General features: G+C 47.8%; 38 protein-coding genes across 38 annotated transcripts; 20 read left to right on the top strand and 18 right to left on the bottom strand.

The window, feature by feature from the left end:
• Positions 1-13,862: 13,862 nt before the first annotated feature.
• F5J12DRAFT_889556 (uncharacterized protein) lies at positions 13,863-15,135 on the bottom strand (the record flags this gene model as incomplete). The annotated part of the gene is made up of 5 exons (XM_051747341.1): positions 13,863-14,168; positions 14,223-14,297; positions 14,368-14,436; positions 14,663-14,908; positions 14,965-15,135. 5 exons carry the CDS (start codon positions 15,133-15,135, stop codon positions 13,863-13,865), a joined length of 867 nt encoding a protein of 288 aa, XP_051602986.1.
• A 1,399-nt stretch (positions 15,136-16,534) lies between these two features.
• Positions 16,535-17,366, top strand: F5J12DRAFT_780509 (uncharacterized protein; the record flags this gene model as incomplete). Its single annotated transcript, XM_051742484.1, has 6 exons — positions 16,535-16,640; positions 16,673-16,687; positions 16,740-16,809; positions 16,931-17,042; positions 17,096-17,222; positions 17,266-17,366. The coding sequence occupies 6 exons, from the start codon at positions 16,535-16,537 to the stop codon at positions 17,364-17,366; spliced, it is 531 nt and encodes a 176-aa protein (XP_051602985.1).
• Positions 17,367-18,702: 1,336 nt separating this feature from the next.
• F5J12DRAFT_780508 (uncharacterized protein) lies at positions 18,703-19,548 on the bottom strand (the record flags this gene model as incomplete). Its single annotated transcript, XM_051742483.1, has 3 exons — positions 18,703-18,926; positions 19,200-19,482; positions 19,531-19,548. 3 exons carry the CDS (start codon positions 19,546-19,548, stop codon positions 18,703-18,705), a joined length of 525 nt encoding a protein of 174 aa, XP_051602984.1.
• A 4,385-nt stretch (positions 19,549-23,933) lies between these two features.
• F5J12DRAFT_780506 (uncharacterized protein) lies at positions 23,934-25,885 on the top strand (the record flags this gene model as incomplete). Its single annotated transcript, XM_051742482.1, has 6 exons — positions 23,934-24,158; positions 24,206-24,257; positions 24,354-24,688; positions 24,720-25,057; positions 25,172-25,439; positions 25,493-25,885. 6 exons carry the CDS (start codon positions 23,934-23,936, stop codon positions 25,883-25,885), a joined length of 1,611 nt encoding a protein of 536 aa, XP_051602983.1.
• A 909-nt stretch (positions 25,886-26,794) lies between these two features.
• F5J12DRAFT_715399 (uncharacterized protein) lies at positions 26,795-27,454 on the top strand (the record flags this gene model as incomplete). Its single annotated transcript, XM_051740950.1, has 2 exons — positions 26,795-27,016; positions 27,278-27,454. Coding segments are annotated over 2 exons (399 nt in total), but the record flags the coding sequence as incomplete, so codon positions are not given.
• Positions 27,455-36,121: 8,667 nt separating this feature from the next.
• Positions 36,122-36,559, top strand: F5J12DRAFT_903843 (uncharacterized protein; the record flags this gene model as incomplete). Its single annotated transcript, XM_051748460.1, has 2 exons — positions 36,122-36,193; positions 36,242-36,559. 2 exons carry the CDS (start codon positions 36,122-36,124, stop codon positions 36,557-36,559), a joined length of 390 nt encoding a protein of 129 aa, XP_051602981.1.
• Positions 36,560-37,474: 915 nt separating this feature from the next.
• Positions 37,475-37,756, top strand: F5J12DRAFT_709745 (uncharacterized protein; the record flags this gene model as incomplete). The annotated part of the gene is made up of 1 exon (XM_051740620.1): positions 37,475-37,756. A coding segment is annotated over one exon (282 nt), but the record flags the coding sequence as incomplete, so codon positions are not given.
• A 3,068-nt stretch (positions 37,757-40,824) lies between these two features.
• On the bottom strand, positions 40,825-42,436 carry F5J12DRAFT_780504 (uncharacterized protein; the record flags this gene model as incomplete). Its single annotated transcript, XM_051742481.1, has 6 exons — positions 40,825-41,068; positions 41,222-41,333; positions 41,428-41,469; positions 41,502-41,723; positions 41,952-42,008; positions 42,349-42,436. 6 exons carry the CDS (start codon positions 42,434-42,436, stop codon positions 40,825-40,827), a joined length of 765 nt encoding a protein of 254 aa, XP_051602979.1.
• A 2,816-nt stretch (positions 42,437-45,252) lies between these two features.
• F5J12DRAFT_443684 (uncharacterized protein) lies at positions 45,253-46,397 on the bottom strand. The gene is made up of 2 exons (XM_051739443.1): positions 45,759-46,397; positions 45,253-45,699 (listed from the first exon to the last, which is right to left on the bottom strand). The coding sequence occupies exons 1-2, from the start codon at positions 45,966-45,968 to the stop codon at positions 45,361-45,363; spliced, it is 549 nt and encodes a 182-aa protein (XP_051602978.1). The 5' UTR covers positions 45,969-46,397; the 3' UTR covers positions 45,253-45,360.
• A 5,005-nt stretch (positions 46,398-51,402) lies between these two features.
• F5J12DRAFT_715673 (ankyrin repeat-containing domain protein) lies at positions 51,403-51,656 on the top strand (the record flags this gene model as incomplete). The annotated part of the gene is made up of 2 exons (XM_051740972.1): positions 51,403-51,499; positions 51,565-51,656. Coding segments are annotated over 2 exons (189 nt in total), but the record flags the coding sequence as incomplete, so codon positions are not given.
• Positions 51,579-52,527, top strand: F5J12DRAFT_809635 (ankyrin repeat-containing domain protein). Its single transcript, XM_051744748.1, has 5 exons — positions 51,579-51,808; positions 51,859-51,893; positions 51,948-52,054; positions 52,119-52,204; positions 52,259-52,527. The coding sequence occupies exons 1-5, from the start codon at positions 51,764-51,766 to the stop codon at positions 52,358-52,360; spliced, it is 375 nt and encodes a 124-aa protein (XP_051602976.1). The 5' UTR covers positions 51,579-51,763; the 3' UTR covers positions 52,361-52,527.
• A 148-nt stretch (positions 52,528-52,675) lies between these two features.
• Positions 52,676-53,162, top strand: F5J12DRAFT_715770 (uncharacterized protein; the record flags this gene model as incomplete). The annotated part of the gene is made up of 3 exons (XM_051740978.1): positions 52,676-52,831; positions 52,891-52,957; positions 53,008-53,162. The coding sequence occupies 3 exons, from the start codon at positions 52,676-52,678 to the stop codon at positions 53,160-53,162; spliced, it is 378 nt and encodes a 125-aa protein (XP_051602975.1).
• A 111-nt stretch (positions 53,163-53,273) lies between these two features.
• On the bottom strand, positions 53,274-54,809 carry F5J12DRAFT_443590 (uncharacterized protein). Its single transcript, XM_051739442.1, has 6 exons — positions 54,438-54,809; positions 54,315-54,390; positions 54,180-54,256; positions 53,983-54,121; positions 53,630-53,927; positions 53,274-53,575 (listed from the first exon to the last, which is right to left on the bottom strand). The coding sequence occupies exons 1-6, from the start codon at positions 54,706-54,708 to the stop codon at positions 53,402-53,404; spliced, it is 1,035 nt and encodes a 344-aa protein (XP_051602974.1). The 5' UTR covers positions 54,709-54,809; the 3' UTR covers positions 53,274-53,401.
• Positions 54,425-56,330, bottom strand: F5J12DRAFT_443520 (Arv1-like family-domain-containing protein). Its single transcript, XM_051739441.1, has 9 exons — positions 56,094-56,330; positions 55,892-56,035; positions 55,776-55,826; positions 55,677-55,731; positions 55,602-55,622; positions 55,463-55,546; positions 55,285-55,408; positions 54,988-55,232; positions 54,425-54,931 (listed from the first exon to the last, which is right to left on the bottom strand). Exons 1-9 carry the CDS (start codon positions 56,178-56,180, stop codon positions 54,795-54,797), a joined length of 948 nt encoding a protein of 315 aa, XP_051602973.1. The 5' UTR covers positions 56,181-56,330; the 3' UTR covers positions 54,425-54,794.
• A 92-nt stretch (positions 56,331-56,422) lies between these two features.
• Positions 56,423-57,863, bottom strand: F5J12DRAFT_809598 (3-oxo-5-alpha-steroid 4-dehydrogenase-domain-containing protein). Its single transcript, XM_051744747.1, has 8 exons — positions 57,680-57,863; positions 57,470-57,628; positions 57,334-57,419; positions 57,230-57,286; positions 57,121-57,171; positions 57,041-57,066; positions 56,865-56,980; positions 56,423-56,799 (listed from the first exon to the last, which is right to left on the bottom strand). The coding sequence occupies exons 1-8, from the start codon at positions 57,821-57,823 to the stop codon at positions 56,431-56,433; spliced, it is 1,008 nt and encodes a 335-aa protein (XP_051602972.1). The 5' UTR covers positions 57,824-57,863; the 3' UTR covers positions 56,423-56,430.
• A 335-nt stretch (positions 57,864-58,198) lies between these two features.
• On the top strand, positions 58,199-59,433 carry F5J12DRAFT_809592 (uncharacterized protein). The gene is made up of 6 exons (XM_051744746.1): positions 58,199-58,448; positions 58,492-58,711; positions 58,756-58,940; positions 59,032-59,086; positions 59,201-59,340; positions 59,411-59,433. The coding sequence occupies exons 1-4, from the start codon at positions 58,264-58,266 to the stop codon at positions 59,084-59,086; spliced, it is 645 nt and encodes a 214-aa protein (XP_051602971.1). The 5' UTR covers positions 58,199-58,263; the 3' UTR covers positions 59,201-59,340; positions 59,411-59,433.
• Positions 59,434-59,632: 199 nt separating this feature from the next.
• On the bottom strand, positions 59,633-60,527 carry F5J12DRAFT_764146 (uncharacterized protein; the record flags this gene model as incomplete). Its single annotated transcript, XM_051742163.1, has 4 exons — positions 60,156-60,527; positions 60,005-60,097; positions 59,862-59,951; positions 59,633-59,803 (listed from the first exon to the last, which is right to left on the bottom strand). The coding sequence occupies exons 1-4, from the start codon at positions 60,390-60,392 to the stop codon at positions 59,633-59,635; spliced, it is 591 nt and encodes a 196-aa protein (XP_051602970.1). The 5' UTR covers positions 60,393-60,527.
• F5J12DRAFT_809583 (uncharacterized protein) lies at positions 60,522-62,385 on the bottom strand. The gene is made up of 4 exons (XM_051744745.1): positions 62,135-62,385; positions 61,640-62,076; positions 61,379-61,586; positions 60,522-61,329 (listed from the first exon to the last, which is right to left on the bottom strand). Exons 1-4 carry the CDS (start codon positions 62,222-62,224, stop codon positions 60,628-60,630), a joined length of 1,437 nt encoding a protein of 478 aa, XP_051602969.1. The 5' UTR covers positions 62,225-62,385; the 3' UTR covers positions 60,522-60,627.
• A 47-nt stretch (positions 62,386-62,432) lies between these two features.
• Positions 62,433-63,081, top strand: F5J12DRAFT_715757 (uncharacterized protein; the record flags this gene model as incomplete). The annotated part of the gene is made up of 2 exons (XM_051740976.1): positions 62,433-62,745; positions 62,801-63,081. The coding sequence occupies 2 exons, from the start codon at positions 62,433-62,435 to the stop codon at positions 63,079-63,081; spliced, it is 594 nt and encodes a 197-aa protein (XP_051602968.1).
• Positions 63,082-63,602: 521 nt separating this feature from the next.
• Positions 63,603-66,020, bottom strand: F5J12DRAFT_889543 (uncharacterized protein; the record flags this gene model as incomplete). Its single annotated transcript, XM_051747340.1, has 19 exons — positions 63,603-63,850; positions 63,909-63,963; positions 64,010-64,037; positions 64,085-64,144; positions 64,193-64,302; positions 64,357-64,396; positions 64,450-64,465; positions 64,515-64,526; positions 64,585-64,609; positions 64,662-64,702; positions 64,752-64,777; positions 64,828-64,853; positions 64,907-64,924; positions 64,979-64,988; positions 65,040-65,083; positions 65,140-65,165; positions 65,215-65,243; positions 65,290-65,357; positions 65,868-66,020. 19 exons carry the CDS (start codon positions 66,018-66,020, stop codon positions 63,603-63,605), a joined length of 1,035 nt encoding a protein of 344 aa, XP_051602967.1.
• A 1,205-nt stretch (positions 66,021-67,225) lies between these two features.
• Positions 67,226-68,127, top strand: F5J12DRAFT_443028 (ACN9-domain-containing protein). The gene is made up of 4 exons (XM_051739440.1): positions 67,226-67,529; positions 67,586-67,665; positions 67,716-67,855; positions 67,921-68,127. Exons 1-4 carry the CDS (start codon positions 67,435-67,437, stop codon positions 68,023-68,025), a joined length of 420 nt encoding a protein of 139 aa, XP_051602966.1. The 5' UTR covers positions 67,226-67,434; the 3' UTR covers positions 68,026-68,127.
• Positions 68,112-69,226, top strand: F5J12DRAFT_442888 (cyanate lyase C-terminal domain-containing protein). The gene is made up of 8 exons (XM_051739439.1): positions 68,112-68,259; positions 68,317-68,395; positions 68,447-68,520; positions 68,577-68,729; positions 68,783-68,812; positions 68,861-68,878; positions 68,925-69,016; positions 69,072-69,226. The coding sequence occupies exons 1-8, from the start codon at positions 68,245-68,247 to the stop codon at positions 69,100-69,102; spliced, it is 492 nt and encodes a 163-aa protein (XP_051602965.1). The 5' UTR covers positions 68,112-68,244; the 3' UTR covers positions 69,103-69,226.
• Positions 69,227-69,231: 5 nt separating this feature from the next.
• Positions 69,232-70,997, bottom strand: F5J12DRAFT_964404 (uncharacterized protein; the record flags this gene model as incomplete). Its single annotated transcript, XM_051749979.1, has 10 exons — positions 69,232-69,434; positions 69,488-69,539; positions 69,590-69,744; positions 69,801-69,943; positions 69,994-70,034; positions 70,088-70,230; positions 70,288-70,484; positions 70,542-70,578; positions 70,633-70,801; positions 70,848-70,997. 10 exons carry the CDS (start codon positions 70,995-70,997, stop codon positions 69,232-69,234), a joined length of 1,290 nt encoding a protein of 429 aa, XP_051602964.1.
• A 303-nt stretch (positions 70,998-71,300) lies between these two features.
• Positions 71,301-74,125, bottom strand: F5J12DRAFT_809522 (beta-tubulin). The gene is made up of 24 exons (XM_051744744.1): positions 74,029-74,125; positions 73,959-73,967; positions 73,831-73,899; positions 73,728-73,763; positions 73,574-73,669; positions 73,435-73,522; positions 73,366-73,377; positions 73,174-73,319; positions 73,071-73,121; positions 73,000-73,020; positions 72,873-72,949; positions 72,764-72,824; positions 72,653-72,714; positions 72,564-72,606; positions 72,429-72,517; positions 72,331-72,378; positions 72,230-72,281; positions 72,175-72,180; positions 72,074-72,120; positions 71,966-72,026; positions 71,858-71,920; positions 71,699-71,802; positions 71,625-71,640; positions 71,301-71,565 (listed from the first exon to the last, which is right to left on the bottom strand). The coding sequence occupies exons 1-24, from the start codon at positions 74,053-74,055 to the stop codon at positions 71,500-71,502; spliced, it is 1,350 nt and encodes a 449-aa protein (XP_051602963.1). The 5' UTR covers positions 74,056-74,125; the 3' UTR covers positions 71,301-71,499.
• A 113-nt stretch (positions 74,126-74,238) lies between these two features.
• On the top strand, positions 74,239-75,420 carry F5J12DRAFT_716049 (cell cycle checkpoint; the record flags this gene model as incomplete). The annotated part of the gene is made up of 6 exons (XM_051740986.1): positions 74,239-74,281; positions 74,332-74,446; positions 74,503-74,845; positions 74,896-75,070; positions 75,121-75,267; positions 75,317-75,420. The coding sequence occupies 6 exons, from the start codon at positions 74,239-74,241 to the stop codon at positions 75,418-75,420; spliced, it is 927 nt and encodes a 308-aa protein (XP_051602962.1).
• Positions 75,421-75,745: 325 nt separating this feature from the next.
• F5J12DRAFT_442774 (uncharacterized protein) lies at positions 75,746-78,040 on the bottom strand. The gene is made up of 4 exons (XM_051739438.1): positions 77,837-78,040; positions 77,556-77,785; positions 76,525-77,502; positions 75,746-76,470 (listed from the first exon to the last, which is right to left on the bottom strand). The coding sequence occupies exons 1-4, from the start codon at positions 77,889-77,891 to the stop codon at positions 75,955-75,957; spliced, it is 1,779 nt and encodes a 592-aa protein (XP_051602961.1). The 5' UTR covers positions 77,892-78,040; the 3' UTR covers positions 75,746-75,954.
• Positions 78,041-78,319: 279 nt separating this feature from the next.
• Positions 78,320-81,460, bottom strand: F5J12DRAFT_809498 (thiamine diphosphate-binding protein). Its single transcript, XM_051744743.1, is given in 13 exon segments — positions 78,320-78,378; positions 78,579-78,759; positions 78,775-78,863; positions 78,927-79,005; positions 79,054-79,512; positions 79,663-79,818; positions 79,844-79,872; positions 79,919-80,209; positions 80,257-80,733; positions 80,789-80,881; positions 80,935-81,071; positions 81,124-81,378; positions 81,423-81,460. The coding sequence occupies 10 exon segments, from the start codon at positions 81,174-81,176 to the stop codon at positions 78,775-78,777; spliced, it is 1,863 nt and encodes a 620-aa protein (XP_051602960.1). The 5' UTR covers positions 81,177-81,378; positions 81,423-81,460; the 3' UTR covers positions 78,320-78,378; positions 78,579-78,759.
• Positions 81,461-82,204: 744 nt separating this feature from the next.
• F5J12DRAFT_442697 (general substrate transporter) lies at positions 82,205-84,235 on the top strand. The gene is made up of 4 exons (XM_051739437.1): positions 82,205-82,614; positions 82,668-82,963; positions 83,023-83,090; positions 83,140-84,235. The coding sequence occupies exons 1-4, from the start codon at positions 82,388-82,390 to the stop codon at positions 84,145-84,147; spliced, it is 1,599 nt and encodes a 532-aa protein (XP_051602959.1). The 5' UTR covers positions 82,205-82,387; the 3' UTR covers positions 84,148-84,235.
• Positions 84,236-84,323: 88 nt separating this feature from the next.
• Positions 84,324-84,704, bottom strand: F5J12DRAFT_715619 (uncharacterized protein; the record flags this gene model as incomplete). The annotated part of the gene is made up of 1 exon (XM_051740967.1): positions 84,324-84,704. One exon carries the CDS (start codon positions 84,702-84,704, stop codon positions 84,324-84,326), a length of 381 nt encoding a protein of 126 aa, XP_051602958.1.
• Positions 84,705-88,810: 4,106 nt separating this feature from the next.
• F5J12DRAFT_716082 (uncharacterized protein) lies at positions 88,811-89,644 on the top strand (the record flags this gene model as incomplete). Its single annotated transcript, XM_051740991.1, has 1 exon — positions 88,811-89,644. The coding sequence occupies one exon, from the start codon at positions 88,811-88,813 to the stop codon at positions 89,642-89,644; it is 834 nt and encodes a 277-aa protein (XP_051602957.1).
• Positions 89,645-90,324: 680 nt separating this feature from the next.
• Positions 90,325-91,152, top strand: F5J12DRAFT_715911 (uncharacterized protein; the record flags this gene model as incomplete). Its single annotated transcript, XM_051740980.1, has 3 exons — positions 90,325-90,748; positions 90,799-90,978; positions 91,034-91,152. 3 exons carry the CDS (start codon positions 90,325-90,327, stop codon positions 91,150-91,152), a joined length of 723 nt encoding a protein of 240 aa, XP_051602956.1.
• Positions 91,153-93,904: 2,752 nt separating this feature from the next.
• On the top strand, positions 93,905-97,007 carry F5J12DRAFT_809457 (uncharacterized protein). The gene is made up of 4 exons (XM_051744742.1): positions 93,905-95,210; positions 95,263-96,228; positions 96,283-96,429; positions 96,477-97,007. Exons 1-4 carry the CDS (start codon positions 94,203-94,205, stop codon positions 96,729-96,731), a joined length of 2,376 nt encoding a protein of 791 aa, XP_051602955.1. The 5' UTR covers positions 93,905-94,202; the 3' UTR covers positions 96,732-97,007.
• F5J12DRAFT_809452 (CyP450 monooxygenase) lies at positions 97,008-99,811 on the top strand. The gene is made up of 14 exons (XM_051744741.1): positions 97,008-97,270; positions 97,339-97,593; positions 97,658-97,787; positions 97,838-98,026; positions 98,097-98,245; positions 98,308-98,423; positions 98,473-98,569; positions 98,629-98,642; positions 98,700-98,889; positions 98,954-99,010; positions 99,060-99,084; positions 99,132-99,254; positions 99,306-99,449; positions 99,503-99,811. Exons 2-14 carry the CDS (start codon positions 97,389-97,391, stop codon positions 99,579-99,581), a joined length of 1,518 nt encoding a protein of 505 aa, XP_051602954.1. The 5' UTR covers positions 97,008-97,270; positions 97,339-97,388; the 3' UTR covers positions 99,582-99,811.
• On the bottom strand, positions 99,738-100,557 carry F5J12DRAFT_780486 (uncharacterized protein; the record flags this gene model as incomplete). Its single annotated transcript, XM_051742480.1, has 2 exons — positions 99,738-100,330; positions 100,392-100,557. 2 exons carry the CDS (start codon positions 100,555-100,557, stop codon positions 99,738-99,740), a joined length of 759 nt encoding a protein of 252 aa, XP_051602953.1.
• A 640-nt stretch (positions 100,558-101,197) lies between these two features.
• F5J12DRAFT_809440 (RAI1 like PD-XK nuclease-domain-containing protein) lies at positions 101,198-103,019 on the top strand. The gene is made up of 6 exons (XM_051744740.1): positions 101,198-101,606; positions 101,677-101,787; positions 101,835-102,037; positions 102,086-102,173; positions 102,225-102,270; positions 102,330-103,019. Exons 1-6 carry the CDS (start codon positions 101,581-101,583, stop codon positions 102,747-102,749), a joined length of 894 nt encoding a protein of 297 aa, XP_051602952.1. The 5' UTR covers positions 101,198-101,580; the 3' UTR covers positions 102,750-103,019.
• A 66-nt stretch (positions 103,020-103,085) lies between these two features.
• Positions 103,086-105,463, top strand: F5J12DRAFT_442362 (uncharacterized protein). The gene is made up of 2 exons (XM_051739436.1): positions 103,086-103,484; positions 103,654-105,463. Exons 1-2 carry the CDS (start codon positions 103,461-103,463, stop codon positions 105,184-105,186), a joined length of 1,557 nt encoding a protein of 518 aa, XP_051602951.1. The 5' UTR covers positions 103,086-103,460; the 3' UTR covers positions 105,187-105,463.
• A 6,355-nt stretch (positions 105,464-111,818) lies between these two features.
• F5J12DRAFT_716123 (uncharacterized protein) lies at positions 111,819-112,334 on the bottom strand (the record flags this gene model as incomplete). Its single annotated transcript, XM_051740993.1, has 1 exon — positions 111,819-112,334. A coding segment is annotated over one exon (516 nt), but the record flags the coding sequence as incomplete, so codon positions are not given.
• A 97-nt stretch (positions 112,335-112,431) lies between these two features.
• F5J12DRAFT_692540 (uncharacterized protein) lies at positions 112,432-112,813 on the bottom strand (the record flags this gene model as incomplete). The annotated part of the gene is made up of 2 exons (XM_051740399.1): positions 112,432-112,671; positions 112,700-112,813. Coding segments are annotated over 2 exons (354 nt in total), but the record flags the coding sequence as incomplete, so codon positions are not given.
• Positions 112,814-130,646: the final 17,833 nt, after the last annotated feature.

Below are 130,646 nucleotides of genomic sequence, written 5' to 3'. Positions count from 1 at the left end.
GGCCAGTTGTGGACTGCCTGAACCTTCTCAGTGGACATGGTGAGACTGGGGAGAGAGAGAATATAGCTGAGGTACTCAATGGAGTTGGAGTGGAACTTTCTCTTCTCTGGTTTGGCATAGAGGCCATGCTTTCAAAGGCAGTGGCATGCCTCTTTTATGTGGTTGCAGTGTGACTCCATGTCCTGTGAATAAATTGCTGGAAAGCCACAGGCATGTTAGTCAGACTAAAGGGCATTACCTGCCACTTGTAAGAACCATAGCAAGTGCAGAAAGCCATTTTCCATTCATCTCCATCTGCAATGCAGACCAGATGATAGGCATGGTGGAGGTCAATCTTTGTGTAGACTTTAGTGTGGCTTGGAGAGTCAAGTAGGTTGGAGATGAGCAGCAGTGAATAGTGATCTTTTTTCATGATTTTATTGAGTCCTCAATAGTTTACACAGAGGTGGAGTGAACCATCCTTTTTCTTTATGAAGAGGACAGGGGCACCATGAGCAGAGGTGGATTGCTTGATGAAACTGTAGCCAAGATGCTTGTTAATGAAGGCATGGAGAGCTTCAAGCTCTGGGGGAGAAAGAGAGTAGATCATGCCAATTGGTGGAGAAGCCCCTTCCTTGAGATCAATCTTGAGATCAAATGAGCAGCATGGTGGAAGCTTGGTAGCCTTGTCTTTGCTAAAGATGTTGGCAAACTCATGATACTCAGGAGAAACCAAGGAGGGGTCAGGAGGTGGAGAGGAAGTGGAGGACACACAAAGCTTCACATCATCAGTGGAGAGCTGTAAGCAGAACTGCCTAGAGCCAGGGAGAGCACAGGCTCTGACATACATGGCAGTGTTGATGAGTGAAATGAGCAGAGCAGAGTGTGGCAAGTCAGTCAGAGCTGCAGTTGAAGCTGCAGATGGAGTGGAGGGTGTTGGATCCAGAGCAGAGGTCACAGTGGAGGGTGATGAAGGCACCTGGGGCATTGGCATTCCTTGTAACAGTGGTTTAAATGATATACTGCCCAATACCCAGTCAATTGATGGATTGAAGTGGGTGAGCCAGTTGTATCCTAATACCAGTGAACAAGAAGAATCCAATGGAGTAACATAAAATGAAGCAGAATTGATATCACTGGAAGGGAAGCAGAGGGAAAGATCTACTTCTTGGGAAATGACAGCATTTGTACTACCATCAAACAAGCAAAGTGGAATTGGCAGAGAAATGGAAGAAACAGGAATAGATTATTTTTTGATTATAGACAGGTATACAAAACAATGAGAAGAGCTGGAATTGATCAATGCAGAAACAGTATCAACAGAATAGTCAAGAAGAGTTACAGACAGAAGTAAAGAAGTGGGACTAGAGAGAGCAGGCATGTTGAGTCAGACATCTGGTTGTGCACAGTTGGGGTCAACACTTCCTCCAGGCTGTGTGGACTCCCTGGAGTGGACTAATTTTTTGGCTCAGCCTTCTCTGTGGGCAGTGTGAGTCAAAGTGAGGTTCAGTGGTGTAAACCAACCAAAACCAACAAAAAAGATAAAGAAAATGAGTGGTGGTATGCCTATGTGGTACCTAGATGGTGGAAGCTCTTGTTCAGGTGGTTTTTTTGTGAGTTACAACACTCAAAGATGAGTGCTGAGGGTTGGGGGTGCTCCTGATGAAGAGGGAGCAAGAATGTGAGAGGATGTGATAGGGTAGACTGCTGTCAGCCTACAGAAGGATGGGGGTGATGACTTAATTTGATGTCCTAAGCTATCCTGAGCTCAGGGAGGACTTGGAGTGAAGTATATTGATAATAGGTGACAATAGGCAAAGTAGATGATAGTTAGACCCTTATTAAAAGTCTCAACTAGTGAAGCTGATGAATGAATTTCTGAGAGATGATGAAATGCAAGCAAGAGGGGCTCTCTGATGTCTCTTCTTTTCTCTACCTAAGTACAGTGATTTATATACAGTACAGGGGTGTTGCCTATGGAAAACAAGGTGTAAACACTTGGTAAGTGATTGGTAACTGATAAGTAAGGGATGTAAGTGGTGGGTAATTGACTTAGAAAGCATTGGTGAGCATTGGTAAGGATAAGTAAGCCAAAAATCAAAGAATCAGTAAACAAAGTCAAAAGATTGGTGAGTATTTGCAATAGGTGAGTCAAGGACAGTCAGAATTTCAAAATATGAGTAAAGCAATGTCAGAAACTGAGTAAGTGCACTGGAATTGCATTAGGGGGAGGCTGTGCATGTCACATCTCAAAGGAATCACTTCTAGGCCAAGGTGGGATGACAGAGAGGCAGCACTGACCTGATGCTGATATAGTACATCCAAAAGGGGATGGCAGGTGTCAGGTATCAAAAGGGGTCAAGGCTTTGGGGGTCTGTGGGGTGACAGGAGCATAGGGGATCACAACTTTCCCCCCAAACTGTCCTCTCAGTGAAGCAAATAAAACTTCATGAATGAGACTCTGTTGGAAGAGAGGATGAAGGGGGAGTGTCTTCTGCTGTATCTTGCAACAAGAGGGCAAGATGTGCATCATACTTGTCATGGATCCAATCAGGGAGAGTGGAGAACAGTAGCTTATACTGTAGCTGTTGCAATTTTGGAAGAATGATGGATGAGACTGGTAAGAAGATGTTGCAGGGAGCAGGGAGGAAGGATCCATATGCTTCTTGGACTGGAGAGACTGAAACAACCACATAAGACCTTTCTAACTGAATGACAGACCTGAGGTGACCAAAGAATGTCCTCCTGGAGGTCATACTGACAAAAAGAACACACTGTCCAAGCTGGATGGGCTGAGAGGGGGCAGATGAGGATGGGATGTACCAGGATGCTTCAGGATGGAAGCTAGTAGGAACCCCTGGTAAATATACATAGCCATGGTCCCTAGCAAAGGGGACAAGCAAGATGATTGATGTAGAGGTGGCCATATCAGAAGAATTAGTAAAATGAGCATCTGTTGGAGGGAGTGCTGTAGAAACATGTGGAGTGCAAGGATCTTTCCCAATTTTAGAAGGTAGGATTGTGTGGCAGAGCACTATAAGCAAGTGTGGGAATAGCATCAGTATCTGCAGAAATGGGGGAGATATGTTGAAAACTGGAATGCCACACACAGGTGCTAAGAATTTTTATAGGTGCTTAACCTGCTTCCTTCTCCTTTCTTTGGCACTGATGACTAGGCAGAGCTTCAGCCATAGCAGTGCAGGCCTTGGCTGCATGAGAGGTTGACTTGGGACAGTCCTTGGCAGAGTGGCCAGCCTTGCCACAGAAGAGGCAGAGGTTGTTCTTCATCCTGTGCTGGCATTCAGTGGAGGTGAGCTTGCCATCCTTGCCCAGGAGATGGGCAATATCAGAATTAGATGTGTCAGACTTGGGCAGATCTTTCTGTTTCCCCTTGCCCTTGGCATCAGACTTCAGAGCAGAGGAGGAGGAGGATGACTTGCAGTGGCTCAAAAGACTGTCCACATGTTTGCATGTTTTGCGCTAGTTATGACTAAATGCAATAACCCCTAACCCTAGCCCTAAACCATGTGCAGACAGCTTTTTGACTTTATAAAAATCCAACTACCTAGTACTTGGTATGAGCTCCTTTGGCCTTGATAACTGCTTCAACCCTTCTAGGCATGCTTTCTATCCATTTTTGACACTCTTCCACAGAAATCTTCCCCCACTCCACTACCACCCTTTCCCATAATTGATGAGCTCCTGTAGGAGCACTCTCATAACCCGAGGAGACCTTTTGAGGTGATTCCAAGTGTGTTCAATTGGGTTGAGGTCTGGAGATTGTGCAGGCCAGTCTAGAAGCTTGATATCCTGCTCTTCAAACCATTTCTGGGCTCTTCTAGAGGTATGCTTGGGGTCATTATCTTGTTGAAAGATAATGTCATCTTCTGGAATTCCAGATTCCTCCATGCTTTGAAGCAACCCTTCCTGCAAAATGGCCACATACTGTTCAGCATCCATCCATCCCTCAACCTCACTCAAGATGCCAACACCATTCCACCCTATACATTCCCAAACCATGAGTGAACCTCCTCCAAACTTGACTGCACCTTTGACCTCTCTGGAAATAAGCCCTTCACTCTTCTTTTTCCACACATACTCTTGTCCATCTGACCCAATCCTGTTGATTTTGGTCTCATCAGACCATATAACTCTCTTCCAGTCCTCCACAGTCCAATGCTGATACCTAAGAGCAAAGGCTAACCTCTTCTTCTTGTGACCAGTAGAAAGCATTGGCTTTTTCTTCTTCACCACAGCCTTCAATGAGGCTTCTTTAAGGGTATTTCTCACTGTCTGAGAAGAAGCAGGACTATCAACAATAGAGTTGATGAAATGAGTGGCTTGAACAGCATTTTTGGCCTTGCCAGTAAGGATTTGCTGAACAATAGCTCTCTTGTTGATGGAGGAAAGCTTGGAAGGGCAACCACCATGAAGCCTAGACCTCTCTGGTTGGATTTCCTGAAGAACCAGGGATACTGTAGACTTGCCTAGACTGGTCTGTGAGGCAATATTCCTAGTGGACAGGCCAAGAGAGGCAAGAGAGATGATGTTTTGTCTTTGAGAGGTGGAAATGGACTTGATGGCAATGATGAGATAATGAGCAGAGGGTGGTGGGGTTTATATATGTTGGATCATACTCATTACATAAAGGTAACATAATAGAACCCTCAATGGATGTATGTAACAATATAACAGCATGCCAGGGTCAATATATATAATCAAAACTTCAAGTCAAAAAACTGTCCACATGACATGTCATTTTCAAATGGCTGCTATTCTATCAATTCTTATCCAAATCAGTTGATTCATGGACCAACAGAAAGACAAGAGTAAGTACTTTATTTCATACACTCATGGTTTAGGGCTAGGGCTAGGGCTTATTGCATTTAGTCATAACTAATGTAAAACATACACACATGCAGACAGTTTTTTGAGCCACTGTAGACTTATTGTCAGAGATGGAAGACTGTGACTTGTTGGGGGCACAGTTAGTGGTACATGAGATCTCTGCTTTGTGCTCCCAGTAGCATGCATCAATGGTTTGGGCAAGTTTGTGGAGTTGTGTGAGGGTAGAAGGTTTTCTGATGTGAACAATCTCATCCTTGAAGTGGTCTGGAAGTCCACTATAAAAGTGGTGGTGGAGTGCTCCAACACCATAGTCCTTGACCTGTGAAGCCCAATTATTGAACTCCACAACATATTTGGTTATCCAAGATCTGTCCCTCAGTGAGGTTCCCAAGCTGCTGGATGGCATTGGCTATGGCATCATGTGGACCAAAATTAGTTGTGAGTTCATGCAAGAACTCACAGTAGTCATACATCCACAGCAGGCAGTCATAATCTTTGGGGTTTAGTAGGTCTGGCTCAAACCAAGCCAAGGCCATACCCTTCAGATAGGATTGAGTGAAGGTAATCTTCACCCTGTCAGAGAAGAATGCACAGGGGCAGTCTTGGAAGTTCAACTTGCACTGCATGAGGAACTTACAGAATTTCTTTGGGTTGGAGCTGTCAAAGGTGTCAGGCTCATGGACTTTGGTTTTTGGAGCAGGGTCCCCAGTGTGTGAACCAGACTGCACAAGTGCATGAACAGCTCTAGCAAGAGCAATGAGGGGCTCTTCTGGCAGCTCAGCCAGGTCTTCAGGGATGCCCCCATCACCACTGCCCCTGCCATTGGAACCACCATCAGGATCATTGGGGTTGGGTTCAGGTCCATCATCTCAGTTATGAGGTAACAAGGTGTGGAAGATTGTTGGGTGGAGGTCAGAGTGACCAGCTTGTGATGCACTTTCACTGTCAGCATGAGAGTGGCATCAAGTGGAGAAGGTTTGGAACCATTTGACTGATGGAAGGAAGGCAATGCAGATTAGCCAGCACTGCAGTGAGGTTGTTGGTGACCTCTCTTTGGGATTGAGCTTGAGTTCTCATAATGGCATAAGCTTTTCAGAAGACAGAAAATGAGATCATTGTGGGGAGTGGTACACTTCCTGAGGCTGGAATAGGAGTGCTAACATCCAATTCCATACTTACTAAGGTCAACCCCTATCAGAGTTCCCCACCTGTTGCCTTTGGAATTGTTCTGCAGCCTCATACATCTGCTTCATGCCCTGCCTTACCTGCTTGGACCTGTCAGAGTTCCCCCTGTCCATCAGTAACACCCATCAGTTGTTGATCCAGAATTTTGTGGTTGTGTTGCCTCAGCCACTGCCTTGCCATGTTGTCAGTCAGTCCTGTTGGATGACACTAAAAACTCCAGCTGGACTAACTTTCTACAATCCCTTCTCTGCACATCATATGCCCCTTTTCTCCTGCACTGGTGCTTCACCTTTGCACTTTACCTTTCATATCTTACTCTGTGGTATGCTGTATTTTCATTCTAACAGGGTATACCCATCTGTGCTCCCTTTTGTTTCTCTCATTTGTTGCTTGCTGGTCTTATTTCACATGTCTTTGTACTTTACTGACATTTGACACATCCCCCTCTTGTTTTCCAGTGTTTCACTTTACCCACCCTGCATTACTCCAGCTTGTACCTTACTCTCCATGTACCATATATAATTCTGCCTTAGAGTCAGAAAAATATACCCACCTTTGGAGTCACCAACTGAGTGTAATTCATGAGTCCCTCATGTTAAAAGTGTTAAACTGTCCAGCATCTTGCATCTTCTGCATCTTTTGTGTCTTTGTGTTCATTGACTGTCCCCAGTGCCTCTCCCTGGCAAACCAGAATTCTTACTGTCCAGTGGGGCCATCGCCTACCCTCCCCTCATGTTAAAAGTCATTGCCAGCAGCCCCATGAATCTCACTTTGCCCTCAGAGTAACTTTGGAATTTTTCCATAAGCAAGTTAGCCTGCTCCCTGCATGTCAGAACACTGTTGGAATTTAATTCTGGAGGTCTCTAACAAAGCATCCATTGCTGCTACCTACTACACAACTTCTCCTATCCACTCAGCACCCCTTGGGACAAACCAAGGAATTTTCCTATAGTCTCACATCCCTCTTTGGTCACACACTTCCAAGAAGTAGTGTCCCACAATGTTTTGGAGCCCACCACAAGGGGTCTGTAGATCTGGAAAGGAGATCCTTATGACCCACTTGTCAATGAACCAAACTCAAAGAGCTCTTAGAGCCCTTTTGCCATCTTTCTATTTCCTTGTCAGAGATTTTAATTCCAGTAACTGATCCTAGAGACATTTCAGAGCCTCACTCATCAGATTCAGACCTCAGCCTAGACAAGATCTTCCAGAGTTCAGAGTCCCCATCATTTTACCCAGTGTTTCCTAGAGGTTTTGACCTTGATGAATCCTTTGCTCCCCCTGCTGAGTGCCAAGAACTTTCACCTCTATCAGACCTAACTTCCTTATTGTCCTCATCATCTAGCAATTCCGAACTAGCTGCTGAACAGCTACTCATCCCTTCACAGTTGCTGATCATAATCCCCATTATCACTCCTCCTACTCCAGTTCACATACAGAATACCCCAGCCTTGTCACTCTTGAATCTTGCATCTGTCATTCCCCAAATTCCAAATTGAAATCCCACACCATTTCACATAATATCTGGAGCTAGAGATATGCTGCTCAGGGGTTCCAACAAAGCCCCAAAGTGTTCTGGACATACCAAAGATATCACCCACTATCTTGAAGATGTTGAACAACTCTGCCTGGAGGCCAGTCTTGTTACTGGGAAAGATAAAATCCACTGGGTCATTTGTTATGCAGATCACAACAAGGCAGAATTTTGGTCCACCTTAGACACTGCAACTGACAGAAATCATGACTGGGACACCTTCACCAAGGAACTCTTGAACTACTACCCTGGTGCTTCAGTAAAAGATTGTCATTATACCAAAGCTGACCTCAAAACCTTATTTCACCACCAAGTACAGAAGTCTATGGAGTCCTTGGAAGATCTTGGAAAATATGTCCAAGAATTCAGGCACATCCTCAGCCTCATTCAAAAGAAGAAAAAGCTTCCCAAGGACTATATCAATGAGAAATTCCTTGAGGGGTTCCCTCTGAGGTTTTGGAATTCCTTGCTTGCTCACTTGCAATTATCTGACCTAGATCATGACATTGACAAGCCATGGGACTTTGACATGGTCTACAAGCATGCTAACTACCTTCTCAGTGGAGTCAAATGCAACCTCCCTCAGCCTGACTTGCTGGCATTGTTTCCACAAAACTCCATACCACCTTCCTCATTGTCTGTCCCTACTATTTTAAAATGGGAATACATCCAAGTTGCTCAACAACCTGCCTCTGTGTCTCTCCCTCAACAAGGTCAAGAAGGTCAATTCTGCTGCTCTTTCAATCCATGGTGTTTCTTCTGTGGAGGCACTGATGGTCATCACACTGCAGAGTGCATGCTGTGTCATGAATACATCCAAGCTGGGAAATGCTCCCTGATAGGGGGTAGAGTCTTTATGCCAGATGGCTCTGACATTCCTAGGACAGCAGCAGGATGGAATTTTAAGGAGAAGATTGACAACTATCACACAATGTGTGACTCCATTATCACATCCACAAACCTAGTCTCTGTACAGTGTCCCAACCAGCCATCAAGCTCATCTCACAGACACGATACCCCACCCCATCTCATCAGCATGATGTTCTTCAGTAACAAAGAGGTCTTGGAATTTCAAGTCAACTTACACCCTTTGTCCTACCTAATCAACAAAGAACTAGAGGAGAATGCCAATGAAGAGGAGAAGTGCACTTTAGTAAGGGCTTGTGTGCAGGTAGAAGAGTTAAAGAACAATATCAAGAAGAAGAAGATCACTCATTTTGATGGAGTGGAAATTCCAGCTCATCACCAGTGAACCCCTGTAGCAGGGCCTGTACCTTCTAATGTGCCAGCTGCCTCTAATCCAGTGGGTAATACAGCACCAACCAATTTTGTCCCATCTACAGAGACTCCAGCTGCTGGTAAAACTTTGGTTGCTCCTAACTCCATAGACCTTCAACACACCTCAGTTTTGTTACCAAAGCAGTTTTGATGAAGCAGCAGCCACCAAATGGCTTGTGAACCAAGTCCTAGAGGCAAAAATGGAAATTTCCACCAAGGACCTCCTAGCCATCAGCCTGGAGATTCACAAACAGGTCAGAGAGCTGTCTGCAACAAAGAAGATAATGATTGGGAGTTTGGAAACAGTGTCAGAGGCCTCTATGTCTGCCACTTGGGCATCTTATGAGCAGTACTGGGTCAGGGACACCAAAGGGAAATGTGTAGGCCTCACTACTGTACCCTTACATGCTGTTGATGGGATTCTAATGGACAAGCTCCATGTCAAGTGTATCCTGGACAGTGGTTGCCAGGTAGTAGCTTTATGATGGGAATTATGGGAAGCTTTAGGGGCTCCCCTTCATTCTGATATGAGAATGACCCTCAAAGCCACTAACCAGTCTAAAGAGAGTACTATAGGGGTAATAAAGAATGCATCCTTGCATATAGGGAATATCAAAGCCCATCCCCAGATCCAAGTGGTTGATTGCACACCTTTTGACCTGCTTCTCATTTGACCTTTCTTCTGTCTACTCAGCAGTATCTTACAGGATTTCCCTGGCAGAGAACAGTCACTGGAAATTTGTGACCTGAATTCCAGCAGACAGGTACTGATTCCAATGTGCCCTTGAAATCATTTACAACCTCTCCAGCAATTCATAAATTCCAAAGATGAAGAAGAATACCTTGCCTGCAAAGAGATGTGTTGCCACATGAAATATCCTGAACAGGGTTTTTAGTATCAGTCAAGGAATCATTTGGATCTTGAGGAGACCATAATAATGTTTTCTCCATGTGTTCCCTCTATGTTTCTGATCCTCTGTTTTTGCCTTCAAAGTCTTCTACTTTTTTGCCTTCAGACACTTCTGAAGATTCTGCTGCAGTGTTTCACTACAGTATACAAAGCCACAGTATGTCTCTCATTGACCCCTTCAATTCTAGTTCTGTTTCTTCAAACAACCCCTTCTTGATTTCCACTGGCACTACCCTTTCTCCACTGACAATTTCAGCTCTGCAGTCTACTTATCAGTTTGACCCCATTTTTCATGTTTTAAAGTACAAGCTTGTAGTGAAGAAGGTCAGGCCAGTGCTGACATCAATGTTGGTGGAATTCCACATTGAGTGTCAGGAGGCTGATGATCCTCTCACAGATTTGCCTGTAATACCTCCTCATCCCCCTCTGTTCATACCAGGATACAGGTTTACCCAAGAGTGAGCTGATGAGCTCAAACTGGATCCCACAAAATTCTTTTGGCCTGCAGAATTAGGACTGGTTCATTGGCTAGTTCACACCCATGAGAACACCTTCACTTGGGATGCTTCAGAGAGAGGGACCTTCAGAGAAGACATGTTTCCACCCCTGAAGATACCTACATTAGCCTACAAGCCTTGGGTCAAGTAGAATATCCCCATACCTCCAGCTATTTTTCTGCAAAGTTGTCAACATAATCAAAGAGAAGATTTCCACAGGAGTCTACAAGCTATCTACCCCATCCTATCACTCAAAATGGTTCTGCATAGTCAAGAAGGATGGAAAATCTCTGCACCTTGTCCATGACTTACAACCTCTAAATGCAGTATCTATCCAGGATTCTGCTGTTCCCCCCTTTGTTGACTCAATTGCAGAAGCTTTTGCCTGTCATTCTGTCTACAGAATTTTAGATCTTATGGTCAGATATGATCATTGCACCATCCATGACAAGTACTGAGACCTTACTACCTTCCAAACCCCTATCAGCACCCTTCAACTCACTAGACTACCAATGGGATATATGAATGCTGTCCATATTTTCCATGGAGATGTCTGTTGGATATTGAAGGATGAGATTCTGGAAGTAACCATCCCTCTCATCAATGATTGCCCAATCAAAGGTCCCAAATCTTGTTATCAAAATTCTGACAGTACCTATGAGATGATGCCACAAAATCCCAGGATCAGGCACTTCATCTGTGAACACTTGCAAATCATCAACTGCATCTTACACCATCTGTGTCATGTGGGAGCTACAGTATCAGCAAAGAAATGTGTCATTGCTGCATCATCTATTGTAGTGGTTGGGCACAAGGTGTCATTCAAGGGAAGGATTCTGGATGAGGCTAAAGTCCAAAAGATTAGAGATTGGCCTTACTGCACTAACATTACTAAAGTGCACAGATTCCTAGGTCTTTGCTCATATTGCAGGATCTTTATCAAAGATTTTGCTAAACATGCATGTCCCCTTGTCAAGCTAACCAAGAAAGAAGTCATTTTAGCCATCAACACATCTAACCTTGCCATTGGATACCTCCTCATGCAGGAGGGAGAAGATGGTAAATGGTACCCTGCCAGGTTCAGCTTGATAACTCTCAACAACTGTGAATGCTGCTACAGTCAAGCCAAAGTCAAGCTTTTTGGTCTTTTCCATGCCTTGCACAATGTCAGACTACACATCTTTGGTGTGCAGAATTTGGTTGTCAAGGTTGACACATGGTATATCAAGGGGATGATTAACAATCCCAATTTACAGCCTAACATGACCATCAACCATTGGATTGCTGGAAATCTTCTATTTGACTTCAAGCTCATACATGTACCAGCACACAAACATGCAGAACCAGATGGCTTGTCAAGGAGACTGAAAGCAGAAGAGGACCCTGAAGATGAAGGAGAAGAGTATGAGGATTGGATAGATGAGTGTGGAGCATTCACTGTCAAACTCTTGAATCATAGGGAAGCCTGTTTCAAGTCTCTGCCTTACCCTTTAGAATCTCCAAGCATTGTGCCAGACTCACCCCCTGCCTTACCACAGAGTCTAGGCATCTTTACTACTGAAGAACCTATGCCAGAAAATCTCAAGACTGAAATTCTGTGATCAGAGAAAGCAAAGCAGAGAGAGGAGAGGTTGAGAGTGGTGAAGGAGTTCTTGGAGACAAAGAGGACACCAGAAGGACTGGAAGAGGGGGGATTGGAGAGTCTAGTGTGTCTTGCAACTCAGTATTTCATTAAAAGGGGAGAGCTGTGAAGGAGCCCCAAGGATGTCACCAGCTAGTGGTTGCCCATCAGAAGCACCTCAAAATTCTCTGCCAGGCTCACAACAAGCTAGGACACAAGGCTATCTTCTTGACCTGCATGCATTTGCTGACCCACTTTTGGTGGCCTATGCTAGAGCAGGATGTTTTCTGGTATGTCAAATCATGCCATGAGTGCCAAATTCACTGTCTAGATCACATACATATCCCACTGGTCATCACTATCCCCAAACCCCCATTCTATAAGGCATACATGGACACCTTCCTAATTCCAAAGTCAAATGGATTTCACTATGTCACCCAAGCTTGCTGTTCACTCACCAGCTACCTGGAGTGGGCTATGTTTTGTGCAGAGACTGGCAAGTCCATTGGAAGGTTTATCTTTGAGCAGATCTTATGTTGTTGGGGTGCCATTGCAGAGATTGTTACAGATAATGGAGGACCATGTGTTCTTGCTCTTGATTGGCTCTCCAAGACCTTTGGAATTTGTCACATATGCATCTCCCCTTATAATTTGCAAGGTAATGGAGTTGTTGAGCAATGGCATTTCAATGTAAGGGAATTGTTGGTGAAAAGCTGTGGAGGTGAGGTGTTGAAGTGGTCAGAAGTTGGCCCTGCAGTATTTTGGGCAGAGAGGGTCATGGTCCATAAGGCAACTGGAGTTTCCCCATTCTATATTGCTCATGGTGTTGAACCTAGACTCCCCTTCAACCTTGTCAAAGTGACATTCTTAGCCCCTTTCAAGGCAGAATTTTATTCAACAGCAGATCTCATCACCCACTGTGCTCGCCAACTTCAGAAATGTCCAGAAGACCTCACTCACATCCATGATCTAGTACTAAAATCTTACTATGCAGCTGTCAAAGATTTCATCACCTGCTTTGCACATACCATCAAGGACTTTGACTTTGAACCTGGGTCTCTTGTCCTAGTGTGGAATTCATGAATTGAGTGAGAACTAGATCATAAAACCAAACCACACTACCTGGGACCAATGATTGTTGTCCAGCATGCAAAAGGAGGTTCATATGTACTCATGGAATTAGATGGAGTGGTGTTGAAATTCTGCTTTGCTGCCTTTCATCTTTACCCCTATTTCCCATGGAATAACATTCATATCAAAGTCATGCAGCTGACTGGTATTTCTGCACAAGACCTAGATTGCCTTGAAGACAATTCATTACCAGACACTGCACTCACTGGCATCCCTTTGGGCAAGTCAGATGAGTAGCACCCCCATCTCTTCCTGTTTGTTTCTTTTTCTCTCTCTTTTCCTTTGCTTTCTTTTTTTTTATACAATCTCCCCTCACTCCCTCACAAACAAAACATCTAAAAAACAACAAGTCACAAAGAGTCAAAAAAAAAAATTGCAAGTTCTCTCTCATTCTCAGTCATTCATTTTCTTTTCTTCAGTTCTTACTTAGCATATAACTAGAAGTTTTATGCCACAGAAACTCAAAAATTCCGCAGATATGAGTATGGTACAGGTAGCATAGAAAGGTCATTAACTCACAAGTCCTGGAGCTGATCCTTCAGCTTTTGCAGTTCCTCCTGCCTCATCTGCACTGCACTGATCTGTCTCTCCATGTACATCCTCAATGACCCCAGAAGCTGGTGAATCTGGCCTAGCTTGAACTCTTTGTCATCCACCCTAGCCTCCAAGACTCAAGTGCATTCCATGAGGGCACCCATTGATTTGTGTGGAATTATGACTGGCAGAGTTTCTTGAGCTTGTGGTTCTCCAGGTGTGTTCTGCACATTGTCATCTGGAATGGATGGATCATCCAGGAAGTCTGGGCAGGCAGCCAAGGATGCCCCTGTTGCCAAGGTCTTTGGGTTCATTCATAAGCAGAGGTGTTGGCTCAGTACATGGTCAAGGTGTGGGAGTTGCTGATGGGAAGAAGAGTGGTGGACATGGCATGGGCAATGGTGGAAGGTCATGAGAGGGAGTTGGGTCATCTGGCAGAGGTGTTGAAGGGTCAGGAGATGGCTTGGAATTACATGTAGGAGGGGGTCTGTGTGCCAGAATTTGCAGCTTCAAGCCTGTTGGTACTGGAGGTGCAGTCATGGCTGGAGATGCTGTTGCTGGAGGAGGCACATTGGTTGTGGTCACTGTTATGGACTTGGTCTGTTTGTGCAATGGGCCAGCCATCATCCCTCCATTGCCAGAGTTCTTCCACTGTTCCAGGGTTCAGTGTCTTTGTTCCTTGAGTTTCTTTTTAATCATACTCACCTTCCTTCCCACTCTGAGCCCAGCTACACTTTTGTTTTGCCTTCCTGCATCATTTGCACAATTCTCCAGGACACCCTTTGCACTTGGGCCTCACCCTCATGCATGATAAGCATGGCTTGAGGTCCTCTTGAGCAGGTGTGCTAACCCTTGAGGGACCAGGATTAGGTGGATTGTCCCCCTGGTTTCTCTCAAGCTTGTCGACTTTGTTGATGGCCTACAGAGTTTCAGTGGAAGTCAGTAATGATGCATGGAGTTTTCTGGAGTATGGGATGTACCTTTTCCTTACCCTTCCCCTTGCTTGTGCTACCTGAGCCTTTCTCCATTGAACACTCACCCCCCCTTGATGACTCTCCTCCTTCAGTGTCACAGGGCATGCAGTCTTGATGCTTGCCTACACTCCTTGCCACCTGTCATTGTGTACACACTGTAGGTTCATTCACCAGCCTCTCAGCCTCGAGGTGCACCCACTCTTTGACCCTTTCCTGGTAGTCCTTGAAAACATCTTCAACAAGAAACTGCCTTTGACCTTCTGGTTGCCAAAGATCTGTGATCACAATTGCCCCCACAATGAAGAGGTTGTTTTTGAATGCTGACTGCTCAGTCAACTCCTGGAGGCAGTGGCCATCAAGATCAGGCATGGCAATCTCATGGTTGTCCACATATTTCCACCACAAGTAGATGGTAGCCTGTGGAATTTTGCTCAGGTCCCTTGCACTGCACAGCCAGCTGCATACTTACCCACATCAGCATCCCACTTGTCTACCCACTTGTAGATAATTTCCAGCATCTCTTCTGGCTGGGGCACTGCTCTGGTCAACCTTCTGGTGCACTTGAGCACTCCTGTGAGTGATGCCACAGCTTGGGCCTCCATGCTGAATACTGGTCTCATGTCATTGATGGAGTAAGCTTGCATGGTCAAGGGGGAAGGTAGTGGCAATGAGTAGCTGAGAGTGGACTGGACTGGACTGACATGTTTTCTACATGTGGAGTTTTCTCTCACACAAGGCACACTCCTGAACATGAGCCATCGCTATTTACATAACCTGCCAAATCTCCACCATCATTCTGTTGCAAGTCAATGGTCACTGACTGGGGATGGTCAGCATTTGAAGACCCTGGGAGGTGTGGGGAGTGGTACACTCCCTGAGGCTGGAATAGGAGCACTAACATCCAATTCCATACTTACTAAGGTTGACCCCTATCAGAGTTCCCTGTCTGTCACCTCCAGAATTGTTCTGCAGCCTCATACTATCTGCTTCATGCCCTGCCTTACCTGCTCAGACCTGTCAGAGTTCCCCCTGTCCATCAGTAACACCCATCAGTTGTCAATCCAGAATTCTGCAGTTGTGTTGCCTCAGCCACTGCCTTGCCATGTTGTCAGTCAGTCCTGTCAGATGACACTAAAAACTCCAGCTGGACTAATTTTCCATGAACCCTTCTCCATATGTCATATGCCCCTTTTCTCCCATGCTGGTGCTTCACCTTTGCACTTCACCTTTCATATCTTACTATGTGGTACACTGTACAGTGGCTCACAAAATTGTCCCAATGTTTGCATGTTTTTCATGAATCATTGTGTAGTGAGTGAAATATCATTATTGAATCCAAGGTGTTGGTGGATGGATCAAAGCAGCTTGTCATGGCTCTCTGATGAGCCATATTACATAATATTTGAATAGGAACTGATGTCAGAATACCCAAATGAAAATGAGAGCTCATTGGGACAATTATGTAACTTTGTGATATACTGGGGATGTAGTCCTTGGGAACACATATGAAACATGGTGAGATGCTCACCAATGCTTATGTAATGTATCACATGGTCTACTGAATGATTTGTCAACAAATAGACAATGTCAAACAGTGATTTTGCACCACCAAGTCCCCTTGCTGTAACACAAGTCAAGAAATCACCATTCTGGCTCATCAGGGACATTCTCTCAGGGCAACCTCAGCAAACACTGGTATACAGTATAGCATAATCAATATAAATTGCTATCAGCACCATTGGTCTCTTCAGAAACCTGCTGGCAGTCATCTCCCACACTGTTTCCCCACCAATGCCCCATGTGTCCTGGAACTATTCAGCACTGTGAGAGCTGAGAATGATGTGGAGGTCCAATCTGGCACTCATCCTATCATAAGGTCTCATTCAGGTTGATTTCCAGCCACTGCACTGGAATAGGCCACTTTCTATTCTGGCCTCCCAGGATGTAATTATTGATGGTCTCTTGTCTTGCAGTCATCACATGTGTCAGCCACATTGCTAAGTCATAACATTTGCACCCAATCCAACACTACTCTGAATCACCATGGATGTCAGGACCACTAATCTATCCTACCTCTCTATGATAATCCAATACATCAGTGTCCAATTTAGACAGTTTGCATATGCTTTGCAACAGGCCAACAACCCAAGTGATTGAACACCAGATGACTGGTATCAGCAGGATCAGGTGGAAATAGTGAGTTTGTCAAAATGGATGCTGGTTTGCTGTGTCATGGCCTTGTCTGCAGCATATATTGAAGCAGGTCCTGGCTACCTGCAATTCCTATGGGACAATCATGAAGGTCCCATATATTGCTGGTGAGCTGCTTTGGTGGTTGGCCATACACAATATGGGAGAGACTGCCCTGATGGCACATGTCATGGAGATGGATGTCCTGCAGGTTAAAATTGGAGAGGTGAAATGAATGATCCACACTAGTCCTATGCCCCATACCTGGTGGATGAGGGACCCTACCCACCTGGATGGGTATGATCATTGGTCATTGGAGGAAGTTTTGCAGGAGGCCAAGGAATTCTTTGTTGGGGTTGAGGTGCATGGTGGGATTTTTTTTTGATCATTCCATTGAATCCATGCATACCATAGGAAAGAACAGAGAGTATTCCACTGCTGTGTGACATGGACCAAATCCCATCAGAGACTATCAGCTGGTTGATTGAAAGCTGTGATGAGATGATCCATGGGGAGGAGGTGGAGATTTGCCAGCTCCATGGTGTGATGGAATTCTGCAGTGAATGAATCACCCTTTTTGACAGGTGTGGACAAATACAGGAGCAGCTTGAGGACTTCTGGGTCAATTCAGTTACTCAGCCAGGAGCCAGCAATAAGTAGGGTGCTGTCTTCTTTACACATCTGATTAGAATCTTGATATGTAATTCCCCTGGTTTAATATTATCTAGAGATGTATACACATTACTCATTTAATTCAAATCTTGAAATACATCCTAGTGTTCCAGCTAAATCCCAATACATTTGGGACTGCCTAGCCATAGAGCATGTGAAACTGGTATTGCCCTATAGCACCATAGGTCACCTTACATTTGGAAGCCCTAATAAGGGCAGCCTGTAGTGCCATGGGTGGCTTTACATCAGAGAGTCCTAATAAAGGACCTCCTAAAGCCATCAATGGAGCACAATGTTTCCAATGTTAGTCTGTCATCAGGCTCTGCTGATCACAAGTGATTTATAGCAACAACATTGATCCTGATTCATCAATAGCTCCATAAAGCAACATTGGTTGCTCTATATCAGTCTAGGGGCAGATGCCACTTTTCCTGATGTACTGTATCTTATATCATATCATCATATATTCATATATTTAAGGGAGGAAGCAAATGATCACTAATAGTTGATGAGTATTTCATGCATTTCACTAATTTTGCTAAGTAGTATAAAACTTCCACTTTTGAACAACAAAACCATGTGGCAATGTGGTAATTTTTTCTCTTGGCTGTCAAATCTCATCTTTGCTTGACTAACAAAAGTGTAGCATTGCATTGTGTAGTAAACTGCCTAACAAGTGTATGGTGGTGTCCGCTTTTTTGACTATCAAGTGACTACCAAAAGTGAAGTACTTTGGTAGGATTCTGTGTCATGGGGCACAGCCACTAAGCCTTACAAGTCCACAAAATGCCCAAGAGTGCACAATTGTGGACAGTAGGACTCATGCCTGTTGCACAAGGGGGCAAAGTCATCCAAACAAAGGGTTTTTCCTACTGTTGGGGAAGGCAAACTTGAGACAATTAGTACACAATACACAATTGAGATACAGGCTGCTACACTACATAATTTGAGTGTAAATCCCTCTCCTGCAGCCCTGTCATCAGCTTGCTTGAGTGGGCAATACAAGAGAGGAGAGCTTATTGGCAGAGGATGAGAGAAAGGGCAAGAGCCAGCTGAGCACTTGCCTTTAGTTATTCAGATGGAGCATTGAGTAACAAGATTTGAAGATAGTAGTTCTTAGTAGAGCAGGGCTCAATATTAGAGAAGAACTGTGTAGTTCAAACTAAGGGTCTATGGCAGTGACACCTTGCAGCTATATATACATGAGGGATGGTGCACAGACTATGTGACACCACTTTGGTCACATGATAGGTAATCATGTGACCCATCACTGCCCTGGTCCCATGACATGAAGTCACATGACAGCCCCTACACTAGGAAATATGGGTATAGTCACACTAGGAAGCCTACTAAGCATCTATAGGTGTTGTGTTCTGGGCAGGTTCATGATCATCCTGACTTGCTATATCACTGTTGTCAACATCCATAGCCCCACTTTTGCCCTTGCTTTTAGGTTTGTGTTCCACATGGTGACCAGGATGACATGGGGGAAACCCATCCTCAGCATTGGAACTGGAGTCTTCAGCTGGTGGCAAAGATGGAGGAAGTGATGATTCAGAACCATCCTCATCTACTATGAGCACATCAATATTGGAGGAGAATACATTGAAGGGCGACAAAAGACACATCAAAGGATAACAAAGTGTCTAGAAAAAAAAGTGAAAATGACACAGGACACTTGGTGACTCTCATGAGGATCCAAAGTGCCTAGCTTTAGACCATTGGGCACCAAACCCACAGTCAGATGAGAGAAGCAGGGGGCACCAAACCACAGAGTCAAGGATATAACAACACAACATCTACAGAACTGTGAGAGAATGAGAAAAATATTCAAAAAAAAATGAACCTTCATCATCTGGAAGTTGACTAGCCCCATCATCAGGACGTTGACTGCCCTCATCAGCTTGAATGTTGACCTCAACCTCCTCAGCCTCAGCCTCACCAGCATCCTCCTCCATTGGAGTGCCCTCAACCTGGTCTTCCTGCAAGATCAGGGTAGTGGAATTTTGGGAGGACACAGAGACACTAGGAGTGAGTGATCTCCTCCTGTCATGGAGACTGAACATATGTTCTTCCCATCCTTCAGGTGGTTGCACCATGTGCTGGGGCTTGGGCTTGTCTTTTTTGATCTGTGAAGGCAGGGGTCAGATGGGATTGACAGTGACAAGATAACTTACCTCCAGTGGAGGGGCCATCTTGGTGGTGGGGATTTTGTGGTTTCAAAGAACCTGGGTGTGCAAATCCATAGTGTTGTCCACAACTTGGTCAACACCTTTTGGTGCATGAGGCATGTCAAGAATGATGGGGGAGGAGGGGAAAAGTGGTCAGATGAGGTATTTAAGTAAAGTCATGCCTTACCTGACATAAAAAAACCCATGGAGTTATTTGGTAAAATGGCAGGTTGTTGGGATGGAATAATGACACTTGCAGTTATTACATGAGTAGTGAGTGGAACAAAAGGAAAATATCAGAAAAGAAGATTGGTGTCATGCTGTATCATGATAAATACCGGGTGGAACGAACCATAAGGAGTATACAACAACCAATACAGAAAGAGTACATACCACTTTGTAATAACATACTCATGCAATGGTAGTGAGCAGAATGGAAGATGTAATAATGAAAACAGAGGAAATACATTGCTAATAAGCAGAGACTCAAACCCCTGAAGGCCCAAAACAGAGGGAATATGTACCACTTGGTAATGGAATACATGTGCAATGGTGGTAAATGGAGAGCCTCAGAAGATGAGCTCTGTTCATGTGAGTTTCATGCATGCAATTGACAACAAAACATTGGTAAATGCCAGAACAGCAAGAGAACAGTAAGGAAGATGCAACAACCAAGACAGAGGGAATACATACCACTTAGTAATATGATACATGTGTGATGACAGTGAACAGAAAGGCTCAGACGATGCCATGACTCTGTTCCTGAGGGTCTCATAGATGCAATTGACAAGAACCTTCAAAGGCTCCAAACCCCCAAGGGTGCCAAGCCCTCAACTCTTGTGGACAACTGTGCCAAATGGTCAGGGTGAGAACAGATGGAGGTCAGTAACAACACATCCATGAACAGATCCCAATCTTGAAACCTTTGTATTTGCAATATCTCCACTTACCTGCACCAGGTGGAAAATCCATTAGTAGTCATGTTGTTGGTTACACTTGAGCCAAATTAAGAATTAAAATTAAAAAGCAAAGCTTTATACAAAACAGGTATGTTTACAGGGTCACTGTGAAAAATACTCTGGTTGAAGTATGCCAACACTCATCCACCAGGGATGGATCCCTTGGTTCCATGTCTGGATGTCCACAGACAAGAACAGTGGTGGAGTCAGGGGTGTCAGTGGATGTTAGATGGATTGATATGGGGGGAGTGGGGACCTCCAGTCCAATGGGGGAAAAGGGGAGGAAAGGGACCACAGCAGTGCCCTCCTGACAGGATGATGACATTGAGGGAGCTGAACTTGACAGAAATGATGGTGCCATGGGAGATGATTACTGTCAAGGAACAAAAATCTTGGAAAATTGCCCACCTTCATGCTGGGATCTCAAAAGTAGGATGTTGGCAAGGGTTGCAGCATCGACTGCACTCAGTTCAAGATGCAAAACAATAGTGATTAGAGTGCCTGCATAACCCTTGAATGTTGGCTATCAGACAGTGGTTAGAAAATCACACACTTAGGTTGATGGCACTTGTGCTTTGCCCATTATTGAGTGAGGGTGGCTGGCACATAGTGAGATGAGGATTGGAAGGGAGAGGGAGAAAAACACAGACAATATTGTAAGTCAATAGGCAGATCTCCAACAGAAGGTTCTTCTTCCCCATTTGTTAGCATCCATGGAATAACATGTAGGATCTGCCTTGGTGAATCCTGCATGCACAGTCTGTAGAGATGTCATAATTACACTCTTGTTAAACAGATCATTATGTGCCCCAGGTAAAGAATATAACTAACAGAATAGATGCAAAGGCTAAACACTTACTTGTTTGCAGCTCACTATGACAGAAGTGGAGACAATGCTAGGAAGGACAGGAAGACTTAATTAGCATCCCTACACAGGAGTAATTGGGGATCAGGAACTGAGGAGACAAGTGAGCCTCAAACTCACTGGCTTGTAAAATGAATGGAATATCCTTGGGAAATGAAAAGGTAGAGTTTAGGGTATATCCATACCAAGATGACTTTCAAAGGCTCCAAGCCTTTGAGAGCTGCCTTGGGCACCAAGCCCCTGGCACTTGGCGGGGGACACACCAAACATCCCCCTGGTGTAATAGATGTCAAAGAGAACATACCATTGACCATGAAAGTAAGAAAGTGAAGAAGAGAAACCTGATTAGCATCTCCACACAAAGGCAGTTGGAGCTCAGCAAAGGAAGGGAGATGCAAGCCTCAAACTCACCAGTGGGCAAATTGAAAAGACTCTAGTATCAGAAGGAGAAGATGGAACTTGGGGTAGCCATGGCAAACCATCGGCCTTAATAGATAATGGAGAGAATGCTGTGTTAACCAGGAAAGTAAGAAAGCGAGTAAGAGAAACCTGATTAGTGTCCCTATACAAAGACAATCAGAGATTGGCAAAGGAAGGGGGAGATGCACACCTTGAACTCACCAGCAGGAAAAGTGAAGGAGCCTTGTCTCAGATGGACAAGGCAGAGCTGGGGATAGCCACAGAAAACCATCAGCTTTAATAGATGATGGAGAGAACACTGCCTTAAGCAGGAAAGTAAGAAAGTGAGCAAGAGAAACCCAATTGGCATCCCTATACAAAGATAATTGGAAATCAGCCAAGGAAGGGAGATGCAAACCTTGAACTCACCAATGGGCAAAGTGAACAGAGTCTTGTCTGAGAAGGAGAAGGCAGAGATGGGGGCAGCCAAGGACAAATGTCAACCTTAACAGATGACAGAGAGAATGTAGCATTGATCAGGAAGTTTGAGAAAGTGAAGAGAAACTTGATTAACATCTTGGGGAGACACAAGCCTCAAACTCACCAGCAGGTAACATGAACAGGTGAGTCTCATTTGGGAAGTAAAAGATGGACTCCAGGGTAGCCAAGGAAAGCTGGCAGTCTTCAATGCCCTGAGTTGTGCTACACAAAGTAGTGCCTCCATGAGATGGAGTCTCATCCACATGACCAACAGCCAATCCATACCAAGATGACTCTTGAAGGCTTCAAGCCTTCAAGAGCTGTCAAGGGCACCAAGCATTCCCCTGGCAGAGGATTGACAGCAAGAGTGGAGAGTGGAGAGTAGAGAAGGGAAACAAGTGTGCAAATATGTCAACATTGTGTATGTTTGGTTACTAAGTACACACCTATGACAATTAATTTGTTGGTATTTCCTCTGGGATCTGGTTTGAATTGAATGCAGGGGCATTACAACATATGTTATATATTAGGTTCAGGCACCAATGAGCCTGCCCCACATGCATGAACCTGACTGCATACAGGCAGCATCATAACATTGCCATGGCACTGCCACCACCAAATAGTCCACATGCACTGCCAGCAAATTTCTCATGCTAAGTCAGCTCTGACTTAATGCAGTAATGATCACATGCTCACTGCACTTGTTGCACTTCTTTTGCAAGCCCTTCAAATGATCCACACATCTTAATCCACAACTGCCTTCACACTACTGTCTAAGGTGAGTTCTTCTTTCTTCTTCTTTCTTTTTATCAATTCATGTCATGGAGAGGAATGTTTGGCACATTCTTCTGCCAGGATTCAAAGGGTTTGGTGCCCTTTGAGCACTGAGATAGGTTTGGTGCCTATCTCAGTAAACTTGGTGTGCTCATGGTACCAGTCATGTGGATGAGACTCCATTTCATGGAGGCACTACCTTGCATAGCACAACTCAGGGCATTGAAGACTGTGTGCCTGGCATCTGTGCATGAAATCTTCATTGGGTGCAAGGTTCTATATACCATGTAGGTGTGTGATCCACTTGTTTTCTCATTTATCTCCTCCTTGATGGTCTCACAGATACCAGCAATGCTAGTGTTGTCAGAGGAACATTGGATGATGTGACTCCATGTCATGGCTGGTACTCTGACTCAGTGCCAGGGTGTGCTTCAACAATTCTACTATAGCCATATTGCTTTATTTATCTCCTCCCCCCTTCAAATGCCTCTTATCTCCTGGGTATGTTTTTATTGACCCTGTAGTGGAATCTGTAGTAAGATGCTACATATTTCAGTTCTTATTTCATTTATAGGATTGATATGCCTCAAGAATGCACTCAACAGGTCATGGCAGCAACCCAACTGGGTGATGGTGTGCTCTATTATTTAACCTAATGTGGCTCATAACCAATGCATTCTCTTTCAGGGAATTATGGTGCCTTCGATGCATGCATTCTTGTGAAATATAATGACCACTGGATCACCTCTCCTAATGCTGACTTCATTCCCAAACCATTTCTCTTCAAGGGGAGGACAATCACGCTCTGCTCTGATGGCTGATTTGGCCACATCAACTGTTTCCAGTGGCCTCAACTATATGCCGAGCATTATATGTGGGCCAGATGTATCCCTTGACATGCAGTCTATCAGGACAACCTGACATGGTCTTGGATGTGGTGGAACATCAGGAATGTGCTGGAAGACTTTGCCTTGGAGAGAGGATCAGCGTTCAGGGTTGGTAGGGTTCATCCAGACAAGTGGAAGCATCTGGAAATCATGTATAAGCGACTAGAAGAGTGGGCAAAGAACTGGCCACCAAAGAACCCTGACAATGAGGGACCTCTCCAGGTGCACATATGGATTAGGCAATGTCAAAGGTCTCTCATGCATCTGAAGGTATGATATCTCATTGTCTGATATTTCAATAGTTGACAATTCCATAGCAACTCCCATTCACCTTCCATGATATGGTGGTCCTAGTCATGCTCTTCCAATGTCTTTGTATGGATATTTACACTATGGTAGACTCCCTTGAGATAAAAATTACCCCCCCTTCTGGCCCATTTTTTAATGCAAAACAGTGTTGGATAGGTGCATTTACCACAGATCCTGATGTCTGCAAGCAACTCTTTGAAGCACACATCCCTGTATGGCTAGTCTGGAAGCTGGAGTTAGTGCCAAAGGATATGAAGATACATTGTGAGGTCAACATTACATGCCCAGAGGGCATTATCACTACCCCAGATGAGTTTGAGGTCAGCCAAATGCTCAAGTGGAATGCTAGGTGGTATTACCCTGGTGATCCTATGCATGTCCACACCCACAAAGCTCCAGTAGTGGGTCTTGAGCAATTTGTGGTGCCTTGGCCAGACCCAATTCCTGCAGTGTCAACTTCCACAACCTCTGGCTCAGTGGCCTTGAATACTGTGAGTTCCAGCATGCCTGGCTCCACCTCAGGAGTTGTCAGAATGGATAGGGCTAAACATTGCAGTGGTCCTTGTGGGTGTTTCATTACTGATCAAGATCTTTACACTTACAACCATCTGCTCAGATAATTCTGCAGGTTCAAAGAAGGCCAAGACTTCCACTGCTCCAAATGTCAACTTGCCACAGGATTTTGATGATCCTGCCTTGCCCACTCACATTTACTCATGGAATGCTGCACTTACTGACATCAACAAGGACCCCAAGAGAATTCATGCCAGTGTGCCCAAAATCACATATTTTTTCCCTCACCCCATGCTATTTATGAGAGGTGAGTCCTCAGAGTGGAGGCAGAGGTACCTCCGGAATTGGTTGGTGGCCTGAGCAGGTTAGATCACACAACTCACTGCTTCGGATGCATCCCCTGTCATTCCCCATTTGTGGCATGATCATCTTAACACAATTCCTGACTGCATTTTGATCAGTTTTTTTGGGAACCAAATACATGAAGCTGCTGATATCTTTGGTCCAGAGTTCATGAAGGTTCAGCATGATGTACCGAGTCATGTGCAGTTCTGTGACATTATGATTGATCTCACAGACCTCACTACCATCAACTCAGCAATGAAGGGCAAGATTCTCTGGGACCTGTATGAACACAGTTTCTGCTTCAAGCTGGTCACCCTGGACCATCTGCTGGTGCCCACCCTCTGGTTGAGTGTGGAATCTGAGTGGCTGGACCAAGTCTGTCAGGTAAGTTTCTGCCTTGCACCTCAAAAGAATCCATTTACTAAACTTTTATGCAGATCTTCCCAGGAGATTCAGAGCTTACCATGTTCACTGAACCCTTCCCAGTTAAGGATCAAGGTCTGGCCTCACTAGAACTCCAAACAAAGCTGGAATATGTTGAGAGGTTCCAGATGTTGCTTGCTTCATGGCCAGGGTTTCCACCAGATTTGGGAACCTCACTTCCATTGTCCACCTCACTGGCACATGTTTGGGCAGTGGAAAAATGGCTTGCATTATTTTATGTGCAGTCATTCTTTGATAACTTCAGTCATTTGCCTATTGTCCTCCATCTTATTCCAAAAAATCCTTGCAGTATTTATGGCTTGGGCAATAACTGCTTAATCCCATCACCATCTGCATTATCATCTGCATCGTCATCTGCACTTCCCCCCTGTCCCCCACAAGCATAATTACATGGCTATGTACTTGTAGTTACCATAAAATCTGCATCATTTTCACCCCTTGTCTGTGTCATTGTTCTTGCCTATTGTGTATCAAAAGGTCAGCTTTTGTCTATCACTGCCAGCTAACTGGATGTGCTTGTGGTGGCTTGGTGCTGATGACCAGCAGACTAGAATTAGGTGTTCTGGTCACAGTCCTCCAACTTGGTGTTGTTGGATTGTTGTCTCTCCCTGGCTAGAGAACTGATCAACATTCCAGATGTCATTTCATCACCCAAGGAAGTTTTTGAATCACTGTTCCTCAATTCCTGTGACCTCCGACTTGCATTCCTCTGGGAGTCATCCTCCCCCTGTACCAGTCTCTGACTTGCATTCCTCTGGGGGTCAAGCAGTACTTGTTGACCATGACTGGGTTGAGCTGCTGTGCTGCACACCAGGCACAGCCAATTTTTACCTTCCCATTGAATGTCTGGTCACTTTGCCTGGGCACTGCAGTTTCATGCAGCCACCTCAGGGGACTTCAGCCCTCCACACTGCTTCTGCTACAAACTCCCCTCCCCTCATGGGAGCTTGCCTCCCATCTGAGGATGAGCTCACCCCTGCCCATTTGGATTGTCTAACAGAGGGGCTACATGTCAGTCACAATGACTTTTTTGTCCCACCATCCTCACCATCCTGCAATGCTCACAAGAAAATGAGACAATGGCAGTAGTGGTCATCTGAAACCATCCCCTCACTTATTGAGCCCTATCTTGCATATTGATGGCTCTCTAGAAATTTCCAGCACTGCATTGACTATGAGCAACCAGAGTGTAGTTGTGTTTCTTGATGGTTGAAGGTTCTTTGTGTTAGTTTCAATGGTAAGATTTTATTGCATGTGTTCCTCTCTACTTAGACATATGTCTTGTGCCAGGTCTGAAAATGGTTGATCTTGCCATCTGTCCATGTGCACCAGTGGCACTTCAGCTCCTGCAGATGGGGTACTTTCCATCTGCACCACTGGGGCCAACCCTTGCTGTCAGTTTACAGCTTCTGAGTCTGGTCAGGCAGGTCTTTATGTGCATGCCCCCAAACATTTCTGCATGGTGCAAGTCCCTTGAAGCATATCTTGCTAGCATGGGCTACAAGGTAGACACAAAGGTTTGTGTCTGAATTCTGTCCCAATGATTATATTATCTGTATCCACTGCTTTCATTTATGTTGTGATTATGAGACTACAGTTTTGTGTATGTCTAACCTATTGGGACTTTGTTGTTTGTGTCTAATGAATGATTGCACTGTGGTTGTATGAATGTGCACATGTCTGCAGATCTGATCTTGTGCTGTGTTTATCAAGTCAATGCATGCTTTTAACCATTTCCATCCATATCTATTAATGATGTGTGCTAATGATACTTACAGGAAGGTATATGTCGAAGGTTTAGTAATGCATACCACTGGTATTGCATCCTGGAAATCTCAGTTGATGAATATGTTCAACAACACCTGGAAAGTGCTGCAACCCCACCAGCTGACATCCTCCCTGCAGTTCCATCATCCTCTCACCACCCTCCAGATGTCTCAAGTTCAAGGATATGACCTTTGGAATACCTACAAAAGTGTTGTCCATTGTGCTTTGGTAGTTGCAACTGGAAAAATAATAATAGGTATGTTTCTTGGTGCACATACATAATCCTATGTTACTAAGTAGTCTTGGGTCCTAGCTCCTCTGATCCTGATGCAATTGTTTGCATTGATGCTTGCTTTACCCAGAAACATAGAAGAAGTCAACAGGATGATCCAGTAAACCCTACAGGTTCAGTTTTTCTGTCACAAGATGTTACACTTCCGTCAAGGGTCCTTCCTTTTTCGACTTTTGGCGGTCACGTGCATCACGTGCCTTGTCACGTCGCTGATACTCGTCGTCGTTCTAGGGGTATATATGTTGCGAGGGAGGCTTGGATCACCCGTTGTCCAGGTATTTCCAAAACCTGTCGAGACTCATCATTTGTGATCCGTGATGTTCACCGCTCTCGTAATGGTAGAGATGTCCCTTCCATGTTCCGTTGACTCTTCATGACTCATTTATGCTGTACTATAGTTCCGGTGTCTGGCTCCTCGCTGCGCATTGATTGCGTAGCCGGTATAGCCTTCGTCTCTCTGCCTACCCCCATCACTAACACCAGATGACTCTTATTTATTTCAAAGATTAGTTCATTGACTACTGCGGATACACGTCGCGACACGCCTGTCGCGACTGGTACGGTACTCTTACTTAGGGGTATTTAAGCCCACATACTTTACCATGTATCCCCAGTTTTTCGATAGCTTGCAACTGAGCTAATTACTTTGCTTCAATCCTCGTCTTCTCTCCGTGCGAACAACCTTAGGGACTCACCAGTAGACAAGACCTCTGTCGGATCTTTGCAATAACTCAGCCATAGGGGTTACGACAAGTTTGGCCCGTAGTCTCCCACCTCGCACGCTTCGTGCCTATTCCATTTGAAGAAGTCACCGTGCTCGGGCATAACAAAATCGAAAAACTCCACGCAGCTTTCGGGACTCGTCGACCTCTTCGCAAAAGTCTGACTCGTCCCCGGTTACTGAACTTCAACAAACCAATCCTATCAAACAAGAGGCTCGTTGGTCTCCCTACATGTAAAGACTGACTCGCCCCTTTTTCCACGCTACTCAGCTCGGTCTTAACGAAGTTGGGCAGTATTGAGAAGCATCCCTCCACCCTAAATCAAATCCACCGCTCTACAGGCAGCCACTAGGCTTTAATAGATCGCCTCCCTAGAGTCTGCGCTCGTCGCTCCCTACGCGTAAAGCAACTCGCGCACGATCCCTCTTGCGCTGACAGGTTTCTTTCGAGAAATAATTCCTCCCTCAGCCTTCGTTGTCACTATCCGACAAAGTGTCAAACCCACAGAAGTCGAGACCACCAGTTCCCCCGTGTTTACCGCAAGGACTTGGTAGGAACCCGCCTTTGCCACCAATCCCGCTAGGAAGACTTGGGCCGTCAGCCACAGCAAGCAATCCTAGGTTGTCTTATCTATCCCATTTTAGGGAATCGGAAGTCGCGCTTAGTTCAGAAGAAGAAGACGATCAGAAGTCCGATACTTCTTTCAGATCAGTCCTCAAGGAAGAACAAGAAGCACACAAGTCACCAGAAATGTCCATGACGATCGGTCACGGAGAATCAGCCCCTGAAATGCCGCCGAAGGTATACACCGAGGAGGAGCTGAAGGAGAAGTTGGATGAACGGATGCATTCTTTGGCCGCTGACTGGTGCAAGATAGCTGGTCAGGGACAGTCGAGTGATCCATTTCCAACAGGAACGCCTACGGACTCGGCTCTACAAGCATGGTATGCCAGAAGTTTCGGAAAGGTAATCCCCCCAGAGGATCCTGTTGGTGGGTCCAGTAAGGGTAAGGCCCCAGCCGATATTGGTGATGGCTCGTATGATGTCCGCCCACCCAATGGAGGACGGGAGTTTAATGTCGGGCGTCCCGGTGAATACGATGGAAGCCACAACGGGCTTCAGACCTGGGTCACACAAGTCGAAGGTTATTTAAACCTTAACAAACATGTCTACAACACGGAGTCGCTCAAGATTTCGTTTGCCCTGACATACATGACAAAGGGGGCCGCTGTCACGTTCGCCGAAAATTACCAGAACGAGAACAAGCTACTCGATGGTACCATCTGGTATACTGACACCTTCCAGAGGTTCGTCGAGCATCTCAAAGCTACTTTCGAGTCCAGCGATCAGACCGTGCTTGCTATCCTCCATCTGTCTGATATCTCTCAAGGGAAACGAGAACTTGAAGCTTACATCGCCGAGTTCACTGGACTTGTTAATAAAGCCCAGCTAAAAGAAGAATCGCGAGAAGCAGGGATCTTCTTCGGGAAAGGCCTTAATAAGGAGTATCACGATTGGATCTTGAATTCTGGACGCGCCCCTACCACCGTCATCGAGTGGATACAGTGCGCAGGAGAAGCAAGAACCGCAATCGCCACTAGACATATCCTGGAAGGCAAGGAATCCCGATATGAATGCAAATTCATTCATTACCGCGGAGGTGCCCGAGATCCTGATGCGATGGACGTTGACAAAAGAAGGCAAAATGTACGCCGATCAAATGATGATGTCACTTGCTTCGAGTGTGGAAAGAAAGGCCACTATAAGCGTGACTGTCAGTCCCAGAAGACCAGTAGCTGCCCCGGTGTTTGAATTGTTCTTTCCGATGATGGAAAGAGGATTGCTTACATGGGAGATCGTCTGGCAACAGCCGACGAGTTAAAGGCATATGGTTTGGAAGGGAAGGATTTTTGATTGGGACCACGGAAATTCCTCACGTAGGTCCCACTTCAATGTTATCCGCTGTTTGTATTACCACCATAGATGATGAATCCAAAATGCGAATCGGATCTCCTCTTGGACGGGTATGGCTACCGGATTTCAACACAGGAGTAATGGTCTGCATCGACTCTGGTGCAGAGGTCTCGCTCATCTTGGAGCGAATAGTTCAAAAGTTAAAAATACCGACCTACCGCGTCAAGTCGCACTTCAAGACGACTTCGTTTACGGGAAAAGACGTGGAATGGATTACGAGAAAGGTTACTATCAAGATGATCATCAAGAACCGCGTAATCCGTGTCAAGTGCTACGTCGGACCTCTTGTCGGAAAAGAGCACATCCTTCTAGGAATGCTGTTCCTCCGAATGTACAAGCCTCAGATGAATTGGGAAAATAACAAGATTTCCTGTTGGGATGATGGGTATGAACCGACCAGGGAAACTGACTTGTACATCCACAGTCAACTACTGGGTTACGAAGGATACGTGGTGAAGTTTAATGAGGATGGTTCCGAAAAGGAACCGCGGGTAAGTGGTATTAATAAAACAACTTTGTCAACAGAACTCAAGGCCGCCTTATCCTCGACTAAGGAGGAAGTTTTGCTTCCGAAGGAGTACCAAGAATTCGCGCAAGTGTTCTCTGAGGAGGACATCCCGCTACCAGCACACCACCCAGGACTGGACCATGAAATTCATCTTCGGGATGACTTTAAACCAAAGAAGGCTGCTGTGTACCCGATGTCTCCTGACGAGCTCAAGGTGCTTGATGAATTCTTGGAGGAAAACCTAAAATGCAAAAAAATTCGACCGTCGACTTCACCCCAAGCAGTGCCAGTGTTCTTTGTCGCAAAGAAAGACGGAAAGAAAAGGTTAATTCAAGATTACCGATACCTTAACTCTTTCACTATCCAGGATGCGCACCCGCTGCCTAATGTGCAGGCGCTTTTCGACGAACTGGTTGAATCAAAATACTACGCAAAGTTCGACATCCGATGGGGATTTACCAATCTTCGGGTGAAGGAAGGTGACGAGTGGAAAGGGGCTTTCATTACCCCTCGAGGGCTCTTCGAACCCACGGTAATGTTTTTTGGGCAGTGCAACTCACCCCCCTCTTTCCAGCGTTATATGGATCGAATGTTTGAAAGTCAACGAGGAAAGCAAGTCGGGTATATGGACGATGTTGCTATTCATGGGAAAACTCGGGAAGAGCTCCGCAGTCGTGTGCAAGAGTTCTTGGAAATCTGCCGGAAAGAAGGTCTTTGCCTCAAAATTAATAAATGCGTTTTCGAGGCCGAAGAAATCGAATTTCTCGGAATGGTAATAGGAAAGGGTCACATGGAAACTTCGCCGACGAAAACCGATGCGATCAATACCTGGGAAGCCCCGGACAATCTTACGGGTCTTCGCCGTTTCTTGGGGTTTTGCAACTTCTACCACAAATTCATCCCCTCCTTTTCCAGCATAGCCCGCCCTTTGCACGATTTGACCAAAAAAGGGGTCTCTTATACCTGGACTCCGGAACGTAACGCCGCTTTCGAGCGGTTGAAAACTTTGTTATGCTCCACTCTGGTCCTCATGATCCCCGACTTCTCAAAACCGTTCGCGCTATTCACCGATGCGTCCAAACTCAGGACCGGTGCGGTCCTCGCCCAGAAGGGATCCGATGACGAATGGCACCCCTGCTCCTACCTCTCTCAGTCCTTAGTGGGAGCGGAGCAGCATTACCAGGTCTATGATTTGGAAATGTTGGCAGTCATTAGGGCCCTTAAAGCGTTCTGCCCGTACCTCCTCTCACCGGTCGAACCGACTGTGGTTTTCACGGACCACAAAAATCTAGAATACTACCGTGAACTGCAACAACTTACCCCCCAGCAGGCGAGATGGGCTGCAACGGTTCAGTCCTACCCGGTTCACTTTTCTTGGCAAGCCGGTCACCTACAGGTGCCTGCCAATACGTTATCACGTAAAAACGAGGTTGCTGAACCTGCCCCTGTGGCCACAGTCCTTCCCCCGGACCTTTGGCTTTCGACGGGGGTGGATGCCCCTCAAGTTCACCTCGTTTCGCCAACTTTTTCCCTTACTAAAATAATAAAACAACAAAAAGTTAACAGAAGGATACGAATCGGACGTCTTCCAGGTCGCGTTGAACGGCCGCACCCGAACAAAAAACCTTATTCTCGCCCCATTGAGGAAAAGTCAAAGGAGAAGAGGCCCCCTGTGGTTCGCCCTGCTGAGGAACCCGTCAAAGGAACCAGGGGTGTTCTGGCCGTGTCGAGCGAGCTGTACAATCAGATCAAAGAAGACGCCGCAAAAAAGAAGGATGATGGACCACTACCGAAGGATAACGTTACCATTGCCGCTGATGGAACGAAGCGATTTGGAACTACCCGCCTATACATCCCCCCCGAACACTGCCGACACTGTATGAGGACTTACCATGACCACGAGTCCGCCGGACACCCAGGACAAAAGGCGATGTTCGCCAAAATGAGAAAGGAGGTTTGGTGGGACGGAATGGGAAAGGACATCAAAGCATACGTCGCAGGATGTCCAACATGCCAAGGAAGCAAGGTCATCACTCGTCCACCAAGACCCCCGGTAATCCCCCACGAAACCGCTAAAACGGTCCTTCCATTCCAGCAGGTTTCCATGGACTTCATTACAGACCTCCCGGTATCGGGAGATGAAAAATTCGACTCTATTCTCACGGTTGTCGATCAAGGGCTGTCCAAAGCCACCCTGTTCATTCCTTGCCAAAAAATGATTGATTCCGAAGGTCTCGCCAAATTGTTTCACCGGTTCATATATCCCTGGTTTGGTATCCCGGAATCTATAATCTCAGATCGAGGCCCGCAGTTCACATCTTCGTTTACCAAGGAACTCTACAAGGCTATAGGGATCAAAACCAAGTTGTCTACGGCATACCACCCACAGACTAACGGAGAAAGCGAGCGAGTCAATCAAGAAGTGGAAGGATACCTACGGTTGTATTGCTCCGAGTTCCCAAATTCCTGGAGCAGCAAGCTACCCTCCACAGAATTCGCCCACAACTCTCGCGTCCATTTGGTACACCAAATGACCCCCTTTTCCCTATTACTCGGCTACGACCCATCGCCATACCCGGAAAAAAGGTTGACTCTGGTCCCGTTGGTTGATGAAAGACTGGAACGACTCGCCGCGAGCCGGGATGTCGCGGTACTGGCACACAAGAAAGCACAGGAGTTAATGAAGTCTCGCTCAAAAGGGATTTATGTCGTGCCCAAGGTTGGAGACCGCGTTCTCCTGGATACCACCAACCTGCGCATCAAAAACCAGTGTGATAAAGTTGCCCCCCAACGTCTTGGACCTTTCGTGGTGACTCAGGTTGTATCACCTGTCGCCTTCCGATTGGACCTCCCTGGAATGTGGAAGGTACACCCCGTGTTTCATGGTTCTCGGATCTTCCCCTTCATCAAAAACGAGGTATATGGGACTGCGCCCGCAGCTCCTTTACCCGAGTTAGTAGATGATGAGGTGGAGTGGGAAGTCGAGTCAATTGTAAATCACAAAACTGATGGTCATCGAGGAAGAAGAAAGTACCTGGTCAAGTGGAAAGGGTTCCCTCATTCATCCAATACGTGGGAACCCAAGGAACACTTAAAAGAACACGTGACAGAGGCATTGGATCAGTACAAACTTGCCCGACACCTCAAGAGTTAAATGGACTCCCCATGTTCTGTAAACACTGAAAATGACTACACCGACCTCCCTGTCCCAGAATCCCTTTACCACACTGACGACGATGGGCTCGTACCCCCCGTCAGTGTCTATGCCCCAACCTCGCCTCCAACATCCCCCACCGGTTTTTATGTATCCAGGTTCTCCTCGCCCCTCTCTCAACCCCGTCCGGTATCGCCCCCTGTCACCCACCCTCTCTGACCACGTCCACTCCAGGGAGTCTTGGTCAGACGTGTCCCAGGTGCCAAGCCTGCGGCCGCCATCGGGAAGGACGGAGGCTGTAAGGGAAAGGCAAAAGCAGAACCTGGTCATGACTCCGGTAACCCAGCCACCACCACCGGTCCAGCCGATGCTCCCGAACCTCCCTACCTACGCACCACCTTCATGACCTACTCTGACCGAGGCCAACGCGCTGCCCTCGATGTCCTTGCCGCAGCAGCCGCTGCCCGGATGGACCAGCAAAGACTACCAATCCCAACGTCTGAATATGTGGACGTTGTTCAGGCACTTGACCTCTTCCATGACGGGGACGACATTAACAGGTGCACATCAGAACAAGTTGCGTATTTTGGGATGCTGTCTGAAATCTACTGAGCATCAGACGTGATCAACGGGCTGGTGTCCAAGATTCGAAACCGGAAACTCGCAGGAATGGCCCCTCTATTGGAAGTAATAATGATCAACATGCTTGAAAAGGCGTCGTCGGACCTCACCAAGGCTATCACAGGTGGGGCTTATCACCACTTACGTCAACAACAGATAGGGGAGTTCCTTGCGCTGCCTGCTTCTCGAATTCTTGACCAGATTGTCCCGAAAGAAGCAAAGCCAGTGGAGGTTAAGCTAAAAGAAGATGTAACGGATCAGGAGAAGGAGAGGCAGTGGCGCGCCGTGGAACTAGGGTTCACCGACTCCAGAGAGCTGTTTAAAGAGGTTGGTGCCCGTTTGGGGACAGGAACTCACAATTCCTCTTGGGAGGTGTTGTTACAGGACGCGTCGTGGGCCGGTATTCATAAAAACTACTTCAATGCCGTCCACACCACCGACCCTCTCCCTGTGACTCCCTTTGTCCCCATCCCTACAGATCAACTTCGCTTCTACCTCGGAGGACAGTCTCCGGTACCCACCGACCATCCTCTCTATCAACACGCCTGCTTCCAGTGTCGTTACCTGGGACATTGGTCGTGCCGCAACGGACGGGGGTCCCACTTTACTCCATCCTTCGAGGAACCGCCATCTCCATCGCCTTCGTCGCCCATTGCCAATAGAATGCGTTCCCGCGTTTACACTACTCGCCGACCCCTATCCAGCCGCCCCAACGCGACTTCTGGCCCATCCTCAAGGGTCTGAGGACCTTAGAGGGGGGGTGATGTTACGCTTCTGTCAAGGGTCCTTCCTTTTTTGACTTTTGGCGGTCACGTGCATCATGTGCCTTGTCGCGTCGCTGATACTCGTCGTCGTTCTAGGGGTATATATGTTGCGAGGGAGGCTCGGATCACCCATTGTCCAGGTATTTCCAAAACCTGTTGAGACTCATCATTTGTGATCCGTGACGTTCACCGCTCTCGTAATGGTAGAGATGTCCCTTCCGTGTTCCGTTGACTCTTCATGACTCGTTTATGCTGTACTATAGTTCCGGTGTCTGGCTCCTCGCTGCGCATTGATTGCATAGCTGGTATAGCCTTCGTCTCTCTGCCTACCCCCATCACTAACACCGGATGACTCTTATTTATTTCAAAGATTAGTTCGTTGACTACTGCGGATACGCGTCGCGACGCGCCTGTCGCGACTGGTACGGTACTCTTACTTAGGGGTATTTAAGCCCACGTACTTTACCATGTATCCCCAGTTTTTCGATAGCTTGCAACTGAGCTAATTACTTTGCTTCAATCCTCGTCTTCTCTCCGTGCGAACAACCTTAGGGACTCGCCAGTAGACAAGACCTCTGTCGGATCTTTGCAATAACTCAGCCATAGGGGTTACGACAAGTTCGGCCCGTAGTCTCCCACCTCGCGCGCTTCGTGCCTATTCCATTTGAAGAAGTCACCGCGCTTGGGCATAACACAAGAAGACATTGATGCTATAGAATGTGAGGCTGAAGGTTTGAGAAGGACAAAGGCATCAATGCAAAAGAGGAGTGGCCAGTCTTCTGGGAAGAATTGTGGAGATGAGGATAGATTTGAGCAGGGTATGAGGATACCACCATCAGTCCTCAAGGGTTGTAATGAATCCTTCACTGCAGCTGATGAGAGACATCAGAAAGTGAGCTTAATCATTTAACCTGTCTGCAATATTCTGATGGTGGTATAGGCAAGTACCCAATTCTTTTCAGATACTGGAGTTATGGCCCTACTCTGTCATCATGATCATGTTATTCACCTTGCCAACATGACTTCAGCAGGGGAGAAGCAACACTATGCACTTGCCCTTATCAAATCATTATTCAGTCACCTCCCTGATGATGTTCACATTGGGCTGTTATATGACATAGGCTGTCAGCTTGAACAGAGCTGCAGAAAGTGGGGCTACCTTGGGCCATTTCTGCCCCAAATTTCTTTTGCTATATCAGTCTTTCATGCCTTTGGTCATCAATGGGCTTGCCAGCTCATCTATCACCCTTGGAAATGAGAAGGGTTTGGACTTTCTGATGGAGAGGGTTGTGAGTGATTTTGGAGTTCAATTAAGTCACTAATACCATCTCTGCAAGTTTCTGGGGTATGCAGTTAGTTGTGTCACAAAATGCAGGCTAATATTTTATTCAGTATCATCAACACCTCTTTGTCATTGACTCCCAGGTGCACTATCTTAACATGAAGCGTCTTACTGGTCTTGGCCAGTGGCTTTTGCAGTGCTGGAACCACTGTCAAGAAAAAAAGGCTTCTGCAAAAATGGGTCTAAGAAAATCTGGAATCAATATTCAGACACTTCAAGCTGAATGGGAGGCTCAGGTTTCAGTACAAACCAAGCCAGCATCTCATAAGCTTCCTGTATAAGTGATTCCTCTTGCTGTGAGCTGACAGTAAATTAAGGGTACTCTGCAAAAGCCACAGAAAATTTTATAATGCAAATGATGGCAACTCAGAAATCACTGGAAACTTGTGATGCCAGACTAGATGAACTGGAGAAGGGTCTTCTCTGAGGAGGAGCTGATATGACAAATTTAAATATACAGATAGCTGAGTGTCACAAAAAGATTATGCATTTCAAACAAGCTTCACAAAGACAGAGGGCAAGCCTTGGAATAGATGGGTTTGCAGAGCTTTCCAGGCTCCAGAATAGTTCCTTTCTTCAGGCTGGTGGTTCTTCCTCTTCTAGATTTATAAGTTGATTGAATTCAGTGCATTCAGCTGTGTATGCATGCATTGGAAATCAAGAAGCATATCTGAGACCATCTGTGTCAACAAAAGTTTGAATTAGAGAGACTAGAACAGTCTTACTGCCAGATAGTTAGTGGTAAGTGGTGCTCTTAAGCATTTGCCTCTTGTGGTTGACTGCTTTGAAGAACAAAAACTTCAAATCCATGTGGAAGGATCTGTCTGGTGACAAGAACCTGGAATTGTCAAGCTTTCTACCTCCTACAATAATTTGTGTTTGCAGTTGGTAGCTCTCATCCACCAGGGGAAAGCCCCTCAAGGGGCCATAGCACCTATACTGATCCAAAGGGATGGTTTGTTCAAACTAGATGTGGATGATGATATCTGGCAGGATATTGGTCTTGAGGATGATTCTGTGGGATTGCCACCAGCTTGGTTAGCTGATGAAAGGGTGTGCTTGGGGATCAGGTCACTCCTTGAGCTGAAGAGGTGTGAGGAGGAGGAAAGGAGGCTCCTGTATAAAAGAAAAAGCTTGATGGAATGGCACTCAGAAGAATGGAGACAGCTGGAGAAATGCAGAGTGGATGCAGGTAAGAGAGCTGTTGTGTCATTGAATGTATTAAGACAATTGAATGAAAATCAAGTGCAGATCTTGCATATGAACTGGACTGCAGGGCTTCAGCATTAGCAAGTTTGAGTCTCCTGTGGCAGGAAAAATTGAGGGACTTTCCAGGAGGTGCTGATGAGAGCTGGGAGGCAAGGGTTGAAGAATGGAGGAATATGGATTATGCACCACTCATCATGGACATGGACAGAAATGAAGAGGTGGGATGGGAGGACTTGGAATCTGAAAATGATGATGGGGATGATGAAGTGCTTGATGATGATTTGCTGTGTGTTGCTGAGGAATTTGCTCTTGCAGATGAATATCACCAACAGTTCAGTGAGATGTCATTGACAGAGTTCTCATGGGCAGATGACTGGGAATTAGATGTATTAGATATGGATCTCCCATCATCTCCAAGTAAAAGACCACATAGGTAGTAAAGCTAGTCTTGTATGTCTCTGAAAAATTCATTAGATGAGTTTCCATGGCATCTGAGGTATTTTAATATACCAGGAGTATGCAGAATTGGGGGGATGGCCCCCAGTAACCTCCAAAGCTATGATGAAACATGCTACTGGCCTCAAGAAAGGGGGTGGGATGTCCCACAGTAGCCTCTGAAGCTTTCATTGGACATCCCACAGTAGCTTCCAAAGCTACCATGGGACATCCCATTGGCCTATGGAAGGGGGAGTGGGATGTCCCACAGTAGCCTCTGAAGCTATCATGGGACATCCCACAGTAGCCTCTGAAGCTATCATGGGACATCCCACTGACCTCTGGAAGGGGGGGTGGGATGTCCCACAGTAGCCTCTGAAGCTATCATGGGACATCCCATTGACCTCTGGAAGGGGGGATGGGATGTCCCACAGTAGCTTCCAAAGTTACCATGGGACATCCCATTGGCCTATGGAAGGGGGGGTGGGATGTCCCACAGTAGCCTCTGAAGCTATCATGGGACATCCCACTGGCCTCTGGAAGGAGGGGTGGGATGTCCCACAGTAGCCTCTGAAGCTATCATGGGACATCCCACTGACCTCTGGAAGGGGAGGTGGGATGTCCCACAGTAGCTTCCAAAGCTACCATGGGCCATCCCATTGGCCTATGGAAGGGGGATGGGATGTCCCACAGTAGCCTCTGAAGCTATGATGGGACATCCCACTGGCCTATGGAAGGGGGGGTTGGATGTCTCACAGTGGCCTCCAAAGCTATCAAGGGGCATCCCACTGTCCTGGGCATGGGGCCCCATGCCAATTAGATCATATAGCATCCTATGCCAGTGGGGCACTCACATGCTCATCCCCCACAATAGAATCATTTTGATACTATGTATGTATGTATGTATGCACCTCAACCATAAGTTGGAAACAAAAGTAGTGATCCTAGTAAGGAGTGACTGTTGTAACAAATGCAAGAACTTACAATACTATTGGGGGGATTCTGAATCCATTAACCTTTAGTAATTGACAGGTTCACCTTCATCCACATTGCACAATTCTGCAGATGGCATCACACAAACACACTTGTTGCCCAGTAGTCTTCATATATCACTTAATATGTATAGCAAGTGTTTTTTTGGGAGGGTAATGTTTTCATCCATCCCCCCAGTTTGATAGGTATGCTCATTGTCTGGATGATGATCATAACAGTAATGTGTTTGTGATTGAAAGTCAGGCATTCCAATGTGGGTGTGAGCTGCACTTTTGCAGTTGAGGACCCCTGACACCTAAGGCAGCTGTTGGACAGCCCAAAATATATTACCAGGGGGCTGGGATTATGGGACATCCCAGGTCCTGCACACTGCAAATAGCCCTGGGACATGGCCAGATGTCCCTGGGATGACCTGGTCTGAGTGGCTTTTAGCTTGGATGATTTGTAGAAAAACTTCAGCCTAAATGCTTATGAAAATTGGTTACCTGAAGTGGTGAATGGTCCCAGCAGTCTTACCTCCCAGCTGCCATCCTGTCTGGTGCCCATTCAATTATGCACCCAGGCCTGTATGATGCCAGAAGGCAAGCCATGCAGTCACTGGACACATGGTCCAATCAGCATAACCAAGACATGCAAGATGCTTTGCAGCACTGGCCAATGGTTTTTACTAATGTCTCAGTAATCTTTAACCAGACCACCCCTTTTCACTGGGACCCACACTCATGGTCCAATTGGTATGACATGCTGGTCACAGTTGGCAATTATGAAGATTGTATATTGGATATCCCCACACCTGGCCTTCAGTTCCTTTACAACCCTGGCACTGTAGTTGCTTTTTGTGGCTGGCTTCTTTGTCTTGGGGTTAGTTCTGTGGTGGGAACTGATGTTGCTTTGCTTACTACATGAGGGACAACATCCACAATTGGATAGGGATACCTTGTGGGGATTGGATGAGAGTTCAGAATGTCCAGAGTTGGTTGATGCCTGCAGGTCCAGTGGGACATTCCATATAACCTCCACTTATCCTATAGGGGGTCAATGTAAAGGTAGTTCTATAGATATTATATTTTCCATCTACCTCTCCCACATGTCAACTATGGCTAGCCAGTAATTGTTGGAACACTTCAACTTGAGCTGACTCCAGTCAGACAGCACACTAGGATATTGGCTTCCTTGTTGTGTACAAGACTGTTGCATATGTGCCAGACCACACAATTGGTGATCATAATACATGGGCTGACTTGAGACATATGGGACACTGCATCATGGGCCTACCATACACAATGAAACACTGCAATATTTGTCCAGCCTGTCTAACAGGATCATAATATCCAGGCCCACCCCAAGGACATGGTACAATGGACTATGGGCACTCCTATTTGGGCTGAGTCCAATCTGCACAGTACACTGAAATATGCTCCCACCATTCCAAATGGAACACTGTGGGTCCAGCCAAGCCATATGACATGGGCCACTGATATATAAGCCCCATGGACAATAGATTGCCATCCAAGCCAATACATATGGGACAATATTTGTATGGCTCATGCATTTGCAAGGAGATGCCAAAAGACTAGCCCATCATCTAATCCAGTGACATTAAGCAGCATTAGCTGGGTATCCATGCCAATCAACCACCATAGGATTGGCATCTGTCCCAGCCCCCTAGCATAAGGCTGGTAGGTGTCCCAGCTCACAGTCATCAACCAGGCATTTGGCCCAGCTGACAGGAATTGGCCAGAACTTATACTGGCCCAATAGAATCCCACTGGTGTGCCTTCTGAACCACTGTAAATAGCCTGGAGGTTGTGATCCATCCCAACCAACTGGAATTAGCTCAGCATTGACACCAACCAACCACCACTAGCTTGGAATCTGTGTTGGCCCCTAGATTCAGGCTGGTAGATGTCCTGGCCCACTGGCATTAACCAGGAAACTGACCCAGCTAACTGGAATTGGCCAGAATTCAATTCATACCAGCCCAACAGAATCCCACTGGTGTGCCTTCTGATCCACTGGAAATAGCCTGGAGGCTGTGATCCATCTGGCCCACCTGGAATTAGATGAGCATCCATGCCCACCAACCACCACTAGCTTGGCTTCTACTCCAGCCTACTTGCATTATACCAGTATGTGTCCTGGCTTACTGATACTAGCAGGGAACTTAGCTAGGCATGTATGCCAACCACCTGGCATAAGCCTGGCATCCATCACAGCTCACTAGCATAAGGCCAGTATGTGTCCTGGCATACTGGAAGTGGCTGTAACTCATACTGGCCCAATGGATGTACACTGGTATGCCTTCTGACCCACTGGAAATAGTGTGGATGCTGGGATCCACCCTGGCAAACTGGCATTAGCTGAGCATCCATGCCAACACACCACCACAAGCTTAGCTTCTGTACCAGTGCACTAGCATTTGCCTGATATGTATCCTGGCACACTAGCATAATGCCAGTATGTGTCCTGGTGCACTGGCACTTGCCCATCAGTTGTCCCAGCTTACTGATATCGGGCAAAACTCATACTAGCACAATAGAATCCCACTGGCATGCCTTCTGACCCACTGGAAATAGTGTGGCAGCTGTGATCCATACCAGCCGACTGGAATTAGCTCAGCATCCATGCCAACAAACCATCACCACCTTGGCATCTGTGCTGGCCCACTTACATAAGACCAGTATGTTTCCTGGCTTACTGGCATCAGCCTGGCATTTTTCCCAGCTCACTGGAATTAGCCTGGCATTCATACCAACCCAACAGAATTACAGTGGAATACCTTCTGACCCACTGGCAATGGCTGACACATGCCAGGCTCATGCCAGTGAGCCAGCAGGCAAACCAGGTTAGTACAAGACCTATCCCAACTTGCCAGAACCCATGCCAGGATTATACTAGATGACCAGCACAGATTCCATGCTCATGCCAGTGGGTTGGCATAAATCTCAGCCTCCAGGCAAATGCCACTTGGCCAATAACCATACATAACTAATGCCAGGCTAATCCCTGATGGCCAGTACAGATGCCAGGTTAATGTCAGTGTGCCAACAGGAATGCAAGGTCAATACCAGGATAATGCTGTTGGGCTGGCACACATAGCAGGCACACCAATCCCAGTGGGCTGGCAGGCATTCCCAGTTTATGCCAGTGTGGCATGGATTCCAGGCAAATGCCAGTGGTGCAGTCTGCCCCACAGGTGTATATAGTACAGTAACCCCTCAGCCACACTGTGCAGTACAGTGACACCCAATGATCATGGCTATGCTGTGTGACATGATGACTACTCAGAGGTGGGCCCAACCTTAGCCAGTCTGGGCAACATGACTGATTGTCAACCTCATTTGGTCATATGATACAGTACAAAGTAGGTACATCATGTGAGCAATACATGTCAACCTGCTGATGACAAGTCAAACAGAGCACCTGAGGCCTAGCATTGTGCAAGGTGGAACTCATTCAGGTGATGAGAATGAACCATTTAACCTTTGGTACCAACCATTTCCCAAGTTGGATGACCTGGGATTATCTGGCAAGTGTCTGTCTATGGTGTCTACAAGGCTTTTGGCTGGGAAGGTCATTTGCCCACAACCAAAGGGGAAGCCAATGGTCCCCAGGGAAGTGATCACAGTGGGTAGAGTTCATCTGCCCCACCCTTACCCTGCTCCTTATCCTATATCTCACCAAAAGTCATTTGTCCATCCATTTCAGCAACACAGTTTCATTGATTGGCTCCTTGGGCCTGGAGTGCCATCATGACAGATGCTGCATGCACCATATGATTACAATGTGATTACAATGCTGGCTTACACAGAGGGTGGTACAACCATCCAGCAGCCCCCTATCATCCCACATATCCACTGCCCCATCTGGCCTACCATAGCTCATACACAGATCCCAGTGCTTCTCCATGTCCCCAACAATGCAGGGCATCCAAACTATGGTACCCAACATGCTGCTGTCACTTATGGGCCAGGTTTATCATTTTGGTGGTAATGTTCATCATGACCTCACACCACCCAGATGAACTGCCCCCCTCCCTGATGCTAATTCTGCCCACATGTACCCATCCCCCTTGCATCTTGGTGACATGACAATGTCAAAGTCATCCAGTGAGTAGTCCATCAGATGTCTGCAGAAGATCCTGCATCTAGTGGGGTGGCAATATTCCTGGGCACCATCAGGCCAGGTCTGCAAACTCTTTGTCCTCAACAATCACACCAGACTGTTAAGTCTGATCACATGTGATTTCCTTTCAGGGGGGGGGGGGACTGGTTGCATTGGAGTTCCTGCATTTGCATTGTTTGTACACATCATGTCAGATAACATCATGCAGATGACCATGGACAGTGGTGTGTGCCACTTGTGTATTGATGTGGCTGGTGCCAGCATTGTTGCTGCTATCAGCTACAGGAACTTACTGCCAAGTCTGTGTTGGAGTTTATCACCTTTACCTTAGTTGTGGTTCACCAAGCACAGCATTATGTAATCCAAAAGCGGACACTTAGCAGTTTATTTTTTCCTTACTGCACCTCAGCTTCAACCAACTTGAAGTCTGAGGTGGGACTCCTTCCATTCATTATATTGGAACACTTACTTACCTACCTACAGTATATTCCTCTCCATAGGTAGTTCATTGTTTAGCTTCAACCAACTTGAAGTCTGAGTATATTCCTCTCCATAGACTTGACAATCCTGCAGCACGTCATCCTCCAAAAGTCTGTGTACCCTAGAGGATCATTGTTAGTATGTCATGCAGACTCAGTGTGTGAGTTTGTGGAACAGTACCCCTTCCTGACATTGAAGGATATTAAATCTATTGCAGCATTTCACAGAGTGTGTCAATGCCCTCTGCATTCACAAGTGTTCAGCTGCTTGTCTGTCATTGTTGTACATGTTTCAACAGCTTAAAACTGCTTGGAGAGGGAGATGCCTCCTTCCTGCACATCATTGAAGATTGCTTGTACATCATCCTCTAAGCATGAAAACATCCTCTCATAAATGACAGTTATGTAATCCACCATCCCACATAGAGAACATAAACACATGCCTCATAGACTTTTCTGTTCAATATTGTTCCCCCCACAGTACTAATCTCTTATGTACACTTGGACATGCATTCACTTGATAGAATCCCATAAACTTGAACTCACACTCACTCAATAGAATCACCTGTGGAGTCACTAGTAAATGTAAACTACATTGCATGCTTTCCCCAAACACATCCAGGAGCACCCAGAGGGCTTTGGTATTTACATAGTTGAGGTTCAATTGATGTCCATATCTTGATCTACATCTTTTTCCTATTTACAAGTCACATCTACTCCAAACCTTCTATTTTCACTCTCTTCTTCCTTGACTCATGATTGCCTCATGCTGTGTATTAGTCATCATGCAATATACTTTTCCATGCACAACATATTAACGCATTGTGATTTAGGCAACATAAAGTTCACAAAACAAAACTGGAGGAGTACCTCTGGCAGATAGTCAGTATATACTTAGATGAGCTCCCAGGAAAAGGCTCAAGGAACCTCCTTGGAGGGATAGAAAATACTTGAAGAACCCTCCCAGTCTGATTGATAACATAAGTAGAGGCATAACAAGGAATAAGGCCAGTACTGATGTTTTCATGGGGCATAACTGGATCGACGGAGCTACCGAGACGAGTAAGCGCATGAATCTGAAGGCCTAGATGTTACCTGAGAGTCGACTGGCTTGAAATGCTGTCGCAGCAAGGGAGGAAGAGGCTGAGAAGGATCTGGCCTTCAGCACTTCAGCGTTGAATCGCCATGATGGCTGTGCAATGACAAATCCTCAAACTCAGTCCGGCAGGCGGCTACCTCATTCCTCCATGAAAAAACCCTTTCAGTGGGCTGTTGCCGTCGTTGCAGGAGGAAACTGATCGAGTCACGTGATGAGGCGGTAGGGGACGATCGCATTAATGTACTTGCTGAGGACAAAATACAAGAGGGCATAACCACAGAAGTTACGATTACAACAAGCTCAATGTACAACAAAAGGATGCCGTCAAGCCGACATCAGGAGCCGTAAATCCAGTGCAGCTGGTCGACAACAAAGCTTCAAACCCTTCTGTATGGACAAAGGTTGTCACGGTGATCAAGCATGGTACTCTTGCGAGTGAAGAGTTGATGGCAGTAGGGGCACGGCCAACGCCACAGGAGGTGTTGCTCCCTCACGTGGCGGATTAAGCAGTCCCTGTTAAACTGCTGCTGCTGACAGCCTTCCCAGCGGCATCTATGCTGCAATGAGGGTGCCTCGACCACTCCGTGACGCCCTCTAAGATGACCAGAGAAATCTTTGCCTTTTACCAGTTCGTTGCAAAGCATGCCGTTCCCGAGAATCCAGCGGCAAGCACTAATCTTTTCAAGATGTCCGTTCTCGATCAATAACACATCATCCTACAAATAATTCCGCTTAAGATTAGTTTGTTACACAGACACGAACGCTCCCGGCTCACATCTACACTCCAGTTGCTGGTAGGCTGGGTAGAATACATGGAGAGATTTGTGGGATGTCGACTGTGGTTCAGAAACTTTGGAGGCCTCCACTGTCTGGTCTGTAATGCTCTGTCCAGGAATCCAGGAATATATAGGTGCTCAAAGCCGCCAACACCTCCCGGACATACGACCTTGCCAAAGAGACGCATTGGCAGGTGCATGCTAGTCATGTCATCTGCCCGACCGCTGGGCACACGCCGGCGGATACTTGATACCGTTAAGAGAAGCAGCTGCCAACAGCATGCGGCCCAGTTGACTCCCCTGCGAGCCTATCGGACGTAAGTTGGTCGTAGCAGGAAGAGGGGCCAAGATCTGTTCCTAGGAAACATGGTATGTCCCTTCTCAGAAATCGAGATCAGCAGGAGGCATTTCCGGTTGCGTCAAGGCGCTTGATGGAGGGTTGTGTGTCCCCTAGACAAGGGGGAAATTAGCTGTTGCCGATCATTAATGGGCGGCTCGGGTTCTCTCATGATGACCTGCAATAACGGAAAAAAGGAATTGGTGCCCAAGTTATACCATACACACGGTAGTTGCTGAATGCCGAAACTCTTTTCAGGTGTTCCTCCCAGATGTGCCGCAACATCAAGTAACGCCATAACTTTCAATAAGTGCTTCCTGTGTGAATACAACGCGGAGATCAAACATGAAACAGGAAGAGAGATGGCAAGAAATGAGAAGACTATGGAACGAGTGACTTTGAGTATGCGCCAAAATGCGGCCTTGCACCATTCAGAGACCGGATTTGACGGGGACTGTTATCACCCTGAAAATAAAAGTCAAAAACCTAGCCTAAATATTTCGAACCGCGAAAAATTTTGTTCTTTGTGAGTGTGACTCAGAATGGATGTATCTGTGCACGGGACGGGGAAGACGATGTCGCGAGTTGAACTAAACACTGAAAAAATTTAATGCCAGACATCAGTCTATCCAGCACGGCATCCCATATGCAGGACTAAGTCAGGGCGTAATAGATAGTCCTGCAAGCAGAAGGTAGACAACAATGGGAGTACTGATCAGATTGTGCCAATCTGCGAGGTAACAGTCGTGATCAGAAAGGACATTCATTGGCAGGCTGTCAGTAGCACACTAGGATGGACCCTGAGATGGTCGGGTCATCACAAGGGTCATTCCCATCGGAACGGCGAGACTTATGTTTACCGAGCAGAGTTCCGCAACTCGTTTGCCCAATTGGGAAAGGGCACGTTCCCGGGTCGCTGCTGACAAGAGACCGGCCGCGCCTGTTGGCAGGCCTGTGCTGTGTTGTTATACCAAAGTTAATGACAAGATAAACACAAGTCGCCGTCTACGCACCTCATTGTAGCAACGATCTAGATCCTTGCACATAGAGTGCCATTTAGGGAGTGTATCCTCAGAAGGATTAGATCCCTGCCAACTTGCCAACCCCCCCGAGCTTCTTCCAATGACATTAATGAACAAGCCCAAAACGGGCGCACTATGACCATCTTGATTACGAATTATTTCATCTTGGGCTATGAAACGTGAAATTCGCCGAAAATATTGGGAAGAGAGCTCTGAAGTGCACTGCATTTGATGGACTAAGACGCCCGACTTCCGACGTCGAGGTGCGGACCAGCGGTCGATGCACGATGGCTTGCAAATCTCATTGAAATTCAAGGAGGATGGTGCTGCTGAAGGCTTCAAATTTCACCTTCGTCGAATCATCGTGGTCACCGCTCTAGGTTATTCGGCAAATGGCGCTTTTTCACGCTCCGACACCATCCGGACTCTAACAGCTACTCGGTCTGCCCTGGTAGGCAAGGCCTCAGAGTGGCTACGAAAAGACTGGGAAGAACTTGCACCCGTTGTGCGAAGGCTTCCTAGGTTGGTCCTAGTGACGAACCGGATGGCATTAAGATGCTAGGCGGCTATCGACAATTGTAAGATTGCCTTTGTTAGGCGCCTCATGGAGGGCTTGACAGCAATATTACAAACGGAAACGGCAATCCTTTGGAGGCCTTTCCGAATAGGGTGTAACTCGGGAAATGAAATAGGCCCAGTGACTGAGTGGCATCTTCCCAAGCTATGTGCGGCCGAGAAAGAAACCGAAACGTCAATAGTTTGCTATAGTCGGTACCAGAGAGGGAAGGGTACATCATGGTGCGAAGGTGGCAAATACCAAATTACCGCCTCGCAAGGAGAATATATTGTTTCCTGCATAGAGTAGCAGAAAAAGCTGGGAAGCGGAAACAATGTAGCCATAGCACGAGTGCATATTTCTCTGCAGATTACGGCTCCATAATGTATCCGTTTGGAACGATCATTAACATCTCTAATGACTTGGAGTGTAACCAACCTCATGATGACACTGAGAAACTGTCATTTAATTGGAGTATAATACAACAGGAACTCTGTAATGGTGGATTGCTGAAAACGAGGAAAAGGCTCTACTTATATAAAGACTATAAGATCAGTTTATTGCACAGGCAACGCTTACCTCTACACTCGAGTTGTTTAAGCGCAGAATACATGATATGGTTTGGGTGATGTCAAATGCATTCAGAAACTCTGGAGTGCTTGGATTATATTCGCACGCGCTCAAACATGAGGTGTCAGAAATCGGGACCGTCCACGCAGCCCGGAGTGTTGTTAGTTGCCTTTGCTGTATGCTTTATGGAGGGCTTCAGTGAAACCTTCACGGCATTCTACGTGGTATACAGGAGAAATACAAATTGTTACCCGGGCGCGAAACAGGTTCGCTGAAAACATACTCCAAAACTGTGTGCGACGGGAAAGAAAACAGAACGTCAATTCGATGCTACAGTTAGAGAGGGAGAAATGAAGTATGGACGTGCGAAAGCGGAAGTAAAGACGAGCATAAGCTCACAGCCACAGCACTACTAAATTCGAATTCTGTCCAGACGACCGTAACTCCAATGCAACTAATCAACGAGAAAGCTTCAAACGATTCTGTGGGGACAATTCCTGTCGCGATGGTCAAACATCGTGTTCTTGCGAGTGAAGTCTTGACTGCAGTGGGGACATGGCCAACGCCACTGGAGGTGTTGTTCTCTTAGGTGGCGGATTAAGCAGTCCCTGTTAAACTCCCGCTCTCGACAGCCTTCCCAGCGGCATCTATGCTGCGATGAGGGTGCCCCACCCACCCCGTGATGCACTCTGAGGTGATTGGAAAAGTCCTTGTCTTGCACCCATTGGTTGCAAGGCATGCCATTCCCATCGATCCAACGGCAAACGTCGTATTTTTCCTGAAGTCCGTTCTCAATTAATATCGCATCATCCTACAAATATTTCCGCACAACATCAGTTTATTGCACAGAAACCAACACTCGCGCCTCACCTCTACACTCCACTGGTTGGAATACATGATAAGATTTGTGTGCTGTTGGCTGTCGTTCAGAAACTTTTGGGGTCTCCGCTGTCTGGTCTGAGATGCTCCATCCCAGAATATATAGGTGCTCAAAGTTGCCAACAGCTTGCAGACATATGACCTTGCCAACGAGATGCATTGGCAAGGAGCGTGCCGGTCATGCCATCCACTCGACCATTACGCACACCGGCGGATAATTTGCACCGTTAAGGGAAGCACCTGCCAACAGCATACGGCCCAGTAAACTTCCTTGCGAACCTATCGGACTTAAGTTTGTCATAAGGGGAAGAGGAACCAGGATCCAATAATCCCCACGTTCCTAGGAAACATGGTGTGTTTCTTCTCGGAAATCGAGAGCAGCAGGACGTGGCACATTCGACTGCGCCAGGGAGCTTGTTGGAGGGTTGTTTGGCCTATTGACAAGGAAGAATTTAGCTGTTGCCGATCATCAATGGACGGTTCGGCTCTTTCATGATGACCCGTAATACAGGAATGAAAGAATTTGTCCAAGTTCTACCATACAAACGGTGGTTTCCGAATGCCGAAAACTCTCCCCCAAATGTACAGTACCATTAGGGAACGTTGAATCCCCAATGACTGCCTCCGGAGTGAATTCAACGTGGAGGCCAAACATGAAACAGGGAGGCAGATGGCAAGACATGGGAATGCCATAGAACGAGTGACTTGGAGTGCGGGCCAAAATTCAGCGTTGCACCGCTACCGACTAAGAGCAAAAGTCGAAAACCCAAATATTTCGAACCGCGCATATCTTTGTTTTGAGTGTGATTCAGCATCGGCGTATCTCTGCGTGAGAGAGAAAGGAGTATGCGAACTAAACCCTGAAAAATTTTAACGGAAGGTCGACCTGGACATCAGCCCGCCGCGTGCGACATCCCATGTCTAGGGCTAACCCAGGGCGTAATCGGAAGCCCCGTCGAGCAGAAGACAGTAATCGGATGACTGCGTGATGTCAATCGTGATCGGAAAGGTCATCCATTGGCAGGATGCCAGTATCACACAGGGATGGCCATGCTATGGTCGGGTCCTTGCATGCACCATTTCCATCAGAGCGGGCACAATTATGTTCACCGAGCACAGTTCCGCAACTCATTTTCCGAGTTGGGAAAGGACACGTTGTCGCTACTGACGAGGGACCGACGGCGCTTGTTGGCAGGTGTGCTGTGCTGCTACATATATCAAAGTTAATGATATGATAACCATCAATTGTCACTACAGTCCACACACCTCATTGTAGCAACGTTCTGGGTCCTTGCACGGTGTGCCACTTACGATGCACATCCACAGAAGGCATAAATCCTTGCCAACTTGCCAACTCCTTTGAGCTTCTTCCAATAGTCATCAGATGAATGAATCCACAGCGTAAGTGCCTGCACAGTATTAAGACCGTCTTAATCACGAATCAGTTCTTTTTCTGGTTGTGAAACATGAGATCCGCCGGATATACCGGGGGAGGGAGCCCTGCAGTGCACTTCATTGATGGACCCAGGGTGGTGTTTGTACATAGTTCTCGTGGAGGTTCGAGGACGGTATTTCCTCAAGTTTCAGACTCCACTCTCGACCAAATGCAGTTTCTGAGTTTCATGGAGGTCTGGTGTCCCTTATATCAGATGCATATGGCAAGTAATGACGATACAGCATGTAACAAGCCGCAACATACCTCGGTCACCAAGTATATCCCGTCCGCACTGGTTGCGTTATGGTCGCAAGTACTGAGAAGTCGTTAATAATGATCGTGCACTATCATCGGGGCGTAGAGTGTGAGACAGCTGAATGTCAGTTATTAGAGTGCTTCGTCTTCGTTACTGAGTACAGAGAGGTAAAAATGTAATTTCGTCTTGCCGGGAAGACCGACATTCACGTGGCATGCCAAATCGAGCAAGACGCCATCAAACCCTGGAGTAAGGTTAGGTCTTAGCTTGCGTTGCACCAAGTCATCCGCTGCGGTAGAAACGTGCAATACGCAATACTTTCCTTCAGCTCGCCCTACCACAATGGCCACCGGTATCCACACTGCTGCACAAAACAGTGCGTGAATAATCTGCTTCGTTGCGTTTGCTCTAGTGAAAAATTCGCCCCTGCGCAGACCAACTCTCAGTAGTGCGAACGCTAGTGACGGAAAATCCAAAGCTGACCGATGAGGTTGACGTGGTAAGGTCTTTTTTCGACTCACAATCCGTCTCGGATCAAGTGAGAGGTAACGGATTTAGGATGGTCGGACCGCTTTGCACTGGGCAGCGTCTACGGGTGCAACCGATATCGTACGGTACTTGATAGACCAGAAGGCTGACGTCGACAAATCGGACTCGAGTGGATGGACGGCACTGCACATAGCCGGTGTGTTGCCATCGTGGCTATTCACAGTGCGATTTACATGTGGTCGACCCCGTTGATTTGCACAGTTAGTGCCGGAAACGAGGATATAGTTCAGGAGCTCGTTGGCGCAGGGGCCGATGTCAATAAACGAAATGATAAAGGGCTGTCTCCCCTGTAAGATGGCTTTCGGACCGTTCGTTTTGTTTTCACAACTCGTGTAGCCATTACGCAGCGTCCAAATCCCGCATAGACGTGAGTCTGGCTCTTTCATGAGTGATACGACTGATGTCCTTTAAGGTCGGAAGGTTCCTGATTCAGAGAGGTGCTGACGTGCGTCCATATCCTCGATCGTCGACATGATGCAGTAACGTCTCCTACAGATTAATGCGAGGGATAAAGCAAATCAAATACCTCTGTTAGTGAAAATGCCATATATTCTGTCTATCGAAGGTTGATAGGAAATGTCAAGCCACCGTGCATCCACGACTGGGTCCACTGGATTTATCTCCCTCCTGCTTAATCCGCCTCAAGGGTTGGCAGTATCCAAACCAAGACTGAACACGGGGGATCGCGTCGGTAAGGCTCCAAAACGAGGCCAAGAATCAGTTGTAATGTGATCATACTCTATTTACATTCCTAGGGAACACGCCGTTGCATCTGGCGATGGAATCTGCTCACGCACAGGCGGCAGTCTTGCTGATCGAAGCTGGTGCTGATCGAAATAGGGTACGTATGACGGATGATATGGTACCCTACCAGTATCATTGAACGCATAGTCAGACCAACTTGGAGGACTTAACCCCTGAGAATATCGACGGCGTTGGAGGCGAAGAGCAGAGAAGGGCGAGACAGTATGTAATCGACCATTGTGGTCCGCCATGAAGGGACAGCGGAGTAGGTTTATGGAGTGGCCCCCACGTCTACAGGAAGAAATCAAGGAACACATTACCAGATTAATCTCCGTAGTGATTAAGGTGTCACAGTGTAAAAGTTTTCGGCCGAGGTGATAAACCGGGTCGATGTTGGCGAACCCTAAGATGTCATATTTCACCTCGCCTGCAACGGACAACAAACGAGGACGGAACCAGTGCTGTGCCCATGTTATGTTGCCATGTTTCCTTTGAGCGAGGTTGCTTATGTAATGTTGGCTGAGTGGGTTGGAGTTCGGCCGTGCACATCACACATACACGTTGATTTATGTCTTCCTCAGCCCTGCCACTCAAGGTGACCCCTGCCTCAACTCCAGCCAGGTCTGGGACGACCCCTGACCCCATGGGATCTAGAACTCCAACCTCCCAATTACCAGTACCCAGTCCCTCAGAGATCTCAAGTCCCCATGAACTGACAGCTTTCGTATGTCACCTGAACCCCCCCGCTTCGCTGACGTGGTTCGAGCCAGGAATTATCTCTAGGTTGAAACGTTACTTGAGCAACTAGACTCGAAATTCGACGACATGTCTTCTCAGATACTCGACCGCAGTGCGTGGCATCTCCACTTATGATCCTGGTGTCTCTCATCCGACAAATAGTGATGCAAATGTCTAATAGAGTGGATGCTCTTGAAGCTGCCATCCAGGACATTATATCCGGGGACGTCACGACCCCTAATGCATCCCAATCACCTACGCCGTTCACTGGAAATCCTTCGGTCGCTCGGAGAAGTGGCATCAACTCCCAATCATGAAACCGCGCCCCCTGCTATACCTAGTAACTCCGTGTGGCAAGTGTGATGCGATAGATGCACTCTCCACAGCAACATACCCGAGTCGAATATTGCCTTTCACATGATAGTAAACGTATGATAGCAGGTAGAGAGCTGACCAGGGCCAGTGTATGTACGTGTATAATGGTGCTATTCTACCTGCATAATCTCGTGTAGTTGCGATTGCCACGTTAGGACTTCTCGCAGCCCCCATTCCCAGTTCAATCCAGACCTAGCGTCTGGGGCCTGTTCAACCCAGGAGAAAGTACTCGTCGCTCTGGCGCGCCAGTTGGCGCACCGCCTAACATGGAAGATAACATGGCTCCGAATGGATTGTCAGGTTGCGTGCGCGGCGGGGGAATGGCGAAGTACAGTGTTGCGATCGCTTGCAATGCCTACGACGACGCCAATAAGGAGATCTACCGATGGCAGAAGATGTAGGAACGTACAGCACGAACCTCCTTGCTTGCGGGGATGCCTCCTTTAGCTTGATAGGTCCCGCACAGTCTTACCCAACTCTCTCGGGTGACCTTGTTTTTCTCTCCATTTGCCCGCTGGCACGTCAGAACCGCAAGCTGGCAAAAATTGACGGCACTGTCCGACGTGAACACTACTTCATTGTTGTCGTCGACGGATATCCGAGAGCTCTGCAATGGAGAGGCCAACGATGGCCGAGCGGGTACAAGTTTGTTGACGAACTGCATGATGAATGTTTTAGCGGCGAGGATATTGCCGCTCTCCAGGTATCTGCGTGGAGGTAATGACTTGGCGAATTATAGTTTGGTAAACAATTAGAACTGACGGAAGAGTTCCGCGAAGAGCAAAATTGCCCGGTGTGCCACCTGTTTCAACCCATTCAAGAAATATCTGTGCGAGTAGGCGTGCACTGTCTCTCTTGCCAGCAGCAAGGAGGTGAGGTTCCGCAGCGTCGAATGTTCCATCTATTCCAGAATTTAAAATCACGTTTACTTCCACGAATTAACGACAATAGTGTCACACCTTTGTAGAGCAGTTCGCCGATATAATGGTGGAGGTCCTGATCACCCAATGGGCAAGTGCCATGCTTAGCTGACCAGCTGGGAGTGACCACAACTAGTGAATTGTGCAACGAGTGATCAAACTGAAGGAACGCACACGATCGCGCGGTCAATTATGGTTTTCCGCCACGTTCCAGAGCTGCCTGTCAGGGCAATCAGCTGGGTGAGTTTGCCTGATTTCTGGTCAGTTCCAAGTACCCATCATGGACGTCGAAAGGACCTCGTGAGTCGTTATTGACGCTCTCCCCCTTGCTCTCATAGACATCTATCAGATAGCATGTGAGATCTATCCCGCTTCCCTGCTGCCCTGTCTTGAGAAGTTCACGAGCAGATTGGAAAAGAACATCGATCGCGGTATCATACTGCCCAGACTTCGCGTAACGCGAAGCAAACGTGCGCGCTTTCTGATGTGCCTCATACGGCTGATTGCTGGTGATGAGCGGAAGGATCGCATTGAGAGCACGAGACGATGAACTGGAAGAGGCTGGCATGGTTGTGATGCTGGGCGATGAGCAGGGTCAGAAGTGACAGTGGAGGTGTCAAGGGTCCCTGTCACTACAGGCCGTACAGGGGCTAACTACGGAATACTGTAGGCCAACCAGACATCCTGGTCAGCACTGACCCAGTCCCTCAGCAATTCAGCAACCGCTGTCTTTACGACCCACCCAACTAGGATAACAGCAGTCGTGAAAAATGGATGGCAGTCTAGCACCACTAGGTGCCCTTCCAGCTGAGTCCAAATACTTGACACGCGAGGAAACGGACATTACCTCGTAAGCCAAAACCAGCCGCCATACCCCCCAGGACATTGCGTACAACCCACTCACGGTCAAGCTTGTCTTCGTCCCATACTTCGAGAGCACGAACTACTAGAGAATTCTCGTAAGGAGGACCTCCGTATCGATATGGTTCTCCACCAATCTTGGATGCCGAGGGGCGCCAGATAGTTAGCAGGAAAAGCAGGAAATATTTCGTGAATGATGAATAAAGGACAGATAGAGGGATCAGTGATGTCCTGCATCAGAGTTGGGTATGGGCTATGTACGCGAAGCAAAAAGGAATCGCACCTGAACTGTTGGCGCACCCCAGAAACACTTTCCTCTCGGGAATATTTCACCCTATCCAGCCAATCCGATATGTGGAGGACGAGCATCGAGGCTAGTATCACACCCCCATGAAAAGCAACCGTTTCTACAACCGACTGAGAACGGGTAAGGGCGACCTGACAACCAGCAAGTTACATACCAACAAAGCAACCAACTAATATGCGCAGAAATACAGCACTTGTTTCGTTACTCCACTGCGAAATGTCAGCAGATATTGCAGGGTCTGAAGGAATGTTAAGACTGAAGACCATCAACGCTGATAAAGCTGGAAGTCGTACTCAGTTGCGCCCAGCGAATAACTAGAATGAATCCGTCAGACGACGCAAAAATTGGATGTCTTCACCGACACTGACATGCATCCACGAGCACCATCCCGCTGCCGAGACGGAGTATCCGTATCCACCTTGCCTGTGACTCGTCAGCAAGCGTCCGAAACTTGATAGGCTCGTGACCTTCTCCTTAGCGAGCTCCACATCGTTTTTGTTGGTAGGAATTGCCGTGTTCTGTGCCAGCGGAGCCTAAGGAGTTCTACATCTTACGGGTACCATCAAGAGGCCACGCAACTTACCTTGCTCTCCGAGACAATGCGCGGTTCTGACCCTCTGTTATAGAGTAGATGTCTGTATACACCTCTCTTCAGCAAGATCAAGTCGAGAATAAGGGTCAAGCTGTCATGCTCGACGTATAGGTCAGCAAACGATAGACATTTTTTCTGGTGGTTGGGTGGAAGTCAACTTGCTAGGCTTGCACCGACTTAAAACAACACTGACACATTGCTCGAGGCGGAGGTTGTAAGCAGAGTCGTAAACTGTGTAGAGATGTGGAGTTGGTTCGGTGCACGTAATGCAGATGGGCATGACGCTACCAGCCAGATGCTACGGAAAGCTGCAAATGTGTAATGACCACCTTCGTCGTGCTGCATCAACGAACTTTATGTGACTACATTTCCATCGTGCAAACCAACTTCAGTACCCCTCCATCTCAAGCTTGTACTTGGTTCCCACTCAAAGAGTAACCTGACGATCCGGTATACGCAAGCAGTTCCGTCATTCTTTCGGATATTCTCCGGTGAACCACCTAACAATTGCCAAACTACCAGAAAAGCAACTAAGCGTATCTACGCAATAAAGGGGAACATGGCCTTCCTCCTCTTCGGATACGCGTTTCCAAATTCTTTCTTGTACGCACGGTGTTTCTTTGCTGCCCAGATATACATCTGTCCGGTGGAAACCACAAGGAATATCCAAGCTGTACGTTAAATGTAAAAGACGCGACCAAACAGATGACTATCATCAACCTACCAGTGAAACTTCCCGTCATCACAGCAATGGTGAGCCAAGAAATGCTTTCAAAGAAGTAATTCGGGAACGAAACGAGCGAGAAACCATAGCCGAACGGGATGGCCCGCTTGCGGGTTCCCTCCGGACGAAGATGGCGAAGATTGATATGAGTTATCAAGTTAGACACCTCGGCAAACTAGTTTTTTTGTTAAAAAAAATTGAATAAAAAGTGAAATTGTCGCGACTGTATAAATGACGCACAATCCAAACGGCTGTGCATGCCCAGATGAATGTTGGATCGTCTCGGACAGTCCCGCGGATATATGGGGATGTGGCCCCAAAATTCGGACTGTAGACAGAGAGCGCCAACGCCAGCCCTAGCCAGGTAATGGTACATGAGCTCGGATGCTTGGATCAATAATTAAGAGGACGGATACCGCTCAGCAAATGGTAGTGGGCGGAACTGTGTGGGTACATGAGTGGTGAATAGGAAATGAAGTCTCAATTTGATACGCACTTCTTGAAAATGTTCATTAAAGGCATGGTACCGTGCGAGAACCTATGAACGCTGCAGGTAGATGGAACTGGGTATCGACCACACGAATGAAAAAAGGAACATTACTTACAACAACGTTTCCAGCTCTCGTTTCATGAAATGGATCATCACGAGCGCGTAGACAAATCTTGCAACGATGAGCGCGTTTGTTGAATTCTGGGTAGGTTTGCGTACCGCTGCAGCGTACTATGATAAACCGGTCCACCCCAAAATACCTTTGGAAAGTGGTAGAGGAGTGGGTGAATCACAAGCGGACCTCCCTGGAAAGTCAAGTCAGAAAAGCGGGGTCCAGCAGTCACATATGACTCACGTATTCAACGAGAAACACGGTCTTCCAACTAATTTGGTGACCAAGGTCCTTCACCGATACTTCACCGCCATCAGTCACGCCAGCATCAATCAGTTTGACTTCGTCCTGCAGGGCGTTCTTATTGCCCTTCAGTGCAATCTTTTGCCGCGCTGGATAAAACTACCGCTGATCTGAGCGGGTCAACTTGCTGGACGTGGTCACGAAGCTTGCCTTAGGGAACCGTCCAGCAAGGGCTACCTTGATGTCCCCAATAGTCGTGTCTTCTACTTGTTTTCCAGGAAGCTCGACAGTGTAGGGTAGTTGACAAGCAATGGAGGGCGCTTTCCCTGCTGGAACTACGATTACCGAGACCATTGTGGTGCAACGGTGGTCGTGGTGAGTGTTTAAGACGTTGAGCCGGAACGTGCCACACTCAAATTCACGCGCAACCTCAGCCCGCAACACCCGCATGCCATGTTACTACTACAGTCTAGATGGAACTGCGCCCGTTTAACCTTGGCATTCCGAATGCGTCAAAGTACTGTGCGTTCTAGACACCATTGTAGTTGCAACTCAATGTCTTGCTTCAGGGAGGCCCTTGTCCGGCTTGTCATCGGTGCCACTGGCATACGATGAATACATACCTCCGAACGGAAATGCAACCGACCAGCCACTGGTCATCCTGCACGGTTTTTTGTATGCCATGATCTCGCCTCCGCGCCATACCTCTCCGTGACCAAGTGCACATAGTGGATCTAAGCGGAACTGGCAATCGCTTTCGAAGGCGTTCATGCGTGAGCTCCGACGTCCTGTATATGCTTTGGTACGTCTGTGGTCCCACCTCTGCACGCTGTTCGGACTTAGGTGAAAGCAAGGATTTGCGCAACCACGGCTCCTCACCTCACAGTCGACCGATGACATATCTGCACATGGCCGCGGACGTACTAGGTTTCATTCGTACGCTTTCATTGTCAAACGTATCGCTCCTTGGGCATTCGATGTATGTTTTCTCAATTCATAATCCATGCCCGGACATTGTTAAGCACACTACTCAAAGGGGTGGCAAAGCTTGCAATGACTCTTGCCCTCCACCCCGAAACTCCAGCTGATATTTTAACTAAAGTAGTTGTATCTGATATTGCTCCCGTACGTGCCAAGGTCTCCGAAGACACGGTTTTGCACATCAAGGGGATGGAAACAATCGAGGGTAACGGGATTACTACTCGAAAGGAGGCTGATGAGATTCTTGAAGGTTATGAGAAGGTAAGATCAAGTATTCGTGCTATCCATGACTAACTGTTGCCCAGGATCCGCTCGTCCGCGCCTTTTTATTGACTAACCTCGATACCAATTCACGTTCCGCGGCCTTGAAGTTCAAAATACCCATAGACATACTGAAGGAAGGAAGGTCCGAGATCGAGAGTTTCCCCTGGGCTCCTGGTGAGCGGAGCTTTCACGGGAACACTCTGTTTGTAAAGGGAACGAAAAGCAAGTAAGTCGAATATCTTGCTTGCGAGGCAACAAAATCTCACACTATGCCCTGCAGATATATCAATAGGCGTAGTGTACCGATCATCAAGCAGTTTTTTCCCGGAAGCTACCGTAACAGAGCTAGACACCGGACATTGGAGTCAGTGATCCCCCACTCCCCACTTTGCATTTGCTAACGCGTTATACAATCAGTTCACGCAGAGAAGTATGATTCGTGTGCTCTTCGGTCCTTCAATGCTTGCTCATCTTGACCTTTTCAAGACCAAACGAATTCAAGAAACTAGTGACGGATTACATTTTGCATGCAGGTACCTAATATCTCTCACATCTTATATCCATGTTCCACCTGCATTAAGGAACGGATAATTGAATGCCAGCACTTTCACACATTTTGTTCGCGTGTAAGTGTATGACACTGTTTGTTATTACGACACGTTGGTTGAATCTAAAGGACGCGTAAACCGGCACCAGCACCCCAAGCCAGTACAACAGCAGAGCATACACCAACAATGCTGCTGGTGATATCATGCAATGCAGTATCTGGATGGACGCTGTCTTCGAGGTGGCTAATCTCGGAAAGAAACATGCGTTCGAGATCATTGTCTCCTGTTTCCGGCGTCATTGGCTAGAAACTCCTGCCAAGCGTGGGGTGACGACCAGTAGATGCAGCTAGCACAACACACAACATTGCGGCTAGTCCCAACCTTTGCTAGACCTGCTCTTCTTGATCTGACTTCGATAGTTTTTCTGTTTTATCCTGCGCTGAGCATCCTCTTTGCGGAGTGAAGCAACGTGTTGTCGTTGTCCCTCAGAAGTAGGCGTTGGGATCACCTTCGACGCACACTCCGTCACTAATTTGTGCAACTGGTTTTGGCAAAACTTTCAAATCAGTCCGACTGGAATGCAATAAATGACTGCAAACCTTAGAGAGCGAATCGTCGACGTTGAGTGCTTGTGAACGAGATGCGCTGGAAGTCACTAAGAGAGAATTGGAGGACTTAACATAGCAGGGCTAAGGAAGTAGTTGAGAGCACGGCCGCTACAGTTGATGCAACAATAGCGTACACTCCGCATGAGGCATTCCCGGGCCCACAGAGGAATCCAAGACGCGTCAAGTTGACATCGTGCAGTCACCTTCGTCGCCACTTTGTTCACGTTCTGCAATATTGGACGTCAGACGCCAATAAAACTTTAAAGAATTTATGCAAGGCTGAACTTGTCCTCCAGGCCCTGAACTTCGGGAGAACGTTAGTTCCACCAAGTGTTTTGGCACCGCAGCAGCAGTTTTGAACTGGGACAGCCACTGGCGTGCTTCCCTTGCATGTTGCAAAGTCTCCAAGGTTGTCAGGGAAGGAGGTGGTGGGAGGGTATTCGAGCTGTGAATCAATCTCCACGACGGGGTGGGCCGCGTACAAATTCTAACCAAGGATGGCGCCAAAGAGCAAAGAGACATGGTACTGTTCACTTAGGCGGCCAACCGTCGACACAAGTGCACGGCGGGTGAGTTGTTGGTTAGTAGGAAGCCGCGGTCTGTCTGTAGGAGCAATTGGTTTGACTGTGTCGCGCGGCGATCATAACGTTTCTGAGAAGAGCCAGAAGTCAATATCTAGTACTACTGCTAGTAACTACATACACCTAGACCGGGTGTAGGAAACCAAAAACTGCTTACATTGTTGAGAGATCGTGCGCTACAGGCTAAATATATTTATATCCCCAGTGGATGATCCAAGTGCTATGAGGCCGTGTTCCTCGTCATAGTCTAGGCAAGACCAGGAAGAGCCCTCCTCATTTTCAATTGATGCTTTAACCTGCGCTTCGCTGCTCAAAGGACCAGGGAAAGCCGCAATAATGAGCGTCTGGTTGGAAGTCGGGACCGGAACTGTTTGTAAATGGACATGCTCTGAAATGAGCCCAGCGATGGAACGATCAGCGGGAAGCACCCATGCAGCTGAGCCGTAACGACCGAGGACCATGTCACTACAACGAAGTGGTCCGCGATTTGGGCACGTGAGGCTGGAGGATAACGCCAATCTCGGCAGGGGGAGAGAATCGGTCAAGGATGTTTCTCCAGGCAACCCAATTGAGCTTTCGGTGGGAAGACTGCTGCCAACCGTGAAAAACTGGAATTGGTCTTTCAACGACCATGGATCATCCCCTTTCGTGCGGACCAGTAAAGACAGGAACGGAGGATCCTTCTCCGCATATCGTACCACAGGGCCTACAGACAACGAGACTCCGTCAACCCATCCAAAGGAGGTGTAGCTATGCGGCAAATTCACGGCTGTCTCGTCATCTGGCCGAGCAAAGGGTGGTTCCGCGAAAATACAAACTGACCGGGCTCGCACTACAAAAACGTGTCCTCCTGCAAATGTCACGTGTAATGGCTTATCCTGTTCGAGGACGTCAAGTTTCAGTGATGGGTGATCCAGATGTCATCACCTGCCAAGTATCAGGGCTACACAGAAGGTATTGATTACCAGTCTTCCAATTCATGATCAACGTTTCGGAGTCGTGGTCCGAAAGTGCGATAATGTCGCCCCGCAGAGTAACTGGCTTGTACCGAGTCTGCAGGGTAGTAATTGGGCAAAAAGATACTTGGCATAGATCGACGTCCGAAATGATGGAGAGTATTTCAACAACAGAGTAACTGCGAACTTATCAGCCGCAGAAACACGATGAAAGCATGTAGTCGACAATGACCTAGAGTGTTTGACGCATATTGCAATCACCGCAGCCGAACTTTGATCTGAATTAGTGACCATTCCGTCGAACAAGGCTCTTCCTGGACTCCAGTGACCGACGAGTTGCATAGCATCGCAGTCCCAAAGATATAGATCAGACCATATTCCCCTGGATATTGTGATGATCCAGGTTTTGCCACCAGTCGCCAGGAACTTTATCTCCTCGATAGCCCCGGTGCTACTGGGGACAGTTCGGAGGAGGCGTAACCGAGTGTTCGGAGCTCTCCAATTCCGGCCTAGGTGGTATGCACGGACTGTAAGTCGTTCCAGTTCTCTGGAACATAGGGAGCACAGGGGACGACTTGGGAACGGTATATTTTCCTGTAGGATGTGGGCCTTGCATGCGTTTAGCCAGACGGCATGTTGGATAGATATGTACCATAGTCGACGGCAAACCTCAATCATCAGGCGGAGCTCAGCCCACGTTATGCAGATCAGGGAAGAACAACCTCACCCGTCTGAGGGCTTGAATATCTGGAATTGAAAGTGCGGAGAAGATCCAGATGAGAGTATCGTCATCCAGTTCGTTGAGTGTTGTTGTCATGTTCCTTGCGATAACTTCCCCTAGTCAGACACACAAGACTGGATTGATGTACAACATTTGCCTCCTTCAGGCGGTTCTCGTGTCGAGGAGTCCAACAAGGTGAAGTATACAGTCGAAGGCCGAGGGCCCCGACTATAGCACCCGCGTCAACAGCGTCTAATAGGCTACTTACTGCTTCACTGCTGGACACTACTTACTAGTGACTTGAATGGCTCCCCCCAAGGAACTTAGCAGACATCAACTCTCGTCTCGCTTACAATACCAGTCTCAAACACCCGCTTTCCTCCAAAGATTTCAGAACAGAGTCCGAGGAGGTCAAGCTGAGGACGAGGACGAGCCTCAGTACTACGACGATGGCTCAGGCCGACCGCCGATTCCTATTCGACCAGACATCCCAGAGCGCCCCAACAATGAGCGGGGAAGCGCTAGTGAGGATGATGATGACGAAAGACCTCAGGTTGTTGTGCTGAAGGAAGGCAAACATCTCACTGGGAGGGAAGCAGAGAACGAGAGGAGGAAAGGTTCGTGACGCTACTCCATGCTTGCCCTGTTTCCACTTAAAATCAATCCCTGCAGCGAAGGGCCTTCCGTTACTGCCGACAAACGAGGATCCACCGCAAAAGGAGGATAAAGAACAGTCAACAGGAGATAAACCATCCGCAAAAACAAAACACACAACTAGCCTGTCTTTTTCGTCCTCTAGAGAAAAATCCAGTTCAACCGCAAGTAAGGCCAAGCGGAAGATCATAACGGATGATAACGAAGGTGACGGTGGAGGCAGCCAACCGAAGAAAACTTCGAGAAAGAAATCGAAGCGTGAGGGAAAGAGTCTTCTCTCATTCGCAGAGGATGTCTGAGAACACAACGCTGCTCACGGATGTGAGCGGTTTCTCTTTGATTGACCTCGAAGCTGTTGCCAGGCCGTGTCAAGCTGTATCATCGTGACAACCTCCCTCGTGTACGTCCCAACTTACATACTCTATACCCATCCACACGTTGGCAGGTGTGTGCGACGCCATTCTCGTCCCCACGTTTTTGATACCGATATACACGCCTGAGACATCGTCAATTCTCTCATGAGTGTTGCCACCTCATCTCTGGTTGACCGGCCTTTGATACAATCTCGAAATCTTGGAAGGGCTAGCACGTCTATGTTGTGTCTTCACTACATACTACTATCACTACATAATCATGCTAAATCTGATGACATATAGTGCTCCGGTAGCCTCACCATTCGGGAGGCAAGAGCAATATCTTGCGCGTAGCTGATACATCACACCTGGAATACAATGTTTTATCTTCTAAATGAATAACAAAGGAAAGAAAAGAAAACACGAATGGTAAATATTTGAATGGCGAATGCAGGATGGAACTAGAATCACACCTCTCCCTTTGTTCGTATTTCTGCCATCTCAACACATGTCGGAACGGCAGTGATGTCGATAACACCCACTTCGTACACATCAAAAAGCCTTTCTCCATTCTTGAAAATCTCTGCGATCTGTGGAAGTTGTGGTGGGTTTGCGAAGCGGATAGCTCTGATACGTAGATCAGTCACGGCGCCTGAAACCTGGGATCGATTGTGTTGACGGGTATTCAGCGATGCCAGAAGCGAGTTGGTGTATACTGTTTGATAGTAGGCTGGGTTATTGTATCCATGGTTCGCAAGGCAGAACAGACTGACACTTTCCAATGATGAAGTCCAGTGCCATGGACCACGCATAATGGCGACCAATGCTCTGAAGGCAGAGTGAGAGCAACACCAGTGCAACATGTCATACATACCGTGACGAGCTCTGCAGTGGTGACTAATCTACAATGAAAGGTCAAGGTCGGAAAGGGAAGAAGGATCAAGCTTACAAAGTCAGTAAACACCGGTTAACAGCATAGATGATAAGTGTATTCAGGAGACGCTTTGTCCTAAGCAGAATTCATTAGCTATGAACCATCAAGGCAGACAGGAGTCACCTTGGGGACGAGGAGTGTGAGCTACGCTCATATAAAAGTAAAGAGAGTGACATCGCAATCAGACCCTCAGTCAGTATGTTGAAGGCCCCAAAGGGTATCACAACGGAAGACTAGGAATAACAACTCTTGAGTTGATGCACCAATGTCTCTATTAACAAAATTACCTTGATCTGCATAGCAATGCGGACTTCATTGTCGGCCAACCTATAAGCAAAGGATCAGCGTTTTAGTGAAGATGGTTGGACAGATAGGATTACATCGAAGCGATCATCGCTGTTTGCTGGTTAGAATAGGTCTCATGCGGTGGAAGAACAGCACGAACCCATTTCAAACCCTGTTAAAATATCATTAGAAACGCCGCCAATGCTATAATAAAATAAAATAAAACTCACCGAAGTCGACCAGTATTAATAACATCTATGCGACTACATTACCAGATAATATCTTTGCCACAAGCACAAGTACTCACAATTGGGACAGTCACCAACCACTTCAGTTTAGGGCGACAAACTGAATCCTGATCAGCAAAATCTCCACACACAGGCCGAATGCGACATACGGGAATATATTTTATGTGCAGAGAAGCTAGCGATATTCAGTCTATGACCAACAATTCACAAAAGACAGTCACTTACAGTTGAACTACAGTAATAACAAGTAGCTGGAACACAGTTCAATCCAATTATGAAGGTTTCTGAAATGAAAGGGGTGCACGTTCACTAGAACTGATGCCTAAGGAGGGAAAACATTCAAAAAAGTGTGTTGTAGAAATTGTGGTTCACATACTGGGAATGACCTGCCATGTATCATCAGCGGGGAGCAGCTTTGAAATAGATGGCGTACGAACCACACAATAAACTCTAAACTCGTAAGAACGCAGTAATTGGTTATCTATAATAATTGGGCAGATATATAATGGTTACAAGAAGCGGACACATCAACTTTACCAGGTAGTAACACAGCATATGACACACTAAGTCGGGTATTAGCCACACATCTGGTTGGAAGAACCAAGTACTCACTGAATGAGACATGTAGGGTATCAAGAATCCTGACATTGCGTGAGCAAATTGATGTTCTAGGATAGTCTAACTCACCATATGGCAGCAACCAGAAGCTTGATGGTCGAGGCGTCCTCGAAGTAGTGCGTGTAATACAAATAAGTCTATGTAACCAGTAAGTAGAGCACTAGCCTGATCATTCTATTTAAAACGCCCCTGGAGAGTCGTTATACCATATAACCTTGACATGGGATAAAGACATGACAAATCAAGCAAAGAAACACGTACATAACGGCAACCAAACCGCCGATGAGGATAGAACTTACAGCGAAAAAATCAGCAGACAAGAATGTGTTTGTCTACGACAGGTCTTCACCAAACCCCTCCAGGTGGCACATTTCATTTGGGTGATTTGTATAAGGTGAACTTGCCGCGGGGTGTGGACTTGAAGAAGTGATCAAGTGTGAAGAGGCCATATTGATCTGAAAGTGGAGCAATCTAGCCCTTTGTTTTATAGGTTGAAGAATCGGTAAAGCCATATCCATCTACCCCGGTACGATCAGATATTGTCCACATATCGATCCCGCCTGGACCATGAACACCAAGACCGACGCAGATGCAGGATTCGTAAATAAAAAAGATGACGACCGACATTTGAAGAAGGAAAAACATACATCCTTGGCGAGTGTGAGCCGAATCACCGCCAACCGTGACAATTCAAGTGCATTGTTGTATCCGACTCCTTGACCACAGGCAGAAGCAGTCAGAATGACTTCAAGACGATCGCTTATGGCGGTCCCGGATTCCCGAATTCGAATCGCCGACATCGCGCCGTGGTCCAAAACGCCGTAGACTATCATCCCTACTCCTTGCGTCATCGCCCTGCACGCCCTCATTCGTCCATGCAACTCCCCAGAAGACCGGGGCACACGTGAAGCATCCCAGCACACCCTCCGAGCAGCCCACTCGGTAGTACACGCCGGTTCACCCGTGACACCGCACGGCGTCCTCCGAGGTCTTCATCTTTCTCCGATTTCAGTTTGTATACCTGTGCAGATGTGCCGGGGCTCAGCGCTTCACCCAGGATGCAGTGTCTATTGTTTACGTACGCAAACCAGTCGGAAGACGTTCCGGTATATCCTGCCCTTGTCATCCTAAGATTCCTGTGTGGTGTTCGGTATTTTTTGTCCCAGGTTGAAAGTATCTGGGCCGAAGTATCATTCCTATGCTAAGCAATATAGGTAATGAGATTTTGGAACGCCACAATTCAGAATATGAGAAAGTAACACGTCCTCAATCCTAAGCACCAATTGCATTGGAATGACGGGTCATACAAGCCTCCATTCTGAATGAAACTTATCCCCCAGACTTGGGCAACCACCCAGAGCCGAACAGGGACTGGCCAGAAGAGGGTGGCACTCGAATTGACCTTAACCACCGGCGAATACCAACAGAGCCACTTCACGACATGCTCAAAAAGAACTAATCCTGTTCTGAAGAAGGGATAGTTGCCAGGCACTTCATGGATTTCTCAGCTTTGCCTACGTCAGACGAAGACGGGGAATAAGTAGGGTCCGCTTACATTGGAAATGGATTAGTACAGCTGACGTAGGGAACAGCGGACTATTGGGAGACCCAGGGGGAGGGGGGTATCCGCACACAGGGGGAGTGGGCAGGCCACCGCGGTCATAACTGGCCAATGACTAGACAGGACAATGTAATGTAGGGTAAAAGTACTTACCCTCCAAGAGTTATAATGAACAAGAACTAAATCACGGCAACCGAACTTACTGAGATTGAAACACTGAGGAAAAAGGCTGAACCCTGAGTGTGCGGAAGACGTAGGTCGGTCTTGAAACGAGGACAGGCAGCACGTGCAGGGACAACGAAGTCCCGCTAGGTGCGTAAATGGAACGTAGTCTGTAAATCCTGTGCCCACGAATGGGAAAGCAAGGGATCACACGGGGAAACCGTTACCGAAGCACTGTCACCAAGTCAAACAGGACCACCAGTTTCTGTGATGGTAGGACTTACCGACGAGGCAAAGGATCATCGGTGACACATCCAGTCACGCTTCAGCCAGTTTTCCCACCGGCAATACCTGCACGCGGTGTTGGCAACATACTTCCGGTTGACTGACTACGAAGCCACAAACCAACCAGAAAACCCCACACTTTGGAGTTCTGGATCATCTCACTGTTCATCTCTGGCAACGTCCAATCATTGACCCGAAGTCGCCAGATGCAAAGGAGTTGTAGGTTACTCGCAGAATCTCTTGCCGCAAGGCCCTCCCTGGATCTTCGCAGGGCAAGCGCGACCTTATACCCGCCAATACCGTACGTCTTCTCGAAGAGCAACAGTGCAACGAAAACTCGTTTACCCGTCGATGAAGCCTTTACCGCAGATTACTGCGAGCACATAGGAATCTTCCTCGAGAGATGCGTGCTCTCGGGGACGGATATGTCAAGGCAGGTCAGGGGTCTCTATACCATCGTTCACCCTCATCGCGCTCATAGGAACAGAATTTCGACTCCACAGGGAAGTTACTAATCCAGTACACGTAATGGGCTTCCTCACACAGTGGAAGAGATACCTGGACGAGCTACCACGGGACCCAAGCGCGAAGAATTTCAAGAAGCTCGATTCCACAATCTTCGAGAAAGTATGTCTCTTATTCTGCTTTTAGAGAGTCCGGAACTGTCGAACCCACCTATGTACATGGTTTAGATGTCTCCGGAGCAATTGAGTCAGTTGTACGAATTGATGCACGCGACAAGAGGCGTTTGGAAACCAGTATCAAGTGAGAACGGGGTCGAGGATTCTAGGTCGTAGCTTTGGTGTTATATTGGCCAATATTATACACATGCTATGCTAGTAGCGAGTTCCAAAGGCCGATCGGGAGGAAGAAACTCTCATGGTGATCTCGTGGTCACTCGGGAACATTTTCGACCACGTGTCATGAGCTAAGCTTATCGTCATCGCTGGCCTGGAAAGAGATAAAAGGCGTTCCAGTAAGCATTCCGTGAAATTCATATTTACCCGCCGACGACAATGTCTGAAACTGTGGTTAGTGTTAAGAACCAACACTATCTTGAAATTTGATTGCCTATGCAACTCGTTTAGTCTGTTTCGTCCAGCAGCAAACCGTACTCCGATCTTCCCCCTATCAATGTGGCGCTGTTTGAGGCCAAGGCGAGGAAAGGTAAGCTAGTGACGAGTGTGGGCCATGTTGGTACTGGACACTTCGCTCAAGGTTTGACGTTCGACGAGGTGGCCAAGGCGATTGGCAGAGATGAAGTCTGGATTGCAGCGGCGTTCTACGGTCAGGTATCTGACAATCGCAAGTAGGTACATAGTAGCGGAAGCTAACCGATCTGTCACAGGCAAAACTCGCCCCGGAGGAGATAGAAGCACTTGGCAGGGTCCTCGATATCCCTGCCGCAAACATTCAGGGTTATCTTGGAGCTCACTGGTGGCCGAACCGTGGTTTAGGGCCGATGCCACCGACGGACCCTCTTCTCTATCGCTTATACGAGGTCTGTTAGTGCCAATAATATTACAACTTATCTTTCTGAGTGTATGGATGCAGGGCGTTCTGGTGTACGGGCATGCGATCAAGGTGAGCAAATGCACTTCGATACCTGACAGTCATCTAAGACCGCCTCAGGCTATCATTCACGAGAAGGTAATTCTTGTCACAATGCAACTGAACTGAAACTAAGAAATAGTAGTTCGGCGACGGCATCATGTCCATGATCGACTGCAAGGTTCACGTGACCAAGAAGCCCGATCCAAAGGGTGACCGTGTGGTTCTTACATTTGAGTGAGCGAAAGGTGTTCAGTGATACTATTCAGTTATTCTGACGGTCGTATCACAGCGGGAAATTCCTACCATATTCAAAGTGGTGATATCAATGCGTATATTTCGCGAGGTACATAGTTCAAGTTCAAGTTCGTTGTAGAACATTCGCAATACGTATACACGTGCTTCTCCGTGATGAGCTGAAATCCCTTCGCTGTTGCTCCGTCACAGAAGTATTAGGCAACCTGAATGGGAAGACCCATAGCTAGTCTGCCAGCAGGCTCTTTGATGTCGGATTCCACGGCGAGTCCGACGTAAGTAACACCCTCCATAGACTGTCCGAAATCTGGGGGGTTAAGTCCCGTCAGGAAGGCTTCTGCTTGCCTCTGAACATATGCTAAATTCTGCGGAGTCTGGGGCATGGCAGGAATATATATCACTTAAACAGCCCGCTTTAAGCCATCCTCTTGATCCTGAATTATCGATACTCACCTGCTGAATCATTGGCACCCGTATGCTCTTGCTCGACGGAATGGACGACGTCCTACCGCGGCGTGAGCAACAAGCACATACATCAAGCCGAAACATGCTCACGCAATGCCAGAATACCATATCCCCTGGGTAGACTTTCGGTACTGAAGTCATGGTCTTGTCAAGCCGAAGGTGAGGGTGAAGCTCAGGAGTGGGTCGTGGACCTATGAAGCCAGTATTCCATGGTATGATACCAGGAAAATCAGGTGTGGATGTGTCTTAAAACAACGTGGTTGAGATAGCAGCGACCACGGTCTGCAAAACGTGTTCTCACCGAGTTCCCAGTTCTTGGGATCGAGGATTGTAGGATCGTCCAGTGGAACTACGGGGCGAAAGAACGGACGTAGCATAATGTAGGCGTTCGAGATTACTACGTCAGGAAAAACCTTTAATGTTCCCTGCGTTGGCGCCGTCTCGCTGCAGAGTAATCATATCAGAGTTGGAAAGTTGAAAGACATGCATCCTACCTCAAAGCTAACCACCCCTGAAAGGTTCTGAACACGCTCGCCTGAAGATGGGAGTATGAGCCATCCGCGCGCCTAAGCAGATTCAATATCAAACCTGGTCCGGGCGGCCATACAAAGAACTTCTTGCGTCAAGACGATGTTCCAGTTCGTAAGGGTCGTGCGCGCGCCAATTGCCGGCGAGTATGTCCTGGAAGCAGCGCCGGAGATTACGATCTTCCCACCGTTCAATGGTACCTCCTTCAAATAAGACCTAGTATTATTCTCGGCTGGCCGACCTGGATCTAGGGGACCCACCGTCTACATGCGGGGGGAAGGCATCCCACTGCACTCCAGGATGGCGTATGCGGAAGCGATCAGCATATACTAAAGGAACCGAAAGGTCGACACCATCAGCGCCTTTACCGGACTTGAAATGGTACAATTTGTTGAGCCATGCGTTGGCCTTTAGAACGTTGGGATGGACTCGTGCGCGAACCTGGGACGGAGTCCAACTAACGGGGGCTCGTGTGACCAACCGTAATCGATGCAAGGAAAGAAAGGTTACCCACTAAAGGTGGAAGAACTGTTTATCACCCTCAGGAAAGCCTACACCGTAGTAGTGGGACCAAGGACTGGTGAGCATGAAAAAAAAAAAACTACCTGGGGAGTGGGGGTTGTTGTTTATGAACTCAACTAAGTCGGACTTCCACTGGGCTGCCTCGGTCGAGTCCACGACGCCCCGAATGACGACTGACCCCCTTCGTTTGATGGCGTCGATTTGTTCCGAAGATAATGCGTCTAAATCGCTGAAGTTCACTTGAGGAATGGACTTGCCCAAGAGTCAACACGAATACCGGAATTCCACAAGCACTTACATCATGCCCTTGCTGGATTATTTCATCAGTTCGTTTGGCCACCTCTTGCAAAAGGTCGCCCCATGCTGAGATAAGATGTTCTCCGGTGGTCATTGAGATAATCTCTCGTTTCAGTTGCAGGAAACGTGATGGCAGTGGGTTTGGGTCCATTATGCTATGGTTTACAAGAGGATAGAGAAGCTGGGTGAAACGACCAACATACCCTCGTTTTATATAACAAACACTAGTGGGTCAGGTGGGGGGGGGGCCGATCCTCGTAATCTCCGAAAGTCAACGAGCATACGATAGATAAGTGCACGTTCAATAGCGAAAGGGCTAGATGACGCGAACAAAATGTTATCATCAACCAATGATACTTTGCCTTCAGGCCTCATGACCAGGATAGACGTAAGATCATGACAAGGGGGATTTGTAAATAAGCCGAGGTTTCACCGTATAGGACGACTAACTCACCAGCTTCCTCATAAGGGACGGCAGTGTTGCAATAACGAAGTATGGTGAGTGTCGTTGCAGCCAGCTCACACTTCACAAATGTAGGGTAATGACGGTGTGCTCCTGTAATTCAATTACTGTAAAGAAAATCCAACATGGTAATGCTTGAGTTGTAAGATCAAGGTGCAAAATCGGGGCAAAATGTATTCGGTATCAGACGCTATTGGGCTTCGTCTTCCCCATCCACGACTTCTTCAAAATCATCATCGGCAGCTGCTTCTTGATACTGCGAAACGGACAAAAGTTCATAAAAACAAACCGTAACTCAGGGGAACGATTGCTCACCTGCTGGTACTCGGCACTGTGGTGCATAGAAAACATTATTCAGTGAACGTTGAGAATGTGAAGATGCGACTTACACCAAATCCCGTGTGTTACTCTCCGCTTCAGAGAATTCCATCATGTCCATTCCTTCTCCAGTGTACCAGTGAAGGAAGGCCCGACGCTTGAACATGAGAGCGAACTGCGTGCGGAAACGCATGAATCATAGGTGGCCAGGTCGCATCGCATCTACATACCTGGTTGAGATTGCGCATAAAAAGCTCTTGCATAGATGTTGAGTTTGCAAGTGCCACGGCCGCCTTAAAAAGAATAAGGTACTGATACCGACGATACGAATAACTTACCTGAGTTTGCCCCACCGGAGGTACAGAGCAGAGGGACACCGAAACATTGTCCGGAATCCACCTGTGAGGTGGTAAGCACTGAATGCCAGGCAAAAGAAGTAGACTTACTCTACAAAGAGGTTGGAATTTTTGCGCTGAAGCTGCGCTATCGAGGTCTAGGGAGGAGTAAAGTGGTCAGCTGAATTTGGAGGATAACGTACATCGCTTACTTCCGCCTACGTAGGTATATCAATATTCCATTCGCAAAACCACAGCTCCACTTACCTCGACAGAAGACACCTTGCCCCGGAAAATGCAGGCAGCAGTTAAATAACGACTACACACCACTTGAACTAAAGGCCAGCCTAGCAAAAATAAAAACGCACCCGAATCGTGGGTCACATGCAACAAGAAGACTCCGTCGGTCAAATAGCCTGCGAGGAAAATTGGATACTTCATATAGAACCAGTCAGTGGAAACTCACAAGTTGGTGAGTTCAGGAACCGACATTTTCTGGAAGGCACTAGCTTTGGGATCATAAGAGGGAGCATAGCTCGGCATGAGGAAATGAAGCTACGGGAATGGGCAAGGTATTTCAAAAAGATCTTGGAAGACTCACTCGAGGGAACGGAATAAGATTCATGCCCAGTTTACGCAAGTCACTAACGGGACGTTAGACAATCCTTTCAAGACCATCAATGCACTTACCCGTTCAGTTGGCCTGGGAAGCGAAGACTCGTGCTCACTCCGCACATTACCCTCGAAATTATCTGTAAAGCTATCAATACGCGGGGCAAGTTAGCCTTAACTGCCTCTTACTTGATTGAGATCACTGAAATCAGGTGTCTTGATCTTCAACGTTCGCACTGCAATGTCATACCTGACGACTTTGTTAGATACAGAGATGCGGTGTAGAAATGACACGCACAAAGCCTCGTTGTCGATGCAGATCGTGAGGTCGCAGTTATCCACGAGTTGATGGATCGACAAGAGCGCATTGTAAGGCTAAGAAACGCGTTGGAATGACACTAGAACACGAGGACGTTGGCACTAACCTCTACCACAGTTTCTGACACCTGTTGCTCCGTTAGCGATGAGACAACAGACAAACAACCGGAGACCGTACATTCGGCGATGGTAGTATTGAAAAGGTTTGAAGCATACGATCAGGATATTCCTGCAGGGGTTTAGAAGAGCATCTTGAGCACTTGGGATCTTAAATGACTTGCCTCGCGCAGTTTAGATAGCAGGAGAGATCCAAGACCAGCTCCAGTTCCACCACCAAGAGAGTGGATGATCTGGAAACCCTGCAAGGCTTCGCAGCTTTCCGATTGCCTTCTAACGATGTCGAGAACAGAATCGATAAGCTCAGCCCCTGGCACGCAGTCAGTGAGACTTCAAAACAGAGCGCAGTTAAGAACCTTCTGTATAGTCTGTCTCCAACGTAAAAATAAGCACAAAGCAAGATAGGAAACAATGTTGCAGCTTACATCCTTTCGCCCAATTATTTCCTGCACCGGAATCCCCAGTAAAGAAAGTATCCGGTCGGAAAAGCTTTCCCAAAGGACCGGAACGAATCTATTTACAATTAGCCCAAGATGATCACGGACCAATCTACTAGATACCCACATGATCACACACGCCAGATTCTAAGTCAATTTGGACGCTCCGAGGTACATACTTGGTTGGACCATGTGAATCGACCTGCGTGAAGTACACGCCAGCCTAGGGAAAGAAGCTTATGGTAAATCATTGACCTTGAATACCATCAATAAATGCTCACCCGTTCCGTCTGAAGCGGGTCGTTTCCAACGTATGACTACAGACCGGTGGACGAAGAACGTTTTAGTAACAAAACCGAGTGCCGTATGAAGTAAACGAGCTACCCCGGACTGATCGAGACCATGTTCTGCAAGAAGCATCTCCCAGAAACTTGTGCCGACCTGATTTCCTGCCTATTTCCCAATAGGTCGTTAGACTATTCTTTCAAGAAATCCGCAGACGAATCAATTACCTGACCAGCCTGTACAAGGGTGATTGTACAACATTAGAAGCCGTGAACAAGATCGGCACGATCAGTTTACCTGGATATTGATTATTTCTCGAGACATGATGGTCACACTACTGTAGAAAGAGCAATCACTTGAGTCGTCCTTCAAACTGACCGTCCAGAAGCGAAAGACGGAAAACACGTCCAACGGTCCTAAACTGCTTTAATCGCCGCTGCGTCTCTCACGTGACTATGACGTATGGTACAACCTTCGGAAGCATTTTTATTCAGTCGCGCGACGGATATGCGGTTCCGAGCGACGGTGGAAAACGTCGCGATCTTCTTTCGTGAGTAAGTGCACAAGAGCGTTTCTGACTTATACTCATTGTACTGCCAGGTATAATCCAAGCTGTCGAAAAGCTCCAGCGGAAATGCATCGTAAAGTTCTCCGAAAACGAAATGCATATCATATGCAACGATGATGCAAATGAGGGTGGCATCCAAGTGTGGTCGTGAGTTTAAGTCGACTTCTGAGTTTGTGTGAAGCTGTTCCGAATCCCACTGCCAGCGTTGTGAAAGTGGACTCCATATTCACCAATTACCGCATACAATCGAATGCCAACAACCAAATCACGGTAGCCTTATCAACGGAAGCCCTTCTTTCTGCACTTAGGTCGTCGTCTGCGTCTGCCTCGTCGACTTCGGCAGCTTCTTCTATCCTCCCAGCATATGATGCAGACGAATTGGTTATGAAACTCGCAAAGAAGAATGACCAAGCTGTCCTCAGCTTCGAAATGTTCGGTGTATCGAGATCAGGTCGTAAAGTCAGAGTGACACATGACGTCCGAATCGAAGTGATGCGGCCCGCTGAGGTGGAAAAGCTTCGCGAACCTCTTTGCCCTGAACCGGATGTGAGCCACCGATGTCTTTTGGTTGCTGAAAGCTCACTGCGGTCGGCCAGGTACACATTTTGTTGCCACCTCTCCAGAAGCTAAGGACGATTGTGGAAAGGCTTCGCCCGCTCTCAGACGTCTTGGCCCTCAGGGCCAATAACAGCGGCAGACTTCAGGTGGCAATTAGCACAGACTCCGTCAAAGTCGAGACGCAGTGGGTCGGATGTGCCAACCCTTCCCTGAGTTCGCTAATCGCAATGTCGTATTCCTGTCCGGCTAACATGACCCTACAGGGCAAGCCCAAGTTGAAGAGGATGGAAATCCCGATCCCGATCCCACTGAAAAGCCAGACCCTGAAACAGTGTTCTCCGTGCTGGTTTCTGTTCGAAGTTTTCTCAAATTCCTTAATAGTCACGTTGTCTCGACCACCACCATTGCATGTAAGTACTTTGCTAGAAATTATGTCCTTGGTGTAACATATGCGATCAGGCATATGTCAAAACCACTGCGCGATCCTTTATGTTTACATCGGGGAAGTTGCCGATGCTGGTGGTGTCCTCACTTTCTACATTCCCAGCGTTATCGAAGATTAATCGACTACGTTGACCTCTTGCAATCAACGAGCACCGGGGATAATGTGTACTTCCAACTTAAGGTCTTCTGCCGTCCTCCGGTCAGACGGCATTACACTTCGTTGTTTTCACAGTAGTCTGGGAATCCGGCAGACGAAAATTTGGTAGGGCAACGCGGACGAATGGTTTTTCATAACCGGCGCACGAACGTGATATCACATCCTAACGAGCTAATCGGACCATACTGTGGACCGAGCCTTTCGTAAACCAAGCTCATATAGTCTGGCTGTCGTGGGGTATAGCACATACATATGGAGTTAAGATTGATAGAATGACACTAGCACCAACACGATACTACTTATCCATGATATGACTCAGAGATCGGTCAACATCAGTTAGTGTCTTGTGGACAGTATGAATGCACGTTCCAAAGTAACATCGAACAGCACGAGAGGAGCATGGGTTCCGTCGAACGTTAAATACATGCCGAGTCGTGCAGCAGACAACCATTGCATTAATAAACACAAGACATCACATAGATGTCCATCGTAAGGTTCAATTCCAGGCCTCGGAGCACACCTTATCCGGTCGCCTGCTGTTCCTACCACGACAATCTATCTTGCCACAATCTTGACAAGCATTAAGACAGAACGAGCGCCCCCCTTTGCCTTTGCAATCCTGGGAACCGCACTTGCAACAGTGTCGAGTTCGTTTCTGAGAGGGCTCTAGAATAGAGACTTCGCCATTGCCATCTCCATAACCAAATGGCCTTTTCAAACCATTCTGGTCACCTCCAGTATGGCCAGAGGGCGTGGGTTGAGGATGAGAGGCGTTGGGGTTCGGGTGAGCCTGGGTGAGGTACGGGTGATAGTTAGCATATGGATATGCAACGTAAGGACCGGGTTGTGCATAGGTAAAAGGCTGGGCGGAGGTGGTTGGTTGATTTGGCATATCCGGTGTGACATTGGCTAGGTTAGAAGATGTCGCGTGTGGACCATTGGTTTGGCTCGGGCCAGCCTCAGTCACGCCATTGCTTCCCTTCCAAACGCCACTATAATCATTCGCAGTGTTCTGAACAATGTTATTAGTATTTCAGACAACCCAATAGATGTATCAGATGCTCACTTGAGAAATCGTCATGTCACCGCCATCAGGTTGGATGACGGCGGAAATGCCTGGTACGTCCTCACCTGCGGCATCCTCATCTTCCTCCTCTTCGTGTGTTTCCTTATCCTCTTTCAGCGGATTCTGAATGACACCGATCACCTGAATGATAGCGTCCTTAGACATGCCGGCTTTCAGACCACCTTTAACCATGTTCCACAGCGATTTCGATACGCCCATTGCATGCCAATTCCAGACGTTTGGCCCGCTCCCTAAGTTGGACCCGCCCTGAAGAAGCCGAGCAGGAAACTCCTCTTTCAATCGGGCTGGAAGAGCTTGCATGATGGAAGCGTCCGTACTCGCGAACTTTCTCCCTTCGAGTGGCGCAGTCGTGAGGCATGTTGGACTTCGGCAGACATACTCGCAACCAATAACAAAGAACGGCTTCTCGAGGTCATACACTTTGATAGGTCCTGATTTGATCCGCCCTCGGTTGTGGAGCGGGACCCCGCAACTACTACATCCAATCCCGTTGAATACCAGAGGCAGAGGATCCCAGTATAAAAACCTGTGTTCGGACAGAGTACGAGCGTTTGGGCCAGCAGCAATCAAAGACAGATAAGCTGGCGACGAGGGAAGCCAAAAAGTCTTTAAAACAGAATAAAGCGAGGGTATGGCATGACCTTCTTTGTTCTGCGCGGCGGTGGGTGCCAAAGAACTGAGGTGGGACTTGAAAGCGTCCTCTACGGTCGGACCGTCATTGGGCGAGGGATTTGGGGCAGCCAGCGCCGTTAATAATTCATGCATGAACTTATCGGGTTTTGTTCGCATGAGGTCAGCCCACTCATCTCGATTAAGTTTGGGGTCGATCGAATACGTTTGAGGCACCACGTTTCCCGCAGGGAGGGCAGGCGGAGGAGCTGAAATCGACGCCTGGGCACCACCTGGGGGCAACCCCGTCTCCCATTGGGGTACTCCAGGATGCTGAGGATAATACGCCTGTCACAGCAGCTGTAAGCAACGATGAGCCGCACAGTAGCATGGACACTCACGCCTGGAAATGGTACCCCTGGCGGGAGTGGCGCAGCCTCAGTGGCCACTTTCACAGACGGCTTTCTTGGTCGCGTCGCCCGGCGTGGCCCAACAGAGCCTGCAGGAAGCCCATCCTTCCTCGGACGACCGACCGGTCGCTTAATTTTCTCACCTGTAACTACAGGGACACTTGTGTGTTGCTTCTTGCCGCTGCCCTTGGGCCTACCCGGGCGACGTTTCATAGGCTGTTCTGGGGAAGAGGTCATACATAAACATACTAAGAGGTTAGGAGGCTGCATACCTTGAACCACAGCGGCACCCGCTTCAGCAGGCATATTCGGTAGCGCACCCTCCATGAGGAGATGATAATCCTACTGACATGGTTAGCAAGGTAAGCCGCGTACTGTTGGGAAGATATTGGACATCATAACGTTCGCATGGTCGAGGAAAATATATCTCACAAAACGTTGGAAAATGAGTAAAAAAAACCATACAGAAAACCCTTATCCACGGTGTAACACAAATCACCTCAGGGCGGGCGCGATGCCCCTCAAAAAATTAGGGAAAATGGTAGGGTAACTCAAACTCTGACCCAACACCTTTGAAAAGATCACTCACGGTATATCAACGGGCAACGTTCCTTGATGCTTCTCAATGTCTTTTTTTCGAAACTTATCCCGTTATCCCCTGACGCGTTCGGCTGTTGGGTTGCGTGGGAAAAGTGTCAAATCGTCTTGGCTATTTTCTAGTTATTTTGGTCGGAGCTCAAAAAATCAAACTTAAAGTCAGTACCCTCTGCTTATTGTCGAGGTTCGCAGCAACTCATCCCACAAGAGGTCCAGGTTAGTGTTGCTATCCTTTCCCTGTGGTTCTGTCTTCCCCCTTCTTTGCGGCGATGATGATCATAAACCGAATACAATTAGGAAGTGCCGTCTCAAAGATTTCTCTCATGGAGATCTCTGGTGTCGAGACTCGGTTCTCTGACTCTTTTACTTACATCTTGCATATCTCGATCAAGCAACTGATCAACCCCCTCTTACAGGCTACCAACACAACGCTTCAGCTTTTCGTACATCCCCGGAGGCCAAGAAGTCTTTCTCTTTCTTAGAAAACAAATGTATGATATGTAGTCTAATCCTTGCCGTTACTATCGGCTTTGTCAAATCCAATGTTATACATCGACTCGGGTCTACTGCGACAGCTGCTTTATCTTTAAGATAATGGCTATAGAATTGACAATCAACACGTTGTCAAGCTTTGCAATACCGAAAACTCACATTGCGGGTCAAGGTTTTGGAAAGGAATTTGTTCTGATAATCCACCACAACCTGGTCGCAGAAACAAAATAAGTTGATAACCCAAACAAAAAAAAGAAAAGAAAAACCACATACCCTCCTTTGTTGTACCCATGTACCCATACTTGGGAGTCAATTGACGTTCCAACAACCACGTTCCGAATTTAGAGCCAAGCTGTACATCATCGTCAGCTCAGCCCATCCTCGAATAACGTAATCTTACCCCGGTCTTCTGGTTAAATGACTCAACTACGAGTACGAAAGGACTTGACCCTATCTTTCTGATTGTTTGCTCGTCGACCACGTTGAGAGTGGGTTTGTTGATCAAACCAACGTCCAAACCCTCCTGGCGGCAGCGCAAGACGGCATCCCAAGACCGATAGAGCATTTCGCCGAATGACACAACATAACCAGCTTTTCCTTCCACGATCGTCTCATCTTTTCCAGGCACAAACTTGTAGTCACCCTCGAAATACCTCGACTTCCCGTCCTCCTTGAGGATGTATGGTACCTTGGACCGGGTCGAGAAGACAAATCGGATGCCACGGTCGAAGAACACGCGCTGCACAATTGCCACCATTTGGAGAGCGTCTGCGGGGAAGTACAGCCATGAGTGTACGTCGGACAAGCCATTATCCGCGAAGAAGTTGTTGACGCCAAAGTGACAAGTGTTGTCAGCCATCTGTGGACGTTGAAATTAGGTGCATGTTCAATCGGTCATAAGACACGCAAAATACGAACTTCGTCCACTGATAAGGGGAATACTGTTAGTAAAACGATGCCAAGGATGTTCATAGCCCTTACCCCCAGCATGCGAGAAGTGGCAAAGAACATTGCAATTATTCAAGCGGGCCATCGTAACTTCCGACACAATCATCTCCAAGAACGCGGAGAATGTGGAGAAGACACCAAATTTGTTAGCATCAAAGCCGAAACCAGCGGCAGCCGAAAAGTTGCTACGTTCCATAATACCGCCCGGCACGAAGACCTCCGGGTGCTTTCTGGTGGATAACCTTGAGGCCCGTGGATCCCTCCAGATCACCTGTGGGAGATTAGTTTGGGGGAGAGGATTTAGAGGGAGCGCTCACTGTCGATGACCATAACTTTCCTCGCAGCCTCTTCCTTGGAAAGTTTGTCCAATACGAGATTGACAGCTTCGCCAAACACAACACGGTTGGCTCCGACTTCCTTCGTTGACCCAATATAGAGGTAGGGAACAGCCGCGGGTTTGATGTTTAGGAGAATATCCCCTGCGACATTTGGGGCGTATCCCCGGGCTTCGAAGTACTTTATGGCAGACTTGACGGGAATAACATCGTGTCCGTGAGTGCTTCCCTCGATATCTGGGACGCCCGGTGCCATGACTCGTTTGCAAATGACTATGGAACACGTCAGGCAAGGTCTACGGGTGGACGATGTGACTTACCTGCAGCTGGGCCATCGTGCGTGACTGCAGCGGCCAGAGAGCTCCACAGGGCGTCAATGTCCTCGCCTTGGGTGACATAGACTTTGAGACCGTGTCCTTCAAGCGTCCTTGCCAGATCATAACCAGTGAGATATTTAGAAGGGTGCCCAGCGATAGTGACATCATTATCATCGATCAATAACTTCACATTCAGGTTCTGGGCAACGGCAAGCCTAGCAGCTTCCGCATCGTTCCCTTCCTGCTGGGAACCATCGGAACCCAAGCAGAACAGGACTTTGTCGCGGTTAGCCAATGCAACACCGTTCACTAGAGGCCACATGTGGCCAAGACGGCCGGAGGAGAACTTGACGCCGGGTGTCAATCCAAGTTCAGGGTGACCGGGGAGCTTCGAGTTTGCCTCGCGGTAGTGTAGGAGGTGCTCCGGAGGAATAGCACCTTCAAGTGCAGCTAGGAGGTATTGCGTTGCAACCCGATGGCCTGTGATCTCGCATATTGAACGGAACTGGTGTCACCGCCGGAGATTTATACATACCCGCCTCGTCGAAAATGATGGGAAGGTATTTCTCCGAGCCCTCGAACAAGCTAAGCAGGAGGCAAACTTCGGGGACGGTATCATAAGCACCACCTGAATGGAGCACTCAGTTATACACACGTAAGTAAGGTGGTAGGGCAATCAACCTGTATGACCGCTTACACCGCGGGCGGCGCCTGTAGCAGTGAATAGGACAATAGCATCGCGAAGGAGCTGAATGTTATGCTGAAGGGCTGCCTTCTGATCCGCAGTTAGCTGGGGTCGGATTGGATCTAGGACCAATCTATGGTGGCCGTTAGATTCTACGTATGGTCGTCATCAAAGATTTAGCAGACTTTTTGTATTTCTTAAGGTCGATGGGGAATTGGCTGAGGTTTGCAGCGGCCATTTTATCTCGAAGATGAGCGATTTCTGAGCAGACGAAGTGAATCCTTATCAGAGCAGTCTTTATCGCGTCCCCGTGCGAATTTGATTGGCCTCTGACAGTGCCACGTTCGCTGGTGTATAACACATAAACCGGTAGCCAAGCGAATAGCAATAATGAGCTAATTGCACAAGGCGTGCTAGTTCCGAGTCCACAATACACTAAGGTATTACTCGGAAACACGAGCTCCCCATGGGCTGACTTCGTCAGTCGGAATAGAATACTGATTTCCCAGTCCTGTCGCTGAAACATCAAGGCTGATGATGAGTAACGTGGGGAATGGTGCACCTACTAACAAATCCCTAGGGACGAAACGGGCCGTCGCCAGGTGCTTGAAGTTCACCATGTGGAATCTGGAAGCATAACCCACGTATATCCGTTCCTGTTCAAGTATGTGGGAGGTAAAGAGGTTGCATGTTAGAGTTTTCGTTAGCCAAGTGATCATAACACGCTACCACGCTCCCGACCAATCACCGTTCCAGCACTGATGCGTGGATGTTGTGCGATTGGCAAACAGTGCCTCCGGAGATCGAACGGCACCAGAGGGGAGAGAATAGTTCCCAGAAAATCGAAACGCCTTGCGATGAAAAATCGGTGGATGTTCATTCCATACCGAGAGGATCCTGGGAAGCGCTCCCAGGACACAGCTTATCCGGAGGTGCAGACGTTTTCGCTGGACTGTTGGCTACTGAATGGCAGCCCCTGGCACGACGGCCCGTCTTTGCCACAATGGATCTCAAAGCTTCGTTGAGTTTTGACAGCCATCTCTGTACCTGCGAGCATGGTTGTGAATATCTGACGCTGCAAGTAAATCATGCTTTTCTACTCGGGATCAATGTATGTATGTATACGGAATCTGTCTGACAGATAGGCTACTGCTAATTCCACTGCTTCTAAGTTATCAGTATGATACATAATCTTCGCTTAAACGACCTGTCGGACGACAAAACTGGACCGCACTATACTCGCACCCTCTACTGTCCGGCTAGCCTTTCTGAGCGTGCGCACACCAGGTCCGACTGAGCCATATAAGCGGGACTCCACCAAGGCACTTAAACCGCTCACGACCCCCTTCACGCTTTACTTTAACGTTCCCGACAGAGCCAAAAGGTTGTTGAGAAGTCTGAGCTGAGTCCTGGTGGTCGGATCTTCTGGTGTCCTTCCCGTAAGCTGCCATGACGTGGAGAACGGAGCTTCAACAAACCATTCAATACCGAAATGCCTACTTCCTTGCTTTCTCTGCCACCGCCGGATACGTGTGCTTCGGTTGGGACATTGGCCTGATAGGCGGTGTTCTTGCTCTTCCCTCTTTCCAGCAGTATTTTGGGTTGGATAAAGAGTCGGCCAGTGCCCGTGCTAGCCTGAGCGGGAATATCGTGTCTGTTCTCCAGGCTGGAGGCTTGTAAGTTTTACCTCCAGCTACGTTTTGAGACGATATTTGAATGATTTTCTCAGTGTAGGTGCCATAGCATCGAGTTGGTTGGCCAGCCGATATGGCAGAAAGCCTTCGCTGTTGGCGTCAGCTGTAATCTTTCTGGTAGGGAGTGCTATTCAGTCAATCGTTGGATTGGGAAGTACGCCAGCCGTCGGTCTCAAGCTTCTCTACTTCAGTCGGTTCTTGGGTGGTGTTGGCGTTGGCCTGATGTCGGCTCTTGTTCCCACCTATGTATCAGAGTGTGCTCCGAGGGCTATTCGGGGACGGTGCACCGGCAGTATAGAGGTTGCTGTAGGTTTGGGAAACATGTTGAGCTGTAAGTGCTGGTGCTGGCCCTGTGTCCGGGCATTTCCTGATCCATGTTACGTTGTCCAGTCTGGGTCAACTACGGAGCGGCTCTTAACATATCACCTGGAGAGATGCAATGGCGAACCCCGATAATTGTCCAAATTTTGCCGGGCATCAGTATTTTTTGTATTCATGCTCTTCCAGCCGGAATCACCTCGGTGGCTTGTCGAACGCGGACGATATAACGATGCAGCAAATGCCCTCGGCTACATCGCCAGAAAAGACCCTCAAGATGATACTGTCCAAGTGACTCTGAGTGAGATACGCGAACAGTTCGCAGGCAAGCGTCAACTTCCAATCGCCACGCAGTTCAAGAAAATGGGAGAAAATCGTATCATCGTATTGCGTTGCCTTATACCATCCATCGCTACATTTTTCCAGCAGTGGACCGGCACAAATGCGATCAATTACTATTCCCCTATCATCTTTGCAAACCTTGGAATCTCAAGCACGACTGCTTCGCTGCTCGCCACAGGCGTCTACGGAGTTGTGAAGTTCGTTGTTACATGTCTCGTCCTCGCCTTCGTTATCGAGAGCTGGGGCCGCAAGAGGACTCTCATATACGGTGGCCTGGCTCAAGCTATTACGATGATTTGGATTGGGGGCTACAGCGCCGTGCACCCCGAACCCACGGTTGTTCCTGCTACTTATGTCTCGATCGTCGCTGTCTACCTCTACGGCATCGCTTTCGGTCTAGGCTGGGGCTTCACCCCGCTCGTCCTTGGGTCCGAGGTGGCTCCTGGACACCTTCGTTCAGCAGTGATGTCTATTGCTGTTGGGGTAACCTGGCTTTTCACATATGTCATCGCGCAAGTCACGCCGATCATGCTCGCACATATCACGTACGGCACATATCTCGTATTCGGAGTCGCTTCTGTTATTATGGCAATCTGGGTCTACGTCTGCATACCAGAGACTACGGGATACCCTTTGGAAGATGTCCGATACCTTTTTGAGAAAGACATCCTTATCCGGTCGTTGCAGGATGCCCCTGGTGGACGCATATTCCTCGGCAAACGCCGCGCTATCCCCATGGAGGAGTTGAAGAAAAATGCTACAGATGCCAGCCCGGAACCTGCACCTAGTGATTTGAGCGACGAGTTGACCAAGGAGGCGGTGCCGAGGGGTCAAAGCGATACACTTGTCATTTGAAGAAAACGTTCTCCTACAAGGCTCCACATAGTACATAGAGTTACAAAGACTAACGTAGCATACAGATGAGATTGGATGCGCACATGCGGTATAAAGTAGAGTAGTCATCTATATAACAGAATTGCGACAGTGATACCCCGTCTCCACGGCGGAGCGAGTTCAGCGCGTCCAGCACGCTATGACGTAGGCAAGCTTCTCTCAGCATCGCCAATTCCCCCTAACCTGGCGGTGGTCACCGCCTTGTGTATTGCCTTACACCTCGGTTTGTTGTTGAGGTGTCTTTTCAGAGCATCCGGGCGAGTGAACCCATACTCGCAACCCGAACAGAAGAACTGTGGTGGACGGTGGCGGAGAGATTGCTGGTGCCTCACGAGATCGCCTGCCGAAGAACACACATGCTTGCAACCGTCAAGTAGGCATGGAAAAGTTTGTTTCGTGCGTGACGAGAGCTGTGTCCGTTGAACTGTCTGCTCACAGACCAAAACGCTCTCTCGAGGAGCAGGATCTTGACCGCTGGGCAGTGCACTAGACGGGGAACTGGGTACAGGGCTATGCATGCTTTGAGTGGACACGACCCGCGGGGTATCCATAACGGACTGGTCGATGGCAGTGATGCTTATGCGCGCAGTATCCTCGATCATTTCTGCCTTCTTTGACGCAGGTTGGGGGGCAGACAATTTCTCTGTTGCCGCTTGATACAGGGAATTCCCCATCGTAAGGTCCCTAGCACACGGGACGGCCGAAGCGGGTGACATCGCAGAAGAGGCGCCACCGGGGGAGACGGAGAAAGAAAGCTGTGTTCTTGGAAGAATCCATTTTGAGGGGTTTTCCAAAGCATGAGGGCGAGCCCCTGGGTTGTGGAGGCTGTTCCATTCAGGTTGGTCGACACTCTTCGCATCTGCTTGCGTACATGTGATGCTGAGCGCGTCGCGCGGCTCAGAAGCAAATACGGAGTTGCAGTCAAGGGGCAACCGATGCGGACCAGGAGGACCGGGAGGTGTGATGTTGGTATTCGCTACGTCAAAGGTGTCGTCACTTGCAAATTCGAAGTCCATTTCGTCATCTACATGTGGAACGTGATCACCCAGTCCCCCAAGATGCTCTTCGTCAGGTGGATAAACTGCAGTTGTATTATCGTATTCGTTAACTGTCGAGAGTGGGCCGATGGCATACGGGAGCGAGCAGATTTCGGCGAGTGTGACTGAAACTGCGCCCCGTCTATCTTCATAGGAGGAACGGCGTGGACGCCAACTAGGGCATTCCCAACCAAGGCCCCGATAATCTCGTGAGTTTCCACAGAGTGCGGCCATCTGACGCCGACGTTCGCGACCAACATTGGGAAGGCATTTACATTGATTAATAGGATTATTCCCATTAAACATTCTGGGTCTCGATTGGAAGCGTGCGTCATGGGCATTGGCCACGGTGTCATAGAGCTGGTTGGATAAAAGGTGAAAAAAAGTTTTTATAGACCAAAGGATTGACATACACTTCTAGGGTGTCGCGCGGTGACGAGTCTACGAGTCACAGCAACATCGAGGTAATTATCGAGAGGACGATCATAGCCAACGCTTCCATGCAGTGCAGTCGCAGGGAAAGTGTATTCCACAGGTGGGAGAGGGACGTTCATGTTGTGAAAGAGGAATGTCACTCGAGCCTCTGGATCTCTCCTATCTATATTAATGTGTTCACAACAATGAAACGCTGACAAAGGAGTGTCCACAGTCAGCGATGCATAGTACGTCGCTTGAACAAAGGCGGATATTAATCCTCGATGCTTGAAAGGCAACGGTCCACCGACTTGTGATCTACCGAGGAACGTTTTCTGGAAACCAGGGGTTGCCTGCTAGGGGAGTGGAACGAGCACAGACAGAAGAGGCAGCCGCCGCTTTGGGAGGTGTCATGATCGACAGAAGCAACTCCGACATAGGCAACCTCCAGAGGATTTACTTACCTGTCTGCGCTACCCGATTCCCCAGGCAACTTCAGGCCCTGAACGAAGCTGAATTACTCCAATGGGTCGCTGGCTGCAAAATACTGTCAGTTGTGCTGGGTTTATCCAGCGGTGATCGAGCGGTATGTCCACGAGGATTGAAAGGAAGTAAGTAGTCACTTTTCCGTCACCGCAAGGCCATTGCACGATGGGTCCTAACGACCACAAACGTGCCCGCTTCATGTTTTACTGGGGTCATTATCGGACCTGTTGGTGGCTGCGGAGAGGCAATAAGTAGTTTTGACAGATCCACGATGTCGCTCGAGCGCTCACGCTCAGAAGCCAGCGCATTCCATGGATACGTATTCAATTGCAGGGCCCGCAGGTGATGGCATGTCATATTATCGTGTCTTGCAAGGGACTTATTAAAGGAACCTGTGTGACGGTGTTTCGTAATTGGCCGAGGACGGGAGTTGAGATGGATTTCCAGGCCCATGATCTATGAAAGGTAGCCCATTTCCCGCTGTTGTCGTTAGCGCGCGCGCAGAAGGCATTTGACCTCCTCCCGCTTGCGGCAGGGGACACCGCGCGCCATTATTAATCTCATGTTCAGCATGATGTGCCAGGCAACCAACTTTTGGAGCATAGTTCTGACTGGAATTGCTGTCGTATTGCGACTTCAGCAGCCTAGATCTTTCGTCCTTTGGAATGTTACCCCGTGCCGTAAGGCTTGACAATATGGTTATCCGTGGGGAAACCCATCTTTCCTGACCGGACCGTGAGTACACGACCCTTTGATCAGATCACTCGTTCCTTGTTACAGTACGTCAACGCAAAAGCAAAATCACATCTCAGGGTTTGTGAAACTGGTGGTTGACTTTGCACGTGTCTTGGGATGTCTGGCCTAATTCTTGATGTATGATGGGCCATGAGATCCTAAGTAAGCACGTGTATGTACGTTTTGATGTGAGGTGCCAGGCACACTGCGGTTGCGTCTCCCTTTTCTTATCTTGTTCAGTTGGTTGTTGGGCGCCCCTCACGCGTTAGGACTAGCAGACGTTAGATGATTGGTCGAAGGATCATCGATTAAGTTGGACTCTGCAGAAGGTGTGACGGGAACCGCGGTCCGGATATAGTGCCCGTGGACGCTACAACTGTATCGGCATGATCCAAACACCCACAACATAAAGTAGTCAACCGGGGCCGCTGCGTCTCGAGTCGTTGGTTGCGGGTTGAGTTGGAGCCCGGGTACTAATAGGAGTCTTGATCCGAGGCGAAATCACATGCTGGTCACCTAGTCATTTGGGGAGGTGAGTCAGGACATACATGACAGAGAATCCTAATGCTCCTAGGCTACATAAATAGCAGTCTACTACGCAATCTGATCAGATCACAAACAAGCCTTCAGGCTGACCGATGAGTCCATCCTTTGGGAGATTATGCTTAGCAATCTCGTAAAATCTGGGACTTCAGCTGCATCTGTTGATAATGTACGCCGGTGTTGCAAATCAGGCAACGGAGCCGTTTGGAGCTGGTCTACGTCAGCGATTACGCATGGTCTGTCACAATAAATGGGCCAGCAGTTGGCCAACCATCGTCCGACCCCCTCACAAAAGAAAAACCGAAATAGTGAATGATTGTCCAAGGGTGATTTCGGCAAGAATGCCACGTAAGCTGAAGACGCAGATGGGCCCCTTCATTTCCGACAGGCTGATACGGCGAAATAGCCAATGGGATCGGATGAAAAGATATGGCTCCGTGATCGCCCTGTTGTCATCCCAAGGATCTCAAGTATTTCCAGTAGAGGGGGGTCTCACTGTAAAGGGATTGCACACCATGGGAAGGTATTAAGATGGGTGAGACTCCCGAGTTCGGGTCGGTTATTAAAAAGAACTCCGGGGTAGTGATGACTTCCGAAATTCAGTACGTCAACGAGGGATGGAGCACATGGTGCACCCCGCGCGTGGCGAATGCACAGGATCGAGCGTCGCTTGACCTGTGCAAGGGGTGGAGGGATCAGCGTCGAGCGGGGGGCTAGCTGAGAGCGGCTACAATACGATTGGTCAGCCATCACCTCGACCACTGACACGATCAATTGGAATCACGCCCGAGATCGAAGTGTTCAAGAAAAAAAAGCAATGCACGGGTGAAGACGGGTGCTATTGACGTTGCAACTGTGGACCATGCTCGAATTTACTGCCGTTCAACGTGCTGCTATTACTATCCGAAGGTACTCGATAACACGAGAGGGGATCAATTCGCGGCGACTGAAACGCCTTGGGATTTCTAATCCAGAAAACCGGTACGGCAAGACTCGATGGCCGACGAAGACGAGGGCATCATGCCATCGCACGGCAACTCAGAAGGACCGACAACGATTGAAAAAGAGGGCGCGAATGTCTCGAATATGTACATAGATGTCTGAGAACCATGGGACGAGTGACCACTCGGGCTCCGTGGCGGAGGTTGAAAACGCAAGGCACGCTTACAAGTACTTGGGTGATGGGTCATGATTATTTCACACAAAGCCATTAACAGCGTCTGTTCCATTCTTCCCCTTCCTTCCATCCCTAGGCTCCATTTTCCCCCTCATCGTCTTCCTAGCTATCGATATATCCAGCATCCAGCATCCAACATCCTCGTCGTTACCTGCCATTCCCTTCTGTCCAGGTCTTTATCAATCCATATTATCTGCTCCCATCGTTCGCTCAACGTCTACCAGCTCTAACGATGGCGCTACTCCAGCAAGACCAATACCCCGCCGAGTTCGATTACCAGTCCACGAGCCCGTCCACGAAGCCTCACAATATCGGCACGACCTCTGCCTTCGACACTTACGAATTCAACGGATTTAAGTCTCCTCCATTCCCCCACACGTCGTCTTACAACGGCTCTTATCAAAATTCGCCGTACTCTGGTCATTCAGAGCTAAGCTTTGACCCAGACGGTCCGGAAAACGTCGGTTTCGGCGAGGAGCTCAACGGGCTCATGGCCGCCCGCGAAGAATATGACCCGTCGGAATATGATCCGCCCAATTCGTCTGCGTTGCTCATGTTCGACGGCGAGTTTCTTGATCCCAATGGGGCTCCGGTGTCTGTTTCCGTCACACCAGCACCACTCAATCAGCACTCTCCCCTTTCATTCGACCACAGCTCCCCGTCTAGCAATGGCGACGGAGCCCCGCGTAGCCGAACGTCGTCGGTATCATCGAACCACAAACCTCAAATACACGCTGGTTCTTCTCCGCGGCTGGACATGGCTCACTCATTCGAAAAGCTTCACTTTGAATCGCCTCACTGGCAGGCGAATCATCTCCCAGTTGACCGAGCCACTTCACCGCCGAAGAAGCCCCAATCTCCTCCCCAGCTTCTGATTCCAGACAGCAGTCCGTCCATGTTTTCTCAGGAACCCCCGCTTATCAATGCCCCAGAGGGTGATGGTGGGTTCATGACGAGTGGGCCGCAGCTTCACATCGTGCCTGCGACCCCCGTCAGTGGGGGTGGAGCTGCCTCGCAATCTGTTCCTTTTCAGTCGACCTTAGAAACCCTTCATCAAGGCAAGTAATCTCCTTGATATAATCATTTCCAGTTATGGAATCGCATACTTACCGTTTTTGGCGCATTGCGTCGTCCTATGTCCGCTCAGGTTCGACTCAAACCGGCTCACAGCCGTTGGGGTCGACCGCCCAGTGGGATCAGCAACACACCGAGGTCTCCCAACAACTCGGGGCGTCGCAGTTCCGTGACCAAAGTGTACAGCTCTTCCCTCACAGCCACCCAACACAGGGGCTGTCCACTCTTACTCCTCCAATCCATTCAGACGCTACAAATACCTCATACCTGTTTCCAAATTTCCCCCCGCGAACGCGCAGCAAGTCCGATACTTCATCCCTTCCACGTCCTCAGTTGTGGCCCAACTCCCTCATGACTGAACAGCTTAGCAGTCTGCAAGGATCCGCCCTCGACGATTCCACCACCGTCAACCTCAGTCAGGTCCTCCCTCAACATCAACACGCTCATCAGCATCCGTCCAGTGCTGGTACTAACCAGACATCGTTTAATCTTGGCTCCGCCCAACTCCCGCAGTTTAATTTCAACCCCACTAATCCGTCGACGAACATGTCCAACTATCTCACCCCTGAAGCCGTCGCCGTCGCCGCCAACCTTCGCCGGTCAAAGTCTGACGGTGGCGCACGTCCGGGACATAATCGACTCTCTCGCTCGGAGGATATGTCATCATCACTTATGTTCCCACCAACCTCACAACACGCCTCCGAATTGATCAATCGTCAGTTCCTATACCCACAGGAGGCTTTGCCCCCCATCCGCGGACATAACCGTAGGGCCTCATCTGGTTCGCGAGGCGGCGACGGAAGCTGGAGCGGGCTGTCGTCGAATCGTCAGAGCCCATACCCAAGCCCATCTGCAAGTCCACGTGTTCGCTATGACGATCTTCCCAACGTGCCTCTTGCAGGCCGCCCAACTTCTTTGCTTCGTGCAGAGCCGGTGCAGCAGCCCCTCAACAACGGTTCGATTCAAGTTACCAAACAGACTGTGACAAGCGAACGCACAGCTGGTGCTAGCCACCGTCGAAGGAAGCAAGAAGCAAACTTCATGTGCCCTGTGCCGGGCTGTGGCAGCACCTTCACGAGAAGCTTCAACCTAAAAGGTGCGTCGGCTACAGGACCACGTTACACCTTATGCTAACCTCGATTTTAGGTCATATGAGATCGCATAACGAAGAACGTCCGTTCCAATGCAAGTGGCCTGGATGCGGCAAGGGTTTTGCGAGACAGCATGATTGCAAGCGTCACGAACAACTACACTTCAACTACCGGCCATTCACTTGTGAGGGCTGTCATAAGACCTTTGCTCGCATGGACGCGTTGAACAGGCACTGTAAGTTTCAGGCACGTTGTTAACGAGTCCTTCGACTAACTATCACTGCCATCAGTGCGATCAGAGGGTGGTGCCGAATGTCAACGTGTCCTGGATGCAGCCAAGGATTCTGAAAGGGTACCGATGCCCAAGACGGAGGAGGCGGGGTGGTCGACCACGAGTGTGATGGTATGATCTGCCTTCGTCGTTCTTCGTTTGTTCCGCAGGTCGACGTTCACTTAACTATTCCCTATTCCCACTTCGTCTTCTCATCTACCATACACTGGGACGCTCTGCGGGTTCTCGTCGTCTTTTGTGTCTGCTTAATCTCGTCCCATTGCTCGCTAGCTGCTCATCATTATACTGATATTGATTTCACTGTCCGCCATTCCTCCCCCAATCCCTTGTACATACAACCACTGTAGTGTTGCGCTACTTCGCCGGAAATCACCCGACGTTTTTATTGATGCTTCCGTACGTCTATTCATCATCACCATTTCTGTAGCGTAGTACATCGTAGATATTGGTGGGTGTCGGTCATGCCTGTTATTTATGATTACGAGGAATAAAATGTTAACGTATTTCGTTTCGCCGGCTTGTCATTTAGTGAGTAATACGAGCTAGCAGTTGCGGAGGCTCTCCCCGTCGGTGAGGAGGCAGTGTGAAATGCTCAACGGACCCTTGCCACATCCGGCGGAAGGGAAACTATCCTTCGTTCGCACAGCCTCAGTGGGATGAATGCCAAGATCGAGACGGAAGACCGCTCGTCTTGATCAAAACAATCTTTTGGCAATCGGCTGTGCACTTATCATGTTGGCCAGAATTCCAAACAAAAAGAAATCCAAAACCCTTAGCCTCGGCCTCCCTAAACATCAGTATTGAAGGGAAATTATGATCAGCACCGCCTTGGGAGCTCCTAGTGATGTGATACACGGATACTGTGCAAGATCACGAGATGGCAAGATCTTGCCTTTCATTATCACTGCCTCGGATGATGTGGAGGCATAGTAGTTAGATCGATCATTTCAAAACACGGGTCTGACAAGTACATACTTACGCAAATTAGTTTTGCGTCGAGAAGAGTAAAAACTATTATTGGTGGGCTCATCGCCTCTCAAGCTGTGGACCGTACGGACGTGAATCTAACAGGGCGGATGCATTTTACGCATGCGCATGCGTCCCCGATCGGGGAACGGGCAGATTTAGTACTGTTTCCCCGACATTGCAACCGAAGTTCACCATCCCGATCAGCAGCCCGTCGGCGGGTACGGTACATCGTGTGACTGTAAGACGTGGGTTGATGCAGGTCCACTAGTACTGTGATTGTCGCCGATGGCTCACGCATGACACTTCGGCGCATCCCGTGCCTCGTACATACCGGGAACTTCCCGAGCGGTGAAACGGCAGAGAACAAAAAAAGATTCATTCCATGCTTGCGGCGTTCCGGATGCCACATAGATGGAACTGACGGTCATCTGGCTCAGATCGCGAGGCACCTTTAGCCTGGGAGTCTGAGCCGCCGCATCAACACTTTCGCGATCATATCGGAAGGCGGTGCATTAGTAACTGTGCGGGTTGTGCGATGACGAGATGTCAATATTCAATTCCAGTCTACAGTAGGTACTCTTTGGAGAGTCACGTCAGCGACGTCTTGTGTAAGGGGCATGCGGCCAGACTGCGGATAGGATGCGGCGCAACCTGTCCTTTGCGGCCGAGAGGCATGTGAAAGCGAGAGCGAATGAAACAAAATCTAATGGGGGGGTATCATGATTCAGAATGGCACGGTTAACCGTTTTAGCGCATTATCACCTCTGCTGCAAGGCACTTCCCTGCCACTGTCAGAACAACGTCAGAATAAGGAGACCTAGCGTCTATGGGGGAGTGGAGTGAGTGCCACGGGCGTAATTTTGACAACCGGTTCCCGCGAAAGTGAACGACCATGGCAGGTGTGGGGCGCGGTTGAGGGATATGTTGACCGGCAATTGTCATGTATAGCTGCAATGCCTCAGAACTGGAGTGGATGTTAGCTCTGGAGATGAGCGCTACGTACCCATTACGATCGACAAATGCTGGTTCCTGACGTAGAAGGACACGGAAGGAAATTGATCCTTCAACCCAAGCGAGTTGCGGTGCGCTCCCGATAGAAGAAGGGCATCCTCGGCGTCGGTGTAAGAGCTAAGATAGGCTAACGCCGCGTCATCGGCCCCGACTTCGAGAGGAAATTATGTATGTATTTGACAGTCTTGGGAATGACTGGCATTAGAATACGTCAAGATATGTACAGGAGCGACCATAACCTATGATGTCTGGTCTTTAAAAGCATTGGAATACCAAAATCCAACCATGGCAGCCCACCTGGTATACTCCGGTGCTCCGTGCTATCCTCGCGTACCGCGGCTAGCTTCTCAGAGGGACCTTGGAATACGCTTGGCAAGAACTGACCAGGTTTTACCAGGCTGCATCTCGCTTGGACCCAGGTGCAGGAGGGCCGGTTTGAAACAGCCACACCGCTCAACTTGCGCAAGGTAAAGGAGATTAATAGGCGGGGCGACCGTTAAGGGCTATAATCGACACCCAACGCGTTAAATTAGGGGGTCCCTGGATAGGCAAGCACTGATCGGTGGGACAGTATTGCAATATGTGCTCAAGAGTGTAAGGGGAGCTCACCATTCTCAGCCATCTTTCATTGCATCCACCTTGCTGGATCGTGGGAGGTGAGGCTGAAAATATACTTACTGAGTGTGGAGTTGTAGCTCAAGCCTAGGTAGACTTGTCAGCGCAGGTGTTTTCAGGAGCCGTTGGGTGCACGCGCGACACACATGGATACAAGCTAGACGAGTTCTGTAATGAAGGTGCTGCCGCTGCTTCGCACACAGGTTGCCGTATTAGAGGACCAGGTCTGTTGTGCATTGGTGCAAGTCAGAGTTGAGATTTTTACAAAGTAGTAGGGAGGAAGCTAAAGTCTCCGAATCGGAGTGTCACGGACGTTGTGCTTCCGAGTCCACACCGGCTTGTGCTCTTCATTCAACAACCTACATAGTGGCGCAACGGTGTGATCAATCACTTATCTAGCCGCTTGCAACGTGTGCGCGTGGATATTCTAACGTTCCATCCTTAGCCCAGGTATTCTTGCAGGCCCATCGGAAGTCCGTGCTTGATCCGTTTTCTGACAGTGCATGTCGAAGGGGGGCTTAACCATCTTTGCCAAGGCACACTCCGGCTGACGTTGAGATCCCATCCACGCCATGTCCTACTCAGCCCTGCAGAACGGCAGCAGGAATATGCCAGCCTTCCCAAACTCGGGTCACTTTCCAACTTACCCCGTAACCCATTCCATCGCTCCCAGCACACTCCCCCAAGTCTCTAGCCAGCCAGCCAAGCCAATCCCTTCGTTGCCAGTCACTAGTTCGTTCAAGGCTCCCGCGCACAAGCATGCTCATCATCTGCACTCCATTCCCCCTCGGGAGAAATCGACTAGAACCCTTATCATAGACCACATGCTATGGGTTCATTCTCGCACCCGATTCGCTCAAGCTCGCGCAGAGTTGGGCATGACGGATCGCACTGGTGGTCCCTCTTCTCTTAATTATGCTTATCGAGAACGTCCCGAACAATACGAGGAGGATGAAGAGGTTGTTAGCGATGGAGAAGAGGCTAGCATGTTGGAGGCGAGGGAAGGTGGTGCCCGTCTCAACGATGAGGAAGAGAGGAAACAAAGACAAGATCTGGACCTTGCTGCAAGGCTCAGATTACGTGCCGTAGGTCTTGAAAAGGTAGTGACATCAATGTTGGAGCAACCTCCACCAGTACATTACCCCGTGCTGGACGATGACCCCGTGACCCCAACCAACTCACCGAAGCGGGGTAGCAAGAGCCATCCCCATACATTGCCCAACGGTGTCCGTCTCCGCTTGTCTCTTGGCACTGTGGTCAACGACCTGTTCTCTCGTCAGCCCCCAACATCTCCTTATCGACACCATCACCACCCTCCGCCTATCATTGTTTCGACGGATTCTGACCAGGGCTCTTCTGAGCCTCTCAGTCCCAGTACTTCCCCTGCTCCTCGTAATGTCTCACCTAATCCTTCCACCAGTGCCAGTGCCATTTCATCGTCATGCTCTGGTGACCCCCCGGGAACGTTACCGCCCTCTCTGGCGCTCTTGTCATCGATATCACTTCCGGCCTCCAAGCGTCCGTACTCCCAGATCCAGACCTCGCAGCCTCTTTTGACCATGCCCCTCCACCAAAATGTTGTAAGTCGGTTTGCTAGACTTTCCTTCATGTCATTCAAGCCAAGGATTTTAGACCAGTTTGAACACCCGAGCTAGGAATATGTATATGGGTGGCACAGACCACTCAACAACAAATTCTTCACCAGGGTTGCGCTGCTCGAGGCATCTTCATGCAGGTTGTGAGATTTGTGTCGCGGCCAAGCAGCCCTCTAAACCTCCCGGAGGTATCGGGAGAAGCCGGGCAATATCCACGGCCGGTGGTTCTACCACCATTGGGAGTAAATCAGCTTCCCATACGGCCCATACAACTTTCGGAAAGAGTATGTGGGGAAGCAACGGAGGAGGTGTAACAGGGTGGCAAGACGGGAGTGGAATAGGTACAGGGCTTGCCCAGCCTGGCATACACGGCAGCGTTTTGCGCCGAAAGTCGAAGTGGTCTATCGCCGAAGGTGACAATGATCATGCGGGGAATACTAGTTCATCCGCGGGTAACCCACGGTTATGGGAGCTCATCCCTCGATTCCTCCGACTGTCAGCCTTGGTTTCCGTGGAGCTCGGTCGCGAGCTCGGAGAGGAAGCCCACAGCGTTCCAGAAGGCGAACATAGTCAGGGAAGGATCGCTGACGAAACCTCCATGCCAACGCCAACCTCTCCGTCTCCGTCGCCTTCCAGACGACCCCGTTCCGAGGCAGAGGCTCCCCCATTACATCCATCCCGGGAATGGTACATGCTCCTAGCTGGACTTCTCACCAGAGCTGCCTTGGAGGGATACCTCACAGCTGGTTGGCGGGGCGCCGATGCCACAGAGTGTTTACTCTCAGTCGGTCGCAGCATCAACGATGGTGTGGATATAAATGAAGAAGAAGATCTTGGAGACGCCACGTTTGAGTGGTTTGACCCGGATGACTTGCCTGGTTTGAAGGAGGCTACGCGGGTCCTTTTCCCTTCTCTGCGTGGTGGTGTCTCGAACAGCATGGCGCATAGGCGCGACACCGTGGAGGCCGCATTCCACATGGAAATGGAGGCTCGCGTTCGACGAGTGAGTCAGGTCTGACCTCGTCACCAGTTAGATTGTGCTCAGCTGTTCTGCCAGTTCTTTGATATTCCTCAACAAACGCGAGATCTAGTGACACACATGGAGGACCTGGCATGGCATTACCCTGCAGAGCCTGTCGAGCGAGCTGCCTTGCGATTTTGTGAGGCCGTCGCCAAGTGGCGGGGAAAGCCCGAACTGGAGAGTGTACGTGGCTCGCATCTCCTTCCACTGAAATTCTTACAATGCTCTAGTACAAAAAGAAACCCAAAGAACAAGCTTTTCAAGGAGCCATGAACATGACCATGGAGTCATTCGTTCATTCTAACCCCACTAGCCCTACTGTGTCGGGCTTCGCCACTCAACATGGCGTCTCCCAATCACCTCGCCGGCCACCTATTGAAAAGTACTTTATCGTACCCGTACCGCAAACCGTTGCTAGCGGTCGGAACAAGAGGCAACGGTCCTCCTTCGACGACCTGGAGCGGTCTGTTAAGAGAGTGCACTGAGACTGAGACTCTTGGCATGACACGGGTCCTGTGGTGTTTTCATTCTGCATCGGTTCACTGGATTCACTCTTTACTGTACAGTATCGTTATCTTTCTCATTTATCTTACTCTCCGTCGCCAAGGTTCGACCAGTTGTATGTTGTATGAAATCATCGAAATGTGTTTCCCGTCGTCTTCAGTGTGTTCCGTTCTTGGATGAACCTCCCTGGCCACCGCTAATCAGAGACCGGTTAAAAGCTCCCGAGACACAGCGTAACTTGTAGACTAAGCGCCGGCACTTCTGCTGATTCTGGCAAGGAGTGTGGCCGAGTAATATCAATCTTCCGTACACGTTCCCATCCTGAATAAGCAAGTCTCTCTTTTTCTCCTTCCTCCGATACTTAAATACTTGCGCTAGTTTCAGGGCGGAAGTGAGACTCTGAAACCACCTTACCCGTACTTCCACATCTTTACGGTTTACCACCGCTGTAATAACAATGAGTCACCTGACGTTGGATGTATCAGAACATGCACGTAACAACTGAGACCATGTCTGAGAGGTACGTTTTCGCGACTCGTCTTCCATCACCCAAAAGACGCCATCAAAAGACGTGGTACGGTATTTAAGATGGATGGCATCCCATAGCAAATTCAGGAAGCTATCTACGCGCTCGTGCCATGCAATCCGTCCAGGTTTTCTACGCGCTCCTCGCAGCAACAGTTATCTTGGCAATCAGAAGACATCTGCGCAGGAGACGAGACAATCCCGCAGGCCTGCCGCTACCACCTGGTCCTGCTCGGCTCCCCGTAGTTGGTAGCTTATTTGCCATCAAAGACATAGGTTCTCAATGGTTGACCTTTGCTGAGTGGGGCAAGAAATATGGTGTGTTTACAGGCCTCGTTCTCCTATCATGACACGAATAATATACTGAACAAATGCTGAACAGGCGATCTCATCTATCTCGAAATCCTCGGCAGCCGGATTCTCGTTCTACATTCTGAAGAGGTTGCACAAGAACTACTCGACAAACGGTCGCAAAATTACTCTGACAGACCACAGGTCCCGATGGTGACCTTGTAAGTTGTCAGACATTAGTCGTCGTGGGTTGTCCTCTGATCCCGTGTAGGATGGGTTGGGAGTTCAATGTCGGTTTCCTACGCTATGGAGCATCATGGCGCAAACATAGGAAGGCAATGCACCAGGCATTAAACCCGCAGGCGATGCTGAATTACAGGGACATCCAATTGAACCAAGTTCACCAGTTAGCCCGGAATCTCCTTGAGGTGCCAGAAAAAATGGAGGAACATATAAGGACGTACGTGACGAGAGTTCCTCCATGGTAGCTCGCCTTCACCATTCTGATTCTAATTTTGTGTCCGTTCTAGTTTCACCGCGTCGACCATCATGACCGTCGTTTACGGATACAAGATGGCTCCTCGAAACGACCTCTTTGCATCTATCGCAGATCGCGCCAGCGAGATGCTCACTAATTCATTCTTCCCCGGCGCTGCCTTGGTTAATGCGTTCCCTGCTTGTTCGTGACCACGATTGTCGACACTTAAGCCATTCACTCATGCGAGTTGTTTCTGAATCTAGTACGGTACCTGCCTGAATGGTGTCCTGGAGCGGGGTTTAAGAAATTCGCTCGCGAGTGTAGGAAACTTACCAGGGAATTACGCGATAAGCCTTACGATTTCGTGCAGAAACAGAGGGTAAGAAGTCGGTTTCTCCGGCTGGTTATCATCTTTGACATGCATCAAGGCCGAGGGTATCGCACCTCACTCTATGGTCTCGGAAATGATCGAGCATAACGAAGAGGAAGTTGTTATCAAGTCTGTTGCAGGAACTACGTATGCCGGTCAGTCTTGATGTCCGCTCCACTGTTAAACTTGGACGACTTATGTTTGTACTGTTCAGCTGCCGTTGAGACTGTTCGTTCCCGTTTTCAGACATGCAGGCGTTCGAGTGTATGCTCATATTTATGACAGTCTTCCTCTGCGCTGTCAGCTTTTGTACTGGCCATGCTCAAGTTTCCTTCGGTGCAGAAGAAGGCGCAGGAGGAAATCGATCGCGTGACAGGAGGCCTAAGGTTGCCGGATTTCACAGATCGCCCCTCGATGACTTATATCGAGGCGACGTATCGCGAAGTGCTCAGATGGTGTCAAGTCACCCCACTTGGTACGTGTGGTGTATTATAAGAGCTTGGGCGACTCTTTTCCTAACTATTTGCTCCTGTCACAAGGTGTGCCACATATGACTACAGACCACGACGTCTACAACGGATACTTCATACCTAAGGGTGGGTACATTCGTATATAGTGAATATCATCTCATAAACCGGTTGGTAGACACGATTGTCCTCGCCAACATATGGTGAGTCTGTCGTATGTACCCGAAAGTCGGGTCACCAACTATTGTAGGGCAATGACGCATAACGAGGAGAAATACCCTGACCCGATGAGATTCATGCCCGAAAGGTTCATTGCAGAGGACGGTTCCCTTACTGACGATATCGGAGAAATACAGTACGGGTTTGGCAGAAGGTAAAATCTAATCTCTGCTCGATAGTGCTTTTACTGACAGTGAACACTTAGGATATGTGTTGGGAAGTACCTGGCGGAGGCGTCAGTCTGGATAGCCATGGTTACGATTCTTGCAGCGTTCAACGTCAACAAAGCTAAGGATGAATTTGGCAATGACATTGATGTGGAGCCAGAGTTTACACCTGGGGTCATCATGTGTGTTCACCTCATCCTGCACCTCTGATCAAGATTTTAAGTTTTCTATATAGACACCCGAAAGCATATCCATTCTCGATCTCACCAAGGTCTCCCCATGCTGTTGAACTGGTCCGGAATCTGAGTTCTTAGAGAACATGCAGTCCGGCTGCTTGGTTGTTTACAACGTGTGGGTGTACATATTGAATGTGGTGTAATAACATACTCGTGTAGTATCAGCGTGCGACGTCAAACAACGCATACTCGTTAAGGTCATACTGCGCGACCAGGATGAACGCAGGTCATATCCTAAAATACCGGGATTAGTCGGCGGATAGTATGCTCAGCAATGAAGACGTACCACCGAGGGTGGATTTGTCGTTCCGGGTACAAGTGCATCATAATTTGATCGGTCATGTATTCTTGCTCAATCTGAGTTTGTGATGGTCTATGCCCTGCGTACGACGGCCGTCTGCTGGTAGAGATTTGCGGTCTCTTAGTTGTTTCACTGGGTCGCACGGCCACCGTACGAGGCTGACCATACGCAGATCGAGATCTATCGTCCAACACCTTGTAATGCACAGGTGGTCCTACATCTCGCCGACGGGAGTTCAGATCGGGTCGTCTCATTTCCGACACCGTGCGTTTTCTTTGCTCTTCCTCTGCAGCAGCTCGACATCTCGTGGCCATCTCCTTCAGATAGCCTTCTGATTCCTGTGCGCGAGAGGACGATATCTTGTAGGTCCCTTCACAGAAGAATCCGCCGGGAACGCCCCGACATTGATAGACGCCCTTGACGGTTTGTGGACTGTTGGGATAAAGGCAATCGTGTTGGGAACATTTGTTATGGTATGGCGAGGGCCACCCTGGTGGTAGTGAAGACGTTTTGGGTTTCCGGTTGACTGCACTCCGTCGGTATCGATATCAGGGCAATGTTACACAGCGAGAGAACCTGGTACTCACAGAAGATCATGATGGTTTCGTTAAGGCGTGTGCGATGAGGGGTGCGATGAGGGTGTAAGGGGGGAGGAATAGGGAGAGCATTAGGAAGAGCATATACATAACGGCGCCTGCTTACGGGAAGATGTCTGCCAGGGCGGCGCACGGTAACTGCTTTCCGAACATGCATTAAAGTCGTGTTAACTTGATGAGGTCAAAGAGAGTAAGAGGCATCACGTCTGCTCTCGGGATGACGCGTGGGTTCGCTCTTTCCCTACAGGTACGTACATACCTAAAAGCATTGCCTGGCAATTGCAATGCTGTCGGAATCAGTCGCAATGCATATTTAAGAGGCAGAGCCTCGGAAAGATCGCTGTAAGAGGCTTAATACAGTGGAGAGAATGGATTGGGAAGGAACGCGGAAGGCCCGGGGTTACGGAATTCCCTGAAGGTATCACGGGTGAGTGTTGCTTCGTTTTCAAGGGCAATTATTAACGCGTGCGCTAACTACGGTTTATTAAATCCACCCCGAACACAGGTCTTCTTGCGGATGGGTTCACTCGACACCGAGCTACGCCTATTAATGCCAAGCGCATCCGCTCGCCTTGGGTCTGGAACTTGGAAATGTGGTGCCTTGCTCATCACACGAAAGGGTTGGCGTTGGTTTCGTCTACCGGGCTATTGGGACGATTAAGCGCTGTGACCGTCCTCGAGGACGCAGCGAGGCACGCTAGCGGAAAGTAAACTGCGAAATGAACAGTGGAGTTGGCTCACGTGACCGCGCCACCGTGGCAAACACTCGCCTTCCGTAGGCCACCATACACTAAACATGGTCCACAAGCGCAAGGCGGAGGAGGAGTTGCCTGAGTCAGGGCGGCCGCCAGTCAAGCAGCGGTTGGATTCAGCGGCCAGTCTTCCATATCCAAGTCTTTCCAGTTCACCTTCGAAGGTCCCTGCTATCCAACGGCCAAGCCCAATACTGACGTTTTCGTACAACTCTGACCATGTTCTGGAATTCAACGACTCAGCACTACGCTACTACGTCGAGCCTCCGCGCGGCGCGGATCTTGGTTTTCACTATGAAAAATGGATCAAGCGACCAGAGGAACGTGGCCGAATCGACGGTCTGTTAGCTGCGTGGTCGAGGTTCAAGAAAACTTTGCATGCCTCAAGTCCGTCACCGTCCGTAGTCAATGTGCCCGACGTCAACGTGATGTGTTGGAGAGGTATCATGACCAAGTAAGGTGGCCTCGCTTATGTCTCCATCGTTTGCCGTTTACGTTCTTCTGTCGACCTTACGGTGAGAAAGGATATTGGCGGCCCCTTATGAAGAGAGAGATGGCTGGGACCTCAATGTCATGCTCGTGAAGGGTACCCTTTACTTTGAAGAACACTTGTCAGACGCGAAACTCGAGGAAAAGTGTGGCAGTCCGTCCTTTGCAATCTCCTATATTGTTGACTCTACAGGAATGCGATGACGCCCCGTCAGCGACTTCAGTCGTACTACGGGTATGCGTTTGAGTCCTACTGTACTACACCACAACCAGACTCCCAGGGTGCTCCTGGTTGGGGTGGCGATGTGAACACCAATGTTCAATGGTGTAGCGTCGTCAAGACGAAGCTCGCGGACCGCAGAGTCATCATCGGGGGAGAGGTAGACTGCGTTCGTGGTATGTAGATCTCGGGAAGGCTCATCCTTTAGACCTACCTGCTTCCAGGGACTTACTCTGGAAAAACCGACAATTACGTTGAGCTCAAGACATCGTTATCCATACGAAATGCTTCAGATGAAGCCAGATTCGAAAAGTGCGTCGTTCACCACTACCGCTATTTGTTATTCTTATTGATATATACCAGAAAGTTGCTTAAGTTTTACTTGCAATCATTCCTTCTTGGTGTGCCGGTAAGCCTACTGCCGGACCAGCGTGTTCGCATGTTCACACTCCATTCGGCTTACCATAGGAAATTATCGTTGGTTTCCGCACGCCGTCTGGACGTCTGACAACCGTGCAATTGCTGAGAACGGTGGAGATACCGAGACTCGTTCGTGGGAAGCCCGGTGCATGGGATCCGAGTATCTGTTTGGAATGGGGCGACCGGTTCCTTACTTTCTTGCAGGCAAAAGTGGAATCTGAGTCTGGAAGACAAGTATGGCGTGTGTCCTTTAAACCGAGAGTGGGGATCACGGCAGTGATGCTTAATGAAGCGGAGGTAGCGGAGGTCGTGAATGGAGAAGAGCGCGTGGGGTTCCTTCCTCGATGGTACTGGGATGAATTGATGGCAGTACACCACGACTCCGGGGCTCAAAGTCGAGTGGATGATACCTCCACGACGCGGTCTAACACCGAGTCGACGGGTCTCCCATCTGGCTGGTGCATTTGACTTAGCGCCTAGTCATGTGATGGTTCCTTTGTCATCATTCATCTGACAGGAACGACTTCCGGCGTCTCTGCTAGCCTGGTGCTTCCCAGCTACTTAATATGATGCCGTCCGAATGAACTCCGAGCTGTCTATTCCTGGGACATCGTCATCCGATTTGGCCAGCTCTCGCGAGGAGGCTCCACCGGGCTCGGTTCCTGTTTCACATGTCCATACCTCCTTGCGGCACTAATCGACGATATGACGCATATGTAGTTATGTACTACGTGGGTGTAAGCTGCGTGCAACGTTTCATCATCATGAGTATTTGCTGAGTAGCCGGTACGTTACGGGTACTTCCTGACAGCCAGCGTGGGAATTTCGGATGAATAAGGCGAGCGCGTCGTCGCGCGTGTGTCCCCCTCCAAAGCCTGTAACGCGCTCCTCCCCGTTCCACACAGGCGAACAGCAACACCCACAACTCGCTGCCAACAGCAGCCATCCTAGGCAAGCCTTGCAACGCCTGTAAAGGCTCCCCTGCGGCATACTTGTAAATAGGCTGTAAAATACACTCAGGCAAAGCAGTGACAGACGCGCTCCACATGGTGACTCCATCGTCCTCGGTGACCTCAGCGTCCCCGCCGGCGAGCTATCTGCAGCCAGGCAGCCCAGTCTGTATCCACAGACATCGACCCTCTGGAGAGAGAAGAGAGAGAGAAAGCCATCCAGAAATTCATGGCAAGCGCTGAACTCTCAGTGGTAAGTGATCCAGTCTCCCGCCACGAGCCGTCTGGCCTACCCCACGCTCGCGTTGGATGCCCTTGTCAACGAGCGTGTCGCTCTCCTGTTCCTCTCAAAATGACACCCTTGGCCCGTGTTTCGTGTCCATTTTGGCGATGGCTAATACCTGCTCTATCACCCTCTATAGGTTGTACGCGGTCTTCGCGCCCGCCTCTCTTATGCCTCCTACAAGGCTACTCATAACATCCCACACGTTCCTATTAATGATTTGGAGGCAAAGGCCCATCCTCTGTCTGCTGCCCCAGTCCGCTTGATCGGAACCAAGCGGAAAGCATCCGGGCCAAGTCATTACTATGGTAGCCCTTCTACCCAAGGAGTAACTGCACGGAGAGGCGGTAACGCGCCATCCTCAGTCGCATCATCATCAACTCATTCTGGCGCCACACGTTTCCGTTACGCTGATGTCCCAGGCGCAGTCACGAACTCCGCCCATAACTTGTACAGTGCCCTCCTGGGGCCTCCACCATTGAAGCAAGCACGGACAGTGCACAACTCGAAGGACCCGCCGGTCCCGGCTGCGTCTCGTTCGTCAGCCGGGTCTCGTTCTCGGCAGGGACACCGAGGCACCGCACCTCCTTCCCCTGCAGTACGCAGCGTTGCAGAGGGTACGCGTGCTCATTCGCGTAGCAGGAAAGCGGCGACCGGTCGGTCCAAGCTTGCGAAGTCCCACAAGGGCAAGCAAAGGGAGTCCGCAGAAGAGACCGCGGATGTAGAGAGGCAGGCCGTAGCCACCTTGACATCGCTTCTGCAGTCGCGTCCCTCTGCAGCAAGCATCTCTTCACCTCGCTCCAGCCTTTCGACCATATCTGACTCGGGGTCGTTCCACTCGTTCACGCACTACGGCCAAGGCGCAGGCGTGACTGCACCTCAGTCGTTGTTGCCATCCGCGGATTCCTTCAATACACACCATACCACCAGAGCAGCTACACCGCCACGAGGCAGTGCTGACAACCTCCATACGACTCCACGTGCTGACGATGAGGAAGCTGCAAATCTCATGCTCTACCTGCATACGTCACCGTCACCTCTGCGGCCCACTACTACACGGGACAAAGACGCAAAGGATTTAGCAGCCTTTGGAGCTCTGAGAGGTGCGAACTCTCTTCGTGCTAAAGGAAGAGTTCTTTTTGCGGGATCGGAAGGCAGTACTAGTCCCCTTAAAAGCGAAAGCAGTCTCACGGTTGATAGTTTTCCCGCCAGTCAAAGTTCTCAATTAACTCAGTCATTTCACTTGGAACCTCCCAACGATAGTGGTGGAACGGCGGTGGCGGAACCAACAGTTATCCCGCCAACACCGGACTCTCCAGCGCCGCCGTCTTCACAGCTACTCCCGTCCCCGCCATCTCCTTCAAGGGCAACAGAACTGTCTGCTTCACCGGGATCCTTTCAAGCACCTCCGACTCCCGGGAATGTTCCGTTTAATCTCAATGATTTTATCAATGTTTCGCCCTCGCCAGCCGCAACCACTGTCCCTCGATCCGCGATCTCCTTGAGGTCTGGGTTGGGGGCGAATCTACGCACAGATCTGGGACGCAAGCTTTTCGAAGAAGAGCAGCACCGTCACCATCATCTGGGCCCTGGCCCATCTTCGAACGATGGCTTGCGGAGCGGAAATGGTACAGGTGTTCTGGGGGCAAGCATCAATCTGGCGAATGGCTGATCTTTGGAGACGTTGTGTCCTCGTCCTTCTTGTCCAACTATTGGTTTTCACGTGACGGATTTTATCGACATTCCTTGCATCGATTCACTCGGAACACCAAGCTGTCTGTTGTTGTATCAACACGCACCCAAGACATCTGTATCGATCCTTACAATTGGCTGGATAGCGCTAGCGAAGCCAATCTATTCTAGGTTGTTTTTGTCTTCATCTCTTGGCGGCACATGGACGCTACATATCATGACAACCATATGAGATAACGAAGGTTTTTCCAAAGCAAAGCATCGCTTCAGTCTTTTATTTATCTTCACAACCTGGTCATCTCCCTGTTTCTATTCTTATTGCCCGACCATTTCCCTCTTACTGTCTTCAACGCGTTTGGTCCATCCTTCGAAGTAGGCAATGAGTTTCAACACCTTTTCCTTGTTCATTTCGATGTTTTCAACTCACGTTTTTGTCAACACACCCACGCATACACTCGTTGTCGTAAGACCCCGTTCGTAATCTTCCGATATACGACCTTTGTGATTTCTCCTGTTTCTTGTTTCTTTGTATTATGAATTTCCTTCGTTTCTTTCACACTGAGGTGCCCTGCTTAGGACAGGCCTCATGCTGTCCTTGCTATCTTGGTGTAGTAATATGGCCAATCAATAAAAATTGTATTTTGTTCCTACACAGCCCCTGGTTCATTGTGTGTAGAAGGCTGAGCTCAGCATGCAAAAATGAGGATGTCTGTCTATTGTTACCCACTTCACAATATAGTGAGCAAGTAGGGAGATCTTTGGCCACCTTGGACATACTGTAAGTGCAATTAATGCAACTATGTAAACTCAGTAGACAATGAAGTCACTATATTGGTACACCTAATGTGTTATGCCTGAGCTGAGTGACTTTGTCAAATGGACCAGTCATGAGTGGTGCAAGGGGGAGTCTATGGGCTGAACTTGTCATAACCCCTATGGCTCAGTTATTGTGAAAGTCCAACAGAGGTTCCTTCTACTGGTGAGGTCTTGTGGGATCATGACAGAGAGGGAACAAGGGTGAATGCAAAGAATTTAGCTGAGTTGCAAGCTATTGAAAAACTGAGGATATAAGGTACAATATGTGAGTTTATATACCTCTAAGTATGAGTACTGTACCAGTTGTGAGTGATGTGTCATGACATGTGTCTGCAGTAATCAACAATACAATCAGTCAAATAGATAAGTCAGAGGGAGTCATACAGTGTCATATGATGGGGGTGATACAGAAGGGGGAAGGCTATATTTGCTGCACCATCAATGCACAGCAAGGAGCCAGACACCAGAGCAAGAATGAGACATATAAGCAATATAAGCAAAAGTGGAAAGAATATGAAATATGTCATCCATCAGAGAGGGTGGTGGAACACTGGATCACCTACAAGTCCACAGCATCAACAGACACCAGAATGACCACAGCCACTGGAGATCTGAGCCATCCCTTGAGCATGTGCACCCCTAGCACAGCGATGATTATTGGGGACCTGATGAGGCATGTGATGCATGTGACTGCAAGAAGCTGAAAAAGGAAGGACCCCTGATGCAGGCATAACATCACCCCCCCCCTCAAGGTCCTCAGACCCATGAGGATGAGGCTGTCATGTTAGTGGGGCATGAGGAAAGGGGTCTGCAAGTAGTATATATGTGGGAACAAGTGCAGGCAGTGATGGGTGGTGATGATGATGGAGACAGCAGCTCCTCAAGGGCCAGAGTAAAGTGGGAGCCATGTCTGTTGTGGCATGACCAATGTCCCAGGTAATGACACTGGAAACACACATGTGGATGAAGAGGGTGTCCATCTGGGATGGGAGTCTGCCCTCCAAGGTAGAACTGCAGTTGATCCAAAGGGACAGGGAGGAAGGGAGCTGCAGGGAGAGGGTTGGAGGTGTGGACAGCATTATGGTAATGCTTGTGGAGTCCAGCCCATGATGCATCCTGTAGCAGAACCTCCCAAGTGGAGTTATGAGTCCCTGTCCCCAGCCATTCACTGACCTTTTTATAAAGAGTCCCCAAGTCAATGAAATGCAGCTCCATTTTGTGCCATTTCTGTCCCATTTCCTGATTGGGAATCACAGGCTTTTGATCCTCTGAAGCTGATGGTTCCTCTTGCTTCAGACAAATGCAATCAAGAAGTCAAGAAGTGGGTGGTGCCAGGAACTCTCCAATCTGCTGATGAAGAAGGTGATGATATGCTCCTCCAGTAACTGCTTCTAAGATCTGCAAAGAACTGCACTCTTGCATGTTGATCATTATAACCTCTGACAGGGGTGCTGTTCTGCTAAGCTTTTGGGTGTGTATCTTGCTGACCACACAACTAATCACATCTGTCACTCTGTAGATTTCAGACAGCAACCCAAAATACTTAATTTGTTCTGGTGAGCACCTGTCAATGTCATCCCCTTCATGGAAGATGTCAAGTGCCCTAACAATATCCAGGTAGTCACCTGCTGCAATTGGTAGTCACAGCTTGTCATCCCTGGCAAGGGCTGCTGCAGCAAGGAGATCAAGGGCAGCCCTGTGAGCACCATCAGAGTAGGTGGTAAAGGCAGTCTGAACATTGGCAGGTTCAGGAGCATCAGAGGGATGGGTTTTGGTTCCTCCACCACTGGTGTCATCACAAGGGACCTCTTTACCCTTTCCCTTTCCCTGCTGGTTACTGTCCCCATTGGAGGAGACTCTGGCCTTGGGGACTGGGACCCTTCTGACTGAGAAGCACTGTAGTGGATGAAGTTGGAGAGTGTGGGTGACAGGGGGTGATATTGGATGGCATTGTGAGATGGAGGACAAGGCAAGTGACCTAGGAAGGCTGGAGTCAGTCATCAGGGGAGAGGATGGTGTATAGACAGTGATGGGGGGCAGGAGCAGCTTGGGCCAGTTGCTTGCAGGGTCATAAAGGGATTCATGGGGAAGGTCAGCATAGTCATTTTCTGTATTGACAGAGATTAGATGAATGTGGGAACCCTTTCCACTTAACCAGGTATCTCTGTTTACCTCTGTGCCCATCAACCTTGTGATTGATTATTGACTTGACTTCCCATTCAATTTCATCATCCACCAGTTCTGGTAATGGTGCTGTGGGCACAGTCCCATAAGTGTCATTTTTGGTGAAGGGAAAGATCCAGGAGGCATGAAACACAGGATGAACTTTCCAAGTTGGCAGGAGCTCCAATTGGAAAGCAACTGGAAAAATGACCTGAGTCACCTTGAAAGATCTGAGATGTCGGGGCACAATCTTGTTGCACTGGTTTTTGATCCTAAGATGCCCAGTATCAAGGAGGACTTGATCTCCAACTTTGGGCAGCATGTAGGATCCTTTGCTGCAGGAACACATCAAATCCTGTGCCTTTTTGTGCACAAGAATGGTGACATCTTGACTGGCAGCCAACCTTTCCAATCTTTCATCAACTGAGGGAACCATGGTTAAACATTTTTCAGGGTATGGGGATGGGTCATAGCCAAGGAGGAGTGAAAATGGGGTCATTTGATGGACAGAGTGGATTTGGGAATTATGAGCAAACTCAGTGGAAGGAGGTTTGGCAGCCCATGAGTTTGGGGCCTCTGCACAGTACAGCCAGAGATACCCCTCCTGACCTCCATTGGGTGGGCAGCTTGAGTAGTTTCTGGCATCATCATCTTCATCTCAGGCCTTTCCCTTACTGCTACCTCCAGTGGGCAGCTCTGGGGGATTGGCCTTTCCAAAGTTCCTTCAATACCATTCTCTCAATGCTGAGTTAGTAGGTGTACCTTGAGGAAATGGGTTGCTTGTTGTTGCATGCATAGCCTGGTGGAGCTCCTCTGCCATCTGCACCCTTTGTTCCTCCAACTTCTGTCTCAGCTCATCCTCTGAAATGGTTCTTGGGGGCATTTCTGGGACAGATTCTCCATGACTGATAGTCATGGACATTCTTACATTACCAGCTTCTTGTTCTTCCTTGAGGACTGATCTGAAAGAAGTCTCAGACTTCTGATCATCATCTTCTTCTGAACTAAGCATGATTCCTGACTCCTGAAAGCAGGATAGATAAGATAACCATGGGTTTGTTGTGGTAGCTGAAGGTCCTAACCTTCTGAGTGGTATGGGTGGCAAGGGTGGGTTTCATCCCAAGCCTAAGGGTTTAGTGCAAGGAGGGATTGGAGGCTTTGATTTCTGTGGGTTAGACACTTTTTTGGATAGTGACAATGAAGGCTGAGGGAGGATTTATTTCTTGAAAGCAACCTGTCAGTGGTAGAGTAGGTGGATCAAGTGACTTTACACATAGGGAGGCACAAGATCTGGAACTTAGAGAGGTGATTTATTAAAGCTTGATCTTGGTTTGAGCAAGGGGAGGTTTTGTTGAAGTTCAGTAAACTGAGGGATGAGTAGACTTTGCACAAAGGGGTCAATGAGTCCTGAAAAGCTGTGTAGAGTGTTTCAATTTTGTTATGCCTGAGCCCAGTGACTTCATCAAATGGACTAGTCATGAGTGGTGTGAGGGGGAGTCTATGGGCTGAACTTGTCATAACCCCTATGGCTCAGTTATTGTGAAAGTCCAACAGAGGTTCCTTCTACTGGCAAGGTCTTATGGGATCATGACAGAGAGGGAACAAGGATGAAAGCAAAGAATTTAGCTGACTTGCAAGCTATTGAAAAACTGAGGATACAAGGTACAGTACATGAGTTTATATACCTCTAAGTATGAGTACTGTACCAGTTGTGAGTGACATGTCATGACATGTATCTGCAGTAATCAACAATACAATCAGTCAAATAGATAAGTCAGAGGGAGTCATACAGTGTCATATGATGGGGGCAATACAGAAGGGGGAAGGCTATACTGGCTGCACCATCAATGTGAAGTGAGGAGCCAGACACCAGAGCAAGAAAGAGACATATAAGCAATATAAGCAAAAGTGGAAGAATATGAAATATGTTGTCCATCAGAGAGGGCAGTGGAACACCAGATCACCTATAAGTCCACAGCATCAGCAGACACTGGAATGACCACAGCTGCTGGAGATCTGAGCCATCCCTTGAGCATGTACACCCCTAGCACAGTGATGATTATTAGGGATGTGATGAGGCATGTGATGCATGTGACCACAAGAAGCTGAAAAAGGAAGGACCCCTGATGTGGGCATAACATAATGCAACTATGTAAGTTGCACTAAGTCAGCACAAGGACATCAGTAAATTCCAAAATACAGTGGCTCAGAAAATTGTCCCAATGTTTGCATGTTTTTCATTAATCATGGTGTAGACAGTGAGCTATCATCATCTAGTCCAAGGTGTTGGTGGATGGATCAAAGCAGCTGATAATGGCTCTCTCACAAGACATATTACATAATATTTGGATAAAAACTGGTGATGGAATACCCAAATGAAAATGACAGCTCATTGGGACAACCATGTAACTTTAGGGTATACTGGGGATGTAGTCCTTGGGAGCACATAAAATGTGATGAGATGCTCATCAATGCTTACATAATGTGCCACATGGTCTACTGAATGATTTGTCATTGAACAAACAATGTCAAATAGAGATTCTGTACCACTAAGCCTCCTTGCTGTAGCACAACTCAAGAAATCACCATTCTGGCTCATCAGGGACATTCTCTCAGGGCAATCTCAGAACTTTCTGGTGTACACTGCAGTATAATCAATAGAATATGCTATCAGCACCATTAGTCTCTTCAGAAACCTGCTGGAAGTCATCATCTGCACTGTTTCCCTGCCAGCACCCTATGTGGCCTGGAACTAATCAGTACTGTGAGAGTTGAAAATGATGTGAAGGTTCAATCTGGCATTCACCCTGCCATGAACAAACTAATTTCTCATCAACTAGTGCATCAAAGTTGAAGAAAAGCTCATCTGAAGGCTCAGGTGAAGCACAACCCACCTGTGCACTCCCAGTATCATAGGAGGGTTGGCTATTTCACACTCTGAGCTGAACTGTGGATCACTGGGAGAGAGATATTTGCTCATATAAGACTAATGAAAATATCCAGCACCAGATAAAAAGGCAGCAATGTGCACCCTAGAAGCTCAGTTGCATATCCCTCCACAGTACCTGGTGTGTAAAGAGGGTTTAGCCTTACCTTGACTTCCATACCTGTTTCTCCTTCACAGAAATGCATTACATAGTGGGTGAATGCCAGATTGGACCTTCACATCATTTTCAACTCTCACAGTACTGATTAGTTCCAGGCCACATAGGGCATTGGCAGGGAAACAGTGCAGAGGATGACTGCTAGCAGGTTTCTGAAGAGACTAATGGTGCTGATAGCATATTCTATTGATTATACTGCAGTGTACACCAGAAATTTCTGAGATTTCCCTGAGAGAATGTCCCTGATGAGCCAGAATGGTGATTTCTTGAGTTGTGCTGCAGCAAGGAGGCTTAGTGGTACAGAATCTCTGTTTGACATTGTTTGTTCAATGTTGTGGCACATTATGTAAGCATTGGTGAGCATCTCATCACATTTTATATGTGTTCCCAAGGACTACATCCCCAGTATGCCCTAAAGTCACATGATTGTCCCAATGAACTGTCATTTCCAACCACCAGTCATGCCAAAGGGGAGCTGGACTCCACTGAGATGCTCCTTCTTAGTTTTGGATAAATATTTGGGAAGTTTTCAGGGGTCATTATGAAGTGCAATCAGCTTTTGCATGGTGAGCTTGCCATCACAGGGCAGGTGGAGGATTCCATTACCAAAGTGGCCCTGCTTGGTCACAATCATTGGAGATACTGACTTTGTAATGCAAGCAATCATAAGTTGTTCTGGAAGATCAGTGATGTAGGTGATGAGGGGTGCAAGACGGTATTGGATAAGGTTGTTGGGATTGCTCATGAAAGTACCAGTGCACACAGAAAGCATCAGGCCAGTGCAAACAATGTCCATGCAACAATGCCATACATGTGCCTCCAAGACTGATTGAAAATCAGGATGGACAAGGAACTCTGGTGTTGGAATATATGCAATGTATGCCCATGTGTGCAATGTCACTTTCATATGGACCTCTGAGTTGATGTTGGCAATTGTAAGGAATAATGGGTGCATTTCAATGTTGCCAGTCATTTGAGTGACAGGTGCTTTATCAGATGCAAGCATGATGGGCATGATTGTAGTGACATCTGGTAGTTGATCCTGTAGACATGTGAGTTTGGACCAGAAAGAAAAGACAGGGTGGAGAACTCACCTGAATGCAGTGGGCATCATTGCCAGACATCCATTCACTATATTCTTGTTCAGTTCCTTTGAAAACATGGTAGGAATCATATTCCATATGCTTTGTGAACACCAGGTTTCCAAAGAGCTCCCATGTGATCTCTGGTGTGTCATGCCAGAAAAGATGAATGGGCCCTTTCATTATATAACCTTTGGTTTTGATCTTTGTACAATGCCAGCTTGGCCCTTTGGGTATTGTGTCCAAGAGTGATAGTAGCTCCCCTGCAGATTTAAAGCTGACCTTTGACTTAGAAGTAACCTGTGTAGACATTGTTTCATAGTACAACTAGTGGAGATGAATTACTTACCCAGTGTAGCTTCAAAAATTCATTGATTTGTGTTTGCATCATGTGAGTATGAAGGAACTTGGCCAATTCCCATTCATCCCTATCAGCAAATGGAAAATATGGGTTATGCTCCCTCTCAGAGTGGTGTTTCTCTTGTTTCATTCATTCAAACATGTTAGAGTCACTTAGGTTGCACACATATCCTGATCTGGGATGATATTGGCCAATGCATGGCTTATCTGGGGATTTCTTTGCAACACACAAGGCAGACAGGGTGGGTAAGAGCCTCTGACAACATCCAGGGTCACTGTATAAGTGCTCACAAATGGTAGTGGCTGAGGGGAACATCTGTTGGCATACTGGACATCATGTCAGATGCCTGGGTGCAAAATCTTGTATATTTTTTCAATCAAGAAAGGAACACACATACTCCTCACCAGAAAAGGATGCCCACTCATAGCCATTGCCATCAATGTCATTTGCAGTTGGTGGTCCCACTATGTTGTTTGCAGTCAGTGGTCCCACTGAATCCATTGCTGAGGAGTTTTGGAGCATTGAGCTGAAAATTCTCTAAGTCCTTCAAGCTCCACTATGTGCCACCTACTCCCACCTCACATCTAGACAACTCAACTTTTGATTGCAGTCAGATCAAGTTCTCCTGACCTGGATCCTCTTCCAGTCACACAAATTATATGACCACTACACAACAGTCAAATACTCTAGCCATTATGGGCAGACATGAAGGTGCATATTGGGATCCCTGTTATGCTTGTACTAAACTGTTTCAGTAGATCATGGGAAGAACAATGAACTTGGCCCTTCTACTTGCCCTCTATCATTGGCTAAAGCAGCTCATTGCAAGAAATTGTCCCCATAATTAATCCCTCAGTGGGTCATAGCACAGAGCTTTCCCATGCACAAAGGGCCTTAGGAGATACCTATCACCCTGCTCATCACCACCATGCAGACCCTGATGCCTGCAAGGTGAGATGGTTCTCAATGGTGATACAATATATTCCCTAATTCTAACAGTGCCAGGATGCCTTGAATGATATAATTGAAGGTGTGCCACCAGATATCATTTGCCATGCCAACCATGCCCAATGTGCAGACTGTGAGGTGACACATTACCAAGTCCTTGCATTATCTTGGGGAGTTGAAAGGCTTGAGAGGTGGAAGGAGTTCCACTCTTACTCTTTGAAGCACCTTGAGGTGTTATGACCTTGTCAGGGGTCTTTCCTTTTTCATCTTTTCCTAGTCATGTGTGTCATGTGCCTCATCATGTTGCTCATACTCATCATTGTTCTCAGCATGGCCATGCTCCATGGACAGCTCAGATTGCTGGCAGTGCAGGTATTTTCAACTGCAGCTGATGCTGTGGAGATCATTGTGACATTGACAGTGCATCCCCATCTCTGATGAACAGTATATTTCATATTTCATCTTTGACTCACTTTATTTATTTGATCATTTACTTCTTGCTCTGGTGTCAGGTCCCATGCTGCACCTTGATGGCACAGCTGGTTTGACCCTTGTCACTATCCCTACCCCCATCTTTGATACCATATGACTCTTTTCTATTTCATTGTTTACTGCTGTGGATACATGACTGTTGCCTTGGCATGACTGCTACAGTACTCTTCCCTGAGGTATTTATGTAGCTGCTACCATACCATGTATCCTCAGTTTTTTGATACTTTGCAACTCAGCTTATTCTTTGGCATCTTCCTTGTTCCTTCCCTGTCACAATCTCAGAAGAACTTGCCAGTGGAAGTAACATCTATCAGAATTCACCACCACAAGTTGAGCCATAGGGGTAATGACAAGTTTGGCCTGTAACATCCCCTCATGCCATTTGTGACTAGTCCATTTGATGGAGTCACTTGGCTTGGGCATAACATGAGGAATGGAAGAAATGATTACATAAAACCTGCTGGAGCAGTGAGGAGACTGCCACTTCTCACAGCATCATTCAGCCAGAGGTTTTTGTTCAACCTATCTCTCCTGATGATTCAAATAATATGGAGCACTCTAACAATAGTGACCCTGAGGTCCCCTCCACTGACCTTGGGATTTTTGATACAAGTGAACCAGTAGGTGATCCAGATGCTCCCTACACAAGTGACCTGGAGATTCCTTGTATGAGCAACCCAGAGATCCCTTACACAAGTGACCCAGAGGAAAATAATGCTTCTGGTAACATTGAATAGTATGTGATATTCACCAAGAGGTCATCACATGTATTGATTCAATTGCAATAGAAGACTCTACCTGACTCATTTTTTGTAATGCAGTGTGTCCATGTGTTCTGTTACAAATGTAATTGATTGTGTCCATACCTTATTGGGGGTATCAGTGGATGAGATTATCAAATCTACTCAAATATGTAATTCCATTGACCATCTTCTGCTTGCTTGTCATATCCATGACCCTTAGACTCAGTCCCAATCCAGTCTGGACCCATATCCCCTAACTCCAGTCAAGTCCAGTCCTGGTCTGGCCTAGAAAACCCAACTCCAGCCCTAAGAAATCCAACTCCAGCCTAAATAACTCAAGTCCAGTCTTTTACCCCTATCTCCAGTCCACTCCAGCCTCCCAGCCTTGTGCTGCTCCACCCTGGTCCTCCCAGGTCCATGTCCAGGTCACCTGGACATAACTCTGGTCTGTTTCCCTTTGTACTATATTTAGTTTGGTCCATTCATCTGACTTTTGCTTACTGTACAAATCCTGTGTCCATCTCCAGTTATGCCAGTCACCTGGACTTAGACTATTAGTCTTGGCACAGCCTATGTGGCTGTCCTACCTTGCTAATCCTCTTGCTAATAGCTTACCAACAAGTCTGGCTTCATGTTCATTACTCCAGACTGGCCTTGTGTATTTAACCCCTGTGCATACTTTGTAGTACTCCAGTCAGAATATCAATTTAGTATTACTCTCAACTCTGTACTACACCCTGAGTCTACTCAATAGCTAAGGCTGAGCCTTAAGCTATCCACAGCCCCTGTCCCAGACCTCTCCCCAGCTTGCATAAGGGTACAGCACATAAGCTGAGACCAAGGGAGGTAGATCCAACCCCAGACTGGCTTCCCCCTGTGTGCACTCCAAGACTGGTCTGTTTCCCATGCTACCAGTCTTATTCCTGCACTCCTGGTCTTAAGTCTGGTCCTCCAGACTTAGCCCCTGACCTCTGGCCTTAATTCCAGTCCAACTGGACTTAGCCCCTGTCACCCAGTCTTGAAGCCTGGTCACCCAAGGGTAAACCCATACTTAACATTGCTGACCTGCTCTGATGTCAATGAAAAAGGGAGGGAGAAAGGTGTGTTAGTCCACCTACCATTCCTGATGCTGTTTGATTACAATGACAGAAGCTGAAAAAGCCAGGCAAGGGGAGCAACCTCAACCCTTCCCTGCTCCCAGATGCATCCTAGCTTGGATGCTCAACTAAATTTCCATGTGAACCATCCTACCTAAGGCTCAGTGAAATGGCCAACCATGGTGCGATGTCTTTGTACCAGTCTCATCCATCATTCTTCCAAGATTGCGACAGCTACAGTATAATCTACTGTTCTCCACTCTCCCTGATTGCATCCATGACAAGTATGATGCACATCTTGCCTCCTTATTGCAAGATACAGCAGAAGACACTCCCCCTTCATCCTCTCTACCAACAGAGCCTCATTCATGACATTTTTATTTGCTTTGCTGAGAGGATGGTTGCAACCAATGCAGGGAACCCAGGGAAAACAGAAAAATCCAAATGAAATGAAGAAAAGAATGAGAGAGGACAAGAGTAAGAAATGAAAAGAAAAAGGAGAAATCATGAATAGTCATCTGAGTTGTAGTCATTTTTGTTATTGTGTTCTTGGTTTTCCTCATGTTCATGTTCATCATCATGTTCATCATCATCATCATCATCATCATCATCATCATCATCATCATTGCTGTTAACTTCTTCTTCCTCCCCAACATCCTTTTCCATAACCTCTGGTAAAGGAGTGTGTCGAGAATAATAGGGAATGAGTCAAAATGCTGTGATTCCTTGAGCAGAAATGGTGCCATTGAGTTCTTTAACAACATAGGAACCTCCCTTGGTGCGATGAACAACCTCATAGGGACCAAGGTAGCATGGCTTTGACTTACAATCCAGTTCCTTTTCTATCTGAGTGTTGTGAACCAATACCAAGTCTCCTGGCTCATAAGCAGACTTCACCAATCGTAGTGCATACCTCTTCTCAAACTGACCCTTGGAGTGCAAATGAGACCTCTGCAGAGTGGTGAAAGTGGCATTGATGTCCTCTTCTCTCCTCTCCAACTGATGAATGCATAGTGCAAGGAGCTCCTGAGAAGTCATTCCAAACCAGAATCCTTTGATGAGATATGTAGACTCAAAGAGATTGAAGGGCAAGACAGGATCAAGACCATGGAGCAAGAAGTAAGGGCTGAATCCAGTGGAGCAACAAGTAGTAACCTTGTCTGCAAAGAAAGCATGATGAACCTTGGAAGGCCAGAGTGAAAGGTCTCCCTCACAAGCCTTGATGATAGCTTCTCTGATAACAAAGTGTCCATGCTCTACAACTCCATTTGCTTTTGAATTATATGGGGAGATGCGAATCTGCGGAATGGAATAGTGCTTCATGAGTTTCTCAAAGGCACCCTTGACCTCACTGCCATTGTCAGTGACAACCTGTGCAATAACACCATAACAACAGAAGACCTCTTCCCAGAAGAACTTAGTGAGACTGTCTGCATTAGCATGTCAAAGAGCATGACCTTCTGCAGCAGGGGAAAGATCATCTTGAGCTGCAACAAGATAGTGATATCCACAAGCTTTGGGCATGAGCATGACATTGACATAAACCTTCATGAAGATTCTAGGGGAAGTGGAGGTGGTGATGGGAACCTCTGCCTTATGAGTGCTTCAAATCTGGCATTCATGGCAGGAATGGACATGGTGGGCAACATCTTGATAGAGCTGAGGCCAATAAAAGCACTGTCTGATGGTCTGAAAGACTCCAAAGACTCCATGATGACTAAGTTCTTCATGAGCATGACTGAGGATCTGAGCACAGAGATCTGGGTCAAAGATGACCTGAGCTGGAGGATGGGGACCTCAACATTTGAAGAGTTGGTCTCCATGAAGGAAGAACTGGAGGGACCTGTGAATGAAACACTTGCGAGCAGTATTGGAAGGGAATGGTGGTAGTTCTGTCATTTGAAGGAAGTGGAGGACTCTACATAAAAGGACATCCTGGGATGTATCATTGGAAAGGAAGGATGGGAGGGTCATGACATTGTATGAAAGGGGATGGGCATCTGCAAAAAGAATACTCTCCAGCCACTCATCAGCCTCTTCTGCATCAGCTTTGCCTTCTTCATAGTCCTCTTCAGTGGGCTGTTGTCTAGAAAGTGCATCTGGGGCTTGATGTTGAATAGCAGGGACATGAACAAGCTTAAAGTCAAAGAGCAGGATACCCTCAATCCAGTGATTGATGGTCGCATTAGGCTGAAGATCTGGATCATTGAGCATACCTTTGATGTACTTTGCATCAACCTCTACCCATAGATGACAAATGCCATAGAGATATAGACAATAGTGATGAAGCACTCTGAAAAGACCATAGAGTTCAAGCTTAGGCTGACTGTAGCAAGATTCATGTTCATTGATGGGAAGCAACCCATAGTGAGCAGGACATTTGCAACCTTCATCATCATACTGAGACAGAATGAACCCAATGGCAACATTACTGGTATCAATGGAAAGAATGACCAGTAGGTCAGATGAGTAGTTGATGGGGTGAAGGGCAGGAGCAGATGAGATGGCAAGTTTCAAGGCATCAAATACATCTTGCTGGGCCTGACCCCAGATGAATGGAGCATTCTTGTGATAGAGATCAACGAGTGGGCAAGCCAACTGCAAATAGTTTGCAATCCAGATGTGAACAGTACCTAGGAATGAGCAAACATCCTTGGGAGTGGCAAGTGCTGGCCAGTTGATGACCTTCTTCACCTTACTGTCATCAGGAGAGCAACCATGAGGATGGCATGCTTGGCCAAGAATGACAACACAAGACTGGCAGCTCTGAGATTTTGTGCCAGAGAACATTCCACCAGCATGAGCAAACTGATGCATTACCCTATGGATGTCTACAGCATGTTCCCAAATGAAGCGACAGATGCCAGGATTCTCAGGTAACATCTTAGCATTGCCATCAGCATCTTCATAATGAGTTGCAGGACCCTTGATAGGCAGGTCATCGATGAAAACATTTGCAATGTGAGGGATCTCATCTTGTAAGATGAATGCTGTACAATTCTGAAACTCTGATGGTGAGTTGGTGTAGTCTTGAGGCATGGCAGTATGGCGCAGTAAGCCAAGAGGCATCATGAAGGATGTCAGATCTTGGCTATTGGGGTGGAGTTGGCATGCATCAAAACCTGAAAATAGGTCAAAGATGGTGTAGCATTGTTGACTGGCGAATGGCTCCACAAAGTCATCCAATATTGGCAGAACACTGGCATCTCAAATGGTAACCTTATTTAGAGGCTGTAGATCATGAACAATGTGGATCTTTCCATTCTTCTTCATAACACAAAACCACTTGGAGCAATAGGACAACTGGGCTGGTTGGTAGAGTCCAGCAGCAATCTTCTCCTGAAGAAGCTGTATGACATGTTCTCTTATGCCAGGGGGAATTGGAATGTTACAGAACTCCCATGGCTCATGTGGTAGGACAGGAATGATGTAAGGTGAAAAGTAGTCAGAGTGGAAGTTTCCTCTCTCCAATTCATTGAATGCCAAGGCACATTCATTTAGCTTCATCACATGTGAAAAAAGTTTTTCTTCTTCTGGCCAGAGAAAGCCATCAGCATTGACCTTCATGGAAGCCAGGCACTCTTGAGTAAGCTTCCTTGTGGGAATGAAGGTCAGAGGGTGACAAGTAAGTGGTGTGAGTGATGCAAGGGGGTCTTCTGGAAACCAACAATGGACTCAAGCATCTTCTGGATAGACTCCTGGCACCAGTTTAACTTTATGGTCAATGCACTTGTATGCTCCATAAACTGACTGGCCTACTTTGCAGTCTAAGACATCTGTATCTGTTACAAGTTTTTGCCTAAAGTGTAGTAAATCAAGAAAATCAGATAAGGAATAGAAAAAGTGAAGCTGTTTTTTGGTTTTCTGAATAGGAAGCAGATCTGGTGTTTTTGAAAGATTAAGTATCAAAGAAGAGGGAGAATCAAGATAAAAAAGGCTTTGGAACTTTGAAACTGAGGGAAGCATAGTAAGTGGTGTTACAGGAGTATAAAAGCAAAGAGATCTTTGTGAATTTAGGAGTTTAATGACTTCTCAGTCAAAGTGAGCAGCCAAAGAGTCAGTAATACTATAAGTACAAGAAGAAATGCACAAATCAATCACAAAAGATCTGAAGAAATAAATTGTGGGTGGTAGGAGTAAGTGGACAAATACAGTTGTTGGGATCACAAGGTATCTCTGGTTCTTCTGAGCCACAAACATCCTGGATGGCAACATACTCTTGGCCTGAAGTTGAACCTGGAGAGCTGGAGGTAGGAAAGTGATCTGGATATGAGATTGCTTCAAAGGGAGGAGGGTGTCCAGAAGCTGTGATGAAACCAATGGCTTTAGCAAGCATATGAAGGCCAGACTCCTGCAATGCATTTGCATCTACCTCATCTTCATCACCTGCTGTGACTGAAACTCCTGGAGTGTATGATACATCTGACAAAGTCAAATGAGAGGAAGAATGGTCCAATCTGGTCTTGTTGTCATTGCCTGATTGACCCTCTACAGCATCCTGTAAATGAGCAACCCATCCAGTAAAAGTATGATGCATAACAACATTGTTGTAAGGCACAGGCATTGCAATTGGCACCTCATTGATGACAGCATCAGGTACAGTGGAAAGGACTGCAGGAGGTGATGGAGTGGGCAGGAATGGGCTGGGCAGATGGAAGCGAAGAGGTAACATGCAGTATTAAACATGTCTGAGGCAAGAGGAGAAAGCATGTGTGGGTATATATGGGGATGGCTGGACTTCCTGACTGTTTTCTTGAATGTTAGACACAACTGACTCACAGTATGAAGTATCAAAGATGGACAGCAAAGCCTCAGAGTCTGGAGTTGCACAGTATCTTTGGAAAACAGGAGGGAAGTGTGATGGGAAGCTTCATTGGGCTCTTCCTGCAAAATAATGATGGGCTTCTGGCAATGAAGGAGAAGGAGTTTGAGGTGGAGCAGTGATGCCATTAGTTAATACAGGTGAAGCAGGTGGAATCCTAAGTCAGATGGTGGTTCCTGAGGCAGTGTTTCACTGTGCTGAGTTGGAGATGGCTCTGGAATGAAATGGGGATAGAACTGGACATAAGCAGACCCTTCAACCTCATGATAATGGTCAACAGGGGCAGGAACCTGTCGGATCAAGTGAGTATGGAGCATCAGGAAGTCCTGGAAGTAGCTGCCTGACTTGTCAGTACCTCTTTCTCCAGCAAGAGCATGGTTTGAGTTGAGATAAAGGGGTGATAAATTGGGAGTGCGACAGGAGAGACTGGTGAGCAGGGCAACAAGTGACTGGCACTCTTCAAACCTGATCCTCTGGCAAATCCTGGCAATGACATGGTTATGCTCCAATCCACTCGTCTCAGTGGACTCCAACTCTTGCAGAAGTTGATGCACAAACTCCTGAAGGAAAGGGGCTTGAAGGAGGTGGAAAGGTATGAACCAGGATGGGCTGGAAGGCAGGCAATGCTGAAGTGACATCAAACCCATCTGCAACTGACTCAGGGTACAGCAGGGTGGAATGAAGTGACTGAGGGGGTGACTGAAGTTGATGGGGGTGGAGCGAAGATTATAGGGGAAACTTGATGAGGAGTACCAGCTGATACATCCATCATGCCTTCATCAACACTTTCCTGAGGTTGGGCAGGCTCTAGAGATGCCATAAGTGTATCTGCAACAGTTCCAAGCTGACCTTCAGTGACACACATCTCCAGGGGTCACTCTGAATCAGCTCCAAAGACAACAAAGGTCCCAGACTCTCTCTCTACGATGCTAACAGAGTTTCCAAGGGCCCAAGGATGACCTAGGAGGAGATCAAAGCCAGCATTGGTGTCTGGGGCAACAAAAAGATTGGTCCAAGTCCTGGCAGCACCACAGAAGAGGGGGACATCTTGTACCAGGCCTTTCAGTGTCAAAATACCCCCCTTTGCATCTCACATATTGACAGTTTGTGACATATCAATGGGCATGCAAATGAGAGACTGAGCTATACCTGATCTGACGACATTCAGGGTTGATCCAGAGTCAATGACACCTGTCACTCATCGACCATTACAGGACAGATTGATGGTGATCAAGGGGCTAGATGTCAATGCCAGATAAGAAGCCACAGGGGGAGTTCCATCAACAGCTGTCACAGATTTGATGGGCTGTTGCATCAGTGGCTGTCTTTTGAAATCGCATCAGTTCCTGGAGGTGCTGAGAAACATCCCTGGAAGTGCCAATAACCTCCCCAACTGATACAGTCAAGGGGGTTGACAGAATCTGATCTACAATGGCCTTGGAACTGGTAGATTGCGAGAGGGATGAAGACAGGGATGTGGTAGTGGCAGGCTTTGACCTCTTGGACTTTTCTGCAGAGTCAGGGGCTTGTTCCGATGGCTTTGGGACAGAATCATCTTCCATGATAGCATCATCTCTGGTTCCATTGAAGGCAGGGGCATGAACATCAACTGGAATGAAGGCAGGAGCAAGTGATGCTTTCTGTGGAGCAGGGATAGATACAGAGGATGAAAGGCCTTGGAAGTCTGGTTCTCTTTCTCCTTGCCATGCGAACAAGGTGGGATAAGGACACTGTCAAAGGCAGCCTTTCTTTTCTCCTTGGTAATCTTGGTGGAATGATCCACAGTGGCAACAAGAGGTTCATCTTCCAACTCATAGATCTCAGCACTGGATTCTTCTTTGACATCTTCATGGACAACAAAGTGAACCACATTGGCAGGCTGGGCTGCAGCCAGAGTGCACTCATAGGCCTGGAGGATGGTCTCTTCACCATTGCAATAAATATGCTGCCCATTGGGGTAAATAACTCAATGATTCTCATCACATGCCAAGGAACCCTTCTGAACAAGATCATTAACTGCTTCACAATTATCAAGACCATGACCTTTGACACCACAGCCATAACAAGTGATGGTCCTTCTAGCAGGATGAGTCTGAGTAGGTGGAGTAGTGACAGGAGCAGCAGATGCAGGAGTAGGAGCAGGAGCAGGAGCAGGATGAAGAGATGGAGCATGAAGGACCTTCGCAGCATCAGGATCCATTTTAATGGCTTGATAATACAGGAGGGAGTAGTCTGGGTCACTAAGTGACATATGAGACAGGGATTTAATCAAAGTTTCGACCTCATCCTGTTTGTGAGCAGTAGGAGCTTCTCTCTCCAAAGTTTCAAGGTTTCTTCTGGCTTCATGGGCAGGGAGTAGGGGTTGAACACTATCATCTCTGCCATCAGAGCGATGAGAAGTGCTATTCTGGGGCTGAGGAGCATTAGGGGCAGCTCTGGGGCCAAGGAAATTGAGATCATCTGCATCAAAGTGATCACGATGAAGGACCTCTTCAGCAGACTGGCACACATCTGCATAAGCAAAGGGCTTGCTGGTATCAAGGTTTGGATCCTTCAGCCTGAGATGACTCTCAACCAGGCTACAAAAAACAGGAGACAAACCAGCCCAAAAATAGCGATTGTGCTCATCAACTGAGATCCTTCCCTTGTTCTTCAACCAACCACCAATGCAAATGAAACCATGATTGTAAGCCCTAAAGTCTTGAAGTGACATGATGGGCTGTAACCTAGACTCCAAAGTGAAGCTCTTGAGATGCCTTTCAAAGAATCTTTCATCTGATAGATCAGCATTGAAGTACTTGAGGAGATCAGCCTTCAAGTTAGCCCAGTTAGGAGCATAGTAGTGTGCCATTCCTTCGATAATCTCCCTAACCCGAGCATTACAGTATTGGAGGATTGACTCAACCATTTCCTGGTCAGAACTGACATTATGGAAAGCACAGAGTCATTCATAGTGATCCAGGAAAGTGTGCAAACATGAGTATGGTCTCCCTTGGAAGAGCTTCTGGAGCAGATTTCATGCCAAGCAAGGGCAAAGTAAGGACTAGAGTGAGCAGGAGGAACAGCAACAGCTGGAGGAGCTGCTGGAGGCATGGGTGGATAAATAGCAGAGGTAGTAGATGACATAGAAGCGAGATATATGGTGGATTTACAGGCAAGATTTGAATGAGATAAGGAGGATAGGAGTTGGGATGGGAAACATGATAGACTCTGGTGATTATGATGACCTAGGAGGCAGGAATATGAAGGATGCAAACATGAACAAGGTTTTTCTTGATCCAGGAATGACCACCCCTCATTGTGGGCTCCAGATGTGAGTCAAAGTGTGGTTCAGTGGTGAAAACCAACCAAAACCAACACAAAAGACAAAAAGAGCAAGTGGTGGTGTGCCTATGAAGTACCTAGATGGTAGAACCTTTGATTTGGGTGGGTTTTTGTGAGCTACAACACTCAAAGATGAGTGCTGAGGGTTGGGGGTGCTCCTGATGAAGAAGGAGCAGGAATGCAAGAGAATGTGATAGGGTAGACTGCTGTCAGCCTACAGAAGGATGGATGATGACTTAATTCAATGCTCTGAGCTGCACTGAGCTCAGGGAGGGCTTGGAGTGAAGTATATTGATGATAGACAAGGATAAGCAAAGTAGATGATAGTTAGACCCTTAATAAAGTCTCAACTATCAAAGCTGCTGAATGAATTACTGAGTGATGATAAAATGCAAGCAAGAGGGGCTCTCTGATATCTTTTTTTTTTGCTATCTAAGTACAGTGATTTATATACAGTACAGGGGTGTTGCCCTTGGAAAACAAGGTGCAAACACTTGGTAAGTGATTGGTAACTGATGAGTAAGGAATGTAAGTGATGGGTAATCATCTTGGAAAGCATTGGTAAGGATTAGCAAGCCAAAAGGCGAAGAATCAGTAAGCAAAGTCAAAAGATTGGTAAGTATTGGCAATAGGTGAGTCAGAGACAGTCAGAATGTCAAAGTATGAGTCAAGTAATGTCAGGAACTGGGAAAGCACACTGGAATCACATTAGGGGGAGGCTGTGCATGTCACATCTCAAAGAGATCACTTCTATGCCAAGGTGGGATGACAGAGAGGCAGTGCCAATCTGATGCCAATATAGTACATCCAAAAGTGGACAGGGTGAGTGAGATGTCAACAGGGGTCAAGCTTTGGGGGTCTGTGGGGTGACAGGAGCATAGGGGATTGCAACTTTCCCCCCTGAACCATCCTCTCAGTGAAGCAAACAAGAACTTCATGAATGAGGCTCTGTTGGTAGAGAGGATGAAGGGGGAGTGTCTTCTGCTGTATCTTGCAATAAGGAGGCAAGATGTGCATCATACTTGTCATGGATGCAATCAGGGAGAGTGGAGAACAGTAGATTATACTGTAGCTGTCGCAATCTTGGAAGATTGATGGACAAGACTGGTATGAAGACATTGCAGGGAGCAGGGAGGAAGGATCCATATGCTTCTTGGACTGGAGAGACTGAAACAACCACATAAGACCTTTCCAAGTGAATGACAGACCTGAGGCAACCAAAGAATGTCCTCCTAGAGGTCATACTGACAAAAAGAACATGCTGTCCAAGCTGGATGGGCTGAGAGGGCACAGATGAGGGTGGGATGTACCAGGATGCTTCAGGATGGAAGCTGGTAGGAATTCCTGGCAGATATATGTAGCCATGGTCCCTAGCAAAGGGGACAAGTGAAATGATTGATGTGGAGGCAGCCATATCAGAAGAATTTAGTGAAATGAGTGTCTTTTGAAGGGAGTGCTGTAGAAACATGTGGAGTGTGCAAATCCTTTCCAATTTTGGAAGGTAGGATTGTGTGGCTGAGCACTACAAGTGAGTGTGGGAATGGTCTCAGTATCTGCAGAAACAGCAGAGATATGTTGAAAAGCAGAATGCCATACACAGGTGCTTAAGAATTTTAACCATCACTTAACCTGCTCCCTTTCTTTTTCTTTGGCACTGATGACTTGCTCTTGTGCAAGGGATGACTGCTGACATTTCTGGCTGTCCTTCTTCACATGAGGGCTATGGTCTTCATCTCCATTCATCAGCTGTATCCATGTCTACCTCACCAAACACCTTTGGTGTGTGACATTGCTCTCTCAGAAGAGCTGATCAGCCTTGTGTCTGTTGTCTGTCGGGTGTTAACCCAAAACCCTGCAAGTCCCATGACTCCCCATCTGAAGTCAACCCCAAGACTGCCTTTGGCATTTCTAGAGCTGAACTTGACTACACTTTAAACATCATTGAAACTCTCACACAACTTCCCCTGTTGTCACACACCAAAGGTGTTTGGTGAGGTAGACATGGATACAGCTGATGAATGGAGATGAAGACCATAGCCCTCATGTGAAGAAGGACAGCCAGAAATGTCAGCAGTCATCCCTCACACAAGAATGAGTCATCAGTGCCAAAGAAAAAGAAAGGGAGCAAGTTAAGCGCTGGTTAAAATTCTTAAGCACCCATGTACAGCATTCTGGTTTTTGACATATCTCCACTGTTTCTGCAGATACTGAGACCATTCCCACACTCACTTGTAGTGCTCAGCCACATGATCTTACCTTCCAAAATTGGAAAGGATTTGCATGCTCCACATGTTTCTACAGCACTCCCTTCAAAAGACACTCATTTCACTAAATTCTTCTGATATGGCTGCCTCCACATCAATCATTTCACTTGTCCCCTTTGCTAGGGACCATGGCTACATATATCTGCCAGGAATTCCTACCAGCTTCCATCCTGAAGCATCCTGGTACATCCCACCCTCATCTGTGCCCTCTCAGCCCATCCAGCTTGGACAGCATGTTCTTTTTGTCAGTATGACCTCTAGGAGGACATTCTTTGGTTGCCTCAGGTCTGTCATTCACTTGGAAAGGTCTTATGTGGTTGTTTCAGTCTCTCCAGTCCAAGAAGCATATGGATCCTTCCTCCCTGCTCCCTGCAATGTCTTCATACCAGTCTTGTCCATCAATCTTCCAAGATTGCGACAGCTACAGTATAATCTACTGTTCTCCACTCTCCCTGATTGCATCCATGACAAGTATGATGCACATCTTGCCTCCTTATTGCAAGATACAGCAGAAGACACTCCCCCTTCATCCTCTCTACCAACAGAGCCTCATTCATGAAGTTCTTGTTTGCTTCACTGAGAGGATGGTTCAGGGGGGAAGGTTGCAATCCCCTATGCTCCTGTCACCCCACAGACCCCCAAAGCTTGACCCCTGTTGACATCTCACTCACCCTGTCCACTTTTGGATGTACTATATTGGCATCAGATTGGCACTGCCTCTCTGTCATCCCACCTTGGCATAGAAGTGATCTCTTTGAGATGTGACATGCACAGCCTCCCCCTAATGTGATTCCAGTGTGCTTTCCCAGTTCCTGACATTACTTGACTCATACTTTGACATTCTGACTGTCTCTGACTCACCTATTGCCAATACTTACCAATCTTTTGACTTTGCTTACTGATTCTTCGCCTTTTGGCTTGCTAATCCTTACCAATGCTTTCCAAGATGATTACCCATCACTTACATTCCTTACTCATCAGTTACCAATCACTTACCAAGTGTTTGCACCTTGTTCTCCAAGGGCAACACCCCTGTACTGTATATAAATCACTGTACTTAGATAACAAAAAAAAAAGATGTCAGAGAGCCCCTCTTGCTTGCATTTTATCATCACTCAGTAAATCCTCCATCAGCTTCAATAGTTGAGACTTTATTAAGGGTCTAACTATCATCTACTTTGCTTATCCTTGTCTATCATCAATATACTTCACTCCAAGCCCTCCCTGAGCTCAGTGCAGCTTAGGACATCAAATTAAGTTGCCATCCATCCTTCTGTAGGCTGACAGCAGTCTACCCTATTGCATTCTCTTGCATTCCTGCTCCTTCTTTGTCAGGAGCACCCCCAACCCTCAGCACTTGTCTTTGAGTGTTGTAGCTCGCAAAAACCCACCCAAATCCAAGGTTCTACCATCTAGGTACCGCATAGGCTCACCCCCACTCACTCTTCTTGTCTTTTGTGTTGGTTTTGGTCGGTTTTCACCACTGAACCACACTTTGACTCACACTGTCCCCTGTCCTGAATGCAATAGCTGAGGTTGATCATCCTCTCACCCCCTCTGATCCACAATATCAACAAACATGTTATGTCTGTCATCACCTTGGACACATCCATGTCAATTGTGGACTCTATGAGTGTCCCCTTTGTCACACTACTTGCCCTGGACATACCCAGGCTCAATGCCCCTCTCTGCACCCTCACCATGTGTTACAAGAAAGCATCACCACCCCAGGAGTGGTAGATGTTTGTACCCTCATCAGGAGTGAGGATGATGATTTATATGACAATGATTTTGACTTTGATGACTCTGCCATCAGCAACATGACTGGTGAACCTTACAGAGAGTAGTTGAAGTCAGAGACTTCAACACTTAGAAGGGGGGTAATGTTATGTTTCACCCCTGTCTTTCTCTTTTTCTCTTCATGGTTACCTTGTGTTTGATCCAATGGACTACTTTTCCTTTTTGAGCTGCCTTCTCTGTGATCTGACAGCTCTCTATTCCCACCACTAGCATTATCTGCTTGTTACATGCTTAGGACATGTGTTGCCATTGTTCAACCAATGGTGTAATAACCTTGATACATATGGACACCTCATGGTCCATTCTTTGTACAGTATTTAGTCTGTCAGCTCAAGTCCTGGAGACCCAGACTTGAGCTGCTCAATCATATGCAGCATTCTCTCAGAACTTCACCCTCAGTGTCCTTAACCTGGATCACTCTTACCAGTGTTGTCCAAATCCTCTGTCATTTACAGAGGTTGCTGCAGCAGTTGCTCAGTAGAAACCCATAGTCTGCATTTGAGCTCTCCCTACATCTTGACTTCAGTCAAGTGTAACATTGAGGACTCACCAAAAGACCTGCAGCTGCTTTGACATCAGCAAGTCTTTCGAAAAAGGTGAGATTGATGTGATATAATACCAGTCTGTACTGTAGTTGGATGTAAGGGTGGATTACCTTTTTTTTGGACAATGGATGGACAAACCCATGCAAACACAGTGCCCATGCTTAGTCTTGAACAACAATCAATGATACAATAAGATTATCTACTTGTATGACCAAGTACTGTATCTGAGATTTGTGCAATCTATCCAAATGGAGAACATATTGTACCTGGCAAGTGCTAAGCACCAGAATGGCACTTAAGCTATGATGGTGTGGGCCATGCTAGCCATGGGACCATTACACTGTGGGTGACCTGTGACACCCTGTGATGACTGTGGCCACTGTGACATCCTGTGAGTACTGTGCCAAAATCAGAGATTTACTAATGGATAACAAAGGGTATAGTAGGCACACTCACCTCAGTAGACAGTGAAGCCACTGAGGTGTGCTATGGTATGGAGGTGAAGAAGACTTCAACATGATTATGTAATCAAGATGCATACTATGTTTGGAAACCTAACAATCCCCCTTGAATGGTATGTGGTCCAAGCAAGTGAAGCAGCAAAATGCTTTGTGTTGACAGTAAGTAACACTTTTGTAAGGGTATCAGCAACCATATCACCAGCAGGGCAATAAGTGAGATGGAAAGAATGACTATCAACAAAAAAATGAATAAAATGATAGCATATACATACCTATGTGTTATGTATACATGTGGTAACATCCATCCTTAGTCAGTGAGATGGTGGATTGATTGTCCAAGTAGAGAGGAGTTGGGTACTTGATGTTGGAAATACATGCATATGATATACTACTTATTTGAATAATTGGTCATGTGACTAGCACACTCAGCATCATTACATATGACTGATACATGAGGAATCACTCCACTTCTTCTATGAAGTTCCATGATGTTCTTTACTATACAGATTATGAGGTTTCCTAGTATAGTAATACTTACAGAGATAGTGCAACATGGTCTGTGCACACTCCCTCATGTATGTAAACCTATGAGTTGTTGCTGTAGACTCTTGGTTCAAACACTTCTTCTCTCACACACAAAGTTCAGTTGAGCCCACTAGCTCCTGTCTCAATCTACTGTCTACATTTAACAAGCAAACTAAAGGCTTGCTGTTACACCTTGGGCCACCCTCTTACCATTTTTGGTCACATGGCACTTATGTGGTCACATGCTTAGCAGTAGGAGTAGTCATGGTAGTTGCAGTCATTGTCTGGAGTGCAGTCTGGGTCTTGCTTCACCCTTGGAAGAGCCTAGTGGACTCCAACCATCCCTATGGCATTATCAGCTACCAAATGGGTCCACCTGAGCTCAGAGAGCATGGCCAGAACTGGACCAACTATGGCAGTTGGGTCCTTGAAGCCATTGATGAAGAAGGCCTAATAGGTATCCTACTGGGGTCTGAAACATGACCAACACATCCAGAACAGCACAACAGACATGGCCAAGGCTGGGCACCACAGTCCAATGAGGAATGAGATGAGCTAGCAACCTGGCAAGCTGCTGATGACATATGGCACCATCAGCACTTGATGGTCAATCTCTTGATCACTTTCAGCCTACCTGATTCCATCCTCTCCTTAGCACACTTGGTGCCCCTGTCAAATGCTTTTCATACCTTGAATATCACTATGGTGAAATCCCAAAGCCACTCAGTTGGTGTCATGCCTAGGAACATGACAGGACACTCACCAGAACTGTGTCTAGCCAACATGCATGCAATCACTCCAAAACTCACACAGATGACTTTGCAAACACTGAGGCTGATGGGCAGCCCACAGTGGTCCTTAACAACTGTACCAAGACCACCAGGCACACAATA

This window comes from Pisolithus orientalis (genome assembly GCF_024613125.1).
Source record: "Pisolithus orientalis strain OTSU chromosome Unknown F5J12scaffold_5, whole genome shotgun sequence".
Classification (NCBI taxonomy): domain Eukaryota; kingdom Fungi; phylum Basidiomycota; class Agaricomycetes; order Boletales; family Pisolithaceae; genus Pisolithus; species Pisolithus orientalis.
Note: the sequence above shows the minus strand (reverse complement) of the source record. Positions and strands in the feature narration are given on the sequence as shown.

What these genes read in the sequence shown, in the direction of transcription:
- F5J12DRAFT_443684 (XM_051739443.1), bottom strand. Translation starts at nt 45,968, where the DNA reads ATGACTAGCATGCACCTGCCAATGCGTCTCTTTGGCAAGGTCGTATGT. An exon ending in CCAGCAACTGGAGTGTAGAT is followed by an intron (nt 45,700 to 45,758) that starts GTGAGCCGGGAG and finishes AATTATTTGTAG; the next exon opens with GATGATGTGTTATTGATCGA.
- F5J12DRAFT_809635 (XM_051744748.1), top strand. Translation starts at nt 51,764, where the DNA reads ATGTCCTTTAAGGTCGGAAGGTTCCTGATTCAGAGAGGTGCTGAC. An exon ending in TGATTCAGAGAGGTGCTGAC is followed by an intron (nt 51,809 to 51,858) that starts GTGCGTCCATAT and finishes CGTCTCCTACAG; the next exon opens with ATTAATGCGAGGGATAAAGC. An exon ending in GAACACGGGGGATCGCGTCG is followed by an intron (nt 52,055 to 52,118) that starts GTAAGGCTCCAA and finishes TTACATTCCTAG; the next exon opens with GGAACACGCCGTTGCATCTG.
- F5J12DRAFT_443590 (XM_051739442.1), bottom strand. Translation starts at nt 54,708, where the DNA reads ATGCCAGCCTCTTCCAGTTCATCGTCTCGTGCTCTCAATGCGATCCTT. An exon ending in ATAATTGACCGCGCGATCGT is followed by an intron (nt 54,257 to 54,314) that starts GTGCGTTCCTTC and finishes GGTCACTCCCAG; the next exon opens with CTGGTCAGCTAAGCATGGCA. An exon ending in GCTCTTCGCGGAACTCTTCC is followed by an intron (nt 53,928 to 53,982) that starts GTCAGTTCTAAT and finishes ACCTCCACGCAG; the next exon opens with ATACCTGGAGAGCGGCAATA.
- F5J12DRAFT_443520 (XM_051739441.1), bottom strand. Translation starts at nt 56,180, where the DNA reads ATGCCCATCTGCATTACGTGCACCGAACCAACTCCACATCTCTACACA. An exon ending in GCATTGTCTCGGAGAGCAAG is followed by an intron (nt 55,827 to 55,891) that starts GTAAGTTGCGTG and finishes CCGCTGGCACAG; the next exon opens with AACACGGCAATTCCTACCAA. An exon ending in GATGGTGCTCGTGGATGCAT is followed by an intron (nt 55,623 to 55,676) that starts GTCAGTGTCGGT and finishes GATTCATTCTAG; the next exon opens with TTATTCGCTGGGCGCAACTG.
- F5J12DRAFT_809598 (XM_051744747.1), bottom strand. Translation starts at nt 57,823, where the DNA reads ATGGTCTCGGTAATCGTAGTTCCAGCAGGGAAAGCGCCCTCCATTGCT. An exon ending in TATCATAGTACGCTGCAGCG is followed by an intron (nt 57,287 to 57,333) that starts GTACGCAAACCT and finishes CATCGTTGCAAG; the next exon opens with ATTTGTCTACGCGCTCGTGA. An exon ending in TTAATGAACATTTTCAAGAA is followed by an intron (nt 57,067 to 57,120) that starts GTGCGTATCAAA and finishes GTACCCACACAG; the next exon opens with TTCCGCCCACTACCATTTGC.
- F5J12DRAFT_809592 (XM_051744746.1), top strand. Translation starts at nt 58,264, where the DNA reads ATGCTTTGGTACGTCTGTGGTCCCACCTCTGCACGCTGTTCGGACTTA. An exon ending in TTCTTGAAGGTTATGAGAAG is followed by an intron (nt 58,712 to 58,755) that starts GTAAGATCAAGT and finishes ACTGTTGCCCAG; the next exon opens with GATCCGCTCGTCCGCGCCTT. An exon ending in GTAAAGGGAACGAAAAGCAA is followed by an intron (nt 58,941 to 59,031) that starts GTAAGTCGAATA and finishes ATCATCAAGCAG; the next exon opens with TTTTTTCCCGGAAGCTACCG.
- F5J12DRAFT_809583 (XM_051744745.1), bottom strand. Translation starts at nt 62,224, where the DNA reads ATGACAACAACACTCAACGAACTGGATGACGATACTCTCATCTGGATC. An exon ending in ATATTCAAGCCCTCAGACGG is followed by an intron (nt 62,077 to 62,134) that starts GTGAGGTTGTTC and finishes CTGATGATTGAG; the next exon opens with GTTTGCCGTCGACTATGGTA. An exon ending in GTAGCCCTGATACTTGGCAG is followed by an intron (nt 61,330 to 61,378) that starts GTGATGACATCT and finishes GTCCTCGAACAG; the next exon opens with GATAAGCCATTACACGTGAC.
- F5J12DRAFT_443028 (XM_051739440.1), top strand. Translation starts at nt 67,435, where the DNA reads ATGCAAAGGAGTTGTAGGTTACTCGCAGAATCTCTTGCCGCAAGGCCC. An exon ending in GGACGGATATGTCAAGGCAG is followed by an intron (nt 67,666 to 67,715) that starts GTCAGGGGTCTC and finishes TCATAGGAACAG; the next exon opens with AATTTCGACTCCACAGGGAA. An exon ending in ATTCCACAATCTTCGAGAAA is followed by an intron (nt 67,856 to 67,920) that starts GTATGTCTCTTA and finishes TACATGGTTTAG; the next exon opens with ATGTCTCCGGAGCAATTGAG.
- F5J12DRAFT_442888 (XM_051739439.1), top strand. An exon ending in TTCTCTATCGCTTATACGAG is followed by an intron (nt 68,730 to 68,782) that starts GTCTGTTAGTGC and finishes GTATGGATGCAG; the next exon opens with GGCGTTCTGGTGTACGGGCA. An exon ending in CGTGTGGTTCTTACATTTGA is followed by an intron (nt 69,017 to 69,071) that starts GTGAGCGAAAGG and finishes GTCGTATCACAG; the next exon opens with CGGGAAATTCCTACCATATT.
- F5J12DRAFT_809522 (XM_051744744.1), bottom strand. Translation starts at nt 74,055, where the DNA reads ATGTCTCGAGAAATAATCAATATCCAG. An exon ending in ATGGTCTCGATCAGTCCGGG is followed by an intron (nt 73,764 to 73,830) that starts GTAGCTCGTTTA and finishes ACCGGTCTGTAG; the next exon opens with TCATACGTTGGAAACGACCC. An exon ending in CTCCGGTGGGGCAAACTCAG is followed by an intron (nt 71,921 to 71,965) that starts GTAAGTTATTCG and finishes ATTCTTTTTAAG; the next exon opens with GCGGCCGTGGCACTTGCAAA.
- F5J12DRAFT_442774 (XM_051739438.1), bottom strand. Translation starts at nt 77,891, where the DNA reads ATGGAGGGTGCGCTACCGAATATGCCTGCTGAAGCGGGTGCCGCTGTG. An exon ending in GGGTGCCGCTGTGGTTCAAG is followed by an intron (nt 77,786 to 77,836) that starts GTATGCAGCCTC and finishes CCTCTTCCCCAG; the next exon opens with AACAGCCTATGAAACGTCGC. An exon ending in GTGACATGACGATTTCTCAA is followed by an intron (nt 76,471 to 76,524) that starts GTGAGCATCTGA and finishes AACATTGTTCAG; the next exon opens with AACACTGCGAATGATTATAG.
- F5J12DRAFT_809498 (XM_051744743.1), bottom strand. Translation starts at nt 81,176, where the DNA reads ATGGCCGCTGCAAACCTCAGCCAATTCCCCATCGACCTTAAGAAATAC. An exon ending in CGGTGTAAGCGGTCATACAG is followed by an intron (nt 80,882 to 80,934) that starts GTTGATTGCCCT and finishes TGCTCCATTCAG; the next exon opens with GTGGTGCTTATGATACCGTC. An exon ending in GAAAGTTATGGTCATCGACA is followed by an intron (nt 79,873 to 79,918) that starts GTGAGCGCTCCC and finishes AATCTCCCACAG; the next exon opens with GTGATCTGGAGGGATCCACG.
- F5J12DRAFT_442697 (XM_051739437.1), top strand. Translation starts at nt 82,388, where the DNA reads ATGACGTGGAGAACGGAGCTTCAACAAACCATTCAATACCGAAATGCC. An exon ending in GTTCTCCAGGCTGGAGGCTT is followed by an intron (nt 82,615 to 82,667) that starts GTAAGTTTTACC and finishes TGATTTTCTCAG; the next exon opens with TGTAGGTGCCATAGCATCGA. An exon ending in AATGGCGAACCCCGATAATT is followed by an intron (nt 83,091 to 83,139) that starts GTCCAAATTTTG and finishes ATGCTCTTCCAG; the next exon opens with CCGGAATCACCTCGGTGGCT.
- F5J12DRAFT_809457 (XM_051744742.1), top strand. Translation starts at nt 94,203, where the DNA reads ATGTCCTACTCAGCCCTGCAGAACGGCAGCAGGAATATGCCAGCCTTC. An exon ending in TGCCCCTCCACCAAAATGTT is followed by an intron (nt 95,211 to 95,262) that starts GTAAGTCGGTTT and finishes CAAGGATTTTAG; the next exon opens with ACCAGTTTGAACACCCGAGC. An exon ending in GAAAGCCCGAACTGGAGAGT is followed by an intron (nt 96,430 to 96,476) that starts GTACGTGGCTCG and finishes ACAATGCTCTAG; the next exon opens with TACAAAAAGAAACCCAAAGA.
- F5J12DRAFT_809452 (XM_051744741.1), top strand. Translation starts at nt 97,389, where the DNA reads ATGCAATCCGTCCAGGTTTTCTACGCGCTCCTCGCAGCAACAGTTATC. An exon ending in ATGGAGGAACATATAAGGAC is followed by an intron (nt 98,027 to 98,096) that starts GTACGTGACGAG and finishes TGTCCGTTCTAG; the next exon opens with TTTCACCGCGTCGACCATCA. An exon ending in TTTACACCTGGGGTCATCAT is followed by an intron (nt 99,450 to 99,502) that starts GTGTGTTCACCT and finishes TTTTCTATATAG; the next exon opens with ACACCCGAAAGCATATCCAT.
- F5J12DRAFT_809440 (XM_051744740.1), top strand. Translation starts at nt 101,581, where the DNA reads ATGTGTTGGAGAGGTATCATGACCAA. An exon ending in AGAGGTAGACTGCGTTCGTG is followed by an intron (nt 102,038 to 102,085) that starts GTATGTAGATCT and finishes ACCTGCTTCCAG; the next exon opens with GGACTTACTCTGGAAAAACC. An exon ending in GATGAAGCCAGATTCGAAAA is followed by an intron (nt 102,174 to 102,224) that starts GTGCGTCGTTCA and finishes GATATATACCAG; the next exon opens with AAAGTTGCTTAAGTTTTACT.
- F5J12DRAFT_442362 (XM_051739436.1), top strand. Translation starts at nt 103,461, where the DNA reads ATGGCAAGCGCTGAACTCTCAGTG. An exon ending in CAAGCGCTGAACTCTCAGTG is followed by an intron (nt 103,485 to 103,653) that starts GTAAGTGATCCA and finishes CACCCTCTATAG; the next exon opens with GTTGTACGCGGTCTTCGCGC.